We start from the raw sequence: 144179 nt of genomic DNA, 5'->3' as shown, positions 1-144179 counted from the left end.
CGATCGAGGGTATGAACTTTTTCTGTTTCCCACCCTCAGCCTTCGGATACCCACCAGCCTAAAAATTGAAGCCAAGCCTGAAAACACCCTCCAACATTCCAGCAAAGTTGTATGGTCAAGAGAGTGCCAAGCAGCTTTTGAGAATCTGAAGGCAATCTTAATTAATGAGCTGGTGTTAACCATGCCTAATTTTGCGATGTGGCTTGGGGTGGGTACAGTCTTATTTCAGGAAGGTGAATCGGGCATCAAGAAGATGGTGGGGTACTTTTGTAAGAAATTAAATCGGCATCAAAAAATATATTTACTCTATGTAGAAAAGGAAACCCTGGGATTGTTACTGGCTCTTAAACATTTTGAGGTATACATCTGTTATGGCTGTAAAGAAACATTAATATACACTGACCTTAATCCCTTGGCCTTTGTAGAGAATTAAGACTCAGAATGACAGACAGCTCCAATGGAGCTGGCTAATGCAGCTGTATAATTTGGGGCAAAATGTTATGCTTTTATGCTCCCCCCGAGGTGGGTTCTGAGGTGGGTTGACGTAAAGTTGAATGGATGGAATTCCACTGCGCCAAACCGCCCAATCTAGCCGCTATTTCACTCTGGGATGGGCAGGGCCTGAGGCAGGAAACCCATCCATTCACCTAATAACCCACCCAGCCTCACATTTATGCTGGTGGGAGCAGGTGCGAGGAGGGTGAGAAAGTGACACTTTTCCCCATTTTGGGCAGGAAGTGTGATGCCTCACTCTGAAGATACCCTCAGAGTTGGGGCACCCACCCCTCCCGGGGACATTGGGGCCTACCCTCGACACTGCGATCGCGCCCCACTTCCCAGCCCGTCAGAATATCCTACCGTCCTGGCCCTACTACCCCCAGGACTTAACCTTCCAAAGGCCCCAGGTCTTAGTCCCAGGCAGAGTGCTGCAGCACCACTTCTGACCACTGCAATACCTGCCTGGCTGGGTTGAAGAGCTATTAGCTAATCAGATTGGCCAACAACTCTCATGGATGGGACTTCCTTCCAAGGACGGACAAAAGTCCTGCCCACTGCCAATCAATATTCAAGGGAGTGTCAAATGACAGCGGCAATTCGAGAGTCAGCGGCTGCACATTAGGCTCCGACTCTCAGATGGGGAGTGCCGATTGGTCACCATCTTAAAATTCCACTCGTAAAGATTATTCATATTGCTTGAAAGGATCATATAATTGTTGATGCATTATCAAGAATGTCATTTTTGTAGACCTATCCGGAAAGCAAGAAAGTCAGAGAAAACTGTACAATCTGTGTATAAGGAATGAATGACTGAGTGAGTGCCTGTTTGAATTTTCTTTATATCTGGCGTATATCTTTCCTGTACACTTTGTAATGAAAAAGATTTGGAAATTGCATTTCATTCCTTAAGGACGATCGTGTTGGGAAATCTGAATTTTTCTTTTAAAATTTGGAAGGATATCGTTTTATTTGGACACTTGGATTTTCTTTTACAAATAGATAAGAAATTCATCTTTGGACTGGGAGCAACAACGAGTTTTCAAAGAAATCACCTGACCTGCGCGGTATTTAAGCGGGAAGAGCTGTTTTTTTTTTAACTGCAATCACTTTAACTGACAGGGGGGGAAACTGAAAAAAAGGCAAAGGCGAGTGGCTCACTGGAAATCACATGACAGAGACATACTTTATGTTTTGAACCAGTTGATTTTGAACTGTCTCTTTGGGGATAAACTGAGAAGAAAGGCAACCCTAACGGATTCTGTCTCCCTGCTGTGCCTGAGGTTCTGTGTGTGGTTATCAACCTGTAGTCAGAGAATCCTCATCTGAGTGTAATTTGTCTGCATTTTGAACCCTGGAAAGCTGAGGCGCGAAGAATTGTTCCAGATCTGTATTATCCTGCTTTATTGGTGAGAACCTCCAGACATCTACTGGGATCAGCATGTCTTCACATGAGCCAGTTCCAGACCAACAGCTTTGTAACCCTGTGAGCTTTATCCTTTATTTTCTAAATCCTATCCTCCAAAGCCCATCTCTGTAGAGACCCTATCTGTTAGACCTTTGTTTATCTGTGTGTGTGTTTTTATGTGAGTGCTGGAGTATTTTTCAAAAGGTATAGATAGTTATACTTCCAGACTATAACTGACTGTGTTCCACTTCTTGCAACTTGTTTTAAAAAAGCTTTGTTTTATGATAAATCAATCATTTTGAGTTTATTGAAAGAAGCCTGGTTAAAGTCTCTTTTATTCTGGTTACCAATAGTGAAGGTACAAAATTGGACATTTGGGTGAGTAAATTAAACTTTTAAATGAATGATATGGCCTGTGGAGTAGTGGGGTGAGCTAGTCCACGTATTCCTGCCATCCACGGTCATAACACATGGGTGAGTTCAGCTCCATAAGATAAATTATTCAACTTCATTATTTATTTTTCTAAACAAAGGTATTTATGCTGAAGTTCCAAATTTTATAAGAATTTCACATGACGTTGTTTAATTCTTATCATGAAGTAAAATAAATGTCTTTGTTACAGCTGGACAGATTCACGGAAGTATGATCCAGTGAGACAATGCGTTGTTGTGTTGTGCCATGCACTAAGTGGCAGGAACTGGACTGGCAGCTGCCACAGACTTCCCTCTCACATTCCTCAGTGTTGACTTTCTAATATCATGATGGATCAGTGCAACAACAACTGAAGATGAGTTTGAAAAGGAGAAAGACAGAAAGAAGAAAGACACATAGTTTATGTGCTTTTTTTCTCCACCGCACATCTCAAACTGCGTTACAGCCAATTAAGTACATTTTTTTAAATTTTAAGAGTACCCAATTCATTTTTTCCAATTAAGTGGCAATTTAGCGTGGCACATCTTTGGGTTGTGGGGGTGAAACCCACGCAAACATGGCGAGAATGTGCAAACTTCACACGGACAGTGACCCAGAGCCTGGATTGAACCCTGGACCTTGGTGTTGTGAGGTGGTAGTGCTAACCACTGCGGCACCGTGCTGCCCAATTTCTTTTTTATAAATTTAGAGTACCCAATTTTTTCCAATTAAGGGGCAATTTAGTGTGGTCAATCCACCTAACCTGCACATCTTTTGGGTTGTGGGGGTGAAACCGACTCAGACATGGGGAGAATGTGTAAACTCCACAAGGACAGTGACCCAGGGCCGGGATTCGAACCCGGGTCCTCAGCGTCGCAGTCCCAGTGCTATCCACTGTGCCACATGCCACCCAGTGCTGCCCAATTAAGTACTTTTAAAGGATAGCCACTGTTTTAATGTAACAAATAGTTGGTAGATTTACTTCATAATTTACTTTGAGATCCAATGGCAGAAATATTCTCCGTTAGCTGCTTTTTTTTCAGTGGCGTTTGTTGGGAAGATGAGGTTCCCATTTACTTCAATTACATTTTTCTGCTTCCCTAGACTCCATAAAGAATCTTGGATTATCTACAGTGCAGAAGAAGGAAATTCAGCCCATCAGCTCTGCACCGACCCTCCGAAAGAGCGTCCTAAGCTAGGCCCATCCCCCCACCCTATCCCTGTAATCCCACCAAACCTTTTTGAACACTAAGGGGTATTATAGCATGGCCAATCCACCTAACCTTCACATCTTTGGACTGTGGGAGGAAACCGGAGCACCCGGAGGAAACCCATGCAGTCACGGGGCGAAAGCGCAAACTCCCCACAGACAGTGGCAGGAGGCCGGAATCGAACCCAGGTTCCTGGCACTGTGATGCAGCAGTGTATCACCATGCCGCCCATAAACTATCTGTGGTCAGGAAGGCGAGTGAAGAGTTTGCTTCCATGTTTGTACCAATGCTGTTCTGAGCTGGACACTGGAACTTCAGAGGAAACATAGCTTGATTCTCTCTGTTTCTTGTGAAGAAAGGCAGAGTCACCATTTACCATCAAGAGCAATTCCACTGCCAACAGGGTCTTGGTGCATGGGGAATGATCAACAAAAATTACTTAATGATTAAGCAGCAAATTAAGGTCTCCAAATGCAGTTTGACACTCCACCTCCATCAGCTGCTTCATTATTTTGTATACCTTTTGTGGCTCTTATGTTTCTAAGGGTGAAGTTATTCATGTTGGGTAACAGAGTTCTTTCTATTTCAAGTTTTAATATCAGCAGATTATGCATAATCCTGTTGAAGGCAAAGTCAAGCTCCCTCTACTCTGCCCCCACAAAGTCCATTGGCAGATAATCATCTCTGACTGCAGAGGCCTGGTATTTTGCCAATATCAGTCAACTAAAGGTCTATTTGAGTGAGACTAGTGCTAACTAGTACAAAGATTGGGGACACCACTATCCTACCGGTCAACTGGGCTGAAAATGCCAAACGAATTAAAACTCTTTCTGACAGTAAATAGTCCGTTCCCCCCCCCCCCCCCCCCCCCGCCCCCCACACACACACACCACTCGACTGGATTTGACAGCACACTCCACAGGTGAAAGCCAGGCCCATCACCCGACAGATCACGAACTACGCCCCTGGTCAAAAATTCAAAACCCTCACAAGATTAAAAATGCCAGTCATTCACGATTTCACGGCACCAATGTCAGAGATTCAGATCAATTTTATTGACTTAGTTCTAAAAATTGATACAACAAATAATTTTCCCAGCCAAACAATATTCAAGTAGCATCTGAATGAAACCATTTCAATTGCATTGAATAAAAGTACCACATTTCACACATACACACATGTATGAGTGTGGTTAGCTTATTCAGTTAATAATTAGTAAAATCGTCACATCAAAAGGAAATGGTTGAAATATATGAACACCGCACATTCATTGAATTCGACATAACATCTGACAAATATACATATTAATCTTTTTCATTTCTCTTCACAAAAGTGCAGTAAGAAGGACAAGATTTCAGTTTCGATATTTCTGAAACGTTGGATACAATTAATTTATGTCACAAAATATTCGTGGGCTAATTACATATTAATGAATATTTGGGCTTTTCGGCTGCCCATGGCAACGGTCCTCCAATAAAATGAGCTACAAAAGATGTTGTGCATGTTTCCCTCAACCTTGTAACGGCTTAACCTGGAATCAAATCTTGTCCCCATTAAGATTCTCCCGACTGTTTAATTGTAGCTTTGATTTTGACCAATTTAATTGTAATTATAAATCATCCCGATCAGATTAAAAACGCTCACAATTTTCCGACAGGTTGAGAGGTTAGGGTACATAAACTGTACGTGCTTCAGCAATAACTTTAGGTATTTAAAGATTTTTTTAAGGCAATCGTGCATTTCTGGTGAAATGTTTTTATTTTACACAATGCGGGGTTCAATCTTTTGCAAGCAACGGGATTGGAAAGGAAGGTAAAGGGGATGCAGCAATGGCACACAGCAGGACCAGTGGAAGGTATGTACAAGTGTATCTTATGTTAGCATGGAAGGCAAAGTCTTAACACAAATCTTCAGAAGCAGGAATGGGATATACATCACAGTGAGCGGAGAATGGACGTCATTCGAGTGAGTTGCATACACTTCCTTTGTCTCTGGTTTGTCGCTAAATGACTAATGGGTTCAGTTTTTTTCCCAGAAGGATTTTCTTTTCCGCTCGACTTGCAAAGATTAACATCAAAAAATGAACCCCCCTTCACCCCTCCAGAAAAAACAGATCAGACTGAAGGTGAAACTGATTAAAACAGAACCGTAACATTGTGCTGCTAATGTGCTGGGTGTAAATCGACAGTATTTTCTGACAGACCGCTGTTAAATCTCAGACCTTCGGGGTTCTAGTTATTGACGTATTAAAAGCAGATTTAGACAATCCAGTCTATTGTAAAGAAAACCCCTCTGTGGGACTGCAGATTCACCAATGAAGCCAGGTCACATTTCGGGGCGCGTGATTGCTCCCCGGGGGGATGAGCAGACAATTGGTCTGCCTGATTAGAACTGATTCCTTGAAATTCTCAGCCACCATTTTTAAATTTGAAATAAATCCGATCAACTAAAAGCAATGATTGAGACATTAGTTCCACTCTAACACTGAACCGACCATATACACAAACGGCTGAAGATTCGCTTTTGTATTGGCTGGTGTGAGAGGGCGGTGCATGCATGGGTCAATGATTCCTGTTTATGTGTCTGAATGGATAAAGGCACGTGAAAGTGTGTCTGTATATGTGTGCGTATATATGAGAGGGCATGTGCACACATGTGTTTGTATTTACATGTAGGTGCACGCATTTGTGTAAGATTGGTGTCAGAAATAATAAGCACTTTATTCTAAACCGCAAGGAGCAGGACAAAATATTCAGCACATAACGCTCACGAATTCAAGATTCTCTGATGGAGTCAAAACTAATGGATTGAATGCGCCAAGGACAGGTTCAGTAAAATGTCTCCCAGCTGCCAATTGACAAATCAGATTGTTGTCCATATTTTTTATTTTACACAATTCACCCTTGTCCCCCTCCTCCACATGACATTTTCACAGTGCCGACGTCTCAGGATCCACAAAGTTTCACCTTGGTTTACAATGTGTATGTTGACATTCACTTTTATAACTGTAAATAAATATTTTTCTAACCAATTTGGATTTGGATGATCTATTGATCCCATCGCAATCACATTGCGGCTCTTTCCCCAATATTAGTATTAAAACTATTAATACCACACGCTGGCAGTTCATTGGTAGCGTCTTGCTATCTACTCTATATAGAAAAAGTTTTAAGTCCGAACTGATCCTATTTTTTCATTTGCATTCAATAAGATACCCAGTACTTTTTCTAACTGCAATCTCAAAGTAGTGTTTTTTTAAAAGAAAAAAATAGATTCGTATGCAAATATGTTTTAGCATTGACAGAATATAAAGCAGCTCTGATAGAAATTCTTGTAGATTGCAAGAAAACTACGCAAAATATCCGTTTGGACTGAATTCTATAATCATAGAATTTACAGTGCAGAAGACAAGGAAGACAAAATGGGAGTGGCTTAATGTGGAGAAAGCTATCTCAATGGGTAAGTTCCAGTCCCACCTGGCATTAAAGCTGCATGCATAGACGCCATGTGATGAAGTGACTGAGGAGAGGGTCTCTGAACCCTGCCCACCACCCACCCCCAGTAAGTCAGGAATAAAACAGCCAGCAACAATTAGCTGTTTTCCGGGATCTCCTCGTGGCTGCTCAACGAGCGGCGTTCAGCAAATTGAAGGTCACCCGGAGGTGGCGGCTGGTTGGAAAATCGGAAGGAGTTAAGAAAATAAATTAAACAAGTGATGGTAAAAATAGGAAACAAAGCCCGATAAAATGGGCCACAGTGGGCAAATCTGGGAACATTACGTTTAATTGCATGGGGTATTTCATCTCCAGAACATTAAACTATGGTTTTAAATATGTCGATTTTAGTTTCAGTAATGTTATTGTTTACTGACGATAGACGCAAAAGTGTATCACTGGTGTAACTACTATTTCTTCGAAAGGGGTTGAACAAAAACACTTTAAAAGATCCGAACATTTTATTGCCATTCAATTTCGAGCACTCATGCCCATTCAGTTTGATGGAGTTATTTCTTAAATGTGTGGTATCTCCCATTCATTCTTTCCATTCATTCATTCAGCAGCAGCAAGTTCAAGTGGTATTACACATTCCAATACAGAAGATAGATCAATACATTGTGAAGTTTAAATTTGGATATTGATAAAAATGCATTAAAACAATATAAACAACCAACCAACTAACTTACTGATTGGGAGTCACAAGTTGTGTAAGGTCATTTACAACTGCAGTTTATTTTTAAATTCATATTCTCCTACTCGATACTGGTACCAGAAGTGATCGTAAACCCGAGGTATTTTTTAAAAATATAGTCTTGAGCTCCTAACTGATCCCGGAAATCTCAAGTGAATCAAACTTGGGACAGAAACGAAGCTCATCCTTAAAGTTCAGGTCTGTTCCCTTTAACTAAACGTGTCTATTGGAAAGGACAGCATCGCGTACGCCTTAATTCAGTTTTTGAGGTTTTATGCCATTTTAACGAAACGTGTCACAATGAAATGATGCTGTGGGCATGGATAATGTTAATAGTGGAATAAAGGTCTATGGATGCAGGGAAGCATAAGTCAGTCAGGGAGGAGAGCTCTAGGTTGTCCCAAAGATGAAATCATGAATATTGATCTCGGGGATCGTGGATGGCATGAAATGGGATGCTTTGATGATAACGTTCTTTGACGTGGAAATCCTTGAACATCAATCTGACAAACCTGGAATGTCTGACAACTGAAGTTTTGAGCATCGACTTGGAAGACCTTGGTGAGGTTTTTTAAAAATGGACTTCTAGGCCAGGAACACTCGGAGCGTTGATTTACATGAAGCTTCAGGCATCAGTCTGAGAAACTATGAGTATTTGATGAGGGGACACTGTAGATGTCAATCAAAGAGAACTGGAGTGGTCCATGGAAAGAGCACTGAGTACCTGTACCCCAAGAAAGTTGGTATGAGGAGCGTTGGGAAACGCTGAGTTATCTTCTCCAATTCTGGGGTTGCCAATAGTGCTTGCAGAATCAATTCTTGGATGTTGAAGGGGTCTTCAGGCACCTGCAATAGCGCAACACTTTTTCTTTCGAGCAGGATTAGTGCTGGATGGATGGGTGGGTGACTGGAGATTAGTCTGTAATGCAGGAGTAGTTTTAATGTTCTTTTGAGTGACCAGCAGTGACACATATACAATGCAACAAATATATTAAATATAGCCTGGTAAACGTGACAGATAAACTCCTCTTGGAACAATTAGTGTGAGGGAATTGATTGGGTGGAGTTCCCAAACCCACCTGTGTGCAGAAGTTTAACGTCCATGATTAGATTTCCAATCGATTTAAGGGACTTGGCCAATCATATCTGTTACTCACTTGGTTCACGCTGAGCAGGTTAGGAACTCCTCCAGACCTGTTCCCTGATCAACATTGCTAAAATAAATATTCCCACAGTAATAAATTTAAACAACACTAAGGGTACTAAAATGGTTATTCTACAATAATAACAAATTATATTTCTGGATATTGGACTGATTATGTCTACAGGAGAATACTTGGCTGGAACTCTCCCGGCCAACCACCTCACTCAGCGAGTTCTCAGCAGAACATTCCGGAAAGAAACAAATGGAGAATGCTGGAAAACCCCAATAGGCCTGGCACCAACTGTAGATTTTCTCTCCCTACAGATGCTGCCAGACCTGATGAGCGTTTTCCAGGTTTCTCTGCTGGTTTCAGATGCTAGCACTGCAGTATTTTGCTTATCCCAGAAAGAAGGCAGGTGGGGGAGGAAGAGGGTGGAGGTTGGTATCCATCAATCAACTACAGAGTGTGATAGAAACTGGCCAGCAGAACTGCACAGTATTATCTTCTCCTTTAACCATGGCAAAAACTTGAGTACAGTGCTAAGAAAGAGGAAATGTATATTTTTTAAATCGATTGTTAATATTTAGTCATGACCAATGACACAGAATTGTATATTTGCAAGAGATTTCTAATTTTAGACTAATTTTAGAAAACAATCGAGATGAGTTTACATTTTACAATAAATTATATTTTCGAGGAACAATTCTACCGTAGAGAGAGAACCTCAATTGATCAATTATTGTATTTGTTATTTAATGTCATTTCTTGAACTGTTAAGGTGATTAAAGAAACATTTGATGCTTCGGGTTTTCCTGCTAGTTTAAATATTTACCCTAGTTTAAATATTTACCCTGAGTGACAATTTCCACTCCTGATTTGCAACTAGCACTGCTTCATTTATTGTTACACCAAAATAAACCTGATTCACATATTGACTATGAAAAATATTTGAACGTTCTTGATTCTGCTCACAATAAATGTAAATTGAATGATCTTATAAACTGTTTCTAGGGAGAAGTGACTTTCTGTCACAATTGCCTTTTCTACTGCCAGTAAATAATTCTCCAAACTCCATCAGTCAAGAACAATCAATTGGTTATTTTGTAATTATTTTGTGCTCATAAGGGTGAGGATGAGGGAAGAACTCTCTCTGAGCATATGTCTGCTGTGGTGTGGTTAGATTGATAGTAAAGCTTCCTTCACAATTTCTCAACAATGGGCCTCAACCTTCAACCTCAGAAGAATGCCACTTTTGGCATCATTATGACATTTTCTATAATTTTGTGGCCTCTGAATAGACACTACTAGTTTTGTGCTAATTAATGCCACAACAGTGGCAATTTTATACTGCAGACTCACAGAAACACTTATTGTGATTGTCTGGACTCAATTCACTTGATAGCCAGTGAAGACTCTTCAAGCCCATCATATTGAACCCGGCTTTTATAGATAAAGGACTAGTTTCTAATCCTGAAAGACCAGATACATTTGGAACTGGCTATTACTATTGCTGTTGCCTTTCATTGACTCTGCTAGCAAGAATGCTTTAAATTAGTTGGCCAAAGGTGGTTTAATGTACAAGAAATGGGTAAACACGATCTGTTATATTGGCAGACACTGAAACAGATTTCCTGTTGTTCCTCCTTACAAAGAACATGCAACATGGAGGCAGGAAGAAGAAAATATTGCAGCAATACAAATAATATACCACACTTACCTAATGACTGGTGTCAGAATGTAATAATGATAGGCAAAGCTATTTGTATTAGTCAGTCAAGCCCCACAGTTTAACAAATTGGAAATTTCAGGTTTTTTTTTACATTGCATTCTGTTCATTCTGACGATTGATATTAGTAATTGGAATTCTCCTTTTAGATATCTAATGTCAGCATCAAACATTCCTAAGTCAGGTATAGTACAGTCAGATGCATAGTAAAACCTTCATTGCCCCAGCCTCAGAAGGATACCCTCCTGCACTCCATTACTCACATCAATGATTCTGTGGCCTCTATATTTTCTGCCTCATTGGGAATCTTTTGTGCTGTAGAAGGCCCATTCATTAGAAAATGGGTTGAGATGGCCAAACTCATTTCACATGGGATCGGATATTACAACATAGGTTCAGACAAAGACTCATCAATCCATTTCACCGAATCCCTACAGTGCAGAAGGAGGCCATTCGGCCCATTGAGTCTGTACTGACCACCCTACCTAGGCCCACTCCCCCGCCCTATCTCCGTAACCCCACCGAATCTTTTGGGACACCAAGAGGAAATTTTCCATGGCCAATCCACCTAACCTGCACATCTTTGGACTGTGGGAGAAAACCCACGGTGACACAAAGAACATACAAACTCCACACAGCCAAACATACAAACTCCACACAGTCGCCCAAGGTCAGAATTGAATCTAGGTCCTTGGTGCTGTGAAGCAACAATGCTAACCACTGTGCCGATCTAATCATCTCACTCTTTCTGAATACCAGTCTTACTGCCTTCCCATGGTGGCATCTATTAACTATATCCTGCATCTTGACATCACCTCATTCTTGAAAATCAGCTACAGCATTGCTTACCCTCTGCATAAATAAAACAAATCCTGACATTGGTTTTAAACTTGCCCTTTGGAACCATGAATCTTCTGGCATTACTTTGAAGAAAGCATTTTTACAAAGTTGTATTTAGAAATACATGTTTTCAAATTCAGATTGTGAATACATTACGAAAACACTGTATCAACCCATTATTTTCAAAGACAGTCTACTGTATCAAGAAAAATGGCCTGAAATACAGTTGTTATATAACAGTATAGACATACGGGCTATATTATATTTTTGGGAAAGAGGTATAATGAAGAAGTAGACATTCTGAGAAGATACTTCTTGCTCTCTCTTTTTCCTGCATGTACTTTTAATGCATTATGTGCTGAGAACCATCAATTTTGAGCTTTGCACTAGGACAAATGCTCAACTTTCATCTCACTTGGACTACCCTTATTACAAGAAAATACATGGTTAATGTCAAAAGGAGCGTTGCCAATATTACTTTTCTGTCTATATTGTGTTCATTTGGCTTTTCAGCAAATATGTAACATAATAGTTATCTATCATCATTAACATTTTCCCTTTTTCTAAATCTCCTTTTTTCTTTCAAATTTCTGTCGGTGAAGGCAACTTTGCAGTTTTATAGATTCTTCTGTGTAAAAGTGATCTTCAATTTGGGTTTTTCAATATTTATGAAACTTCATATCTTCTCTTGATAAAGTAGTATTTTCAATAGCTGACCCTTACACACCAGTTCTATCTCCATTGCCTTTCTGTGACTCTAACATTGTTTTGCACCTTAATTGCCCCTACTTCCCCACTCCTTGATCACCTGAATTGCTCTCCTGAGCAGAAATTCACGCCTGCCAAGCTTTTCCAATCCTAGTCTACAAACAGAAAGTGTCCTTATAGACTTAACTACATATTTTTATTTGTTCATATACAACATGAATAAAATGGTTCATGAAAGAAGCCAGTGAAAATATTTCTTTCTTCTCCATTTTCTTAATTTTTCTGGAGGTTGATAGTAAATGGCAGCAAACTGTGTTGTGCTGGGTATAAAACGGATATGGCCCTATTCTCTTCGGACCTACACTTCCAGCAGGATAGCAGGATAGTGATTTCCCTTTGAGCTAGGAATGATGAACTGTAGCATCCCCACCAGCACCCTGAATTAGATGACTCAGCACACACTCTGGGGTCAAACCTAAAACGTTCTTCTTAATCTATGTATTTGAGTGATGTTATCTTTACCTCTCAGGGGACTCACCAATGGAGTATTCTTATCAGGATTTACTGATAGTGTTTAGTGTTCATGTTGTCTATACTCTACTGTGTATTTACTTAATTGACAGACTGTTCAATAAATGTAACCTCAACACTTAACCTGTATGTGTGGCTCCAACTTATATTGCCATAGATCCAATGCTGAATCATTTAATACCAGCAGAATTTTTTTAATATACATTTTTCAAAAATAAACTTGGAGTAGCCAATTCTTTTTTTTCCAAAACAAGAGGCAATTTTAGCATGGCCAAACTACCCACGCTGCACATCTTTGGGTTGTGGGAGTAAGACCCAAGCAAACACGGGAGAATGTGCAAACTCCACACAGACAGTGACCGGGGGCTGGGATTGAACCTGGGTCCTCTTCGCTGTGAGGCAGCAGTGCTAACCACTGTGCCACCTTAAGAAATGGTCTTTGTATGTGCAATTAACTAACTCCACTTCAACACTTCCTCCTATTGGTAAAATCAATTTGAATAAGGGCTTCTTAGACTCAGAGGACAGTTGAGAACCACATGCAGTGCTACATAAATATAAAAGTATCACATTTATTTATCAATGCAGCCAATCAAAAAAATAGCCCTCTCATTCAAAAAATTATTGTTTTCATCTAACTTCCCTGATTCCAATTCTCTTCGGCAGAGAATAAATAAGTTACAAAAACAGGAAATGGAGAGGACAACAGGTAACGGTCACATTTTAGGGTCAATTTCGTGAAGATTGTTTGGGTGTTTGGCAGTTAGTTGCAAAAGTAGTTACATGAATCTATTAGAGGTTTATATTTGATAAAGTGTTTGGGGCAACACAGTGGCACAGTGGTTAGCACTGCTGCCTCCCAGCCCTGGGTCACTGTCCATGTGAAGCTTGCAAATTAACTCCGTGTCTGCGTGGGTCTCACCCCCACAACCCAAAAAAAGATGTGCAGGGTAGGTGGATTGGCCATGCTAAATTGCCCCTTAATTGGGAAAAAAAAAGGATTAGGGTTTGCAACTAACTCTAAAATTTAATTTCTTTAGGGTGGTTTAGTTGTTAGCACTGCTGCCTCACGACTCCAAGGACATGGGTTTGATCCCGGCCCCAGGTCACTGTCCATGTGGAGTTTGCATATTCTCCCCGAGTCTGCATGGGTCTCAACCTCACAATCCAAAAAAGATGTACAGTGGATTGTGGATTGGCACGCTAAATTGCCCCTCAATTGGCGAAAAAAAATTGGGCACTTTAAATTTATATAAAATGAAATTTATAGTAAAAAAAAAAATTGGTATAAAGTGTTTGTATTTTCTACCATCTCTCTTCGGGGCTTAAATGCATCGCCTACCACATTCCAAGTGAATCAGGTAGCACCCAGCTCCTGGACTGACCCCTATGCTTTATTATAAATGAACGTTAGGAGATATGCAAAAAATACCTCACTCATCTTTCCTCCCTCTTTGTTGGGTAGTATTTGGTTGGGTCAGGGGTTGCATCTGGTCTCAGTTTAGTGGCTCAACCTCAGATGCCAAATAAAGAACTTAATACACAGGAACTTACAAAGAATTCTCTCCCTATCAACAGCCACTGTATGAGGCTGAACATGAACGTAGACCATCCTATTAGGCCTTGAGATGAGTTGCTGACAATATATCAACAACATTATCAAGACCGTAACTTCGTCCATCTCCGCCTTTGTTGAAGCTAATCTGCTCTTGATCCCTCATCTAATTGTAGTCTAATTCCCACAATTCCTTTTCATCCATTACTCCTGACCTAACATCACTCCTAGACCACCAATGGCTCAATGTAAAATGATCATCCTGGTTTTCAAATCCCTCCATGAATTTTCCATTCTCTGTCTCTGTAAACATCTCTAACCTGATCACACTTTGAGATAGAACATAGAACATACAGTGCAGAAGGAGGCCATTTGGTCCATCGAGTCTGCACGGACCCACTTAAGCCCTCACTTCAACCCTATCCCCTTAACCCAATAACCCCTCCTAACCTTTCTGGACACTATGGGCAATTTAGCATGGCCAATCCTCCTAACCTGCATGTCTTTGGACTGTGGGAGGAAACCGGAGCACCCAGAGGAAACCCACGCAGACACGGGGAGAACGTGCAGACTCCGCACAGACAATGACCCAGCGGAGAATCGCACCTGGGACCCTGCCGCTGTGAAGCCACAGAGTGTTAACCGCTATGCTACTGTGCTGCCCCATGTGTACTCTTTCAATTGTGGCTTCTTGCACATCCATATACTTTATTAATCCATCATTGTTGGGGGCTTTCAACTGCCTTGGGCCTAAACTTTACAATTCCCTTGCTAAAGCTCTCCTTCTCTATGTCATCCTTTAAAATCCATCTTTTTGACCTTTGACTCATCTCCATTAATAGCCATCTTGGTTTTTTTTAAGCAGACTGAAGAGATGTTATAGTGTTAAGTACAATTAAAGATAAACACACTATTACATCTGTGGCACTAACTACTGTCCACTGAAATACTCATGCCCAGTGTCTTACCATTTATTTGACACCCAGGACAGGGTGGCACAGTAGTAAAGTGGTTAGCACTGTTGCTTCACAGCGCCAGGGACCCGCGTTCAATTCCCGGTTTGGGTCACTGTCTGCACGGAGTTTGCACATTCTCCACGTGTCTCCGTGGGATTCCTCCAGGTGCTCCGGTTTCCTCCCAAATACCTGCTTGTTGGGTGAATTGGACATTCTGAATTCTCCCTCAGTGTACCCGAACAGGTGCCGGAGTGTGTGGCGACTAGGGGATTTTCACAGTAACTTCATTGCAGTGTCAATTAATGTAAGCCTACTAGTGACACTAATAAACATTATTAAAATTATTATTTAGGACCACTGTCCGCTTTGCAAGGATGGATCATACATTCTGAAACAGGACCTGACCTGACTCCAGAGCAAAGTTGTGTGCGACCTGATAATGCTTCGAGCTGACACCACATGTAGTGTTTGGAGTGTCAAAACCAGGTTCAAAAATGCTCACGGGTCTCTTGGACCTTTGGAGCATTTGTGACCCGGTTTTGAAAATATTTTTGTTTGCAGTCAATCACTCGCACCCCCCCCCCCCCCCCCCCGCCCAAAGCTGCCTCCCAGGCGGTCCAAACGTTTTAACATTTAGAGGTAGAATTCTCGAGTGGAACGATAACTGGCGGGAATTCTGGCGGTTTGCTTTGTTGCTGGTGGTACAGCAAACGGCGAAAGCCTGACAGAAATGAGGGGCGGGTAACTGCTGGAGGAGGAGTCCTGCACATGTGTGGACAGAGTTCACAACTGCTCAAGGAGCCGCGGTTTGGCGGGGGGGGGGGGGGGGGGGGGAGTGCCAAAGGCCACTTAAACAGGGATACCGTGGGCTCATTGGTGAGGCTGCAAGCGAGTAGTGAGGTGACGAAGCTGAGACACACAGTAAATGTGCTCAGCAATGTCGTGTGTTGTCTACAGTCACCTGTTATCCTTCCCGAATGATAAGCAATAAGGCTTCCCTCACACATTCCAAACCAAACAATACCACCATTGAAATTTGGTACACTCGAGGTGTTTGAAAACCAAGGGTTGGTCACAGGGAATTAATTACTGAAACCAAATGCAAATGGGCGAGGTAATCACAGAATTCAAGAAAAGATTGGTGCGCAGCGGACTTATTTCAACACAGGCCTTGGCAACCAAACATCTGGTCAGTTGCCTGCAGTCGTGAATGCCTAGCAACGTGGTAGACGCTGTATAAGAATCGATCTAATTGCTTTGTAACAGAAATGACATTGAAAATCCCAGAAGCGGAATAGTGCATTCGGAAAATATTAAAGAGCTGTTAATCGAACAAACAGGATTGGAAACAGGCGGTGGCGGGAAGGGGATTAAACCGATAGAGGTGGTTCCTTTAGGCACCAATGCATGTTTTAAAATTCATGCGGTTCTACAAACATCTTTATTAGATGCACTTTTCCGAACAGCGTTCATTTTACTGTTTTTCAGAAACGCAGATTCTTGGTTTGACAGCAACTCGTTTATCTCATTCGGTCTGAATTGGGGAAACTTACGCCCGTAAAATGCACCTTTACTCGACCTCGGTTCTCTTTTCTGACACTGTCTCACACAAGCCTTGATGATCAAGTAGCCCACCTCTGCTATGTTCAGCAGCACGCAGACGCCAGAGACCACCAGCATGAAGATGGTGAAGATAGTCTTCTCGGTGGGTCTGGACACAAAGCAATCCACTGTGTTGGGGCAAGGGAAGGCATCGCACTTGACCAAGCGGATCATTCTGAAGCCCGGGTAGATCAAGTAGAAGATGTACAAGAAGGCAACTTCGAAAATCACCCTGAAGATGATACTGACCACGTAGGTCCACCAGAGCGAGCCGATGATGTGCATCTTGCGCTTGGTCACCTTCTCAATGTCCATTTCCCCAGCTTCGCCGGTGAGCTGCTTGATTCGTAAAATCTTCTTCTCCACGTGGTGCTTGTGGGCAACGTGCATGGCCACCAGGAGGGCGGGAGTGGCCACCAGAATCAACTGCAAGGCCCAAAGCCTGATGTGGGAGATGGGGAAAAATTGGTCATAGCAGACACTGTTACAACCTGGCTGCTGGGTGTTGCAGGTGAAGCCAGTCTTTTCATCCCCCCACACACTCTCTGCAGCCACAACCAACACCATGATGCGGAAAATAAACAGAACAGACAGCCATATCCGCCCGATCCCGGTCGAGTGCTTGTTCACCCCTATTAGAACAGTGTAGAAGACTGGCCAGTTCATCTCCACTCAGTTCTGGAAAGGAAAGTAATCAATTAAGATGCCAATTCTTCCGTGTCAGCATCAACCCAACGCCTTTTGTAATTGGTGATCATATGGTCTGTCGCGTTCTACATATTATATTTGCATACAACGATTCCTTTTATTGCACTAACAAAACAGTATTCAGTTCCGACTCCTTCATCTCCACCTACACTAGATAAAGGAATCTGTGTAGTCACAGAGATACCATGTGCCTATTATCCATTGTTTAGTTAGCCCACGCTCTCCCCTTTCATACATGGATATGCTCTGTGAAAGGACCCTGCCGGTGCTATTATTTTGCCCGATTATTTTATTCAATCATTTATATTTTTAATGCAACTTCTACAGAATAGCAAAAAAGTGTTTACATGTGAACAAATCTTTACCTTTAGTGACGAATGAAAAGATTTCCAGACATTAAAAAAATTGTTGGCCATGTTATGATCTTATTCACGTGCTAAATAAATGGTCAAATATTTCAGGACTGTACAGTTTTTGCTTTTAGAAATTAAAGCAAAAATTGGTGTGCGTGCTGTATTCCAATGGCTCAATTAATTATTATTTTTAAAATTTAGAATACCCAATTATTTTTTTCCAATTAAGGGGAAATTTAGCGTGGCCAATCTACCTAACCTGCACATCTTTGGGTTGTGGGGGTGAGACCCACACAGACACGGGAGGGAGGGGGGGGGGGGGGGGAATGTGCAAATTCCACACAGACAGTGACCTGGGGCCGGGATCGCTCAATTAATTTATCAGGTGAGTTAGCAGACCAGGAAAGCTTCAAGTTAATTTCCTGATCTATGCTGGGTTTGGCTGTCTGGATAAACGTTATCACAATGCGCCATATTTAGCCTCAATACGAAAAGATGAAATCAACCAAAGTTGTCATTGCTGGTCACTATTCAAAACCTTTAACATTGTAAATAGTTTCAGGACACTTTACAGGAGAGGTGTCAAATAAATTTTGACACCTCATCATGCAAGAAGATACTAGAACAGGTGACCTAAAGCTCTGAAATAGAGGCAGGTTTTTGGGAATGTTGGCGAGGTGGAAAATGGCAGAGACTTAGGGAAAGAAATCCAGAGCGTGGGGCCCTGGAAGCTGAAGACATGGCCACCAATAGCAGAGTGATCGAAGTCAGGGATGTGAAAGAGGCCAAAACTAAAGGCCCACAGGGATTTCGGTGGGGAGGCTGCAGAGATAGGGAAAGAAAAGGACTAAAAACACAAAGAAGAAAATATCAAACAAAAAACGAAAATACTGGACAATCTCAGCAGGTCTGACTGCATTGGTGGAAAGAGAAGGGAGCTGAATAAGCTGAAGCATATCGAAGCATTGCTGGATTGGGAGCCAATACATGTCAGTTAATTACAAGGATGATGGGTGAAAGGGACAATACGTGTTGGGATGTGGGCAGCAAAGCTTGAATGAATTCATGTTTATGAAGGGTGAAGTTTAAGGGACCGGCCAGGAGAGGATGGAAACAGTGAAGTCTAGAGGTAACAACGGCACCAATGAGAATTTCAGCAGCAGATGAGCTGGGTCAGGGGCAGAGATGGGGGATGTTACAGAGGTTGCAATTAGCGGTCTAGGCACTAGGCAATGTAGCCAGAAGTTCATCTCAGCGTTAAATAGGATTCCAAGGTTGCAAATAACTAGATTCAGCCTCAGACAATGGCCGAGGAGAGGGATGGAGTTAGTGGCCAGAGAACAGTTTGTGGCAGAGAACAAATGGCTTTGTCTTCCCATTATTTAGTTAGAGGATATCTCCCCAACCGACTGGATTTTGGACAAACAATGTGACAAAATCTGAGACAGTGAATGTACTGAGTGGTAAGGTTGAGCCAGGTGTTACCAGTGTATCTGTGGAAACTGTTGTTGGGTTTTCAGATGATGTCACCATGGGGCACCATGTAAATGAGAAATGGAAGAATTTCAAGGGTTGATCCTCAGAGACTTCAGAACTTGGAACATCTTAACATTTGAGACCATGGGCCAAGTGCTGGCAAATGGGATTAGGATTGGCAGATCAGATGCCTTTCATGCGGTGGTGCAGATTCGATGGGCCGAAGGCCCTTTTTTCCATTGTATTTTTCTATGATTCTGTGAAGTAACAGAGCAGGTATGAGGATAAAAGCCATTGTAGATATTTATCTGGCTACAATTGAAGAGATAAGACCTGATGTGGGCTGTACCATCCAACTGAATGGAGGAGGAGAGGAACTGCAAGAGAATGGTGTGGTCAACTGTGATAAAGGCAGCAGCTAGATTGAGAAGGATGAGGATAAGAATCATCTGTAACATTAATAAGGGTCTCCTTGGTTCGGTGGCCAGGGTGTCAACCTGATTGGAGGGGTTCAAACATAGACTAGTGGGAAAGATTAGCACAGATTTAAGACGCAAATATATGTTAACGGACTTTGGAGAAGAAAGGGAGATTGGAGATGAAGCAGTAGATTGCAAAGGCAAAGGGATCAAGGGTGGGCTTTTGAGGGGGGAGGGAGGGTTGATGGCAAGCAGCTTTGAAGAGGAGATATACCTGTGTCCGAGGAAAGGGAAGCATTAAAAATAGAGTGTAACATGAAGATCAGGAAGGAAGGTTACATGGTCAGCTGTTTGGTGGGAGCACGGTTGAGGGAGAAACACAAGGGTCTCATGGAACGTGGAGAAGGTAAGAGGCGAGATAGGGGACAAACAAAATGATGTGAGTTGAAGGCTGGGACAGGGAACCTTCGGGTAAATTTGGCCTAGTGGACAAAGGGAAGCAGGAGATGCAGCTGAACAGATGTTGTTAATCTTAGTGACAACAAAATCCACAAGTTCTACACACGTTAGTGGAGGTGAGGTGAAAGAGACAGGCATTTAAGAATTCAATTTGTCGTGGAAAAGAAAGGTCAGGGGTTATCTTTGCATTCTGGGATGATCTTGGAATGTGGAAGAAGCTTTGTGCCAGACCAGATAGTGTTTCACGTGGTCGAGTTTTGATCTGGCAATTGGATGACCAAACATGTTGTAATTGTTCAAGTTGGGGACTCGAATGAGCAAAGATGAGGACCACATCGGTGAGATCAGTCAGCTTGAGCGAGTGTAATGGTTTTAACGATGACTGGGGAATCACAAGCGGAGGTGGGGTATCGTTGAGCAGATCCCTAATTGCAGAAATGTTATGAAAGAATCATAGAGTCCCACAGTGCAGAAAGAGGCCATTCGGCCCATCAAGTCTGCACCGACCCACCAAAAGAGCACCCTACCTAGGCCTAAGCCACCCTATCCCTGTAACCCCACATAACCTTTTGGACACCAAGGGGAAATTTAGCTTAGTCAATCCACCGGGGCAAAGGGGCCAAAAGCTTCCCGGTTGAGAATCTGAAAGTGCCATTGTAATTTAGTTGGGGTGGGGGGGAGCTTTTTTCCAGGCAAACTCAGAAAGAAGGGGGATTGGCGAGTGGGGTAGGAAAATGTAAGTTCAGAAAGTGGTCAGAGATGGTCTTATGATTGACACAATAGGAGTAGCAAGGAAACGTGAGATGGAAAGACCTTGGATATGAGCAGGAGGGGTTATATTGAGAGTTAAGAGAGGAAATGTTGAAGCCAATTTTTTTTGCCACCCTGGAGGAAATTGGATTTTGCCCGATTATTTTATTCAATCATTTATATTTTTTATGCATTAGAAATGTTCCTTACTTATGAAAACTTCTACAGAATAGCAAAAAAGTGCTTACATGTGAACAAATCTTTTTTTACTACCCTGGAGGAAATTGGATAACTCAACATGGACAAAGGATTGAACTTGTAAGATTTCTAATCTGTATGGTTTGATAAGTTTTATCATCATGCAAGGTGATAAATTTACCTCATTAAACCATGAATAGTGCGATCTCATTCTTCTATAATTTTACAACTACTGTGAAACAAAAGCCTAATAGTTTCAATGAAGGAGGTACGCTGCCAAAATGTTTTTGGCATTTTTACCTGGGCCTCTTCATAGTTTCCCTTCCTCTGTTCTTTCAGGTCTTTCCATTTCTCAAGTGAGAGGGTAGACAAGAAATCTGCTCCTGTGTTTCTGTTGATGTTGCTGCTCAATTAATTGCTCGCATGTGCACAACAGTAGCTCTGAGTCAACAAACGTTATCAAGGACTTGTGGAGAAACACCATCTGATAGGGAATTCTACATCCAATCAATCTGCACCATGCTCCAAATCTCAACTTGATTTGAAGAAATAATTTGGTGGTTGTGTTGACGCACATCAAATCTAGTTTGATAATACTGTGGTCAAGTACCTTGGGACGTTTCATTACATTAAAGGTGCGATATAAATGCAAGTTACTGTTATATATAAAAGAAAATCAGGCTAAGTGTCAAATGGACAGCTGATTGATTATTGCTCATTTTCTACTGCTACCCAAAACTAGTTTCAGTGCCCCCTTCCTTCCAGTAGACTTTTACCAACTGACACATATAACATTTTTATGTATTCTCAATCTCTCACATATACCAATTTCCTCAAAAAAGATCCACAAATAGCTGTTTCACATAATATGGGTCAATATGACCAGTATGTTAACAGTGCTCCAAAGGCTGCAAGTCAGGTAAAGAAGAGAGGCATGATGATGGGTAAGAGGTTGCAGTTCCTTCTTCCTCTGGCAATATAATAATAATTATCTTTATTATTGTCACGAGTAGGCTTTAATTAACACTGCAATGAAATTACTGTGAAAAGCCCCTAGTCGCCACATGCCGGCACCTGTTTGGGTACATGGAGGGAGAATTCAGAATGTCCAAATTACCTAGCAGCACGTCTTTCGGGACTAGTGGGAGGAGACCGGAGCACCCGGAGGAAACCCTCGCAGACACGGGGAGAACGTGCAGACTCTACACAGACAGTGACCCAAGCCGGGTGTCAAACATAGGACCCTGGAGCTGTCAAGCAACAGTGCTAACCACTGTACTGTGCACCTAATATTGGCATACACACACACACCCTGTTTTTTCTTCTTATTTATTTTTTTAAATTTAGTGTACCCAATTCATTTTTTCCACTTAAGGGGCAATTTAGTGTGGCCAATCCACCTACCCTGCACATCTTTGGGTTGCAGGGGTGAGACCCACGCAAACATGGGGAGAATGTGCAAACCCAACACGGACAGTGACCCAGAGCCGGGTTGAACCTGGGACCTCGGTGCTGTGAGCCAGCAATGCTAACCATTTTGCCACCGTGCTGCCCTCGTATGCACCCTGTTATCATCCTCTCCCTTGTGCTGAAACCTTTTGGGATGTAGGGTGATTGGTGGAAGATGCAGAGATATGCTGAAATGGTAACATTCTTTCCAATAATATTGAATTAAATTTTTTCCCTGAATTGCTGAGGCTCTTGAATTTAGAATGAGAATTCTGGTGATTTGCATCTTCTGCAAAAATAAATCCTTTTTTGGACATCTTGTTGGAAAGAACGAATAATGAATGGCTTTTTCAGTCATAAGTTAGTATTGGAAGTATGTCATCCCTGTGATTAATCTGTGACACTCAGCTGATTATAGTGGGAAAATGTTTTGCATTGAAGCAATGCAAATTGTGTCAATAATAATGCTTATTCAGTCAACTACCATCACATTTATGCCATAAATGTTCTTGGTGACGATGAACGGCGTCTCGTGTAGTAAATACCATTCCTTGTCGACAATGCCAAGTTGCATCATTAGTAGTTACAGTCAGAGTGACAGTATGCCTTTTGTTTCTGTTATTTAAAAAAAAACCTACACATGGTCTTATTTCATTTGTTTGAGTCTTGCCGTAAAAGTTCAAGGATTTTGTCGTTTGACGTTTTTATCATGCAGAAGTAGTAAAGGGCAACATGTGAATTCATTACATTCACTGGGAAATATAATTTATTTAATTTTTAAATAGTTTCACCAAGATTTGACAAGAGCTGCTTCAAAATTGGTTGTGTGCAGGAATATGTAATGTCATTCTTTCGTCTTTAGTTTGTGTTCTTAACAGATGTAAGCACACAAATTTGGGAAGAATTGGATGCAAGATATATGTTTGGCATAAATTAAGCATGAACAACAGCTGTCTATAAAAAAAACTGGGCGGGATTCTCCATTGGCTGACGCTGGAATCGGGAAACACAATTGGGCGGGGAAGTAGTTCCAATGCCCAAATCGTGGCAGGCGCGATTTCACGCCAAATCGCAATTCTCCATTGCCTCGACAGCGGTGTCAATGCGTTCCAGAACGCACAAACAGTAAACACCGTTGGCAAATCATTAGCGGGCCTGACGAGGTAATCACCAGGGCCTCCACGATTCTCCGCCTCCAATGGGCCGAATTCCTGATGGCAAAGTTCACTAATGCTTTTAAAAACTGTGAAACCGGCGTTGTGGCTGATGAGGGAGAGAGGGTGTGGGCGTGGGGGCTCTCCAGGGCTGGGGGGGCGGTGCCAGGGGAACGGGTCATGTGGCCAGGATAGCCCCCACGGGACTCGGGCAGTGTCCAGGTATGGACCACCATTGCCACGGCCTGTAAGGCAGCCATCTAGCGTGCTCCCCACTGACCACCCACCTTGGCCTTGGTTCTGCAGAGTGACACCGGCTGCATGGATGCCACCCCCCCCCCCCCCACCCCCACACTCAGCTCCCATCCTCCAACCCACTGTAGGCCATGCCACCTTCCCTATCCATCACCCTCTGGCAGGGCATCACACTGCCCATGGCGACGCTGGATGGGGGGCCGCCGAGCAGACAGCTGGCATGGGCAGCGCCAGCCAACGTTACTCTTGGTAGCAGGGACGGCTGCCAGGACCAGAGGCACGCACCCCACCAATGGGGCTCAGTGTGCAGAGAGGAGGGGTGGTGGGGACATGCAGGGGCACAGCCTGCAGTGCCAACCGGGGGCACCATTTTGCCTGTTGGACTTGGATGGGCATGAGGGTATACCATGCTGGCATGTCTGCCTTTCACCCCTGCAGCCAATGGACATTGGAATTCAACCAGCAATCTGGCCTTTCTGCTGGTCACCACAGCCCTGGGAGATGCCTTGCGGCTGTATGAGCTGGAGCTGCTCAAGGAGGACGAAGCTCAAGTAGCGGAGTGTGCAGCAGCAGAGCGTGCGGCAGCAGAGCGTGTAGCAGCGGAGCGTGCCCCAGAGGAACATGAAGAAGCCACCCAGGATGGAGAGCCAGCCGCCCAAAACGCTGAGGAGGAGGAGGAGGTGCAAAGGAGGCACCACATGAGGCCTCTCATGTAGCAGCAGTGCCTGTCATTCAAGGACCTGCCGGACCAGGCATGCCATCGAAGACTCCCGTTGAGCAGGGAGACAGTGCGACATATCTGCCGGATCATGGTGCATCTGGCACCGTAGGGGAACGGGAAAGGACACCTGCTCCCGGCAGTCAAGGTGACAGTCGTCCTGAACTTTTACGCCACGGGTTCCTTCCAGGCGCCGAGTGGGTACCTGTCCGGGATCTCACTGACATCGGTGCGCAGATGCATCCACGCTGTCACGGAGGCCGTATATGCCTGGTTGGCACAATACACCCATTTCAATGTGGACTGGGCCCACCAAGATACCCGGACAATGGAGTTCACCACCATCGATAACATGCTACGGTTCAAGGGGGTGATCGATGGGATGCATGTCCCCCTACAAGCACCTGCATAATGACAGGCCGCTCTACACAAACCGAAAGGGGTTCCACTCGATGAATGTGCAGCTCATATGACCATCAGATGCCTATGTCTAAGTGGTACATCAGGAGTGGAGGTGAAATTTTCGGAAATGGGAGGAGAAGGGGATTAAGACACTAAAAGATTTGTTTCTTGGGGTCGGTTTGCAGGATTGAAGGAGCTGGAAGCAAAGTATGGGCTGGAGCAGGGGGAAATGTTTAGATACGTGCAGGTTCGAGATTGTGCCAGAAAGGAGATACAGAGCTTCCCGGTAAAGCTGGCCTCCACATTGCTGGAGGAAGTGCTGATGACAGGGGGACTGGAGAAGGGTGTAATGTCAGCGGTTTACGGAGCTATTTTGGAAGAGGAGAAGGCACCGCTGGAAAGGATCAAAGCGAAGTGGAAGGAAGAGTTGGGGGAGGATATGGAGAAGGGGTTCTGGTGTGAGGTGCTTCAGAGAGTGAATGCCTCCACCTCGTGCACAAGGTTGGGGCTGATACAGTTGAAGGTGGTATACAGAGCACACCTCACGAGGGTGAGGATGAGTCGATTCTTTGAAGGAGTAGAAGATGCCCCGCTAATCATGTTCATATGTTTTGGTCCTGTCCAAAGCTAGAGGATTACTGGAAGGAGGTTTTTAGGGTAATTTCTAAAGTGGTGTACGTGAAACTGGACCCGGGCCCCTGGGAGGCCATATTCGGGGTGTCAGACCAGCCAGGGTTGGAAACGGATGCGGAGGCAGATGTTGTAGCCTTCGCCTCGTTGATCGCCCTAAGGTGGATCCTGATAGGTTGGACAGCAACCTCTCCACCCTGTGCCCTGGCGTGGCGGGGGGGCCTGTTGGAATTCTTGACTCTTGAGAAGGTTAAGTTTGAACTGAGGGGAAGGATGGAGGGGTTCTACAATTCATGGGCATTATTCATTATGCACTTTCAGGAACTGGATAATATCGAACATTAATTGGGGCGTGTGGGTGGGAGGATTGGGGGAGGGGTGTGTGTGTGTTAATGGCGATTATGGGTGATCCCTAATTCCTTTTTGTCATTTGTTTGTGTGAACATGCGGGCTACCGTTTGGGGTTTGATGGGCGGATGGGACCGGTTGTTATTGATATGGGGATTGACATATTTGTTACTGATTATTGTTTATTGTTGGTGGGTGTAAATTTGGGAGAAAGTGTGAAAAAAGAGGAGAATAAAAAATATTTAAAAACCTGCTACGATTCCCGCCTTGTGACCTGGGTCCCGTTGGTGGCTGTCTTCTGGGACAACCGGGCCTGTATGGGCCCGGCTGCTGCTCCCAGGTCGTGGTGGATATCATGTTCACCGCAGAATTCGGATTAAAAATAAGGCAGTAATACACACAGCATTCTAATTCAAGGTGGAATAAAACCACTCCAGCTAAAGGTCAGATAGAGGTTACCACCTGATGGGAGAGACTCCAAGCTGGTTCCAAGGACTCATTAGTATCAAACTATTAAAGACTTTTCTTTGATGGACCATAAATCCTTTGAGACAAACTCCCCTCCCAAGAAGTATTCAAAATATAAGGCCAGGGAATTCTCCAGATAAAGAGATACACAAATCTTTCTCAAACTATACCTTTGGACACTTACAATAACACCTTCACAAAAGTGTCTGTTTTGATATCTGGAGAGGATGTCACCCTGACAAGAGGCAGACACCAACCAGTGCCTCCCTTGCCAATATATCTTAGAACCCTGGACAATTACACAGACACGACAACCATTAAAAGATCTATCAGTGATAGTACATCCAATTAGCCATTTGGCTATAGGTAATTAACCAACAATAAATGCCAAGGTAACAAATGCTTTCCTGAACCGATAAGCAAATTTAATGTATAAAAAGAGAAGGCATTTTAACAGAAGTATCTCTCTCTGATTCTGACCCCCCTCTTAGGGCGAGAGTCAGTTTTGTTCTCAGGAAGCTTGTCTCGTCGGACAAAACCTGTTGTAAGTATGGTTTTACAATAACTTCTTAGAAATGTACTAAGAAACTGATAGAGATGCTTTAAGGATTTTTCCATGTTTAGATATCTCATTCGATTGAGAGAAGTTAGTATGTTAGCAGATAACTAGGACTGTTTCGTCCACTTATACTTTAACTCTGCAATTCAGTATGTATCTATTGGTAGTATTTTCACAATAAAGATACTTTAATTAAAATCATACTGTGTGAAAATTAATCTCGAGGTTGATCTCCTAGACACTCATTTAGGAAGCCTTAGTCGGCAATAGGACCCATGACCTCAAGAGGTATCGATTTAGTTATGAGTGACGAATCTGAACTCTCCCTATAGAAAGTAACTGAATTCCTGTTTAACTGTCTGAGACCCGGAAAAGCATTCTCCCTTCGTGAGCTCTATTCTGAGTCTTGGCAGGAAAACAGGTTTCCCTCTTTTAATAGGTTAACCTAGGGCATAGGTTAGTAATAGAGTATTATCAGATCCGGAATAACCTAAATCCACGACAAGGTGCCACTCTGTTCCGCCCGCTGCCTACCAGATGCACTAGCGACACGACGGGGGAGTCCGAGGTGCTGCGGTGTTCCGGCACCTTCCCCGCAGGAGTCACCAGCTGGGCCCCCACACCTCCTCCTCCCTCAGGGTGCCTGGTGGGATGGGGTGCGAGCGGAGCCATTCCTTGAGGCTCCCCCACCACCTGGCACTGCCAGTCCTGGAGGCCCACTCTGGTCTCGATCATGGTCTGCATGTTCGCAGCCATGGAGCACAGGGAATGGACCATCTCTGTCTGGGACGCTGTGACTGTGCCACCGCCTTCTGGGTCTGTGGTACATCAGCCAGTCACTGCGCCACCTCCCTCTGTGTGTGTCACGTCGGCCAGTGTCTGGGCAATGCCGCTGATGTTCCGAGCCATGGCCTGCTGTGACTGGGCCACGCTTAGGAACGTCGCTGCAAAATCCAAGTGGCTCTTGCACATGGCTGCCTGTGAGACCGCACAGAATTCCATGTTGGAGACAGAGTTGGGGACAGCTATGGCGGGAAATCTGTGTCATCTGTGTCATCCCTGGACTCGAGCTCCGAGGTGCCTTGGGTCTCGCAGCGAGGGCTTCCATCCCTGTTGCCGTCTTCATCGCCGTTCGGCACACGGGGTGGGGGGGGCTCAGGCTGTGGCACTGGCTGGGGTGGGGGGGGGGGGGGCGGGGAACACCAGATGGACCCGTCTCATTATCATAGAATTTACAGTGCAGAAGGAGGCCATTCGGCCCATCGAGTCTGCACCAGCTCTTGGAAAGAGCACCCTACCCAAGGTCCACACCTCCACCCGATCCCCATAACCCAGTAACCCCACCCAACACTAAGGGCAATTTTGGACACTAAGGGCAATTTATCATGGCCAATCCACCTAACCTGCACATCTTTGGGCTGTGGGAGGAAACCGGAGCACCCGGAGGAAACCCACGCAGACACTGGAAGAATGTGCAGACTCCGCACAGACAGTGACCCAAGCTGGGAATCGAACTTGGTTCCCTGGAGATGTGAAGCAACAGTGCTAACCACTGTGCTATCGTGCTTCCCTGCAGGTTCTGCAAGACACAAGACAAGGTGCATGATTAGAGACAGGCTGGGGGGGGGGGGGGGGGGGGGGGGGGGGGAAGAGACAGGCTGGGGGGGGGGGGGGGAGTGGTGGGGTTGAGGGCAGTGTGGGGGTGAGCGTGGTGCTGAGAGCGAGGGTGGTGTCGGGGTTAGGGTGGAGTGAGGGTGGTGTGGGGTAGGGGCGAGGGGGTTGGGGTGGGAGTGAGAGTCGGTGTGGGGGGTTGATGGTGAGGGTGAGGATGGGTGGGGTGGTGTTGGGGGGGGTTGCCACATGTGGCAAGGGGAACCATAACTAAGCGGGGTCTCACTTCCTAGCCCATGGCCAACCTCCCCGGCGATTTTCCTTTCCTCTGGGCCGGCGACCACGTACAGGGCCCTCTGCTCAGTCACGTTGAGGGACCGCAGGTCCAGGGTTCTCCCTCCAGTTTTTTCCCGCTCCCGGTGGTTATGGGTGGCCTTCTCCTGAGGTGGGGGCGGGGGGAACAGAAAATTGTCGGCCGTCTAACAGGGTCCTCAGGGGAGTGCGGGGGGATCCGGCCCCGGGGTGGGCCCCCACGGTGGCCTGGCCCGCGGTCGGGGCCCACTGATCTGCGGGCAATCCTGTGCCGTGGGTGCACTCTTTCCCTTCATGCCGGCCTCTGCAAGGCTCCGCCATGGCCGACGTGGAGAAGAAACCCACTGCGCATGTGCAGGAAACACGCCGGCGGTTCTGCGCATACGCCAACTCGTGCCGGCTGGTGGCGGCCCTTTGGTGCCGGTTGGCGTGGCGCCAACCCCTCCAGCACCGGCCTATCCCCCGGAAGTGTGGAGGATTCGGCAACTTCTGGTCGGCCCGACGCCGGAGTGTTTCACGCCGGAGAATCCCGGCCTTTGATTTTTTTTCTAGGTGGAGTACCTCTGCCAAGTCGCTCACTCATGCCCCACTTTTGGTGGCTCTGAGTCCCGTCAGCACAGCAAGATCCGCCTCCGGGCTAGGGAAGCACAGGCTACCACATCAGCCTCTCTCCCCATCTGCACTCCTGGTTCGGTCCAGGTGCAGCGCCAGTTTTGCTGCCGTGGAACTCCGAGAATCCTGCCTCAGCGTCAACACTCAGTCTCAGGAACGGAGAATCCAGTATCAGGATCATAATTGTGATGGTAAAATGAAATCCATAACAGCTTGAAATCTGAAATGAAAATAGAAGTTGATCAGCAATGAAACAAATTAAAGATTTACGTTTTGTGTGGAAACTTTGAACAAAACTCACTCACATTTTCATGGTTGTCTTCCTTTACTTCTCAAAACATCACAGGAAAAGCAAACTGGAAGATATTTAAAACAGCAAAGGAATGATTCTGGTCAAACGGCTGTCAGGGAACCCTGTTTCACTTGGAACTTTTTGCTACTGTAGGAACTCAAGACCCTAAGGTTTTTATTGTGAAGTTGTCCTCGCTATGTGAAAATAAAACAGCGTTGCAATCCAAGAAAACTATTTTAAACCTTGTAATATCCTTCACCTTGAGATCAAAGCGATTTTAAAAGGTGATCAGGGTCTCATGGCATGTTTCCCATTTCTAGAAACCCGTGTCAATATCAAGCACACTCAAATCAACTACATCAGGGTTTCTCACAGTGCGGGTCGTGACCCATGGGTGGGTTATGGGCGGGTGTTGGGAGGGCCGTGGTGCGATCAGTCGCAGTGTTCTTGTGGTGGTCCCGATCGCAGGAGAAACGCCCAATGGCCGCTACCGACATTTTTATTGGGAATCCCGGCCACCGTCGACTTCAAATATATACAAAACCGAATTGAGCAAACAGCAACAGTAAACCGCACACAATTAATACTATTCCCCTGTACTGCTCTTACCACCACCTCTTTTTACACCCAGCACCCCCTGTAACCCACACACAACACAAAGAACCCCCCCCCCCCGACGTGTTAATGTCGCTTAAAGAAGTCAATGAACCCCTTCTCCGCCCCCTCATGTGGGAAACTTGATTTTTTTTCTAGGTGGAGGACCTCTGCCAAGTCGCTCACTCATGCCCCAATTTTGGTGGCTCCGAGTCCCGTCAGCACAGCAAGATCCGCCTCCGGGCTAGGGAAGCACAGGCTACCACATCAGCCTCTATCCCCACATGCACTCCCGGTTCCTCCGACACCCCAAGTATCGCCACCTACAGGCTCAAAGACCACCTCCACTCCCAAAACCTTTGACATTATGTTCGCAAACTCTTTCCAGAACCCCTCCAACCTCGGAAGTGCCCAAAACACATGGGCATGGTAAGCCGGACCCCCTGCACACCGCCCACACCTATCTCCCACTCCTGTAAAAAAACGGCTCATCCTAGACTCCGTCATATGAGTCCTATGCACCATCTTAAACTGCATGAGACTCAGTCTTGCAAACAACGAGGACGGGTTTATCCTCTGCAGAGCCTCACTCTGCACCCCAACTTGCATCACTCCTCACACTTACGACAGACCTCCTCAACCGGGGTGCCCTTCCTCTTCATCAGCTCCCCATATGACACCTTTCCCTTGCCTATCTCATCCTCAGATGGAAGTTTATCCTGTAGCGCTGGAGGTGGCAGCTGTGGGAACGAACCCACCTCCTTCCTCAAGAAGTCCCTCACCTGCAGGTACCTGAGCCCATTCCCCATCGGCAGCAAGTACACCACCTCAAGCTCCTCTAATTCTGCAAACTTACCCCCCAAAAACAGGTCCCTATAATACTCTATCCTCAACCGCCTCCACCCTGAAACTTCGCATCCAGCCCCACTGGAACAAACCTGTGGTTGCAACAAATCAGTGCCCCCAGGGACATGCCTTCTACCCCACAGTTCTGCCGACATTGATTCCACACCCTCAACGCAGATTCCACCACTGGGCTTGTGGAGTGTCTGGCTGGCGAAAATGGTCCCAAGACTGGTTCCTGTACACAAAGCCTCCTCCATCCATCCCCCCCTCCATTACCTTTGCTGCCTGCCTATCCCTTTCCAGAAACACCCTGCTGCTCCGGGGTATCTTATCTGCCCGCACAACCCAATTATCACCTTACTCACCCTCTAAAAAATGACTTGGGCATGAAAATCGGGAGGTTCTGAAATACAAACAGAAACTCCAGGAGCACCGTCAACTTTACCATCGAGACCCTTCCAGCCAACACCAAAGGCAACACATCCCTCCTTCAATCCCTTCCCCTGTTTTGCCAGATTCAACTGGGCCCAGCCACATGTATCCCAAGATATCAAAAGCTCACCCCGACCAAGTGAAATGGCAACCTCCTTAAACTCCATTCCCCCCGTCCCCGGGCATTGATCGGGAATACCTCACTATTCCCCACATTCAGCTTATACTCCGAAAAAAGACTGCACTTCCCCAAGATCCCCATAACCCTGTCAAAACTTTCAACCGGGTTCGCAACATTTAACAAGAGGTCATCAGCATTTAAAGAGATTCAGTGTCCCACCTTCTCCCAATGTCCTGCCACCTCCTAGAAGGCCTAAGTGCCATTGCCGATAGTTTAATCGGTTTAAGGGCAAAGAACAAAGTGGAGAGCGGGTATCCCTTCCTCGTCCCCTGGTACCGATGTAGCCCCATGTAAGTTTATTTTTTCACTGCGTGTTGGTGTATGTACTAAATGAGTCGACGCTGTACATTTGGACAAGGGAAGAGTTGGGATTTTCATTTGCAATGATGGTTCTTTGGGGCTTGGGTGTGTATGCTGGGGTTGTGTGCTAAAGGGGATTTCTTGGTTTTCCTGGGACCAGGCAAGGGGGAAGGAGACCCGGGCGGGGGCCTCCATGCTGGCCGGTTTAAGCCGGCCAGTGAACGGGAGTGAGGTGGGGGGAGGGACTGCGGCCATCGGAGCCTGGTAGAACAGGTTTCGGTGAGTCTAGCCGGGGTGAAAAGTTGGGGGCAGGAACCGAGGTTGGTGGGAGGAGTTTACAAGGGGAAGTGGAGGGGAGGAGTCTGGGAGGGGGGTGGAAGGGTGTCTACAATTCATGGGTGTCATTCACGGTACTCTTTCGGGGATTGGATGGCATTGAATATTAGGGGGGGGGTGGACTGTATGTGTCAACGGTGACCAGGGGCGATTCCTTATTCCTTTTTCTTTTTTCCTCCTTGGGAGGTTTAGTTTTATTTGATGCTTATATTGTCAGGTGGGCCGTTATTTGGGGGTGGTGGGAGGATGGGATTGTTGTTGTTGGTCGGGGGATTGACATTGTATTCGTTACCGTTTACTGTTTGTTGGTGGGGGTTAAATTCTGAAGAAAATGTGAAAATGGAGAATAAAAATATATAGTTTTTAAAAGTGTCAGTGAACATGACATGTGTCGCGAAGGTTGGCTGGTGTGGGCCGCAAAGGTAGGCTGGCATGGGTTGCAATGGTCAGCCGGAATGGGTCCTGTAGATCAGTCGGTTGGAGAAAGTGGGTCCGGAGAAAAAAAGTTTGTTATCATTTTTTAATGGCAAACATGGCAGCCAATTTATACACCGTAAAGTCTAAAAGTGACATTGAGATGAATGACTGGTTAACCTCGTTTGATGGTGGTACTGTTCCCTTTAGTTGTTCCAATTGCACAATAGACATCTTTGTGGCCTCATTGAGTGTCAGGGTGGAAGGTTCAGGGAGAGAGGAGGTGAGAATGGCCATGTGGCAGGGTGAGAGGGGGAAAGAGAGGTCGCAGGGAAGAGGAAAGAAAATGATATATTAGTGGGGAGGTGGGCAGGATTATTTTGTAGGATGAGGGAGGGTGAGACAGACCACATGCGGGGTGGAAAGAGGCAGTAACTTGGATATGAGCCAGAGCAACAAAGTTATTTAATGATTCAATGATTTTATGATCTCACTAAAAGAGTAGAGATATATTGAAAAGTAAATTTTAAAATGACATTACATTCAAGCTGGTTCTCGCCACACCCTATGTCTACATTTGTGCATTTTCAGTCCCTTATAAAAGAGTAGACTTTGAAGTCCCACATCCTGGAACACAGTACCTTCTCCCTGACGTGAATTGGAAAATGTTGGTTATGTGTAATGATCCTCCTGTTTACTCCTTGTTTGCTCCTTGTTTTCTCCTTATAATTTCAGTTATTCTTTTGGTTGTTTGAAGTTTTTCCCTTTGACGATTAATGCCTTTAAGACCAAGCAGCTTACCTTTAATGTAAAAACCGGAAACACCAGCAGGGTGCGCTGTTTGGTCTGACATCAGTGATGACCCGGACTGACTGGCTTAGCTGGTGGCCAAGGAGCTGTCCCATAGCTGGGTTCATCTCAGGGACAGGCAGTGATTGGTTCTGCTGTCTCTGGAATGTTCCTTAATGAGTCCAAGTTTTACTTTTGTTTTGATGTCAGAAGTCTGGAGGGTCTGAGTTCTCTCTCATCTAATAGAGAGATAAAATCCTCTCTCTCTCTGCACAGCCAGCCTAAACTGCAAATAAACCAAAGTCAAGTCACCAACAGCAGGGTTCAAGTGTTTTAAAACCCTTTTAAAGTCTTGTGTGAGGGATTCCGTTCTTACCTCAATAAGCCTTGGTCATTTTGGTGGAGTTGGAAACATGCAAGAATTAGACAGGCCTGAGGCTGTTCCTTTGAGTGAAGGCCCAGGTTGATAAAAGTTGAGGCACCTTTCCAGATGGAATCCTACTGTCTGGAAGTACTGACTGAATGCTACTGCCAGAAGATTGTCACTAAAACTACGCTTGTGGCTTCGATACCTAAGCATCCTGGGAGGACAGCCTTCTGCAACAATTTCAACATCGGAAGCAAGGAGACTCATATTTCATTTCAGATTATTCCACTTATTATTTTCACGCCCCTCGTCCCCCGTCTATCTCTCTATCTGTCTTGTGTGCCGTTGGGTAGAGGACGGGACAGTAAAAGGGGGAGTAGTAGATTAACTGGCTGTTATTCCATTATAATAGTAGATTAACTGGCCGTTATTCCATTATATTTCAACTTTGTTCTTGTTATAAATACACAGTTAATGTGTTCATTTGCAAGCATGGTGGCTATAACTTATTGAGCAATCAAGGGACCAAAGATTCTGCAAATTTAGGTTAATTCACCTGAGTTGGGACTCCAGCATCTGTGGGACTGGAATTGACCGCACACTAGACCAGGGTGTTGTATCATATGTCATCTGCTCACACTTGGTACTTAATGGTTTTGCTCGGGAGTGGGCTTTAGATCCTGCTGATGGGGATGGCTCAGTTAAGAGACGATCACCCTCTCAAAATGGCGAGCTATCAATACAGGAAGCACAAGTGCTGCTAATGGCCAGTGTTGTAATCACTGATGGCAAGCTCTGAATCAGAAGACTATGGGTTCAAGATCCAATCCAAAAAGTTGAGCAAAAAATCAAGACTGACATTCCAGTGCAATACTGAGGGAGCTGTGCACTGTTGGAGGCACTGACTTTTGCTGAAGACATTAAGATAGGGCAGCATGGTGGCGTAGTGGGTTAGCACTGCGGCCTCACGGCGCCGAGGTCCCAGTTCGATCCCGGCTCTGGGTCACTGTCCGTGTGGAGTTTGCATATTCTCCCTGTGTTTGCGTAGGTTTCGCCCCCACAACCCAAAAATGTGCAAGCTAGGTGGATTGGCCACGCTAAATTGCCCCTTAATTGGAAAAAAATGAATTGGGTACTCTAAATTTAAAAAAAAGACATTAAGATGAGGCCAAGTCTCCACTGTCAGGTGGATGTAAAAGATCCCATACTGCTACAGTGAATATTTCTGTTATCTGACACTGTCCCAGTTGGAATTCCCTGCTAACTGTTTTTCTGGTGCATCGACCTGTCACCATCCCTTCTCTCTTTAGCTACTACTGGAGTATCAAAGGACCAATATATAAAAGAAATAAACCATCAGTACAAAGCCATATCAAGATCCCTGGAACTCTCACTGTCCAGCGTTTGGAGTTCTTTAATGGGCGGAATGCCGCTGCCCCAGTGTCGGAGAGCCAGAGGTGGATTTGGAGAGAATGTTGGAATCTGGAAGATGTGGTGTCTTACACAAGGCACACCATTTACCTCATCACAGGAAGAGAGAGCTGCAAATAGGGGCATAGACAGACATTCATCAGTTACTTCCGAAACAAAAATCAAAACATGTCCTGGGTACTCCCCACTAAGTGGTATTTATGATTAACAGGCACTACTATTCCCAGAGTATGCTGGATAACAGAAATGTTGCTAGAACAGCAGGGAAGTGCTTCCCAGTATCCTGGTCAACATTTATCCTTCTACCAACCTCACTAACAATTGCAGATTGTGGGACCTTACTGTGTGTAAATGGCTGCTGCTTTTCCTACTTTATAAAAGTGATTACATCTCAAAAATACTTTGTTGTCTGTAAAAGTCTTTGGTTTGTCCTGAGATTGTGAAGGCTGGTACATAAAATCTTTCTTTCAGTTGAACATAAATTAAGCCCACCAAATTGTTCAGGCAGCATGGGGTGATTGTTGCAACTACTACGCTCGCCTTCTGCTCAAAAAACAAATTTTGAACCCAAGAATAGGAGTCCAAGGTGATTTTCCTTCCCCATCCTGGGAACTCTCAGGCTAATTATTTTTCCAAAAATATGTTTTATTCATGAAATTTGTAAAGATACATTACAAAACATTTAAATTTGAATGTGATAGAAAGTGTAATGAACTTTTCTCTATACAGAATGTTCCACTCTGAGGTGCCTCAAAACAATTTCAATACTCTTGATATTCACAAAGTACATTCCACGTCAGGCATATAACCCAAGAGGTTCTACACAGTTTACAGCCCTTTAGTGCTCTATAACTGAGAGACCAAAGAGAGTGACCTTTCCCCATTGCGTCTCTGAGGTGGCTGCCCCAAACATCAGTGCGCCCCTCAGCATGTAGTCCTGGGCCTTGGAATGTGTCAGTCTGCAACACTTGGTTGAGAACAACAGGTTTCAGGCAAACCAAAGAATATCTTCCACTGTGTTAATATACCTCCAACTGGAGTTGATGTTTGTCTCAGTGTGCATCACTGGGAATAGCCCGCAGAGCACAGGGTTCTTGGAATGAACCTTAACAAAAATCATCACCTTTCTCACCACCAGTCAACCTTAGGGCTTGTTTGAAACTTCTGGTGATGAGGCATGATGCCAAATGACTTTGACAGTCTGCTCAGGGATCCATCTGACAGGTTCCCCTTTCCTGCAAAGTCTTTATACATTACGTGTGGACTACTGCCTGATGAACTTGTGTTCAAGGATGTTTTTCTGCAATAACTCTTCCATGAGGGATAGGTGGTCCAACTGAATGGAACATTCCATGGTGATGTGGCCGCATCCATCCTTTGCAACACCGGGACAGGTAGAACCTCAGCACACAGTGTCACTTAGTTTCCCTGCGAACATTGTCCTCTAGCTAAAGAGCAAGGTGGCTCGGGTAATCACCATGGTGCAGGAGTGAGAAATGGGCTAGACCCGTGACATATACTGAAACACCTGATGACAAGGTTCTTACCCACAATGGAGAGGAAATATTGCCCAGTACTGAAGCTAATTGTGCCCCCCCCCCCCACCCCCCCAATTCCGTCAAACTGATATCAGCTAACTCAAGGAGGTGTATGAGGCATGTTGTTTACACAGGGGGTGGTTGGAGAGTGGAACTCGCTGCCGGGGGAGGTAGGGGAAGCAGACACGATAGGCATCTTGACAAATACATGAATAGGATAGGAATAGATGGATATGGTCCCCGGAAGGGTAAGGGGTTTTAGTTCAGACGGGAAGCATGGTCGGTGCAGGCTTGGAGGTCCGAAGGACCTGTTTCTGTGCTGTAATTTTCTTTGTTCTTTGTTCAACATTCAACATAGATGAGAAGACAAATCAACCATCCTCGTGATCAACATCACCCATGGATTCACCCATCAGAGGAGAGGCTACATTATTTGCTTTTATCAGCCTCTTGACACTGTTCCGGGAAGTAGTTAGGAATTTATCAAGGTTCAACAAGATTGTGTGTAGTACCAATGTAATGCCACAAGGTGGCATTAAGTATCAGTTTAGATTACATAATTACTCTTACTTTACAGTTAGAGCCAACTATTATGCATTTACATAGCCAAATCACACAGGCAAAGGCATGGAGAAAGTGCAATTTGCTGCATAATGGGTGCTGAGGGGTGAGTTACATCTGTTACTATGATGTTTATAAAATTTTCTAGCCTGTCATAGCGGGACTCACCGCAGGAGATGACAGAAGATGGTGGCATAGTGGTACTCACTGGACATTCCTCTGGGAATCCGGGTTCAAATCCCACCATGGCAGATGGTGAAATTTCAATTCAATACAAATCTGGAATTAAAAGTCTAATGATGACCATGAAATCATTGTTGATTGTCGTAAAAACCCATCTGGTTCACTGATGCCCTTTAGGGAAGGACATCTGTCGCCCTGACCTGGTTATGCCTACATGTGGCTCCAGACCCACAGCAATGAGGTTGACTGTTAAGTGCCCTCTGGCAGGGGAGGATCTACTATGAAACTAATGAAGCTTAAGCTTCAGGACCCCTAATCCCGGAGGGGCCCCAGAAGCAACTTTACAAGGCAGTCATAAATTAATTGGCAGGACTTCACTGACAGCAGATAAGTCAGTGCTGGGTCTCAGGTTAAAAGGAAAGTGATTATTCTGCTGCAAAAATGCGATCAGGAAATGCTGAGGATCAAAATTCATCTCCTCTTCCTAATGTAGATGTGTTTCGATGAAGAGTGTAACCCCGCATAAGTGTTTGTGTTAATGCCAGTGTGTGTGTGATTGGGTATTCAAAGAATGCTGATGTGGCCTGGCTCACGGGACTGCTCTCCCCTCACGCACTGTCCATTTGGTCAGTTTCACTAGGGTCACATATTTTGCAGCTGTGTATCGGAGGAATGAGAAAGAGCTGGCTCCAAACCTCAGCACAACCACTGGCGCCCTGCTTTGCTAGTTTTGTCTTTAGCCATAGTGTTGATACATTCTGTCCCAAGGCCCTTTCTCTGCCTTCTTTGAAATGCAAAGCTCACTCAGCCTGGGAACTCGCGGTGTGAATACAGATGTCCCCCTTTGCCGGTTTGCTATTTCACTATCCCAGCCTTCATCTCAGTTTTTACCAGCAGAGAACTCTATCTGTTGCTGTGTAATTCGTACACAAGTGCGTTGTGCTGTGTTAACATCCTGGTCCTGTGCTGTCAGCTCCAATATGCCTTGATATGTTTTTCAATGCACATATTTCATTTTGTTCTCCGACACTTGGGATGTTGTGAGTGTGTACGGTGGCCCATGCAGCCTCTGCTTTTGTTTCATGAGTTCTCAGGTTTGCCGCAACATGTTGTGATTGCTGAAGAAAATGACATTGCAAGGAAGCTCTCCTATGACAATCAATGATAAACAGACAAAAGAAAAACCCCCTTTGCAGTCCTGTGCGTGAGACCAAACCACAATGTATCCGGTGAAACATTATTCAGGTCTCACTGTATCAGTGTTTATAATATAGTCAAACATACAGGTCTCACTGTGCCAGTGCTCATTATAGAGTCAGAGATACAGGTCTCACTGTACCAGTGTTCATTATAGAGTCAGTGATACAGGTCTCACAGCACCAATGTTCATTATAGACATGTATTTGAAGGTTATTTTCTGCTCTCATCTTTACTTTCGTTTGTTAAAGAACTCAGAGAAAATTCAGCCGATAGGATTGCACACTATGAATGAGAAGCAAAAGGTTTGTGTGCAAATATCACCTCAAGTTATTCTGATTCTTCCAAACGCATTGTTACAAGGACATTTTCAGATGGAACAAGTGGTATTGCTTCTTTGAGAGGAGCTGACAAATTTAGGATAGAAGTTCTATATCAACTCTATGACTGCTTGATAATCCAGTTACGCAAGAGGAGTGACCCATATGAGCAGATTGCAAAAAGGTTCAAGTTCCTCTCAGAATTGGTGAACAATTCTGAAATTGATGAGGACAGTATTAAACTTATATCTTTTTAAAAAAAAAAAATTTTATTAAGGTTTTTTAGCAACACAATTTTTCCCCTTACAAACAGTAACCCCCCCCCCCGTAACAAAATAACCCAAAATCTCCCTGAGCAAGATATATACATGGCAAGATGGTATATTTACATAGCTTTATACACTGGCTCTTGGCCGCACGTACCATTTCCCCCCACCCTCCATGCCATCTCCCGCTCGTCCATGCCCTCAAACAATCTCTCGTTCTCCCCCCGGGTTGCTGCTGCTGCTGACCGACCTTCTTCTAACGCTCCGCGAGATATTCTAGGAACGGTTGCCACCGCCTATAAAACCCCTGTGCAGACCCTCTCAAAGCAAACTTAATTCTCTCCAATTTTATGAACCCCGCCTTGTCGTTAATCCAGGCCTCCAGGCTAGGGGGCTTCGCCTCCTTCCACAATAGCAAGACCCTTCGCCGGGCTACTAGAGACGCAAAGGCCAGAATTCCGACCTCTTTCGCCTCCTGCACTCCCGGCTCCTCCACTACTCCAAATATTGCTAGCCCCCAGCTTGGCTTGACCCGGACTTTCACCACCTGGGATATTACTCCCGCCACACCTCTCCAGAACCCCTCCAATGCCGGGCATGACCAAAACATATGGACATGGTTCTACGAGCTCCCTGAACATCTTTCACATCTATCCTCTACCCCAAAGAACCTACTCAGCCTCGCCCTTGTCAAATGTGCTCTGTGAACCACCTTAAATTGTATCAGACTGAGCCTGGCACACGAGGAGGAGGTATTTACCCTACCCAGGGCATCAGCCCATAGCCCTTCCTCAATCTCCTCCCCCAGCTCCTCCTCCCATTTACCTTTCAATTCTTCTACTAGCGCTTCCCCCTCTTCTTTCATCTCTTGGTATATTTCCGACACCTTGCCCTCCCCAACCCATACCCCCGAGATCACCCTATCTTGAACTTCTTGTGCTGGGAGCAACAGAAATTCCCTCACCTGTCGCCTCACAAAAGCCCTCACCTGCATATATCTAAATGCATTTCCCGGGGGTAACTCAAATTTCTCCTCCAGTGCCCCTAGGCTCGCAAATATCCCGTCAATGAACAGGCCCCCCATTCTTCTTATCCCCGCCCGATGCCAGCCTTGGAACCCCCCGTCCATCTTCCCCGGGACAAACCGGTGATTACCCCTGATCGGGGACCACACCGATGCTCCCATTGCACCCCTGTGCCTTCTCCACTGGCCCCAGATCCTTAGTGTTGCCGCCACCACCGGGCTTGTGGTGTATTTTGTCGGTGAGAGCGGCAGCGGTGCCGTTACCAATGCCCCCAGGCTCGTTCCTTTACAGGACGCCATCTCCATCCTCTTCCATGCCGCCCCCTCTCCCTCCATGACCCACTTGCAGATCATCGCCACGTTTTCTGCCCAGTAGTAACTCCCTAGGTTTGGCAAAGCCAACCCTCCTCGGTCCCTGTTGCGTTCCAAGAACCCTCTCCTAACCCTCGGGGTCTTATTTGCCCACACATACCCCATAATACTCTTACCTACTCTCTTGAAAAAGCCCTTGGTGATCACGATGGGGAGGCACTGAAACACGAACAAAAACCTCGGAAGGACCACCATTTTGACTGACTGCACCCTACCCGCCAACGAGAGCGGAAGCATGTCCCATCTTTTAAAATCCTCCTCCATTTGCTCCACACCCTCGTCAAATTCAGTTTATGTAGGGCCCCCCAACTTCTGGCTATCTGGATCCCCAGATACCGAAAACTCCTCTCCGCCCTCCTCAGCGGTAGGTCCCCTATCCCTCTTTCTTGGTCCCCTGCCTGTAATACAAAAAGCTCACTCTTCTCTACATTAAGCTTGTGTGGTAGTATGTATTGGGGGTCATGTGGGACTGGAAGCCCTAATGTCATTGGCTGACAGATCCCGGGTCCTGGTTGGCCGTTGACCTCATACTCCGCCCTGAAGGCGAAGTATAAGAAGCCGGTGCCTTCCCCCGCATGCCAGTTTACTATCGGGCTGCTGGGGAACAGACACGCTTAATAAAGCCTCATCGACTTCACTCTGTTTGTCTCACGGAGTCTTTGTGCGCCACAATTTATTAAGCGTGCCTAAAAAGGACTATGGAGCTCAGGATCATTCCAGAATGCCTGAGGATCAGCCCCCACGCAGTGAATGCAGCAGCAGCCTTCAAACACTGGCAGACTTGCTTTGAGGCCTACATCACATCGACCACAGGCCGAGTCTCAGATGAACAAAAACTGCAGGTCCTGCACTCGAGGGTGAGCACGGAGATTTTCACCCTCATTGAAGACACCCGCGATTTCCAGACGGCGTTCGCAGCACTGAGAAGTCTCTACGTTCGCCCAGTTAACCAAATCTACGCTCGCTACCAGCTCGCGACGAGACGGCAAGCTCCCGGAGAATCGATGGACGAGTTCTACGCCGCGCTGCTGATTTTGGGACGAGCCTGCAGCTGCCCGTCGGTGAACGCAAACGAACACACGGACATGTTAATGCGCGATGCTTTTGTTGCAGGTATACAATCCTCCCAAATCCGCCAAAGACTTCTAGAAAAAGAGTCACTAGGACTCTCAGAGGCACGGGCCCTGGCAGCCTCGCTGGACGTAGCCGCGCGTAATACCCGCGCCTACGGCCCCGACCGCGCGGCAGGCCATTGGGCCCCGTACGTACCCGCCGCGGCAAACCCCCTACCCCCCCCCGGACACCCCACAGGCTTGCGCAGTCCAAACGCCGAGTCGCACCGGGGGCGCCCGCTGTTATTTCTGCGGCCAGGCGAAGCACCCCCGACAACGCTGTCCGGCCCGCGCAGCCATCTGCAAAAGCTGCGGGAAAAAGGGCCACTATGCGGTGGTGTGCCGGTCCCGCGTGGTCGCCGCCGTCCCGGGAGAACAGGGAGCCCTACAGGCAGTCTATGCCTCCCAACCCCCCCAGCACGCCATGTGCGACCCCCAGGCGCCGCCATTTTGGGTCACGACCACCGCGGCCCCGGGAGAACTGGGAGCCCTGCACGCCGCCTACGCTCCCCAACCCCCCTCCCCGCAGCCCATGTATGACCCGCCGCCGGCGCTCCCGATTTGGGTGCCAGCCAACACTCTCCACGGAGAGGAAGGGGTTTTCCGTATCCCGAACGCCACCCTCACCCCCGTCCCGCGCCCCACGCCTGACCCGCCGGCGCCACCTACCTTGACCCCGACCACCGCTGTCCCCGGCGAGGGAGCTCCGCGCGGTGCCAGCGCTCGCGGCCCCACGACTGACCCGCCTGACCCGCCGACCTGGGCCCTCGCCCCCGTCCCGCGCCCCACGCCTGACCCGCCAACCTGGGCCCTCGCCCCCGTCCCGCGCCCCACGCCTGACCCGCCGGAGCCGCCGACCTGGGCCCTCGCCCCCGTCCCGCGCCCCACGCCTGACCCGCCGGAGCCGCCGACCTGGGCCCTCGCCCCGTCCCGCGCCCCACGCCTGACCCGCCAACGCCGCCGACCTGGTCCCTCACCCCCGTCCCGCGCCCCACGCCTGACCCGCCGGCAATACAACTCACCTGGACCCCGACCTCCGTCCCCGGCGAGGGACCTCCTCACTGTCCCAGCGCTCGCACTGACCTGCCGGTCCCCAGCGAGGGAGCTCCGCGCGGTCCTAGCGCCCGCGGCCCTGGAGCTCGCACCAAAGGAACTCCGCGCGGTCCTAGCGCCCGCGGCCCGGGAATTCCGCGCGGTCCTAGCGCCCCCCAGACCCCCCAGCACTCAATGTGCGACCCGCAGACGCCGCCATTTTGGGTCCCGACCACCACGAGGGGAGGAGGGGCCCCGCCATCTTGGACCGCCCCCGACCTGTACGACGCATGGGGGCGGCCATTTTGTCCACCCCCGACGCCATCTTGTGACCCCTCATCTACGGGCGAGGTATGGGGGCGGCCATTTTATCCATCCCCGACGTCCTCTTGGACGGCAACAACGGACCCCACCCCACTACTACAACCACGGCTCGCTTCGGTTACGCTCGATCAGGCTCGGCCCCGGACTCTCCAGACGACGACGACAACGGTCCTAATTAACGGCCACGAGACGCCATGCCTAGTCGACTCCGGGAGCACGGAAAGTTTTATACATCCCGACACGGTAAGACGCTGTTCCTTAACTACCTACCCCAGCGCACAAAAGATTTGCCTAGCCGCAGGATCCCACTCCGTACAGATCCAGGGATTCTGCATAGTTACCCTAACGGTACAGGGGAGGGAATTCAAAAACTACAAACTTAACGTCCTTCCCCAACTCTGTGCCCCCACCTTGCTGGGCTTAGATTTTCAATGTAACCTACAGAGCCTTACGTTTAAATTCGGCGGCCCCATACCCCCACTCACTATCTGCGGCCTCGCCACCCTCAAGGTGCAACCCCCGTCCTTGTTTGCGAACCTCACCCCGGATTGCAAACCCGTCGCCACTAGGAGCAGACGGTACAGCGCCCAGGACCGGACCTTCATTCGCTCCGAAGTCCAGCGGCTACTAAAGGAGGGCATAATCCAGGCCAGCAATAGTCCCTGGAGAGCGCAGGTGGTAGTAGTGAAGACAGGGGAGAAACAAAGGATGGTCATTGACTATAGCCAGACCATCAACAGGTACACACAACTAGACGCGTACCCTCTCCCCCGCATATCCGACATGGTCAATCGGATTGCCCAGTATAAAGTCTTCTCCACCGTGGACCTCAAGTCCGCCTACCATCAGCTCCCCATCCGCCCAAGTGACCGCAAGTACACAGCCTTCGAGGCAGACGGGCGATTATACCACTTCCTAAGGGTCCCTTTTGGCGTCACAAACGGCGTCTCGGTCTTCCAACGGGAAATGGACCGAATGGTTGATCAACATGGGTTACGGGCCACGTTCCCGTACCTCGACAATGTAACCATCTGCGGCCACGATCAGCAGGACCACGACGCCAACCTCCAAAAATTCCTCCAGACTGCCAAAGCCTTGAACCTCACGTACAATGAGGACAAGTGCGTTTTTAGCACCGATCGGCTAGCCATTCTGGGCTACATAGTGCGCAATGGGATAATAGGCCCCGACCCCGAACGTATGCGCGCACTCATGGAATTTCCCCTCCCGCACTGCCCAAAAGCCCTGAAACGCTGCCTGGGGTTCTTTTCATACTACGCCCAGTGGGTCCCCCAGTACGCAGACAAGGCCCGCCCCCTAATACAGACCACGGCTTTCCCGCTGTCGACAGAGGCTTGCCAGGCTTTCAGCCGCATCAAAGCGGACATCGCAAAGGCCACGATGCGCGCCATCGACGAGTCCCTCCCCTTCCAGGTCGAGAGCGACGCCTCTGACGTAGCTCTCGCGGCTACCCTTAACCAAGCGGGCAGACCCGTGGCCTTTTTCTCCCGAACCCTCCACGCCTCAGAAATCCGCCACTCCTCAGTGGAAAAGGAAGCCCAAGCCATAGTGGAGGCTGTGCGACATTGGAGGCATTACCTGGCCGGCAGGAGATTCACTCTCCTCACTGACCAACGGTCGGTTGCCTTCATGTTCGATAATGCACAGCGGGGCAAGATCAAGAACGACAAGATCTTGCGGTGGAGGATCGAACTCTCCACCTTCAACTATGAGATCTTGTACCGGCCCGGAAAGCTGAACGAGCCGTCTGATGCCCTATCCCGCGGGACATGTGCCAACGCACAAATTGACCGCCTCCAAGCCCTCCACGAGGACCTCTGCCACCCGGGGGTCACTCGGTTTTACCACTTCATCAAGTCCCGCAATCTCCCCTACTCCTTAGAGGAGGTCCGTACAGTCACAAGAGACTGCCACATCTGCGCAGAATGCAAACCGCATTTTTTCAGGCCAGATGGAGCGCACCTGATTAAGGCTTCCCGTCCCTTTGAACACCTCAGTCTCGATTTCAAAGGGCCCCCCCCCCTCCACCGACCGCAACGCGTATTTCCTTAATGTAGTGGACGAATACTCCCGCTTCCCTTTTGCCATTCCCTGCTCCGACATGACCGCGGCCACAGTCATTAAAGCCCTGAACAGCATATTCACACTGTTCGGTTACCCCGCATACGTCCACAGCGACAGGGGGTCCTCTTTCATGAGTGACGAGCTGCGCCAGTTCCTGCTCAGCAAGGGTATAGCTTCAAGCAGGACGACCAGCTACAACCCCCGGGGGAACGGGCAAGTAGAAAGGGAGAACGGCACGGTCTGGAAGGCCGTCCTACTGGCTCTACGGTCCAGGGATCTCCCAGTTTCACGGTGGCAGGAGGTCCTCCCGGACGCTCTCCATTCCATCCGGTCGTTATTATGTACGAGCACTAATCAAACGCCTCACGAGCGTCTCCTTGTCTTCCCTAGGAGGTCCTCCTCTGGAACGTCGCTGCCGACCTGGCTGGCGGCCCCAGGACCCATCCTGCTCCGAAAGCACGTGTGGGCACATAAGGCGGACCCGTTGGTCGAAAGGGTTCACCTCCTCCACGCAAACCCCCAGTACGCCTACGTGGAGTACCCCGACGGCCGACAGGACACGGTCTCCCTGCGGGATCTGGCGCCCGCCGGCACCACGCACACCCCCCCGGCACCATCAACCCAACCGCCCCCCTTCCTGCCACCGCCGCACCCCGCGACCGCCCCCTTCCCAGGAGGATCAGCCCCCCTCCCCTTTGCACCGACAGCTAAAACCGTGCGGTTCCCGGAGGCGACAACGCTGGTACAAGCACTACCACCACCGCCGGGGCCGAGGCGATCGACATGGACGACCAGACCGCCCGACCGACTCGTGGCGTCGATGTAAAACAAAGATGGACTGTCCAATGAACATTTTGTTTTCATATATCCTCTGTAAATAGTTGTAACAGGACGATACTGTCCAATACGGTCCTACCATGTAACTGTTCTCTCCTCCCAGGACCAGTACTGTAAACCCTTACCACCATACGAAGCATCACCCCGCCGGGTTCATTTTTGACAAGGGGTGAATGTGGTAGTATGTATTGGGGGTCATGTGGGACTGGAAGCCCTAATGTCATTGGCTGACAGATCCCGGGTCCTGGTTGGCCGTTGACCTCAAGCTCCACCCTGAAGGCGGAGTATAAGAAGCCGGTGCCTTCCCCCGCATGCCAGTTTACTATCGGGCTGCTGGGGAACAGACACGCTTAATAAAGCCTCATCGACTTCACTCTGTTTGTCTCACGGAGTCTTTGTGCGCCACAGCTTGTAGCCCAAGAACTCTCCGAACTCCTTCAGAGTCTGCATGACCTCCACCATCCCCTCCATTGGGTCCGCCACGTATAGCAGCAGGTCATCCGCATATAGCGATACCCGATGCTCCTCTCCCCCGCGGACTATCCCCCTCCATTTCTGAGACTCCCTAAGTGATATGGCCAAGGGTTCGATCGCCAATGCAAACAACAGGGGGGACAGGGGGCACCCCTGTCTCGTCCCTCGGTACTGCCGAAAGTACTCCGACCTCCGCCGGTTCGTCACTACACTCGCCACCGGGGCGCTGTAAAGGAGCTTCACCCATCTAATAAACCCTCCCCCGAACCCAAACCTGCGCAATACCTCCCAGAGGTACTCCCACTCTACTCGGTCAAAGGCTTTTTCCGCGTCCATAGCTGCCACTATCTCCGCCTCTCCCTCCTCCGATGTCATCATTATCACGTTTAAGAGCCGCTGCACATTGGTATTTAACTGCCTGTCCTTTACGAATCCCGTTTGGTCCTCGTGAATCACCCCCGGGACACAGTCCTCAATCCTACTGGCCAGTACATTCGCCAATAGCTTAGCATCCACACTGAGGAGCGAAATCGGCCTGTACGATCCACATTGCAGTGGATCCTTGTCTCGCTTTAGAATCAAGGAGATTGTCGCATCCGACATTGTCTGGGGCAGGGTTCCCTCCTCTCTTGCCTCGTTGAAGGTCCTCACTAGTAGCGGGGCCAGCAGGTCTACATATTTTCGATAGAACTCCACCGGGAACCCGTCCTGCCCCGGGGCCTTCCCCGCCTGCATGCTCCCAAACCCTTACTCAACTCCTCCAACCCAATTGGTGCCCCCAAACCAACCGCCTCCTGCTCCTCCACCCTCGGGAACTCCAGCTGGTCCAGGAATCGCCTCATCCCCCCTTCCCCCCCTGGGGGCTGGGATCTGTACAGCTCTTCATAGAAGTCCTTGAATACCTTATTTATTTTCGCTGCACTTCGAACCGTGGCTCCCCTTCCATCTTTGATTCCCCCTATTTCCCTCGCTGCCGCCCTCTTACAGAGCTGGTGCGCCAGCATCCGACTAGCCTTTTCCCCATACTCGTAGGTCGCCCCATGCGCCTTCCTCCACTGTGCCTCCGCCTTGCCCATGGTCAGCAGGTCAAACTCCGTCTGGAGCCGTTGCCTTTCCCCAAGTAATCTTTCCTCCGGGGCATCTGCGTATCTCCTGTCCACTCGCAAGATCTCCCCCACTAACCTCTCCCTTTCCATTCCCTCTGTCTTCTCCCTATGAGCCCTGACGGAGATCAGCTCTCCCCTGATCACCGCCTTCAACGCCTCCCATACCACCCCCACTCGCACCTCCCCATTGTCGTTGGCCTCCAAGTACCTTTCGATACACCCCCTCACCTTCCCACACACCACCTCGTCCGCCAGCAGTCCCACATCCAGCCGCCACAACGGGCATTGGTCCCTCTCCTCTCCCAGCTCCAGTTCCACCCAGTGCGGGGCATGGTCCGAAACGGCTATGGCCGAATACTCCGTCCCCTCCACTCTCGGGATGAGCGCCCTGCCCAGAACAAAGAAATCTATCCGGGAGTAAGCCTTATGCACGTGGGAAAAAAAAGAAAATTCCCTGGCCTGCGGTCTTGCAAACCTCCATGAGTCCACTCCCCCCATCTGATCCATAAACCCCCTAAGTACCTTGGCCGCCGCCGGCCTCCTTCCCGTCCTTGATCTGGAGCGGTCCAGTGCTGGGTCCAGCACCGTATTGAAGTCCCCTCCCATTATCAGTCCTCCTACCTCCAGGTCCGGAATGCGCCCCAACATGCGCTTCATAAATCCCGCATCATCCCAGTTCGGGGCGTATACATTTACCAACACCACCCACGTCCCTTGCAACCTACCACTCACCATCACATATCTCCCTCCATTATCCGCTACGATAGTCTTGGCCTCAAATGACACATGCTTTCCCACCAGAATTGCCACCCCTCTATTTTTTGCGTCCAATCCCGAGTGAAATATCTGTCCTACGCATCCCTTTCTTAACCTGACCTGGTCCGCCACCTTCAGGTGTGTCTCTTGGAGCATTGCCACGTCTGCCTTCAGTCCCTTCAAGTGCGCGAACACTCGAGCCCGCTTCACCGGCCCATTCAGGCCCCTCACGTTCCACAGCTTCCCCCGCCATCCCTTTGACCCCCCCGTGTGGGAATCTCCCAATCAATGTACATTCCTTTGTTCCCCTTCCCGCCTTTCTTGCCGCGCGCGGGAAAGACAACCCCGCCCTTTCCAAAGCCTGCCCCGACCCCCATGGCGCAGCTCCTGTCGTGGCCTTGTCCCTCTCCCCCAGCTCAAACAACATTTCCTGCGCGTGGTTGACCCCTTATGTACAACCGCCATCATACTTCAACCCTCAAACACCCCCCTCCCACACAAACCCTCAATTAGAGTCCAATTTTTCAGCTAGTATAAAGGTCCACGCCTCTTCGGGCGTTTCGAAGTAGTGGTGTTGGCCATTATGTGTAACCCACAGTCGCGTTGGCTGCAACATTTCAAATTTCACTCCTTTCCGATGCAGCACCGCTTTGGCCCGGTTGAAACCCACTCTCCGCTTAGCGACCTCCGCGCTCCAGTCCGGGTATATTCTGATCTCCGCATTGTCCCACTTGCTGCTCCGTTCCTTCTTGGCCCATTTCAGGACCCTCTCTCTGTCCGTAAACCGGTGAAATCTCACCACCATCGCCCTTGGCGGCTCTTTTGCCTTGGGCTTCCTCGCTAGCACTCGGTGCGCCCCATCCAACTCCAGCTATCCCGGGGGGGCCTCCGCACCCATCAGCGTCCCGATCATTGTGCCCGCATATGCCGCGGCATCGGCCCCCCCACTCCTTCTGGGAGACACAGGATCCTCAAGTTGTTCCTCCTTGATCTGTTCTCCAGGTCTTCCCGCCCACATCTTGTGCAGCGCCTCGTGCCGCTCCACTCTCTCCACCAGGCCCACGAGCTCGTCGTCGTTCTCACTCACTTTTTCCTGGATCTCCTGGATCTTCACCTCTTGGGCTTTCTGGGTTGCTCCAAGTCTTTCAATCATTGCCAGTATAGGCACCACCATCTCCTTACGCAGCTCCTCGAAGCAGCACTTGATGAACTCTTTCATCTCCTCTCGGTCCGTGGGCGCCGCCATTTTGTTTTTTTCCTTTTTCTTCATTCTTCTCCCGCTGCTCCAGGGCCACTTTTTTCGCCGTTTCGTTGCGGGTCCGATCCATGCAGGTTTGTAGGGGACCTTTCTCCTTCCTTCCCCACGGGTTTTAAAATTTTTATAAAAAGTGCCGTTGGGGCTCCGTTAGCGGGCCCAAGTCCGTTTTCACGGGAGCTGCCGAATCGCACGGCTTAGCTCCGCATCGCCGCAACCCGGAAGTCCCTTGCAGATAACAAAGAACAAAGAACAAAGAAATGTACAGCACAGGAACAGGCCCTTCGGCCCTCCAAGCCCGTGCCGACCATACTGCCCGACTAAACTACAATCTTCTACACTTCCTGGGTCCGTATCCTTCTATTCCCATCCTATTCATATATTTGTCAAGATGCCCCTTAAATGTCCCTATCGTCCCTGCCTCCACTACCTCCTCCGGTAGTGAGTTCCAGGCACCCACTACCCTCTGCGTAAAAAACTTGCCTCGTACATCTACTCTAAACTTTGCCCCTCTCACCTTAAACCTATGCCCCCTAGTAATTGACCCCTCTACCCTGGGGAAAAGCCTCTGACTATCCACTCTGTCTATGCCCCTCATAATTTTGTATACCTCTATCAGGTCGCCCCTCAACCTCCTTCGTTCCAGTGAGAACAAACCGAGTTTATTCAATCGCTCCTCATAGCTTATGCCCTCCATACCAGGCAACATTCTGGTAAATCTCTTCTGCACCCTCTCTAAAGCCTCCACATCCTTCTGGTAGTGTGGCGACCAGAATTGAACACTATACTCCAAGTGTGGCCTAACTAAGGTTCTATACAGCTGCAACATGACTTGCCAATTCTTATACTCAATGCCCCGGCCAATGAAGGCAAGCATGCCGTATGCCTTCTTGACTACCTTCTCCACCTGTGTAGCCCCTTTCAGTGATCTGTGGACCTGTACTCCTAGATCTCTTTGACTTTCAATACTCTTGAGGGTTCTACCATTCACTGTATATTCCCTACCTGCATTAGCCCTTCCAAAATGCATTACCTCACATTTGTCCAGGTTAAACTCCATCTGCCATCTCTCCGCCCAAGTCTCCAGACAATCTAAATCCTGCTGTATCCTCAGACAGTCCTCATCGCTATCCGCAATTCCACCAACCTTTGTGTCGTCTGCAAACTTACTAATCAGACCAGTTACATTTTCCTCCAAATCATTTATATATACTACAAAGAGCAAAGGTCCCAGCACTGATCCCTGTGGAACACCACTGGTCACAGCCCTCCAATTAGAAAAGCATCCCTCCATTGCTACCCTCTGCCTTCTATGGCCTAGCCAGTTCTGTATCCACCTTGCCAGTTCACCCCTGATCCCGTGTGACTTCACCTTTTGTACTAGTCTACCATGAGGGACCTTGTCAAAGGCCTTACTGAAGTCCATATAGACAACATCTACTGCCCTACCTGCATCAATCATCTTAGTGACCTCCTCGAAAAACTCTATCAAGTTAGTGAGACACGACCTCCCCTTCACAAAACCGTGCTGCCTCTCACTAATACGTCCATTTGCTTCCAAATGGGAGTAGATCCTGTCTCGAAGAATTCTCTCCAGTAATTTCCCTACCACTGAAGTAAGGCTCACCGGCCTGTAGTTCCCGGGATTATCCCTGCCACCCTTCTTAAACAGAGGAACAACATTGGCTATTCTCCAGTCCTCCGGGACATCCCCTGAAGACAGCGAGGATCCAAAGATTTCTGTCAAGGCCTCAGCAATTTCCTCTCCAGCCTCCTTCAGTATTCTGGGGTAGATCCCATCCGGCCCTGGGGACTTATCTACCTTAATATTTTTTAAGACACCCAACACCTCGTCTTTTTGGATCACAATGTGACCCAGGCTATCTACACCCCCTTCTCCAGACTCAACATCTACCAATTCCTTCTCTTTGGTGAATACTGATGCAAAGTATTCATTTAGTACCTCGCCCATTTCCTCTGGCTCCACACACAGATTCCCTTGCCTATCCTTCAGTGGGCCAACCCTTTCCCTGGCTACCCTCTTGCTTTTTATGTAAGTGTAAAAAGCCTTGGGATTTTCCTTAACCCTATTTGCCAATGACTTTTCATGACCCCTTCTAGCCCTCCTGACTCCTTGCTTAAGTTCCTTCCTACTTTCCTTATATGCCACACAGGCTTCGTCTGTTCCCAGCCTTTTAGCCCTGACAAATGCCTCCTTTTTCTTTTTGACGAGGCCTACAATATCACTCGTCATCCAAGGTTCCCGAAAATTGCCGTATTTATCTTTCTTCCTCACAGGAACATGCCTGTCCTGTATTCCTTTCAACTGACACTTGAAAGCCTCCCACATGTCAGATGTTGATTTGCCCTCAAACATCCGCCCCCAATCTATGTTCTTCAGTTCCCGCCTAATATTGTTATAATTAGCCTTCCCCCAGTTTAGTACATTCATCCTCGGACCACTCTTATCCTTGTCCACCAGTACTTTAAAACTTACTGAATTGTGGTCACTGTTACCGAAATGCTCCCCTACTGAAACATCTACCACCTGGCCGGGCTCATTCCCCAATACCAGGTCCAGTACCGCCCCTTCCCTAGTTGGACTGTTTACATATTGTTTTAAGAAGCCCTCCTGGATGCTCCTTACAAACTCTGCCCCGTCTAAGCCCCTGGCACTAAGTGAGTCCCAGTCAATATTGGGGAAGTTGAAGTCTCCCATCACCACAACCCTGTTGTTTTTACTCTTTTCCAAAATCTGTCTACCTATCTGCTCCTCTATCTCCCGCTGGCTGTTGGGAGGCCTGTAGTATACCCCCAACATTGTGACTGCACCCTTCTTATTCCTGATCTCTACCCATATAGCCTCACTGCCCTCTGAGGTGTCCTCTCGCTGTATAGCTGTGATACTCTCCTGAACAAGTAGCGCAACTCCGCCTCCCCTTTTACATCCCCCTCTATCCCGCCTGAAACATCTAAATCCTGGAACGTTTAGCTGCCAATCCTGCCCTTCCCTCAACCAGGTCTCTGTAATGGCAACAACATCATAGTTCCAAGTAGTAATCCAAGCTCTAAGTTCATCTGCCTTACCCGTAATGCTCCTTGCATTAAAACATATGCACTTCAGGCCACCAGACCCGCTGTGTTCAGCAACTTCTCCCCGTCTGCGCTGCCTCAGAGCCACACTGTCCCTATTCCCTAGTTCTCCCTCAATGCTCTCACCTTCTGACCTATTGCTCCCGTGCCCACCCCCCTGCCATACTAGTTTAAACCCTCCCGTGTGACACTAGCAAACCTCGCGGCCAGGATAACTATGGCTTTCAGTCATCAACCAGTGATGTTGGCCGCAGTGGCGACGGCCGCTACCCTGCATGCAACCCTGTGGCAATGTGAGCGGGGGCGGCTGAGAGAGGAGTCGGAGGCTGCAGCAGAGGATCGGGCTGCAGAGGGGCAGGTGGCAGCCGCTCAGGCTGGAGGGCTGGCCATTCAACAGGTCGAGGAGCCAAGGAGGTGCCACGTGTCTACGGCGACCGCATGTCCTTTGAGGACCTCCCAGACCGGGCATGCAGATGAGGAGGAGACTGCAGATGAGCAGAGAGACTGTTGGACATATCTGCCACTACAGCCCAAACTTTATGCAGAAACTCAAACTGCACATGGGCCATTAAAAGGCAATTAAAGGAACAATGGGACAATCAGATCCATCACATCATCTCCCAGACCAAACGGCATCAAATCCTTGCTCGGAGTCCTCCCAGGATTGGCCACTGAGTGCCCACCCTAAAGGTGATGTGGCAGCATCTCATTGGACGTGACCGATCAAAGGGTGGAGCCTTGAACAGCTGGTTGACAGTGACCCAGAAACTGCCACAAAAGGGGCGGGGAAAACGCAAGCCGGTTAAAAGGCTGGGTTGCCATCATTTCTTGCTCTTTTGGACCGGCTCTTGCGCCGACATCCAACTGCAGCACAGCTATCGACACCAGCCGTTCAAGGGCCCGCGACATCTATCGAAAACGACAATCAAGTACAGACAACCTACCCGAGTTCCAGCCGCCAGAAGTTAGGAAACAGATAAGGCCATATCTACCCTCTATCTGCCGGTCATTTGAAAGTTAAGGTTTAAGTGTGATGGTTGTAATCTTGGTGTGCATGAACACGTGATTACTTAAGTAAATAACCTTGTGTTTAATAAATAAACTCTGATCGAACTAAAATACTTGTGTGATTATTTGTCCACCATACGGGTTAAAGCACACACTGTAGTTATAAAAGAGCAACAGTAGCGTTGAACTTCTGCGCGACAGTCATTCCAGTCGCCGTGTGGGGACCTGTACAGCATCTCACAGGCATCGGCGCACAACTGCATCCATGCCGTTACAGATGCCCTGTATGCTCTTGCAGACTAGTACATCCAGTGCCCTGTGGGCCGCACCAGCCAGGATGCCCGGGCAGCGGGCTTCGCCACCATCGCCGGGTGCCCCGGGTCCAGGGGGTAATCGAAGGGGTGCATGTTGCCCTATGGCCACCGGTGGATAACAGGCCGCTATTCACGAACAGGAAGGGCTACCACTCCATGAACGTTCAGGTGGTCTATGACCACCAAATGCGGATAGAACATAGAACTTTACAGCGCTGTACAGGCCCTTCGGCACTCGATGTTGCGCCGACCTGTGAAACCACTCTAAAGCCCACCTACACTATTCCCTATAGTCCATATGCCTATCCAATGACCATTTGAATGCCCTTAGTGTTGGCGAGTCCACTACTGTTGCAGTCAGGGCATTCCACGCCCTTACTACCCTCTGAGTAAAGAACCTACCTCTGACATCTGTCTTATATCTATCTCCCCTCAATTTAAAGCTATGTCCCCTCGTGCTAGACATCACCATCCGAGGAAAAAGGCTCTCACTGTCCACCCTATCCAATCCTCTGATCATCTTGTATGCCTCAATTAAGTCACCTCTTAACCTTCTTCTCTCTAACGAAAACAGCCTCAAGTCCCTCAGCCTTTCCTCATAAGATCTTCCCTCCATACCAGGCAACATTCTGATAAATCTCCTCTGCGCCCTTTCCAATGCTTCCACATCCTTCCTATAATGCGGCGGCCAGAATTGCACTCAATACTCCAAATGTGGCCGCACCAGAGTTTTGTACAGCTGCAACATGACCTCATGGCTCCGAAACTCAAATCCCTCTACCAATAAAAGCTAACACACCGTACGCCTTCTTAACAACCCTCTCAACCTGGGTGGCAACTTTCAGGGATCTATGTACATAGACACCGAGATCTCTCTGCTCATCCACACTGCCAAGAATCTTACCATTAGCCCAGTACGCTGTCTTCCTGTTATTCCTTCCAAAATTAATCACCTCACACTTTTCTGCATTAAACTCCATTTGCCACCTCTCAGCCCAGCTCTGCAGCTTATCTATGTCCGTCTGTAACTTATAACATCCTTCTGCACTGTCCACAACTCCACCGACTTTAGTGTCATCTGCAAATTTACTCACCCATCCTTCTACACCCTCCTCCAGGTCATTTATAAAAATGACAAACAGCAGTGGCCCCAAAACAGATCCTTGTGGTACACCACGAGTAACTGGACTCCAGTCTGAACATTTCTCATCAACCACCACCCTTTGTCTTCTTCCAGCTAGCCAATTTCTGATCCAAACTGCTAAATCACCCTGAATCCCATGCCTCCATATTATCTGCAGTAGTCTACCGTGGGGAACCTTATCAAACGCTTTACTGAAATCCATATACACCACATCAACTGCTTTAACTTCATCCAGCTGTTTGGTCACCTTCTCAAAGAACTCAATAAGGTTTGTGAGGCACGACCTACCCTTCACAAAACCGTGTTGACTATCTCTAATCAAATTATTCCTTTCCAGATGATTATACATCCTATCTCTTATAAACCTTTCCAAGATTTTTCCCACAACAGAAGTAAAGCTCACTGGTCTATAGTTACCTGGGTTGGCTCTACTCCCCTTCTTGAACAAGGGGACAACATTTGCTATCCTCCAGTCTTCTGGCACTATTCCTGTAGACAAAGATGACTTAAAGATCAAAGTCAAAGGCTCAGCAATCTCCTCCCTAGCTTCCCAGGGAATCCTAGGATAAATCCCATCTGGCCCAGGGGACTTACCTATTTTCACACTTTCCAGAGATAATATCTTTGTTTGTCCTAGATCTAAGTTTCCACCCTAACTCCCTGAATTCCTGCCTTAAATCCCTATCCCTACCTATGTCGTTGGTACCTATGTGGACCACGACTTGGGGCTGCACCCCCTCCCCCTTAAGGATCCCGAAAACACGATCCGAGACATCACGCACCCTGGCACCTGGGAGTCAACACACCAACCACGAGTCTCTCTTGTTCCCACAGAATCTCTTATCTATCTCCCTAACTATGGTGTCTCCAATGACTAGTGCTCTACTCCTCTCCCCCCTTCCCTTCTGAGCAACAGGGACAGACTCTGTGCCAGAGACCTGTACCCCATGGCTTACCCCTGGTAAGTTCCCCCCCCCCCCCCCCCCAACAGTATCCAAAGAGGTATACTTGTTACTAAGGGGAATGACCACCTGTACTGACTGCTTCCTCCCAGCCCCTCTGACCGTCACCCATCTATCTTTATTCTTCGGATTAACTACATCCCTGAAGATTCTATCTATAACCACCTCTGCCTCCCAAATGATCCGAAGTTCATCCAGCTCCAGTTCCCTAACGTGGTTTCTGAGGAGCTGGAGATGGGTGCACTTCCCACAGATGAAATCAGCAGGGACACTCACGGCATCCCTCACCTCAAACATTCTGCAGGAGGAACATTGCACTACTTTCCCTGCCATCTCCTCTAGATAAAAAAAGAAAAAGAAAGAAAGAGCTTACCTGTTATTCACTCCCCTTCTCAGCAAGCACTCACTCAGCAACCTCTGCGCCCGGCACGATAACACCTGCATGTCTGCGCTCGTCTAGGCAGTGTACATGACTCGTTCGTATTGGCACAGTCTGTGATCCCGACATGTTCGTTGAAACTCCCCCCCCCCCCCCGACTGTGGGCCTGGTTGCTGGGCGACAGGGGTTATCCTTTGCGGTCCTGGCTGATGACGCCTATACGGAGGCTGCAGACCGACGCGGAGCCCCACTACAATGATGCGACCATTTCCCATGAGCAAGGAGACTGTCGGACATATCTGCCACATGATGTCACACCTGACACCGCATGGGAATGGGGGAGGACACCCGCTCCCGGTGGCCGTCAAGGTGACGGTAGTGTGGCCATCTAAAATGGCCTCCCGCAGAGTGGTATTGTCGAGAAGTGCTTCGGGGTCCTGAAAATGCATTTCAGGTGACTGGACCGCTCCGGAGGGGCTCTCCAGTACGAGAGCAGGAGGGTTGGCTGCATCGTGGTGGTCTGCTGCGACCTCCACAATATAGACCAGCAGAGGGGCGATGTGCTGGAGGAGGATAAGGAGCAAGGGCAGGCCTCGTCAGATGATGCAGAGGGGGACATGGGGGCTGGCCAGTCACAGGAGGCTGCACAAAGGTGCCGCCAGGGCCAGCGCACACGGGACACGTTAATCGAGACAGGTTTCACCAACTGGGGGGGGGGGGGGGTTACTGGGCAGGGGCATGGACACCACAGTACCACACCCCTTCACCACCGAACACCCTCACCTCCCACACCGCCAAACCACCAGCATGCACTCATCCCTCCGTTATATATACCTGCAGCACTATGAGCCAGGGCACTGGGTTGGCAGTGATAGTGGGTCTGGTCCATTTGATGGAGGATGATAATAGCCGGCTCTGCGATGAGCTCTGTGCTCAACATAGTTAGACAATGTCTACCTCATGCCCACAGTAGCACCTTCCAACTGGGTGATCCCCGCATGCGACCTGGCCAATCCATCACACAGTCCCTGTTGAATAACTGGGGACGGGAGTGATGGGTACAGTCGGGAGAGGGGCCTTAGTCGTCCAACACCCCTCACACCCAGTGACTATCACTGACCGCCCCACCTCCACACAGGGGCTGTTTAGCACAGGGCTAAATCGCTGGCTTTGAAAGCAGACCAAGGCAGGCCAGCAGCACGGTTCAATTCCCGTACCAGCCGCCCCGAACAGGCGCCAGAATTTGGCGACTAGGGGCTTTTCACAGTAACTTCATTTGAAGCCCACTTGTGACAATAAGCGATTTTCATTTCATTTCATCAGACGGAGCACAGAGGCAGGTTTCAATGGTGTTAACAGATGTTTATTGTGAACAATTATATACAGTCTGTGCCCTAGCCCCTATATCTAAGCTGTGCCCTGCACCCGTGACAACTTAAGTGGTGTCTAACTTTCTGGCCTTACGTGCCCTACCACTATGCCTCTGTGGTTCCCCAGATGGTACAGTAGGAGTGGAGGAGGCCTGCTGTGACGAGGGTCCTCATTGGCTCATGTCTCCTGGACAGTCCGGCCTGGATGGGCCAGGCTGCTCCTCGGACGTCCAGGGTGACATGTTGCCCGCTACTCACCAGATGCATCAGGGACAAGAGGGGGGGGGGGTCCGAGTCTGAGGTACTGCGGTGTTCCGGGTCCTCCTCTGCAGGAGTCACCGGCAAGGGCCCCATCACCTCCTCCTCCCTAAGGGTGCCCGATGGCCCCCGGGCTTCTCCAGGGGATGGGGGTGAGGTCAGAGCCATTCCCCCCCGCCACCTGCCACTGCCAGTCCTGGAGACCCGCTCTGGTATCGACAAGGGTCTGAACGTTCGCAGCCATGGAACACAGGGAGTGGACCATCTCCATCTGTGACTGTGCCACCACCCTGACAGTCTGTGCGACATCAGCCAGTGAGTAGGCCACCTCCCTCTGGGATTGGCTCACCTCCCTGTGTCTGTGCGATGCCGGCCAGCACCTGGGCAATGCAGCCGACACTCTCAGCAAAGGCCTGCTGAGACTGGGCCTGCACCTGGGCTATGTCGCCAATGCTCTCAGATATGGCGTGCTGTGACTGGGCCACGCTGCGGAGCGCCGCTGCAATGTCCAGCTGGTTCCGGCACATGGTTGCCTGTGAGAGAGCAGCCCAGTCCTGGGCCTTGGCCCCGCATGGATAGAATGCCCCAGGCCTTGCAACCGTTGACCCATGTCCGACACCGTAGCCCCCATTGCCTTCACCACGGACGCCACCCGTGGCACGCATGACCGGCACCACCCCCGGCTCCTGCGTGTTGATGGACCCCTCCACTTGCCCCTGCAGGTGCTGCAAGCCAGTCGTCATCTGCTCCTCTAATCCCATGGTCCCTACCTGCACCTACACTGTGGGTAGGAGCCCGGGACCTGTCTGGGCGGCAGCTGCTCCTCCTCCACCTGCTGTACCGGACCCACTGTGTGGTGCGCACCAGATAGTGTCCCACGAGCCTCTCCACTAATTTGCCCAACTGAGGTGATGGACAGTATTGGGGACAGCAGTGACGGAAAGTCAGTGTCCTCCTCTGATCCGAACTCCGTGGTGACCTGCGTCTCAGGCAGAGGTGATGTTCCAGCTGCTCTCCCCGTCGGTGTTCGGCTATCTGGGGGCACCGGCTGTGGGCAGGGGGCCCACTGTGCTGTTGCTTCACCAGGTTGACACCACATTTTTAGGTATGTCTGGTTCTGCTACACTCCTCAAACACATCCAAAAATACTCCAGTACTCCCAGTGACTGCAGTAAGAGATATTAGTATTAATCAACTTGTGTACAAGTTGGTTGTCTGACCCTTTATTAACACTAGTGGCGGGTCCATCTTCCAACTTTATGCATGTTCTTTGGTAAGTGACAGATGAATACGTTGAATGGACCTGTGGTTCAGGTTTATAAAGTATGCATCAAATCAGCTGGTAAGGATCTGGCCATGATCTGGTCAGCTGGGCAACTTTCAGTACACGGACAGTATGTCAGCACGCTGTCCTTCCTAGCATGATGCACTACACTTTTAGCAGCCGGACATGCAGTGCCCCCAGCTGCCTTGGTGCCAGCTATCTTGCCAATCTGAGCTTTGCACCCATTGCAGCAACAGACCAGGCTAAACATCTTCTTTCCTCCATAACAGGACAAATATTATTTCCTCCCTTTACTAAACTGCTAAAAAGGCATTTTGTAAAACAATGAATGAAATTGCATCATGTTTCACTGTACTTCGATACATGTGACAATAAATATCAATCAATCAATCATGGGCGTACCTATGTAAATATGAGTAAAGGATCTTTCTAGAAGTTCAAATCGCTTAGAATTCATTGGAGGACCTAAGCAACACCCAGTTGGAATCCCGTGGAGTAGCTGATGCAACATTGTTAGAGATTTCCTCAGTCATTCCCAGGATTGTGGAAGGGCAGTTGAGACAGTGCTACAGAAAAATGTTGTTTCCTAGCTGGAGAATCATTTGAGTGAAAAATACATTCACGTTCCCCAATAAAACATAAAAACCAACAAAATCGACTGTAGAACAAAATAAAACTATTTTGTGGAGGTTATTTGGTAACATTTTGGAAGCTACAAACGAAGTAGATTTCAGGAGCTTTAAAAAAATATCCCGCTGTTGCAACTTGATCTTTATTAAACTTTCAGTTCTGACTTGTTTCTTCAAATCCTAGACGGTCAGGTTTTCATGAATTCTTCTCTAATCTACATATTTGTGACCAGGTAATTTAGTAAAGGAATATAACAAATAACAAGCAAAATAATACAATAACTCAAAAATCTTAAGAGATTAATAACTAGCTTCCCTCATTTATTAATTGGAGCATGAAGTAGATACCAAATAGTTTATTGAGTTCAATTAGCGTGGCATTGACTTATCCAATAATTCACAATTAAATAATAATAATCGCTTATTGTCACAAGTAGGCTTCAATGAAGTTACTGTGAAAAGCCCCTAGTCGCCACATTCCGGTGAGGCTGGTAAGGTTATTGAACCCACGCTGTTGGCATTGTTCTGCATTACAAGCCAGCTATTTAGCCCACTGTGCTAAACCAGCCACTAACATAGCAAAGTGATCATTAAATGATCAGAAAATACAAACTAGGTGACTTTGAATTAAAAGAGCTATTGTGCAGTTTTATACTTTCCTTGTTAAAGTTAGCGAACAAATAAAAATGCATCTCTAGATTTAATTAGTAAATAATTATTCTCCTCAGCCTTTCCTTAGAAGAGTACAATAGACAGATAGTAAGATGATAGAACATAGAACATCGCAGTACAGGCCCTTCGATGTAATCATATAATTGTCCTCATTACATTGACAAATTCATATAAAATTCCTTGATCTGCAATCTAACAAAGGAATTAACCAGCTTTAAATAAATTAACACATTCAATAGAATATTAGACAGAGGAGTAGAGTATCAATATATTAGCTTGTTCTCTTCAAATATCACAAACTGATATCAAGGGTTTAGCACTTAAGTTTAGGTGTTTGCAAAGCAATATTTCAGTTTGCTCTCTCAGCAAATAATACCATAACAAAACATGAACATGGTTATTTTTTTAATTTGTGACTGGCTTGACAGAAAATCTTCATTGAAATATTAAAACAAATTAGAAATAAAAAAATAATTTCAAGTTTTCATTCAACTTACAGAACGCTTGCTAAATGCGTGAAAGTTGAATAATATTAACAAGCACTAGTCAGTGTTTTCCAGTCAAAAAAGATTAATTTTTGGTGCAGCAAATAGTTTAACAATGCTTTTTAATACAAACAAGACTCGCGTAACTTTGGCAAAATAACCACACTCTTGAGCTCTGGCTTTGTAACTCTGATAAAGTAATGGATAAAAAAAAAACTTTGGCAAATGACTCAGTTTTAAACATCTGGAACAACTCAAGCAGAATCAAAGCTGTTTTTCATTCTTTGAAACTGAATCCTCCAATGAGCTGTGGACATGACTATTCTCCATTACCTCCTCTCAACCAGCAGTCAGACAACATAGCAACAGCTAATTTTGGTTTGCAGCCTTAAACAGAGAATCCTTAAGTGGCTATTACCTTTTCCAAAAAAAAAAATCCTTGCCTCCATTGCTGGCGAGGGATGTTAAGATTATGAATCTATTTTTGGTTCTCAGAAACTAAACTGATCCACTATACATTTCCAGTTTTTATTACAGTTTCTTTCTTAAGGTTTGCCAAAGTTTGTAAAAAAAACTCACATTTATAAAATGCCTTTAATGTTCTATCTTCTACAAACTGCAGCAACCATGTTTGGCAAAGGAAGAAACAGGAATAAAAATTGGTTCAAGACCTTCGCAGAAATGACTCCTGTCAGTTAAGCGAAGAGCACAGCTCACCTGCCTTACAACAAGCACATACAACAGCACTCTGGGCCCCATTCCCGTGAGATGGATATTTCTCGGCCTGTTCTGGACGATCTTCTGCAGTTACCTATCATGAATGAGGTTGATGCTGAACCTTCACTACTTGAGCTTGAAAAGGCCACTGACTCCCTAACATCATGGAAAACAAATAGAAAGGACAGAATACCAGCTGAGATACTCAAGAATGGAAAGCCTTGCCTGTCGCCAAACCCTCGCAACTCTTTGTCTGCTGGAGAGAAGGTTCTGTCTCATTGGATGTGTGTGATGCAAACATCATCACGTTATCAAAGACCAAAGGCGATGGAAGGGATTTCAACAATTAGTGGGGCACCTCATTCCTCAGCGTCACTGGGAAGGCTTTTGAGAGTCAGTCTATCAAGGCTCCAACGACTAGCCCACAAAATATACCTGGAGACTCAATGTGGCTTCAGAGCAGGCCGATCCACATTATACAGCATGACTTTCTTGCTACGCCAGCTTCAAGAAATGTGCAGAGAGCAGCAAACATGATTCCACCTTGCTTTTGTGGATCTTTTGTTGGGGGAGGGATGGGGTTAGTCATGGGGAGTGGGATGAGTGGTTTGGTGGGATTCAGGTTCACATCAGGGGTTGGTTGTGGCACTTTGTTCAGTTACACAGGCTCAACTCTGAATTACGCCAAATGTTTAAACTGTTACATTTCCGGGTAAGTATCCAGGTAAGACCATGAGTTCAGTGTTGGAAGCTTTTGCAGAGAGTCCCAGGGAGAGTAAATCAGCCCACTGGAAGTTTAAACTTCCTGGAAATTAGAATGCACCGCGATTTCTGCAGGATAGTGACATGCAGCACAGATCACATTTCACTGGATATTGGCCCCGAGTCCAGTGTTGGCCCAACCCTTCCAGAGAATTGGGTTAGGTACATGGGACTTACCTGGATACTATTGAACTTTAAATTAATGGAACGATGAAACAATATAGAGTACATCACCAATCTGCGAGGATTCTGTCTCGTGTGGAGTTTGCACTTTTTGCCCGTGTCTGTGTGGGTTTCTTCCAGGTGCTCCGGTTTCCTCCCACAGTCCAAAGATGTGCAGGTTAGGTCAATTGCCATGCTAAATTGATCCTTACCGTCTAAAAGGTCAGGTGGAGTTACGGGGAAAGGGTGGAGGGTTGGGCCTAGGTCGGAGCAGGCCCGATGGGCCGAATGACCTCCTTCCGCACTGTAGGAATTCTATGATTCTGTTAGGAAATATAAATCTAGTGGCGGCTGGGTGGCGCAGTGGTTAGCACTACTGTCTCACGGCACCAGTATCCCGGTTCGATCCCAGCCCCGGGTCACAGTCCATGTGGAGTTTGCACATTCTCCCCGTGTCTGCGTGGCTCTCACCCCCACAAATCCAAAGATGTGCAGGCTAGGTGAATTGGCCACACTAAATTGCACTTTAATTTTAAAAAGGAGAATTGGGTACTGTAAACTTTAAAAAAAAAGGAAATATAAATCTGAAGACTTGATGTTTTTTTTAAATAACAGGTAGGGTGAGTTGATAATACAGAGCAGAAAGAAACAAATGGTTACGAATTGGGGTCTAAAATGAAGGAACATCAATAAAAGAGTAAATTCAAACGATTTCTGACAGGGAAACATTTTTTAAAAAATGTTGAGCAACTGAAAGATAAACTGGATATAAAGACTGATGTCTGGGGGCTAAATACCGAGAAAGACATGTTGGGCCTGTTTCCATGTTATAGTTTCTGTGTAATTCAATGTAATCTTGCAGCAAAAAAAGATGAACACACCCAATATATGTCCAACAGTGAACTGTTGCTACCAAAAATAACCCAACTGACAGTCATAACTACACTAAACCAATAATTATAGCTAACAGTGAAATGGGTATGGCATCAAGCACTCTATAACATAAAGGCCTCCGATATTCTTTGGTAATTTAAAAATATGTATTAATGGGGTTTAAAAGTCCATCCCTAACTGTTGAGAAGGTGGTCACTAATTAAAGTGCTTTTCACTGTTGCATTATATTTTAATACAAGGATTAATCCTTTCAAATGAACAGATTGACAAACATGTTCCAATAGTATGCAAAGGTATTGCATGACAATCCATTGACTGGTGTGCTACCAAATTATACCAGATTCAAAGCTGGGAATGAGGAAAGGTTGCTCAGTCCAGCCTCTTTATCCATGTCTACTGATCTAGCCTTGACCAAACGAGAATTCAAACAGTGTCCAGTCTGTAAAAATGGAGAAAGAAAAGTTTTTTAAAAACGGATCCTTCAAACTTCTCTATAACTACCGTAAACATATAGTTGTACAGTAATTTTTTTGCAATGTGTATTATTTGGTACAATATGTTTAAAATAAGAATTGTGAGGAGGGCTTCATGTTAGGAAGAGGGTGAATGGAGAACTACAGACCTATTAGTTTGACGTCAGAAGTAGGGAATATTGGGCAGAATCAATATAAATGTATAAAAGGGAAATAGTGTTTGACAAACTTGTTTTAAAATTTTTGAGTCATTACTTTTGAGCACTGATAATGGAGAACCAGTGGATGTGGTGTATTTGGATATCCCAAAGGCTTTTGAGAAGGTCTCACACAGGAGGCGAGTAAATAAAATTAGAGTGCAGGTGGGCATTGGGGGAAATATCTAGTATGGATTGAGAATTAATTGACAGAAAGAGAGTAGGAATAAATGGGTCATTCTCAGGATGGAAGGCTGTTATGAGTGGGGTATCACAAGGATCAGTGCTGGTTCACAATCTACGTAAATTATTTGGATGTGGGGACTAAATGTAATATTTTCCAAATTTGCTGATGACACCAAACTGGGTATGAATGCAATTTTGGGGGAAGATTCAAGGAGGCTTCAAGTGGACTTGGGCAGCCTAAGTGAATGGGCTAGAAATGGCAGATGGAATATAATGCGAATAAGTGTGAAGTTATTCATTTTAGTATAAATAGAAAGATCGAATATTTCCTAAACGGTGAGAAGTTAGGAAGTGCAAGTGTCCAAAGGAAACTGGGGTATCTTTGTTCATGAGTTACTGAAAGCTAGCATCCACATGCAGCAAACAATTGGAAGGCAAATGGTATGTTGGCCTTCAACGCAAGGAGATTGGAGTACAGGAGTAAATATGTCTTGCTGCAATTGTACAGAGCCTAACGAGACCTCATCTAGAGTATTCTGCACAGTTTTGGTTCCCTTATCCAAGGAGGGATATACTTTCCATAGAGGGAGGGCAATGAAGGTTCACCAGATAGCCCTTGGGTTGGCAGGATTGTCTTATGAAGAGACTGGGGCCAGGATTCTCCATTCTGGAGAATATATGCTCCCACCAGCAGAGAATCGGCACTGGTCTCTGTTGGCGCTAGCAGCAGTGCCCAGATGAGAGTGTTACTCCTGAACCATGCAAATCTATGCATGGTCGAGAGCTTGCCGGGTTGCCTCGGGATCTGTGTATTGGGCTGTCTTTTCAGTAGGATGCCCGATCACAAGTCCGGAGGCAGGCCCACCCCACCCCTGTCACTGTCAAGGAAGGGCATCCTCTCCCTCCCCCACCATGGAAATAATGGGTCACCCTCCCAAGCTCGCATGGGTGTGACCTGACCCCACCATCCACTCCCTTCAGTCCCTGCCCTCTGGCATTGCTAGTGGTGCACCGCTCCTTGGCAGCACGGCACCTAGATACTGATAGTGAAACCCGCACCTGGCACAGTGGACCCCAAGGGGGATCAGTGCACTGATGTGCCCCTTTGCCACTGCGGGGGGGGGGGGGGGGGGGGGTCCCTGCGGTTTGCCCCTCAGCCTGAACTGCTCTGCCTGACAATGACAGTCCAGACAGTTCGGTGAGGAATCAATGCAGGAACACTTTCCCTTTCCTAACATCTGCTCCCTCAGATAAAAACCTTTAAAACAGTAGTTGTAACAAGTGTCAGAGGCTTCCTGAAAAGCCCACAACACTTGAAAAGGTTTCCAATACCTTTCGCTGGCCTGTGATTGACAGTTTAAAGGCTTAGCCACAGCTGCTTGATGGATTGTTTATTTATCTTCCCTTCACACTTGAATGCATCTCAAGTATCCTGCTTTGATGCTGACCAAAATGTTTATAGACAAGATTTCTGGATACTAATGACATCAAGAGATATGGAGCTAATGTGGAAAACTGGCATTGAGCTAGATGATCAGCCATGATCTAACTGAATGGCGGAGCAGGCTTGATAGGCTGAATGGCCTACTTATGCCCTATGTTAGGATTTATTGTCCAAGAATTTGTTTCAAGTTTTTTCATTTAAAGGTAATATTTCCAGTAAAACTAAATCCACCATAGGGGATTAGACTCTGGTGCTGTTCATTAGCTTCAGAAGTTGGTCTTCAATACTATCTGAAACTCATGACATGTTACTACCTTGGCATACCCAGTTTCCACTTACCAATATATTGTTGCATACTAGAACAGACCTGGTCATTTTCTTAAGTTAGTTGATTCTAACAGTAACTTTGCAAGGCGTTGTTTCCAGCACAGCGGAATACTTGCTCCAGTTTTGGGTGAAACTTTAATGAAGAAAACAATTTTTTGTCACTAGTTCTTAGAACCATTCAAACAATATTAATATTTAAAAAGGAATATTGAAGAAATATAATATAGTAGCAGGTAGGAATTTGAAATACAGCTTCCTCTTGTTATGGGGCGAGGCGTTTTCAGAACCCCAAAATGTATCATGGAGTTCAACCTACCTCTCCCTTTAATGGATTTGTTGCTTTTCCGAGCACATGCCTTTTTCCTTAGGTGTGAGTTTACAATTATGGACACGTGGGTTTTTAAACACAAAACACTGTTTATTCCATGAACTCAACTTAACATCTTAAATAAACATTGGATCTCTTAACACCCCTTACTTCAAAGATAACTCAGAAAATATTGCAACAGTAAATAACTCCTTAAAATGTTCCTTCAAACTTCCAAGAGACACCTTTAAACAAAATCACATCAGGTTAAAGGCTTTACTTTAAATCACCCAAATGATCCAGAGGTAGTCTTTCATGGCAGAGATCCAGTTCCCTGCAAAACACAGACACCCACCCAGCTCTTTTCAAAATCTAACACTAAAAACCTGCAAATTGGCTGACCTAAAGCCCAGCTCCACCCACTCTCTGACATCACTGTTTTCTTAAAGGCACATTGCTTAAACATCCATGTCTTAAAGGTACTCTCACATGACACTCTGATATTCAGGGGATTTATCACTGAACCAGACTGTTCACACCTCAATATTGTGTTTGACCTGAGATGATCTTCAATTACTTACCCATTCCATCACTAAGACCACCAACTTTTACCCCTATGAAATCAACCACCTTTGCTGATCTGCTGCTGAAATTCTCAGCTGTGCCTGTCATTTCTAGACTTAACTATTTCAATGCTCTCTACTGCTGCTTATATCCTAACTCACAAAAGTCTTGTTTACCCCTCACCCCGTGTTTGCTGATCAACACCAGCCCCTGGTATGGCAATGCCTTCATTTTTATAAATGTTATAAAATTCTTACCCTCATTTTCAAATCCTTCCATGGCCAAGGCCTTTCCTACCTCAGAAACCTGGTCCAGCCTACATCCCTCAAATACCTCGGCACTCTTGCGCTTCGGGCAAGTTGTGTGACCTCTACTTTAATTGCTCCACCGTTACTATACCATCAATTGTCCAGCTGTTCTGGAATTTCACTCCACACATCTCTGCCTACCTTTCCTCCTGAGAATGCTGATTAAAACTAAACTGCTGCTCATCTGAACTTTTATCTCATTATGTGGCCCATGGCTACATGCCAGGTACTATTTGTTAACACTCCTGTGAAATGTCTGGAGATGTTTTACTATGTTAAAGGCGCTATATAAATCCAAGTTTTTGCTGATATAGAAAATAGCTAAACCGCATTGAACAAGGAGATCCCAAGTTCAAACCTGACCTTTGCACTTAGCTACATATAGGAGTTAGCGACCACACTGCATCAGTGCTCTTGTAATTAGGGATAGGAAAGTGCTGCAGGTTATTTTTACGTAATAACAAAACCAACCACCAAGAACGCCAAGAGTGCAAGAAATTATAAGCAAATATTAACGTAAACTCCATTGGCAAGAAACGTTCCAAGTGTCATTTTGGGCGCAACGTCCTGTGTGTTTCTCGATGGCTGTGCCCAAGGGCATGGCCTGTATTTAACAGCAATTCGTGCCAAAAATGTGCGCCCATGAGTTTCATGCCGGTACTGCCTGTCCTGCCAGCCAAATTTGTGCCCGGCAGCTTCCTACTAACAAGGGGAGCTGCTTTTAAAAGGTCCTTCCCAGCCAGCACATAGCCATAGCACCATGCAGGTCAGCTCCTGGTTCGGGGATGCCAATCTGACAAGGCTTCTGGATGCCGTGGAGGCGTGAACGGACACTCTGTTCCCCGAGGGGGTCGGAGGACCAGCTGCAGGGCCGCCAATGCCACCTAGGAAGCAGTAGCAGCGGCCGTCTCTTTGGACAGCATGGTCAGAAGGATCACCATACAGTGCAGGAAGAAGACCAATGACCTCTACTGGGCCACCAAGGGTAAGTGAACACTTGCCCCATGGCCTCAGTCCCACCTGCCACACCCTGCCCCGCCCCCCCCCCCATCCCTCAAGCAACAACCACTGCCACATCAGAGCACTGCTTTTAGGACCCACCAGCACACCCCCTCCATTGCTAGGTGAGGTGCCCACACATGCCACCTGCCATAGACTATCCCCCTGATGCATCAAGTGTGCGGCTCACATTGCATTTTCTTTGTCCTCTCAGGAAGTTGGCCCACAATAGGCGTGAGAGGGCCCAGAGGGGCAGCGGTGTCATATTTCCAAGTCCTCACCCCTTAGGAGGAACCGGCCCTGGAGATGGCGGCATTGGCCAAGGAGAGAGCAGTCATCGGCAGCAAGGTTGGCCCGTGCCAGAGGTGAGGATCAGCTGCTCCTTCACCCAGATGACCTGCCTCGTGTGAATTGTTTATGTCAGGCAAAACGATCCTTACTTCTCATTGACCACAATCCCTTCTACCACAGGATCTCCACCCGAGCGGGCCAGGCCAGCAGCAGCCCCCCGCCCACCACCACCACCCAAGAGAACACCTCGGAGGAGAGCTCCGAGGAGACTACCATCGAGGCATCATAGCTGTCAACCTCACCTTCCACCAGCGCAGAGACACACACTTTGGTGGGCAACACGAGTGGCAGGCTTCTGGGGCACAATCCGATGACCACCGCATATTTGCTAATGCACATCAGGTAGAGGCAGGAACATCCAAGGGAGTCAGCAGTCAGAGATCTGCTGGATCCTAGGACACAGCTGAGTCCCAGTCAGATGCCAAGCATCTGAGCAAAGTTATCCTGCAGCTGATGCAGACGCTAGGGCACAGCCGTGAGATTCAGGAGGGATGTCAACTACACTCCGGTGAGTGCATAGCCGATGGGAGCAGTCGCAAAAGGCGACAGGCACAGGAGATGGTGCCGGCAAAGTGTGGCACAGAGACCAACACTGCTATTCGGGCGAACGCAGTGGAAAGTCTGGAGCAAGACATCATCTCTAGTGGTGGTGCCCAAGGCATGGCTCAGTCTGTGACAACCATGGCTGAGGGCGTCGGCAACATGTCTCAGTTGGTGAGGGACATATCCCAGACCAAGGTGGACAATGCCGAGGCACTCCAGAGCATGTTCCAGGCAGAAGTGGACATTTCCGGGGCACTCCAGAGCATGGCCCAGACACTGACGACCATCGCCAAGGGCACCAACACCATGGTGCAAGCAATGGGGAGCTGTCAGGGCCAGATGACTTCAGCTGCCCCTCCGGCACATGGAGACCCCTAATGCCCAACAGGCACAGTCCTGGTGGATGGAGCGACCGAGGCCAACCCAGCTCCTGCCACCAAGGAGACGACGGTGATTTCCCAAATCCCCCTCCCTCCTGACACCGGTGCGTCTCAAGGTCAGCGGGCAGAACAGGATGGCATGGCAACGCCAGTGGCACCGGCAAGTCAGCCAGGGCCCTCCGGCTCTACACACCCCAGGACGTCCACCAAGGGCATCACAGGCCACAGGGCGTGAGCAGCAGCAGACTGCCTCCACTTCAGATATGCATCCTGGGGACACACTTAGATGTAGCGGCAAAGTACGGAAGATCAAGAAGATAAAGGATTACTGAGTGGGCAATGGGGAGCGGAGAGGAGAGCACTATCTGTAGCAAGGAACAATGGGAGTTTCAAACATATCATTCAACATATAACACCTGACACATGTGAAGCCTCCGTCACATTATTTTGCACAGTGGGCCTGCCTGCACCCCCACCCACTGTTGCCCTCCACCCCCCACGCACAGTGGTCCAAGATCAAGAGCCCGCCAATGCAGACTCCGTTCAGGGGCTGGGTGTGAGCACGCTGTCATCAGAAGGACAGATGTCAGACTCCGACATCAACTGAGGAGCCTGGGCTTCGATCAGCACTGCGAGGACAGCTGCTGCAGGGTCTACAACACCATTTATTGTGGTATCTGGAAGGGATTGGAGAATCAGAGAGACCTGTCCCTTTCTCTCTTTTGGAAAAAGTGTGTGTCACCCAGTTAGAGAAGTCAACATTCAGACACCTACCAGCGAACAGAGATCTCATAATAATTGCATCTTCTACATCTGACCACATCCAAGAAACCTAAATCGGCCATAACGTTTGAAATCTACACCGCAAAACAAAATTTAACCATATATTCTTTTATTATTTTAAATTTGACTCCAACTTCCCTTATTTCTGATACCTATGTGCGATCTCATGTTTTAATTATTTTTTTCTCAAGTTTAATAGTTAATAAATTTGCTCTTTAACTCAGGAAACCTTGTTGTATTTGGTCACTGAGAAAATAGTTCAATACATTTGGATTCAAAAAAGGCATATCCTCGTGAAAAAGAAACTTAAACCTTTATTGTGACAAACCAGGGAGGTTGAATAGAGATGAACTAGTTCATTCCTCACCTGGTCAAACATTATTTTGAAACTGTACACAACAAAACAAATTTAACGTTCACAAACCCAGCAGCTGTAACACTTACCACAATTACCATCTGAATATCTTGCAAGCCCAGCTGCTGCCATTTTTTGGGAAAGTTTAGACCCTCTCCTAAAAGGAAATAAGTGAAATCAAGGTTAAATATAATTAAAGAAAAGTGAATTTATGCTGGTACAAATTTTGTTACTTTAACTGTTAAATTATACAGCACTGCAAAAAGAATATAGATTATACCCGAGATGCTGGCTGTTTATTCCCCATGTATTAGCAAATGTAGAACCATATTTTGATTGTTGAAATCATGATTCTAGACAGCAGTGAAAGTGATTGAACTGCAAACTTCCTTTAATATTATTTATACCAACAGATCTCCTGTGGTCACAGCGAGTCAAATGTTACTATGAACGGGGGTATTACCATTCCTATTGATTTACCAGCATTGGGAGCAGCCATGGGACCTGAAAGAATAAAGAATGTCTAGGGTCTGATAAGGCCTTGTAGTAATTTAGGCGGTGAAAAGGAGGGCATTGCACACTAGGAGAGGGGAATACCTGCAACATTTGAGGGAAGGTTTGAACTAATTAAATCATCTTTGAAAAACGTCTGTGTCAACTAGTTTTTATCTTCAGCAAATGTCTAATGTCAAAAATAAGGTACAAGACTTGCTTTGTTTAACCCAAGGATAAAACTATTCTTCTGGCCAAACTCTCCCCATCAACTGATGATGTGCCTAAATAACACGCTGGAAGGTGTCAATTTCCTCCTGTAAAGTGACAATTCTATGCCTCTCACCACCACTGCCTGTCTGAATAAAGGTACATCAGGTGAAAGTAGCCCATGTGGGAAGATTAAGACTTTTTACCTGCCACAGCAAATACAAATTAAAAACAAAGTGTATACTTAATCAAAATAAGAACATCACAACTCAAAATAACAGAGAAGTCTTTGCCGGCATACCTCATGATACCTATTTTCCCCTTTTCACTGAAAAGTGCCACTGTCATGATGTTGGATTTTTGGTAAAGTCTTGCAAAGAATGTTTTATTTTTCACAGACTTCATGAACCAGTTGATCTCTGACCTGGACCAGGTAACACCATACATTGGAGAAATCTGCAGGAGATTATTTAACAGGATATTGTTTTGTTAGCATTCCATCCTCATATCCATGGAGTAGACCATTCGGCCCTTCAAACCTGCTCCGCCAGTCAATATGATCATGGCTGATACTCTATCTCAATGCCATATTCCCGCATTTTCCCATACCTCTCCATGCCATTAAAATCTAAAACAATTCTCTCTTTGGTAGCACAGTGGTTAGCACTGTTGCTTCACAGCTCCACGGTCCCGGGTTCAATTCCTGCTTGGGCCATTGTCCGTGCGGAGTCTGCACGTTTTCCCCGTGGGTTTCCTCCGGGTGCTCTGGTTTCCTCCCACAAGTCCCGAAAGACGTGCTTGTTAGATGAATTGGATATTCTGAAATCTCCCTCGGTGTGCCCAAACAGGTGTTGGAGTGTGGCGACTAAGGATTTTCACAGTAACTTCACTGCAGTGTTAATCTAAGCCTATTTGCGACAATAATAAAGATTATTATTATTATTCAGTAAATTTGCCTCCACAGCTTCTGTGGTAGAGAATTCCGCATGTTCACTACCCTTTGAGTGAAGAAATGTTTCTTCATCTCAGTCCTAAATGGTCTACCCGTATACTGAGGCTGGGCCCCCAGGTTCTAGATTTCCTAATCAGGGAAAACATTCTGCCTGCATCTAGCCTGTCCAGCCCTGTTAGAACTTTATATTTTCAATCAGGTTTATTCTCATTTTTCTAAACTCTAGTGAATACAAGGCCAGTTGAACCAATCTCTCCTTATAGGACAGCCCTGCCAATCCCGGTGCATTGTGAACTTCTGCTGCACTCCCTCTATGGCAAGTATACCTTTTCTTAGGTAGAGAGACCAAAGCTGCATGCAATACTTCAGATGTGGCATCACCAAGGCCTTGCATGACTGCAGTAAAATATCTCTACTTCTGAAAAAACACCTCTTGCAACGTTGGCCAAAATATCACTTGCCTTCCTAACTGCTTGCTGCACGTGCCTCTCCACCTTCATTGAATATTGTGCAAGGACACTCAGATCCCTTTGTACATCCACACTTCCCAATATATCACCATTTAAATAATATTCTTTGTGTCTATTATTTGCACAAAAGTGTATAACTTCACATTTAGCCACAATATACTGCACCCGCCAGGTTTTTGCCCACTCACTAAAATCTGAATAACCTTGAAGCCTCCTTGCATCCTCCTTATTCCTCACAACTCCACCCAGTTTTGTGACATCAGCAAAGTTGGAAATGTTACATTTAGTTCCCTCATCCAGGTCATTTATATGAAAAGCTGGTGAACAAATACTGATTCCTGTGGTAGCCCACTAGTCACTGCCTGCCACTCAAAAAAAAAACATTGTTTCCGATCCTCTGTTTCCTGTCTGTCAACCAGTTCTCGATCCATGCCAATATATTATCCCCTATCCCATAAGGGCATAATTAATAGGAATTGGAGTGGATCATTTCTGTGGTCCGCTATTCAATCTGAATAGGACTAATCTTCTGCTTCAATTCTCATTTCCCACACACTCCCCATATCCCTTGTTTCTCAGACCAAAATTCTGTCTTAGTCTTAAATAAATCACATGCTCGGGCAGCACAGTGGCGTAGTGGTTAACATTGCTGCCTCACGGCAACAAGGTCCCAGGTTTAATCTCGGCCCTGGGTCACTGTCCATGTGGAGTTTGCACATTTTCCCTGTGGGTCTCGCCCCCACAACCCAAATATGTGCAAGATAGGTGGATTGGCCACACTAAATTGACCCTTATTTGGAAAAAAAATAAATTGGATACTCTAAATTTTTTTTTAAAATCACATGCTCATTTCTTTTATTCTTTCAAGGGATGTGGGTATTGCTGGCAATGGCAAGCTCTTGCTGCCCATCCCAAATTGCCCTTGAACTGAGTGGCTTTCCACACCATTTCAGAGGGCAGTTTAGAGTCAACCACATTGCTGTAGGCTTGGAGTCACACGTAGGTCAGATCACGTAAGAACGGCAAATTATTTGCCTAAAGGACATCAGTGAACCAAACTCATTTTTACGACAGTCAGCAATTGTTTCACGGTCACCATTACTAGTTTTTCAATTCCAGATTAATTTCATTTCAATTGCACTAGCTGCCATGGTGAGATTTGAATCCTTGTCCCCAGAACTACAGCCTGGGCCTCTGCATTAATAGTCCAGTAACATAACCACTACGTCATTGCCGCATTGTTAAAGTTATTTTTTTAAAGAGTAATGTGGATAAATCATTGTCAGAAAGTCTGATCATTTTAATAATTCTGGGGAAAACCATTTCGTGAAATGGATGCCCCATTATTTGAATCGTTTCTGATTGCGTAATCTAAACATGCTGTGGAGATGCCGGCGTGGACTGGAGTGGGGCACATTAAGAAGTCTTACAACACCAGGTTAAAGTCCAACAGGTTTGTTTGGAATCACTAGATTTTGGAGCACAGCTCCTTCATCGGACTCACCTGATGAAGGAGCTACACTCCGAAAGTTAGTGATTGCAAATAAACCTGGACTTTAACCTGGTGTTGTAAGACTTCATAATCTGAACAGCATTACTTATTAAGGATGGAACATGTTTTATGTCGGTTTTTGGGACACATTTTTAGGGATTGTGAGGGCAAGTGTCTCAAACGTAATGAGTGGGTGGAACTTGCTAGTGGGGTGAATATCAATCAAATTCCTATCCCATCATGCCCAAGGCATTGAGTACACTTGCATCACTGCAGCTTCTACATCAGCATTTAAAAATGTAATTGTTTTGTTCAATTGATAAAATTGAAGCTAAAAAGAGTTCACACGCAGCACCATTCAATATCTTTGGCTTAGCCGAAATTATAAACATCATCAGACAAAGAGAATAATCTTCCCTAACATTTGTTTATTTGTTTCCGATTTGGCATTAGATATTATTTTTTAAAACCCCAAAATTCCAAATGTTTAATTTTCTTATACAGCTCTATATACTTACATTTGCTAAAGACACACATAAGGCTTGCTGGGGAAGGGTGCAATATGTTGGAGGGAGAGATTTTAAAAAACTTAACGAAAGGCAAGCAGAGAATCCATAATCCACACATAAGACTTCCATTAGAAGGTGATGATCATCTGCAAAAAAAAGTCAAAGTTAACAATGTATCTCTTCAATGCAAATTTATCTTTCAGTAAGTGAATTCTCACAGACTGCTCAGTGCAGAGTAAAAAATAATCAATAATCTGCGGCAATCGGATTTGCAAAAAATTCCGGTGTATAATGGAATCTGAATGATTCCGTTCATTTATTACTTCGAGAGAGTATATCCAACTGGGTGATCAAAGGAATAATAATAATAGGAATGTAACATATTGCTGAACACTTTGATGGAAAAGGTAATTGACACTCCACTCCAAAGTACATACCTGCATTCTTCAGGACAGTTCTATTATGAATCTTTGAAACAGTGCTCAGACCAAGTGGTTAATCTTGCAAGTTCTGATAAGTATATGACTTGAGTTTATTGGGGATGTAAGTTAAAGGGGCAGCACGGTAGCCTTGTGGGTAGCACAATTGCTTCACAGCTCCAGGGTCCCAGGTTCGATTCCGGCTTGTCTGTGCGGAGTCTGCACGTCCTCCCCGTGTGTGCGTGGGTTTCCTCCGGGTGCTCCGGTTTCCTCCCACAGTCCAAAGATGTGCAGGTTAGGTGGATTGGCCATGATAAATTGCCCTTAGTGTCCAAAATTGCCCTTAGTGTTGGGTGGGGTTACTGGGTTATGGGGATAGGGTGGAGGTGTTGACTTTGGGTGGGGTGCTCTTTCCAAGAGCCGGTGCAGACTCGATGGGCCAAATGGCCTCCTTCTGCACTGTAAATTCTATGAAATGAGTATAGAATGAAAGTTAAGTAAAGAAGGCTGGTCTAGAGTATAAGCATGTGTTCATTCTTAATATCTTTAACATTATACAGACTATTTTAGATAGAGTGTAGTTATCAATATTCAAGTTCTTTGATTTTGTGTAGCAAAGTTTATTTGTTTGACTGTGAACCTTGTAGAATCATAGAATTCCTACAGTGCAGAAGGGGGCTGGCCCCTCAAGGCTGCACCAACCCTCCAAAGGAGCACCCTAAGTAGGCTCATGCCTCCACCCTTTCCCCACAACCCCACTTGACCTTTTGGACAGTAAGGGGCACTGCGGGAGGAAAACAGAGTACCCGGAGGAAACCCACGCAGACACGGGAGAAAGTGCAAACTCCACACAGTCACCCAAGGTCAGAATCGAACCCGGGTCCCTTACGCTGTGAGGCAGCAGTGCTAATCACTGTGCCACTATGTCGCTATTACTGGCATTATTCCTTAAGCAAGTATCTGGCTTTTTGGATTCCAAAACAATCTATAAACATTTCTGGTCTCTACCAAGATCACAATAATAATGCCAGTTACTGGCACTGCATGGAGAACAAACTATATTGTAACAGTAGAAAACAAACAGAAGGTCATAGGTTCAGTTCCCTATGTGGCTATTTGGTTTATTTAGGCAGAGCACCAGTTTGGATGTCATAATTATATGGGTTAGGAGGTAGAAGTGCACAGATACAGATGTCAGCTGCGGCCAAGGGGAATCTGTGTTCCATGATAATATAGATTGTCTGAAGTTGCAGCTTTTATAGCCTTTGAAGGGGCTCCGCCTCATCATTTAGCTGCACTTCAGCATCATACTTTGTCTGAAGTTGCAGCTTTTATAGCCTTTGAAGGGGCTGCTCCTCAACATTTAGCTGCACTTCAGCCCCATACTCCTTATCTTCAGTCACCTAGTTTGGAGGAGTGTCGGGAGGAAGGAGGACCTCCTCATAAACCAGCTCTTGGGCCTGGCCAAATTGGCCATGAACAAGTCCAGGAGGCAGGCGCCCAAGGGAGTCATCTGACCCAACTGTCTGCCCCTCTACTGCGGCTACATTTGCAGCTGGGTGGCCTTGGAGAGGGAGCAAGCAGTGTCCACCATCATGCTTCAGGTCCTCTGCGACCAGTGGTCTCCACGGGGGCCTGAGGTACATCACCCATGGGAATAATAATTTGGTACAGTTAGTTAAATTTGCTTTATCGTTTTGTTCTAGTTGCAATGCTCCACTAGGGGCTGTTACACCTATCATTTTTTGTTTAACTGATTGATTTTATGAGTATAGATGCCAGTTAAGGTCAGGCTTAGGATTGGCTTTGCTGTGGTATTTAAATGTGTACTTGCAATGCCAAGGCATGCAAGGCTGTCGGCCAAGTGCTGGAAAATGGGATTAGGATATGCCATTACCTCTATGGCTCTATTACTTATGGCGGCACAGTAGCACAGTCGTTAGCACTGTTGCTTTTTAGTGTCAGGGACCCGGGTGGGTGACCAGCTTGGCCAACAGTCACTGACTCCACATTCACACGACGAATGACCTTTTGTGCAATCCCAGTACTCAAATGAAAAAAGTGATTTGCAGGTTACAAAAACCTACGTGAAAGAATATAATTTGTATTTTTTTTCCTTAAACATTGTTCCATATTATAAACCACATCTTGCTTTTATTATACATTTTCCAGCTAACTTGTCATACAGCCTGTGCCCACACCATGTGTCATTGTTGCTTCATTTCCCACAATCCTGATGACACAAGAACGGTACCACTGCTTGCTTTCAGGAAGCCAGGCACACACATAGGAGTTGATCAAAGGGATGCGATGTAACGTAGCAGAGTTCTTCGAGCACTCATAGCTGCAAAAAACAAAGTAATAATAGTAATCTTTATGAGTGTCACAAGTAGGTTTACATTAACACTGCAATGAAGTTACTGTGAAAATCTCCTAGTCGCCCTGTTAGGATCATAGAATTTACAGTGCAGAAGGAGGCCATTTGGCCCATCAAGTCTACACCGGCTCTTGGAAAGAGCACCCCACCCAAGGTCAACACCTCCACCCTATCCCCATAACCCAGTAACCCCACCCAACACTAAGGGCAATTTATCATGGCCAATCCACCTAACCTGCACATCTTTGGACTGTGGGAGGAAACTGGAGCACCCGGATGAAACCCACACACACACGGGGAGGATGTGCAGACTCCGCACAGACAGTGACCCAAGCCGGAATCGAACCTGGGACCCTGGAGCTGTGAAGCAATTGTGCTATCCACAATGCTACCGTGCTGCCCGTGAGGATACACTTGAGGGAGAATTCAGAATGTCCAATTCACCTGACAAGCACCTATTTCAGGACTTGTGGGAGGAAACCGAAGCAGCCGCAGACATGGGGAGAACGTGCAGACTCCACACAGTGACCCAAGCCTGGAATCGAACCCGGGCCCCTGACGAAACAGTGCTAACGACTGTGCTACTGTGCCGCCATAAGTAATAGAGCCATAGAGGTAATGGCATATTCTAATCCCATTTTCCAGTACTTGGCCGACAGCCTTGCATTGGCCAATGCCTTGGCATTGCAACTGTACATCTAAATACTTAAATGTTATGAGGGTCTCTGCCTCCACCGCCCTTTCAGGCAGCGAGTTCCAGACTCCCACCACCCTCTGGGTGAAAACTCTTTTCCTCACATCCCCTCTAAACCTCCTGCTCCTTACCTTAAATCTATGCCCTGTGGTCATTGGCCCCTCCACCAAAGGGAAAAGTTTCTTCCTGTCCACTCTATGCTCCCCATAATTTTATATATCTCAATCATGTCCCTCCTCAGTGTCCTTTGATCCAAGGAAAACAACCCCAGTCCATCCAATCTCTCTTCACAGCTTATTCACTCCAGCCCAGACAACATCCTGTTGAATCTTCTCTGCATCCTTTCAAGTGCTTTCACATCCCTCCTATAATATGGATTCTAGAATTGCACACAATACTCTAGCTGTGGCCGTACCTCCGTTTTATACAGTTCCAGCATAACCTCCCTGCTCTTAAACTGTATGCCTCGACTAATAAAGGCAAGTATACCATATGCCTTTTTAACCACTGTATCCATCTGATTTGCTACCTTAAGGAACCTCTGATCCTTGGTGCTTCCCAGGTATTCCCTTGCCTTGTTTGTCCTGCACAAGTGCATCACCTCACACTTATCCAGATTGAATTCCATTTGCCACTGATCAGCCCACCTAACCAGCCAGTTTATATCCCTCTGTATTCTAAGGCTATCCTCCTAACTACTTACCCCCCCACCAATTTTCGTATTATCTGTCAACTTACTGGTCAACCCACCGTCATGTCCAAATCATTTATTTAAACCACAGACAGCAAGGTCCCCAACAGTGATCCCTGCGGGACCCCACTGGAAATGAAATGAAATGAAAATCGCTTATTGTCACAAGGCTTCAAATAAAGTTACTGTGAAAAGTCCCTAGTCACCACATTCCGGCGCCTGTTTGGGAAGGCTGGTACGGGAATTGAACCGTGCTGATAGCTTGCCTTGGTCTGCTATTTAGCCCTGTGCTAAACCAGCCCCTGGTTTGGACACAGGCTTCCAGTTGGAAAAACACTCCTCGACCATCACCCTCTACTTCCTGCCACTCAGCGAATTCTGGAGCCAATTTGCCAAATTTTCTTGGATCCCACGCGTTTACCTTCGATATTAGTATCCCATGTGGGGCCTTATCAAAAGCCTTGCTGAAGTCCAAGTAAACTAACTCAAATGCATTTCCCTCATCTGGGGCGTCATTCTCCGACCCCCCGCCGGGTCGGAGAATCGCCGGGGGCTGCCGTGAATCCCGCCCCCGCCGGTTGCCGAAGTCTCCGGCACCGGAGATTCGGCAGGGGCGGGAATCGCGCCGCGCCGGTTGGCGGGCCCCCCCGCTCGATTCTCCGGCCCGGATGGGCCGAAGTCCCGCCGATAAATTGCCTGTCCCGCCAGCATAAATTAAAGCACCTATTTACCGGCGGGACAAGGCGGCGTGGGAGGGCTCCGGGATCCTGGGGGGGGCGCGGGGCGATCTGACCCCGGGGGGTGCCCCCACGGTGGCCTGGCCCGCGATCGAGGCCCACCGATCCGCGGGCGGGCCTGTGCCGTGGGGGCACTCTTTCCCTTCCGCCTCCGCCACGGTCTCCACCATGGCGGAGGCGGAAGAGACTCCCTCCACTGCGCATGCGTGGGAAACTGTCAGCGGCCGCTACGCTCCCGCGCATGCGCCGCCCCGACATGTCATTTCCGCGCCAGCTGGCGGGGCAACAAAGGCCGTTTCCGCCAGCTGGCGGGGCGGAAATTCCTCCGGCGTCGGCCTAGCCCCTCAATGTTGGGGCTCGGCCCCCAAAGATGCGGAGCATTCCGCACCTTTGGGGCGGCGCGGTGCCCGTCTGATTGGCGCCGTTTTGGGCGCCAGTCGGCGGACATCGCGCCGTTTCGGGAGAATTTCGCCCCTGGTCACTTCTTTGAAAAATTCAATCAAGTTGGTCAGGCATGACCTCCCCTTAACAAAACCGCGCTGACTGTTCTTGATTAATCCCTGCCTCTTAACTGAAGATGTAATCGGTCTCTCAGAATTGCTTCCAATAGTTTCCCCACCACTGAGGAATCTCATGTTAATTTTGGCAGCTGGCTCAGTTGAGGCCTGGGAGCATGTTACCAACATATAACCTTTGGAGCAGAAGCACAACAGGAGAAGTCCACAGCAGAGGATATTTCTAGCCCCAAAAATAGCAAGTTGTGAATTAACTTTTACAAATGGAAGAATCTATGTATCCTCAGGCACCTGCTGGTCCCACACTGTTGGAAAGTTTGGTGCAGGACATGTTGGCTTAGCCCACCATTGGCAAAACAGTTTCTATCCCCATTTGACATCCTTTGTAACAGAAGCCAGTAATAACTTAAAAACTCATTTTCTTCAGGGATACAGTCACATCCATGGTCTGGAACGGCAACCAAATGTTGTGCTCTTCCGGAGACCATTACCCCTCTTCTAACTTTGCGCATGTTTTCAAAAAGTTCCATTACGTTTGGGAACTAGAATTTAGAGAATAACCTCCAACCCTTCCATACCTCAAACCCCTCCACACAAGTAATCTTGATTGTGTCAGATGAAGACCATGCTTCCAAACAAGACTGAAAACTGATGCATTTTGGTTCATGGGTTTTCCACTGGATTCATGCCACAGTTTGGCAGGAGACCGACAAAACAGCCAACTAAGTATATTCTATACCTCAACACACAGGTAATGTATAGGCATCACAGTAAGATCACAAAATGTCTTCAGACAAAAAGTTTTCAGAAAATTAATATTGCTGGATTTTTATGCTATTTTCAAGGCGTTACAAAATCTAACCTATTAATAATCTGTGGTCTGCACCGGGGCAGTTGGTGGTGGTGGAGGGTCAAATTGCATCAAATCAGTTTTTTTAAAAAAGAACAAATTGATTGAATTTGGAAAGTAAACAAAACCTCTTTGAACAAAGTAAATTGAAGAAAAGGGTTAAAAAGAAAAAAAAGGTTGATGGTGAGGGCACTTCTAGCCTCTCATTTCCCTCCCCAAGAAGCAGATATTTATGGAGGGATAGGGATGAGGCGAGTGACTGTGGAAAAAGGGAGATGGCAAGGTAGAGGGATTGAATTTTTAGTTCATAAAAAGGGGTACGGGTAGTTATAAGTATTATGTAATATTAGGATAGGGAGGAGATGGATCGGATGGGTATCCCGTAGAGTTTTATAGAAAATTCTCAGAACTGCTGGGTCCACTGTTGTGGAGGACTTTTAATGAGGCTAAGGAAAAGGGAACCCTTCCCCCGACGATGTCGCAGGCTCTGATCTCGCTCATCCTCAAGCGAGATAGGGACCCGTTGCAATGTGGCTCCTATAGGCCGATTTTGTTCCTTAATGTGGATGCCAAGCTGTTGGCCAAGATTTTGGCCACTAGGATTGAGGACTGTGTCCCAGGAGTAATCAAAGAGGATCAGACGGGGTTTGTGAAGGGCAGGCAGTTGAATACCAATGTGCGGAGGCTCCTGAATGTGATCATGATGCCCTCGGAAGGGGGGGGATGCAGAAATGGTAGCGGCAATGGACGCGGAGAAAGCCTTTGATCTGGTGGTGTGGGAGTACCTGTGGGAAGTGTTAGGCAGATTTGGGTTTGGAGAGGGATTTATAGGGTGGGTCAAATTGTTGTATCAGGCCCCGGTAGCGAGTGTGTCGACGAACCGGCTGCAGTCAGGGTACTTTAGATGACATCGAGGGACAAGGCAGGGGTGTCCCCTGTCTCCCCTCCTGTTTGCCCTGGCGATCGAGCCGCTGGCCATGGCGTTGAGGAAGTCCAGAAACTGGAGGGGGTTGGTTCGGGGTGGGGGTGGGGGGAAAGAGAAGCATCGTGTTTCACTGTATGTGGATGACCTGCTCCTGTACATTGCAGATCCGATGGAGGGGATGGGGGAGGTCATGCAGATTCTTAGGGATTTGGGAGACTTTTCGGGGTATAAGCTGAATGTTGGAAAACGCAAGCTTTTTGTGGTACGTGCGAGGGGCCAGGAAAAGAGACTGGGAGAGCTACCGCTTAAGATGGTGGAGAGGAGCTTTCGCTACTTGGGCATTCAGGTGGCTAAGTGCTGGGGTGTCCTGCACAAGCTCAATGTAGCGCGGCTGGTAGATCAGATGGAGGAGGACTTTAAGAGGTGGGACATGCTGCCGCTTTCCCTGGCGGTCAGGGTGCAGTCCGTGAAGATGACGGTCCTCCCCAGGTTTTTGTTCGTCTTCCAGTGCCTTCCCATTCTCACCCCTAAGTCCTTTTTCAAGCGGGTAAATAGGATTATTACGGGATTTGTGTGGGCAAACAGGACCCCGCGTGTAAAGAGACTGTTCTTGGATCGCAGTCGGGGGGGGGGGTTTGGCACTGCCGAACTTTTGCAGCTATTACTGGGCAGCGAATATATCCATGATTCGGAAATGGGTAATGGAGGGAGAGGGGGCGGCATGGAAACAGCTGGAAGCGGCGTCTTGTAAAGACAGTAGCTTGGGGGCACTGATAACGGCACAGTTGCAGCTTCCGCCGACGTGGTATACCACAAGCCCGGTGGTGGCGGCGACATTGAGGATCTGGGGGCAGTGGAGACGGCACAGGGGGGGAGGCAGGGGTTTCAGTCTGGGCACCGATACGGAACGGGAGGAGATAGTGAGAAAGTGAAGCGGCAGGAAATGGAAAGGGAATGAGGGGCTGGGGACAAACACAAATGATTTTGAAGGGTCTAGGGACAAGCACAAATGATTAGGAAGGGTCCTATATTATGGGGTTATATCTCCCCTGTTAACTCTATCCAAATGCTGTGGGCAGCTTTTGGTGACAACTTTTCCCATGACACCATGCAATTCCACACACCACTTCTCACATAAAAAGCCAAGAGGAAAATTGCAGAACAGATTTATATATAATTAAATACAAAAATAACAGACTTTGTCATGTTGCAATTACATGGAAGCAGGTCAGAGGCGAGGAGTCCTCCAGTGAGTAACTGATCTCCTGACTCCCGAATATTGTCCACAATCTACAAGCACAAGTCAGGAGTGTGATGGAATTCTCTCTACTTGTCTGGATGAGCGCTCCAACAGCACTCAAGAAGCTCAATACCATCCAGGACAAGGCAGCCCCCTTAATTGGCATTCCATCCACAAAGATTCACTCCCTCCACCACTGATGCACAGTAGCAGCAGTGTGTACCATCTACAAGATGCACTGCAGGAACTCACCAAGGCTCCTTAGACAGCACCGTCTAAATCCATGACCACTACCATCTAGAAGGACAAGGCAGCAGATAACTGGGAACACCACCACCTGAAAGTTCCTCTCCAAGTCACTCACCATCCTGACTTGGAATATATTGTCACTCCTTCACTGACACTGGGTTAAAATCCTGGAACTCCCTCCCCAACAGCACTATGGGTGTACCTACACAACATAGATTCATGAAGGAAGCACACCATCATCTTCCCAAGGGAAAATAGGGATGAGCAATGAATACTGCCCTCGCCTGTAAAGTCCACGTCCTATGAATGAATAACAAAAATCACAACTGACAAAAATGATGTAACTATGACAAGTATGTATTAGTAGCATTCATCAGAAATGTGAATATCAAAATTCATAATGGTAATAGCAAAAGTAAGCGGAGTTATATGCCTTTAAAAGGGGGATTGGATTATGCATGTCACCCGCGCCCAATTATCTCCCTGTCTCTCAGCATCTTTGCCTTGGTCTGACTCCCCATGTGCAACACCACAGGAATTGTACATTCCAAATTTAAAATCAGACATCACAGTCTGAGATGGAGTCCTACACTTTTATTCAGGGAGGTGAGAAAAACAAGCAATATTACACCTGTAATGTACATTGCATATCTAAGTTCTATATAATTGCCAAGTTAATGTCATTTTTGCCTCATTAAGCTCTCCAAATTCTGCTATTTTGTTCTTGCGGAATCTGTTGTTCACTCAGTCTAGATAGAAAGGCAGGAAAATTATTTAATGTACTTACTTTAATTGCCTCATCAGTTCTGGTAGCTCCTGACCAGAGTGCTGTATGTAGAAATAGTGTGGGTCAATTGCATGACTGACCCTTATCTCCAGCTCCTGCCACCGACAAAACTGGAATTCTGGGATAACAGTAGCTACAGGCAGTTCCATAGCCCTATCAACTGGTAGATTTGGAAAATGACTCGTTACTGGTTCCACTATGCTGTTTGGGTTCAAGTGTTGTTGGGGAGAAAATATATTATTTTTGGAGGTCAGCACTTGTTCAATTGGATTTGATTGGCTCAAAGCATCTTTCTGGTTTGAGCATTCTGGAGTTGCAGCAGCATCAAGAGTTGAGAAAACTTGTCCATTAGATGTCTTTTCCCCTTCAGATTCAAAAGAGCCATTAGTGTCACTGTCCGATGTAGTAAATTCAAAAGTGTCCCAAACTTCCCATTCCGATCGAACTATATATGTTTGATTGTCATTTGAAGACTTGCTTTTGTTAGAAAAGATACAAGGATCTTCTTTTTTCAAGGGCAGGCTTGTGTAACTAGAGCTTTCAGTCGAATATTTGTCATCTACTTTTGTTACAATAAGCTCTTTGTAGTGATTGGTTGATAGAACTTCTTCTGGAGATTGATCCGTCTCTGAAGACAGACTTTTAATTAATGGGTAACTACCACTGGAATGTTTCACAAATTGTTCTTCCTTTTGCCATTGAGATTCTGATGTTTTGTCCTCGCAAGACACACCAATTACCCTGGAAGTGTTGATTTTGGCGGTGTCAATTTTGGGACTACAGATGCCGGATTCCTTTTGAATACACATGCTTAGATTTTTCTTAACACCTGTTGGAAAATCTTCTGGAACTAAACTATCAACAGAACTTTTGGAACCAGATGCAGGAACTCCAATAGAAAGATGTTTCTCAGTTGGAGTCTGTTGCCCAGTCATCAGAATTCCTAGTTGAAACAAGATGCCTGTAATGGCAGACAAAGCCTTAATGAGGAATGGAAAAATAGCTTAAAGGTAACATCAATTTCCGTTAAATTTTGGCACGATCTTTTAAACAATTAACGTTTAGCAATATGTTTTGACAATTTAATTTAAAGCACTAGAAAATAATGTCCCTTTAATTTCCTACGGGAGCACTTTCATTTTTTTGTTTACGTAGTAACTTGTATAATTGATCTCAAACTTAACTCTTATAATGATCCTGACAGAATGTGAATTTACAACCTAAGGGGATGGGCCAAGAACAGTGCCAAAAGGGTCAAGAAAAAAGAGACTAGAATGTGATTTGAAGCTCAGTTTTAATTTGCAGTGCCGCATATAACTATTTCCAGCATCTATCTGTATCATTGAACCTTTAAAAGGCTTGAGAAGAGTTACACTGTAAAGCGTCACATTTGTAAGGCAAGTAAATTGAGAGCAATCCAAATAATAACATATTTGCTAAGTTATCAGCAGCTAAGTCTGAAAGAATCAAAATCAAAAGTAGTCAGAGGTGGTGTGTGTGTGTGTGTGTGTGGTGGGGAGGGGGGGGTGGGGTGGGGGTGGGGGGAGAGAAAATCAGGCAATCAACTCATTTTTTTTCCAAAGATTAATACTAACAAAGCAGCAGTGCCATAAACCTAAACAATTTCAGTTTTTCCCTTTGCTCTGTTGGAAATACGATTTGTAACAGAAACAAAATAAATACAATGGTGAAAAGCCAATTCCTAGTCTCTAGAATTTTACAATCAGTACATTCCAGCAGGTACGCCCTAAAAAAAGGCAAAGATGTTCAGGTAAAAAGCAGATTACTTAAGTTTCTTCTGACATATATTAACATTTGACATTTTAGAGATTCAGTTACAAGTGATGAGTTACCCGTTTTAGTTTCTTGAAATCTTTTGTACAATTCGTTACTTGAACTACAAAGCTGGCAAAGTTGATCATGGACAATTTCATAATTTTTACAGAAATCCTCTTCAGACGTAATGGTAATCTTCTGAATATTCGATCTCACCTGTAAAGATATATTTTGACGAATCAATTTGAGCCAACAATTTACATTTATATAGTACCTTTAACATAGTAAAATGTTCCTATTATAAAAAAGTTCAAGGATAAGCTGGCGCCCCTGATGATGGGGATGTTTGAAGAGGCGATAGGGAAGGGAGTGTTGCCACAAACATTGGGGCAGGCATCGATTTCACTGTTGCTAAAAAAAGATAAGGATCTGACGGAGTGTGGGTTGTATAGGCCCATATCACTTCTGAATGTGGACACAAAAGTATTGGCGAATGTACTGGTGGGAAGGCTGGAGGAGTGCCTCCGAAGGTGATAGGTGAGGATCAGACAGGGTTCGTGAGAGGCAGCTCCTTTCGAACATTAGGAGGGTATTGAACGTCGTTCTGGCACCGGCGGAGGGGAAGGAAACAGAGGTGGTTGTGGCATTGGACGCTGAGAAGGTGTTTGACTGGGTAGAATGGGGGTACTTGATGGCAGTTCTGGAGCGGTTTGGGATTGGACCAAGATTTGTGAACTGTGTAAAGCTACTATATAAGGAGCCAAGGGCGAGTGTCCGCACAAATAACATCAGCTCGAGATACTTTTCTCTCCACCGTGGGACGAGGCAGGGATGTCCTATGTCCCGGGGGGGGGGGGCAGGGACTCACTTTAGGTATCTGGGGGTGCAGGTTGCCTGGGAGTGGGGAGGCTTCGCAGGTACATCTCTAGTTTGGTGGGGAGAGTGAAAGCTTATCTGGCAAGGTGGGCTGGTCTCCCTCTGTCACTGGCGGGTCGGGTACAGGCGGTTAAAATGAATGTGTTGCCGCGATTTCTGTTTATTTTTCAATGCATACCGATTTTTCTGCCAAAGGCTTTTTTCAGTGAGATTGAGGGAAGGATTACCAAGTTCATATGGGGAGGGAAGGTGGCCAGAGTGAGAAAGGTGCTGCTGCAGAGGGGAAGGTAGGCAGGGGGTTTGGGTCTTCCGAACCTGATGTACTACTACTGGGCGGCGAATGTGGAGAAGGTGCGGAGCTGGTTCAGAGGGGTTGATTCCCAGTGGGTCAGAATGGAGGAGTGTTTGTGCAGGGGGTCGGGACTGAAAGCACTAGCAACAGCGCCGCTCCCGATAGCTCCGGGGAAATACTCAGGGAGTCCGGTAATAATAGCTTCATTGAGAATTTGGAGGCAGTTTCGCCAACACTTCGGGTTGGGGGCAGGGTCAAGGGAAATGCCGATTCGGGGGAACCACAGATTTGAGCCAGGGAGGTGGGATGGAAATTTTCGGAAATGGGAGGAGAAGGGGATTAAGACGCGAAAAGATTTGTTTCTTAGGGGTCGTTTGCAGGACTGAAGGAGCTGGAAGCGAAGTATGGGCTGGAGCGGAGGGGGGGGGGGTGATGTTTAGATACATGCAGATTCGAGATTTTGCCAAAAAGGAGATACAGAGCTTCCCAGTGGAACCGGCCTTCATTTGAATGTCAGTAATTATATTAGCAAAGTATCTTGATAATAGAAACAAATAAAAATGTTACTGCTATAAACAAGTTAAACTATTCTATTCCTTGGGGATCTACAGTTAATTGAAAATTACAGTAACATACCCATTCAGCTAGCGGTCCCAGCTCTTTGCTAATGGCCTTCTGGTAATTTTCAATTATCATCAGCTGGTAGCAAAGGGTACGTTTCATTTTTTCTACTGGAGTAGCATGCTTCTGCTTCGTAAGCACAGTTCTCTAGCAAAATAAAGTAGTATGTATTGTTATTGGAAATATGGAAAAATGTGTCATTTGAAACATGGAAGTCTGGCAATATCTGGTCTGAGAGAATACAGAGCAAGATCCCACAAAGGGTTAACAGCAGCTGTCAGGGAAGGAATGTAAAATGCAGATATCCTTGGTCAAGCAGGCTTAGCAAACAAGACAAACAGGATTTTGAATGAAGCCAAAGAAAATGGCTCACACCTTCATTGAAAGTAACTAACTTAGTAAGGAACTGGAAAAGAAAGGATGAGATTCTAGGTGTGAAAATTTGCTAATACCAGTGTGGTGGTATGTATTAAGGGTAATACGGTACACCATGAATGCAGAGGAGCCATTGGAGGACAGATGCTGGATCCCGATTGGATCCGCCGCCTACTGGGCTCCACCCAGATAGGCGGGGTATAAGAACCTGGGTTTAATCCCCGCAGCTGCATTCTGTGACTGAGCTGCTGGGGAACGGGTCTGAACAAGTCTGCTCAATAAAGCCTCAATTGAAGTTCTTTACGTCTCGCCTCGTGTGTGATCGATGGTGCTACAATTTATTGAGCAGACTTAAAAAGGAATATGGAGCTCCGGATCACCCCGGAGTGCCTGCGAATCGGCCCCCACGCAGCTAACGCAGCATCAGCGTTTAAACACTGGCTGATGTCCTTTGAGGGATACCTCCGAACGGCCCCCGGCAGACCAACAGAAGACCAGAAGATGCAGGTCCTGCATTCCAGGGTGATCAGAGACGCTTACGTAGCAGGTTTGGCATCGTCGCAAATTCGCCAGAGACTTTTTTTTTTTTTTTAAATAATATTTTATTGAAAATTTTTGGTCAACCAACACAGTACATTGTGCATCCTTTACACAACATTATACCAATACAGATAATAATGACCTTTTTTATTTAAACAAGAACAAAAGAAAACAACAACAAATAAATAAATATTAAATAACAAAAAATAAAAGCTAGCCCTAATTGGCAACTGCCTTGTCTCAGGCCACCCCCCCCCCCCACCCCCCTCACACCCCCCCACCCTCACACCCCCCACCCCCCCCCCCACCTCACACCCCCCCTCACACCCCCCACCCCCCCCCCCCCCCACCCCCCACCCCCCCCCCCCCCACCCCCCCCGGTTTGAGGGCAGTTCTGGCGCCAATCTTGAGCCGTGTTCCAGTCATATGTGCCCTGTGTAATACCTTAAACTGAATCAGGCTTAGCCTGGCGCACGAGGACGACGAGTTTACCCTGTTTAGGGCATCTGCCCACATCCCCTCCTCAATCTCCTCCCCTAGCTCTTCTTCCCATTTCCCTTTTAGTTCGTCCATCATAGTCTCCCCTTCGTCTCTCATTTCCCTATATATATCCGACACCTTACCGTCCCCCACCCATTTCTTTGAGATGACTCTGTCCTGCACCTCTTGTGTCGGGAGCTGCGGGAATTCCCTCACCTGCTGCCTCGCAAAAGCCCTCAATTGCATGTACCTGAATGCATTCCCTTGGGGCAACCCATATTTCTCGGTCAGCGCTCCCAGACTCGCAAACTTCCCATCCACAAATAGATCTTTCAATTGCGTTATACCTGCTCTTTGCCACATTCCATATCCCCCATCCATTCCCCCCGGGGCAAACCTATGGTTGTTTCTTATCGGGGACCCCCCCAGTGCTCCGGTCTTTCCCCTATGTCGTCTCCACTGTCCCCAAATCTTCAGTGTAGCTACCACCACCGGACTCGTGGTATAGTTCCTTGGTGAGAACGGCAATGGGGCTGTCACCATAGCCTGCAGGCTGGTCCCCCTACAGGACGCCCTCTCTAATCTCTTCCACGCCGCTCCTTCCTCCTCTCCCATCCACTTACTCACCATTGAAATATTAGCGGCCCAATAATACTCACTTAGGCTCGGTAGTGCCAGCCCCCCCCTATCCCTACTACGCTGTAAGAATCCCTTCCTCACTCTCGGAGTCTTCCCGGCCCAAACAAAACCCATAATACTCTTTTCTATCCTTTTGAAAAAAGCCTTCGTGATCACCACCGGGAGACACTGAAACACAAAAAGGAATCTCGGGAGGACCACCATCTTAACTGCCTGCACCCTCCCTGCCATTGACAATGCTACCATGTCCCATCTCTTGAAATCTTCCTCCATCTGTTCCACCAACCGCGTCAAATTTAGCCTGTGCAATGTGCCCCAATTCTTAGCTATCTGGATCCCCAGGTAACGAAAGTCTCTTGTTACCTTCCTCAACGGTAGGTCTTCTATTTCTCTACTCTGCTCCCCTGGATGCACCACAAACAGCTCACTCTTTCCCATGTTCAATTTATACCCTGAAAAATCCCCAAACTCCCCAAGTATCCGCATTATTTCTGGCATCCCCTCCGCTGGATCCGCCACATATAGTAGCAGATCATCCGCATATAAAGATACCCGGTGTTCTTCTCCTCCCCTAAGTATTCCCCTCCATCCCTTGGAACCTCTCAGCGCTATCGCCAGGGGCTCAATCGCCAGTGCAAACAGTAATGGGGACAGAGGACATCCCTGCCTTGTCCCTCTATGGAGCCGAAAATATGCCGATCCCCGTCCATTCGTGACCACACTCGCCACTGGGGCCCTATACAACAGCTGCACCCATCTAACATACCCCTCTCCGAACCCAAATCTCCTCAACACCTCCCACAGATAATCCCACTCCACTCTATCAAATGCTTTCTCGGCATCCATCGCCACTACTATCTCCGTTTCACCCTCTGGTGGGGCCATCATCATTACTCCTAACAACCTCCGTATGTTCGTGTTCAGCTGTCTCCCCTTCACAAACCCAGTTTGGTCCTCATGAACCACCCCCGGGACACATTCCTCTATTCTCATTGCCATTACCTTGGCCAAGACCTTGGCATCTACATTGAGGAGGGAGATTGGTCTGTAGGACCCGCATTGTAGCGGATCCTTTTCCTTCTTTAAAAGAAGCGATATCGTTGCTTCTGACATAGTCGGGGGCAGTTGTCCCCTTTCCTTTGCCTCGTTGAAGGTCCTCGTCAGTAGCCGGGCGAGCAAGTCCAAATATTTTCTGTAAAATTCAACTGGGAATCCGTCCGGTCCCGGGGCCTTTCCCGTCTGCATGTTCCTAATTCCTTTCACCACTTCTTCTACCGTGATCTGTGCTCCCAATCCCATCCTTTCCTGCTCTTCCACCGTGGGAATTTCCAGCCGATCCAAAAACTCCATCATTCTCTCCCTCCCATCCGGGGGTTGAGCTTCATACAATTTTTTATAAAATGTCTTAAACACTTCATTCACTCTCTCCGCTCCCCGCTCCGTCTCTCCATCTTCATCTCTCACCCCCCCTATTTCCCTCGCTGCTCCCCTTTTCCTCAATTGGTGTGCCAGCAATCTGCTCGCCTTCTCTCCATATTCATACTGTACACCCTGCGCCTTCCTCCATTGTGCCTCTGCAGTGCCTGTGGTCAGCAAGTCAAATTCCACATGCAGCCTTTGCCTTTCCCTATACAGTCCCTCCTCCGGTGCTTCCGCATACTGTCTGTCCACCCTCAAAAGTTCTTGCAACAACCGCTCCCGTTCCTTACTCTCCTGCTTCCCTTTATGTGTCCTTATTGATATCAGCTCCCCCCTAACCACCGCCTTCAACGCCTCCCAGACCACTCCCACCTGAACCTCCCCATTGTCATTGAGTTCCAAGTACTTTTCAATGCATCCCCTCACCCTTAAGCACACCCCCTCATCCGCCATTAGTCCCATATCCATTCTCCAGGGTGGACGCCCTCTTGTTTCCTCCCCTATCTCCAAGTCTACCCAGTGTGGGGCATGATCCGAAATGGCTATAGCCGTATATTCCGTTCCCCTCACCCTCGGGATCAATGCCCTACCCAACACAAAAAAGTCTATGCGTGAATAGACTTTATGGACATAGGAGAAAAACGAGAACTCCTTACTCCTAGGTCTACTGAATCTCCACGGGTCCACCCCTCCCATCTGCTCCATAAAATCCTTAAGCACCTTGGCTGCTGCCGGCCTCCTACCAGTCCTGGACTTCGACCTATCCAGCCTTGGTTCCAACACCGTGTTAAAGTCTCCCCCCATTATCAGCTTTCCGGTCTCTAGGTCTGGGATGCGTCCTAGCATTCGCCTCATAAAATTGGCATCGTCCCAATTCGGGGCATACACGTTTACCAACACCACCATCTCTCCCTGTAATTTGCCACTCACCATCACGTATCTGCCCCCGTTATCCGCCACTATAGTCTTTGCCTCGAACATTACCCGCTTCCCCACTAATATAGCCACCCCCCTGTTTTTCGCATCCAGCCCCGAATGGAACACCTGCCCTACCCATCCTTTGCGCAACCTAACCTGATCTATCAGTTTCAGGTGCGTTTCCTGTAACATGACCACATCTGCTTTAAGTTTCTTAAGGTGTGCGAGTACTCGTGCCCTCTTTATCGGCCCGTTAAGCCCCCTCACGTTCCACGTGATCAGCCGAGTTGGGGGGCTTCCCCCCCCCCCCCCCCCTTGCCGGTTAGCCATCATCTTTTTCCAGCTTCTCGCCCAGTTCCCACGCGGCTGTATTTCTCCCAGACGGTGCCCCCCCGCCCATCCTTTCCCGCACCCACTCCCCCCTTTCCCCAGCAGCAGCAACCCAGTAATTCCCCCCTCCCCCCCCCCCCCCGCTAGACCCCCCGCTAGCGTAATTACTCCCCCCATGTTGCTCCCAGAAGTCAGCAAACTCTGGCTGACCTCGGCTTCCCCCCGTGATCACGGCTCGCCCCGTGCGGCGCCCCCTCCTTCCTGCTTCTCTATTCCCGCCATAATTATCATAGCGCGGGAACCAAGCCCGCGCCTCTCCCTCGGCCCCGCCTCCCATGGCCAACGCCCCATCTCCTCTCCCTCCCCACCTCCCCCCATCACCACCTGTGGGAGAAAGAAAAGTTACCATACCGCAGGATTAATCATACAATCCCTCTTCGCCCCCCCCCCCCCCCCCCCCCCCCCCACTCGTCCCACCACTTTGTCCAAACGTTCATTTTCGTAGTCCAATCATTCCAATTTTTCTTCTACAATAAAAGTCCACGCTTCATCCGCCGTCTCAAAGTAGTGGTGCCTCCCTTGATATGTGACCCACAGTCTTGCCGGTTGCAGCATTCCAAACTTTATCTTTTTTTTGTGAAGTACCGCTTTGGCCCGATTAAAGCTCGCCCTCCTTCTCGCCACCTCCGCACTCCAATCTTGATAGACGCGGATCACCGCGTTCTCCCATTTACTACACCGAGTTTTCTTCGCCCATCTAAGGACCATTTCTCTATCCTTAAAACGGAGAAATCTCACCACTATGGCTCTGGGAGCTTCTCCTGCTCTCGGTCCTCGCACCATAACTCGGTATGCTCCCTCCACCTCCAACGGACCCGTCGGGGCCTCCACTCCCATTAACGAGTGCAGCATCGTGCTCACATATGCCCCGACGTCCGCCCCCTCCACACCTTCAGGAAGGCCAAGAATCCTCAAGTTGTTCCTCCTTGCGTTATTTTCCAGTGCCTCCAACCTCTCCACAGATCGTTTCTGGTGTGCCTCCTGTATCTCCGACTTCACCACCAGGCCCTGTATGTCGTTTTCATTCTCTGCTGCTTTCGCCTTCACGACCCGAAGCTCCTGCTCCTGGGTCTTTTGTTCCTCTTTCAGCCCTTCAATCGCCTGTAATATCGGGGCCAACAACTCTTTCTTCATTTCCTTTTTTATCTCCTCCACGCAGCGTTTCAAAAACTCTTGTTGTTCAGGGCCCCATATGAAACTGCCACCTTCCGACGCCATCTTGGTTTCTGCTTGCCTTCCTTGCCGTTGTTCCAAAGGATCCGCTGCAATCCGGCCACTTTCCTCTCCTTTTTCCATCCGTGTCCAGGGGGAACACCCTTCTGGTTTACCGCACGGTGTTTTCAGCCGTTAAAATTGCCGTTGGGGCTCCTATCAAGAGCCCAAAAGTCCGTTTCACAGGGAGCTGCCGAAACGTGCGACTCAGCTGGTCATCGCCGCACCCGGAAGTCCCGCCAGGGACTTTTAGAGAAAGACTCTCTCGGACTCACAGAGGTACGGGCCCTTGCAGCCTCCCTCGACGTGGCCTCCCAAAACGCCCGCGCCTATGCCCCCGACCGCGCTGCAGCCCTTTGGGCTCCGTGGACCCCCGCCGCGACCGACCCCCCGGCAACCCCAACCCCTCCGCAAGCGTACGCAGCCAGAATCCCAGACCACCCGGGGGGCCCCGCTGCTACTTTTGCAGGCAGCCAAAACACCCCCGCCAGCGCTGCCCGGCCCGCTCGGCCACCTGCAAAAGCTGCGGTAAAAAGGGTCACTACACAGCGGTGTGCCAGCCCCGTGGGGTCGCCGCTATCTCCGGGGAACAAATGGGACCACGGGCTCAACCCCCCCCCCCGCCAGCGACCCACGGGCGGCCAACGGGCGCCGCCATTTTGGACCCCGGACACCATGAGGGGGGGACGGGCGCCGCCATCTTCCTACCCACAGGCCGCGTGTGATCCATGGGAGCGGCCATTTTGTCCACCCCCGGCCACGTGCGACTCATGTGAGCGGCCATTTTGTCCACCTCCGACCGCGTGCGATCCATGGACGCCGCCATCTTGGCTGACAGGCAAGGACCACAGCGTGGACGGCGCCACACTGCCTGAAGACAACGATCTGATACACCAACCACGCTTGGCATCGGTGACCCTCGACCAGTCACGGCCCCGGACCCTCCAGACGACAACGACAAAGGTGCTGGTGAACGGGCACGAGACGCCGTGTTTGATCGACTCGGGGAGCACGGAGAGTTTTATTCACGGACACGGTAAGACGCTGTTCCCTTGTAATTCGGCCAAGCACCCCAAATTTTTTCCTGGCGGCGGGGTCCCACTCCATTGAAATCAAAGGGTTCTGCACCGCAAACCTAATGGTGCAGGGGAGAGAGTTCAAAAATTACCGGCTGTACGTCCTTCCCCACCTCTGCACTCCAACCTGGGGTTGGACTTCCAATGCAACCTCCAGAGCTTAACATTCAAATTTGGCGGCCCTATACCCCCACTGACTATCTGCGGCCTCGCGACACTCAAGGTCGAACCGCCCTCCCTGTTTGCGAACCTCACCCCAGATTGCAAACCCGTCACCACTAGGAGCAGACGGTACAGCACCCAGGACCGGACGTTTATCAGGTCCGAAGTCCAGCGGCTGCTGCAGGAAGGCATAACCCAGGCCAGCAATAGTCCCTGGAGAGCCCAGGTGGTCGTAGTGAAGACAGGGGAGAAGCAAAGGATGGTCGTAGACTACAGTCAGACCATCAACAGGTACAGGCAGCTAGATGCGTACCCTCTTCCCCGCATATCCGACATGGTCAATCGGATTGCACAGTACAAGGTCTTCTCCACCGTGGACCTTAGGTCCGCCTACCACCAGCTCCCCATTCGCCCCGGTGATCGCAAATACACTGCCTTCGAAGCAGACGGGCGGCTATACCACTTCTTAAGGGTTCCATTCGGCGTCACGAACGGAGTCTCGGTCTTCCAACGGGAGATGGACCAAATGGTCGACCAGCACGGTTTACAGGCCACGTTCCCGTACCTCGACAAAGTCACCATCTGCGGCCACGACCAGCAGGACCACAACGCCAACCTCCGCAAATTCCTCCAGACCGCTAACGCCCTCAACCTCACCTACAACAAGGAAAAATGCGTGTTTAGCACCGACCGTCTAGCCATCCTTGGCTACGTAGTGCGTAATGGAGTGATAGGCCCCGACCCCGAACGCATGCGCCCCATCATGGAGTTCCCTCTCCCCCACTGTACCAAAGCCCTGAAACGCTGCCTGGGCTTCTTTTCTTATTACGCCCAGTGGGTCCCCCAGTACGCAGACAAGGCCCGTCCACTAATCCAGTCCACTGCTTTTCCCCTGTCGACAGAGGCCCGCCAGGCCTTCAGCCGCATCAAAACGGATATCGCAAAGGCCACGATGCGCGCCACGATGCGCGCCATCGACGAGTCCCTCCCTTTCCAAGTCGAGAGCGACTCGTCCGACGTAGCTCTGGCGGCCACGCTCAACCAAGCAGGCAGACCTGTGGCCCTTTTCTCCCGGACCCTACACGCTTCAGAAATTCGCCACTCCTCAGTAGAAAAGGAGGCCCAAGCCATAGTGGAAGCTGTGCGACATTGGAGGCATTACCTGCCCGGTGGGAGATTCACTCTCCTCACTGACCAACGGTCGGTAGCCTTCATGTTCGATAATGCACAGCGGGGCAAGATAAAGAACGACAAGATCCTGCGGTGGAGGATCGAACTCTCCACCTACAATTATGAGATCTTGTACCGTCCCGGAAAGCTGAACGAGCCGTCCGATGCCCTATCTCGCGGCACTTGTGCCAACGCACAAGTGGACCATCTCCAAGCCCTCCACGAGGACCTCTGCCACCCAGGGGACACTCGTTTCTACCACTTCAAAAGGCCCGCAACCTCCCTTACTCCATCGAGGACGTCCGAACAGTCACCAGGAACTGCCAAATCTGCGCAGAATGCAAACCGCATTTTTTCAGGCCAGATAGAGCGCACCTGATAAAGGCTTCACGTCCCTTTGAACGCCTCAGTTTGGACTTCAAAGGCCCCCTCCCCTCCACCGATCGCAACACGTACTTTCTTAACGTCGTTGACGAATACTCCCGCTTCCCCTTTGCCATCCCCTGCCCCGACATGACCGTGGCCACGGTCATTAAAGCCCTCGGCACCATCTTTACCCTGTTCGGTTTCCCCGCCTACATCCATAGCGACAGGGGGTCCTCCTTCATGAGTGATGAGCTGCGTCAATTCCTGCTCAGCAAGGGCATAGCCTCGAGCAGGACGACCAGCTACAACCCCCGGGGGAACGGGCAGGTAGCGAGGGAGAACGGAACGGTCTGGAAGACCGCGGGCAGCACAGTAGCATAGTGGTTAGCACAATTGCTTCACAGCTCCAGGGTCCCAGGTTCGATTCCCAGCTTGGGTCACTGTCTGTGCGGAGTCTGCATGTTCTCCCCGTGTGTGCGTGGGTTTCCTCCGGCTGCTCCAGTTTCCTCCCACAGTCCAAAGATGTGCAGGTTAGGTGGATTGGCCATGCTAAATTGCCCTTAGTGTCCAAAATTGCCCTTAGTGTTGGGTGGGGTTACTGGGTTACGGGGATAGGGTGGGGGTGTGGGCTTGGGTAGGGTGCTCTTTCCAAGAGCCGGTGCAGACTCGATGGGCCGAATGGCCTCCTTCTGCACTGTAAATTCTATACATTCATACCGTCCTACTGGCCCTACGGTCGAGGAGTCTCCCAACTTCCCGCTGGCAGGAAGTCCTCCCGGATGCCCTTCACTCTATCCGGTCCCTGCTGTGTACCACCACTAACCAAACGCCTCACGAGCGCCTCCTTGTCTTCTCTTGGAGGTCCGCTTCTGGAACGTCACTTCCGACCTGGCTGGCAGCCCCGGGACCCATCCTGCTCTGGAAACATGTGCGGGCGCACAAATCAGACCCGCTGGTGGAAAAGGTACATCTACTCCACGCAAACCCGCAGTACGCCTACGTGGCATACCCAGACGGCCGACAGGACACGGTCTCTCTGCGGGACCTGGCGCCCGCTGGAGCTCCGCACCCCTCCCCAACACAAATCACCTCCCCCTCACTCCCGCCAGTGCACCCCACAGCCACCCCCTTCCCGGGGGGGATCAGTTCTCCTCCCAGGCCCATCCAGGGGTAAGGAAACAGAGGGGGACAGCGCGATGCTCCCAGACTCGACTGGACCCAAGCCTGCACCACCACCACCACCCGGGCTGAGACGATCGGAAAGGGCGACCAGAGCACCATCTCGACTCATCGAATCGACTTAAGATGTTTATAATTCAGTGGCCCAGTAAAGCGGCATTGTTGTAAATAGTTAACGCTGCAAATCGGGTAAAATGCGAATAATTTGGTGGCCCAGTACAAGCGGCATGATTGTATATAGTTCAATGGTTAAGGTACCGACCCTGTAAACCCTACCACCATACCACCCACCACCCCGCTGTGTTCTTTTTTAACAAGGGGAGAATGTGGTGGTATGTATTAAGGGTAATACGGTACACCATGAATGCCGAGGAGCCATTGGAGGACAGATGCTGGATCCCGATTGGATCCGCCGCCTACTGGGCTCCACCCAGATAGGCGGGGTATAAGAACCTGGGTTTAATCCCCACAGCTGCATTCTGTGACTGAGCTGCTGGGGAACGAGTCTGAACAAGTCTGCTCAATAAAGCCTCGAGTGAAGTTCTTTACGTCTCGCCTCGTGTGTGATCGATGGTGCTACAACCAGGTAAATTAAAGAAAACTGGAGGCTATCAGTCTACGAGAAACATAATATCAAAGCCAAAATCAAAGTCAAAATTGAGCTGAGGACATAATTGGAAAATAAAACTATAGAAATGACAGGAATTAAAAGTAACACCTATTGAAACCAAAGCATTTTGAACATCACAAAGGAAACAATGTAATCAGATCTATGAGATGAAGTTATGTCAAAATGTATACTTAGTTGGATTAAAAGGTTTAGATCAAAAAGGTACTTTTTACAATCAAAGAAAATAAGAGTTACTTTACAATAACATCAAAAAACTTAATTGTTAGAAAGCAAATATAAACCTTGAGACCAGGGCAGGAACTATCAGATCCAGAAGCAGAGCTCAGAGGGGGAGAGAGAGAAGCAGAGAAGGAACAAGCAGCTAGACTCAGATTACAATCAGCTCGGCCATGGGAAATGGACAGGGCAGAGCAGCCGAGCTAAAATAGCTAAATACATCTAAAGAAGACCAGTCTTTAAAGAAGATTGATTGTCAAGTTGGGCCTGAAGGTCCCTTCAACCAACCAGAAGGATCCAGAAGCAAGATCTTTTTACTTTTCTGTAAAGACAGTGATTGCATCTTTTAAAAAGAAAAAAAAATAAATAAATAACTTAAAAGTTTTAACCTGAAACAGTGGTTATTCCAAAGTCTACTTTACTTACTTAGCAATGCGGGACCCAGGATCGATACTACTAAGTGGTAAGTAGATGAAATCTTCGGTGAAGGTATGGGTTATACCGGGTGATAACTTGAAAACATAGTTTGACTTGAATAGCACCCACTGAAGCTCGCATCGGAATCGGGGAGTGAGAATCCCTGATCACCATTTAGAATGTCGGCCCTTTTTGGTATAGGAGGACTTGTAAGAATAGTGGTGGGTTTTCAAAACAGTATACACATACACACGTGTCATTGCATGTACTTTTAAAACTATGCAACGAGATTCAAAAATCTAACTACTTTTAAACAAATGTTGCCTTTAACATAGTAAAGCATCCTAATGTGCTTCATAGGAGCATTTTGCATACTAATTTTGACTTTTACACTGAGCCTCATACGGCAATATTAGAACAGGTGACCAAAAGAGTGGTCCGAGGAAAGTTTTAGAGTGCCTTAAAAGACAGAGGTGGAGAGGTTTCTGGGGGAATTTCAGAGCTTAGGGTTGAAACAATTAAAGGCCTAATCAACAGATTTGTACGAAGAAAATCAGGGATGTGAAAGTGGTCAGAATTAGTGCTGGGCAGAGGTTTCAAAGAGTTGCAGGACTGCAAGAGATGACTAAGAATGGGAAAGATCAGGTTATGAAGGGATGTGAAATAAGGATGAAAATTTTAAATGATCCCCTGGCCTGGTAACACCTTGATGTAGGTCAACAAGGACGATGGGTGAACAGGACTTGGCAGAAGCTTAGGTTTAAGGAGGAGAGAGGTTTGGAAGCTGGCTAGGACAGCATTTGAAGTCAAAGCTAGAGGGAACAAAGGAATCAATTAAGGTTTCATCAGATGAATGAGGCAGGGCGGAGATGTTACATTGATGGAAGTAGGCAATCATAATTGCAGTGATATGGTTGTGTTGTAATTCACCGACTGACCACTAGGAGTCTCATTAGGGTATATTAGTGGGCACCACGGTAGCACAAGTGGATAGCACTGTGGCTTCACAGCGCCAAGGTCCCAGGTTCGATTCCCCGCTGGGTCACTGACTGTGCGGAGTCTGCACGTTCTACCCGTTTCTGCGTGGGTTTCCTCCGGGTGCTCTGGTTTCCTCCCACAGTCCAAAGATGTGCAGGTTTGGTGGATTGGCTATGTTAAATTGCCCTTAGTGACCAAAAAGGTTAGGAGGGGTTATTGGGTTACGGGGATAGGGTGGAAGTAAGGGCTTAAGTGGGTCGGTGCAGACTCGATGGGCCGAATGGCCTCCTTCTGCACTATATGTTCTATGTAATAAGTGAATGTTAGAGTCAGGTGACCTCAGACTGATGAGGGAACTGAGAGGTTGCTTGTGCATGTTCATACTGTTATTCATCTGTTGTTTTGTATATTTTTTACTAATAATGTTAATAAATCATTTATAGCTTTAGCTACAAGTGTTCTTGTAATATAAATCAGGCCATCAGACAAGAACATTACATGGTACCATGATTGAATGGTATTAAACACTTGAGAAAAAAACTATTGCATCATCGGTGAAGCCTGCCACGAGGTCCACAGAGATTTAAAGATTTTGCAGACTGCAAGACTGAACTATATAGTCGTTGAAGCCACCAAATAGTCTCAGATTTCATGGTAATGTGGACAGCAACTGGTGTGTGCTTGAACAATTTGGTCTGTTTCTTACTGCAGTAAATTTAGGAGATCAATCAGATTTGCATACGGTAGCAATGCTCCCAACAGTGGCAGGGCCCGAAGCAATTGCTGCATTTAATAAGTTTTTTAAATTTGCAACAATGAAGAAAGTAAAAAATTTAACAAAGTAATTTGATGATTTGATGAACATTGCACCCCCAGAAAGAATGAAATTTATGAACACTATCAGTTTAGATCACGTTTACTGAAGACAGAAGAGTCCTTAGATCATTTCATCACTGATTTAAAGTTAAAAGCTAAAACCTGTAATTTTTCAATGGTGGAATCTTCCAAGATTTGGGACCAAATTGTGTTTGGTGTGAATGAAAATAAGAACAAAGAACAAAGAACAAAGAAATGTACAGCACAGGAACAGGCCCTTCGGCCCTCCAAGCCCGTGCCGACCATACTGCCCGACTAAACTACAATCTTCTACACTTCCTGGGTCCGTATCCTTCTATTCCCATCCTATTCATATATTTGTCAAGATGCCCCTTAAATGTCCCTATCGTCCCTGCCTCCACTACCTCCTCCGGTAGTGAGTTCCAGGCACCCACTACCCTCTGCGTAAAAAACTTGCCTCGTACATCTACTCTAAACTTTGCCCCTCTCACCTTAAACCTATGCCCCCTAGTAATTGACCCCTCTACCCTGGGGAAAAGCCTCTGACTATCCACTCTGTCTATGCCCCTCATAATTTTGTATACCTCTATCAGGTCGCCCCTCAACCTCCTTCGTTCCAGTGAGAACAAACCGAGTTTATTCAATCGCTCCTCATAGCTTATGCCCTCCATACCAGGCAACATTCTGGTAAATCTCTTCTGCACCCTCTCTAAAGCCTCCACATCCTTCTGGTAGTGTGGCGACCAGAATTGAACACTATACTCCAAGTGTGGCCTAACTAAGGTTCTATACAGCTGCAACATGACTTGCCAATTCTTATACTCAATGCCCCGGCCAATGAAGGCAAGCATGCCGTATGCCTTCTTGACTACCTTCTCCACCTGTGTAGCCCCTTTCAGTGATCTGTGGACCTGTACTCCTAGATCTCTTTGACTTTCAATACTCTTGAGGGTTCTACCATTCACTGTATATTCCCTACCTGCATTAGCCCTTCCAAAATGCATTACCTCACATTTGTCCAGGTTAAACTCCATCTGCCATCTCTCCGCCCAAGTCTCCAGACAATCTAAATCCTGCTGTATCCTCAGACAGTCCTCATCGCTATCCGCAATTCCACCAACCTTTGTGTCGTCTGCAAACTTACTAATCAGACCAGTTACATTTTCCTCCAAATCATTTATATATACTACAAAGAGCAAAGGTCCCAGCACTGATCCCTGTGGAACACCACTGGTCACAGCCCTCCAATTAGAAAAGCATCCCTCCATTGCTACCCTCTGCCTTCTATGGCCTAGCCAGTTCTGTATCCACCTTGCCAGTTCACCCCTGATCCCGTGTGACTTCACCTTTTGTACTAGTCTACCATGAGGGACCTTGTCAAAGGCCTTACTGAAGTCCATATAGACAACATCTACTGCCCTACCTGCATCAATCATCTTAGTGACCTCCTCGAAAAACTCTATCAAGTTAGTGAGACACGACCTCCCCTTCACAAAACCGTGCTGCCTCTCACTAATACGTCCATTTGCTTCCAAATGGGAGTAGATCCTGTCTCGAAGAATTCTCTCCAGTAATTTCCCTACCACTGACGTAAGGCTCACCGGCCTGTAGTTCCCGGGATTATCCTTGCTACCCTTCTTAAACAGAGGAACAACATTGGCTATTCTCCAGTCCTCCGGGACATCCCCTGAAGACAGCGAGGATCCAAAGATTTCTGTCAAGGCCTCAGCAATTTCCTCTCCAGCCTCCTTCAGTATTCTGGGGTAGATCCCATCAGGCCCTGGGGACTTATCTACCTTAATATTTTTTAAGACACCCAACACCTCGTCTTTTTGGATCACAATGTGACCCAGGCTATCTACACCCCCTTCTCCAAACTCAACATCTACCAATTCCTTCTCTTTGGTGAATACTGATGCAAAGTATTCATTTAGTACCTCGCCCATTTCCTCTGGCTCCACACATAGATTCCCTTGCCTATCCTTCAGTGGGCCAACCCTTTCCCTGGCTACCCTCTTGCTTTTTATGTAAGTGTAAAAAGCCTTGGGATTTTCCTTAACCCTATTTGCCAATGACTTTTCATGACCCCTTCTAGCCCTCCTGACTCCCTGCTTAAGTTCCTTCCTACTTTCCTTATATGCCACACAGGCTTCGTCTGTTCCCAGCCTTTTAGCCCTGACAAATGCCTCCTTTTTCTTTTTGACGAGGCCTACAATATCATTCGTCATCCAAGGTTCCCGAAAATTGCCGTATTTGTCTTTCTTCCTCACAGGAACATGCCTGTCCTGTATTCCTATCAACTGACACTTGAAAGCCTCCCACATGTCAGATGTTGATTTGCCCTCAAACATCCGCCCCCAATCTATGCTCTTCAGTTCCCGCCTAATATTGTTATAATTAGCCTTCCCCCAATTTAGCACATTCATCCTCGGACCACTCTTATCCTTGTCCACCAGTACTTTAAAACTTACTGAATTGTGGTCACTGTTACCGAAATGCTCCCCTACTGAAACATCTACCACCTGGCCGGGCTCATTCCCCAATACCAGGTCCAGTACCGCCTCTTCCCTAGTTGGACTGTTTACATATTGTTTTAAGAAGCCCTCCTGGATGCTCCTTACAAACTCTGCCCCGTCTAAGCCTCTGGCACTAAGTGAGTCCCAGTCAATATTGGGGAAGTTGAAGTCTCCCATCACCACAACCCTGTTGTTTTTACTCTTTTCCAAAATCTGTCTACCTATCTGCTCCTCTATCTCCCGCTGGCTGTTGGGAGGCCTGTAGTATACCCCCAACATTGTGACTGCACCCTTCTTATTCCTGATCTCTACCCATATAGCCTCACTGCCCTCTGAGGTGTCCTCTCGCTGTATAGCTGTGATACTCTCCTGAACAAGTAGCGCAACTCCGCCTCCCCTTTTACATCCCCCTCTATCCCGCCTGAAACATCTAAAACCTGGAACGTTTAGCTGCCAATCCTGCCCTTCCCTCAACCAGGTCTCTGTAATGGCAACAACATCATAGTTCCAAGTAGTAATCCAAGCTCTAAGTTCATCTGCCTTACCCGTAATGCTCCTTGCATTAAAACATATGCACTTCAGGCCACCAGACCCGCTGTGTTCAGCAACTTCTCCCCGTCTGCTCTGCCTCAGAGCCACACTGTCCATATTCCCTAGTTCTCCCTCAACGCTCTCACCTTCTGACCTATTGCTCCCGTGCCCACCCCCCTGCCATACTAGTTTAAACCCTCCCGTGTGACACTAGCAAATCTCGCGGCCAGGATATTTATGCCTCTCCGGTTTAGATGCAACCCGTCCATCTTATACAGGTCACACCTGCCCCGGAAGAGCTCCCAGTGGTCCAGATAACCGAAACCCTCCCTCCTACACCAGCTGTTTAGCCACGTGTTTGTCTGCTCTATCTTCCTATTTCTAGCCTCACTGGCACGTGGCACAGGGAGTAATCCCGAGATTACAACCCTCGAGGTCCTGTCTTTTAACTTTCTGCCTAGCTCCCTGAACTCCTGCTGCAGGACCTCATGCCTCTTCCTGCCTATGTCGTTAGTACCAATATGTACAACGACCTCTGCCTGTTTGCCCTCCCCCTTCAGGATTCCCTCTACCCGTTCGGAGACATCCTGGACCCTGGCACCAGGGAGGCAACATACCATCCTGGAGTCTCTTTCACGTCCACAGAAGCGCCTATCTGTTCCCCTGACTATAGAGTCCCCTATAACTATTACTCTTCTGCGCTTTGACCCTCCCTTCTGAACATCAGAGCCAGCCGTGGTGCCACTGCTCTGGCTGCTGCTGTTTTCCCCTGATAGGCTATCCCCCCCGACAGTATCCAAAGGGGTATATCTGTTCGAGAGGGGGACAACCACAGGGGATTCCTAAGCTGAGGGAACGGTTGCTGAGGGAGTCGGAGCTGTCCTTGGAACAGTTAAAATTTGTCAGGCTCACGAGCTAGCAGCACAGCATTCTACAGCACAGCATTCTAAAATGTTTCTCAGTAATGGCTGCATATTCTTGAAGTACTCCGGTTGCTGCCCTTTTTCTGAAAAGGCAGGAAAGTTCCAAAAAAAGGCGGGGAAGTTCCTGTAGTTCCTTGCACATCAACAAACAGGTTACAGATCAGGATGACATATTTCTGTGTAAAAGATGTGGTCAAAGGAACAAATTAAGGCAGTGTCCAGCATTTGGCAAGTTTTGTACCAGATGCAAAGGAAAAAATCACTTTGCTCAGAATTGTTACTCTAAGCTCAACCCAGATCAGTCAGCACAGTGGAAGACACAGTCTCCAGTGATGAAACATCATTGTTCGTTGGAGTAATAACAGACAAGAATAATTTTTGGAGACATCAAAAAATTCTCCAGCACTTAACAAAATGCAAACTGATACTCCATTTAAAATAAATGCGGTTGATGAGGACTGCTACCACTTGAAGTGAACTGTACAAGGATCCAATTGAAGTTAGACACTGGTTCCAAAGCCAATTTAATCAGAATGACGGATTTAAAAAATCTAAAAATGATTAGAAAAAAATCTCAAAATATCTCTGAGAGATTATAATGGTTCAAGTATTAAATGTTTTGGTGCTTGTGATGGTGAAGAACACAGTTTATTCCATCTCATTTTGTATTGTATCCGAGGGCTTGGAAGTCCTGTGAAGAATTGGGTTTAGTGCAGTTGGTATATAGCATCCACAAAGGATTGGATCAACACTCCAACGATTCTGAGAACATTATCAGCAAATTCAGCGATGTGTTCACTGATTTTAGTGCACTACCATTCGCCAACGAGATACAATTTAAAGAAAATGCATTATCGAGAGCGCCAATACAAAATAATAGTAGTGAAATTGTTGAAGATTTAGATCTGCATGTCAATCTCATTTCTAGCCTACCACCTGTATCAGGTACGAAACCACAAGTTCAAGAAGATAGAAGAACCTACCAATGGGGTCAATTCCATGATGTGTGTGAAACAAAAATGGTGATGCTCGTATAGGCATGGATCACAAAGATCTTAATGAAAAAAGTGTACATATTGAAAAACAATCATGACAGAAAGCAATGGACAATCTGATCCATATCTCGTGAAATCACGTTACAAAGCATTACCATTGTCACATGGTAGATCGCCAGCAGAGTTAGTCATGAATAGAAGATCAGGTACCACACTTCCATACTTGGAAAAGGAGAATTCAGTTGTATTGCAGGAAATGCAAAACATTAAAGCAAACCAAAAGCAGTTCTATGATAGAGTGTCTAGAACTTTACCACCTCTGAGTAGTGATGACATTGTGAGAATAAAAGATTCAGGCAATTGGTCAAGAAAAGCCATTGTACTTGAAGAAGTAGCACTTCGTTCCTACAATGTACAGACAGAGTACATTGAGTAAGAAGAAATTGTCGCGTGTGGATTTATTTTAAGAAGAAATCATTGCACACTCTTCAAAAGCAGAGAAGGGTTTCACAACAACTGGGGTGGGGTTACTGGGTTATGGGGATAGGGTGGAAGTGTGGACCTTGGGTAGTGTGCTCGTTCCAAGAGCAGGTGCAGACTCGATGGGCCGAATGGCCTCCTTCTGCACTGTAAATTCTATGAGCAACGTGATGGATGACGAATCTACGTCGGAATCACTGTCAGATGCAGTGTCAAGATAGTTCAGCAGTTCCTGAGGATGAGAATGTCATGGAGAACAAAGTTTTAAGATCAACCAGTCAGAATAAAACCTGATCGACTTAATTTGTAAATCTCAACCATTTGTACATACTATGCTTGCTGTTTTTGTGTATGTATATATAATATATATTTATTAAAACAGTTTTTAAAAATTTTAAAGAAAAAAAAATATTATTAGACTCACAGGCTAATGATATCGCATGTAAATATGCTGTTGATACTGTATTAATTTATTCCTTGAAAGGAAAGGGGATGTCGTGATATCATGGGCGTGTTGTAATTCACCGATTGACCACTAGGAGTCTCATTAGTATATAAGTGAATGTTAGAGTCAGGTAACCTCAGGCTGACTAGGGAGCTGGGAGAGAGGTTGCTTGTGCATGTTCATACTGTTATTCATCTGTTGTTTTGTATATATTTGACCCACAGTTAATGTTAATAAATCGTTATAGCTTTATCTACGTGTTCTTGTGATATAAATCCGGCCATCTGACAAGATTACAATAATGATGGAAAGGGCATGTGATTAGAAGCTGTTTAGGATCAAATAGGACTTCAAGATTCAGAACAGTCTTGTTCAGCCCACAGGGGGATATGGAGGTAGGGACTGGGGAACTGAGTTTATGACGGACGGAGTCTAAAGTCTTTCTGATACTTAGAGGAGGTTCTGCTCATCCAATAGCCGAAGTTAAGTGGTGAAAAGGAAGTACAGGGTGTTTGTAAGATAGGCTGGATTGCCTCCCCATGAGAGGTGGCAGTGTAGAAGATCTGTAGTCAGCAATGCACACATGGAGCTGAAGCTTGGGATATCGATCAAATTTTGAATGGTTATCATTCACTAACCAACATGTCCCTCTATAGTGGAAAATGGGTGCGAATTACTATCACAATAGCTCTATTTGCAACTGGGAAGGGAATGAGAAAGTTTGAAACAAAGAACCCAATCTTTGGTTTAAATGGGAATGAGAATCAAATGGCACAAGGGGAAGGAGGTAAAGATAGATTCACACAGCACCGTTCATGACCTCAGGACATCCAAAAACACCATACAATAAAGTACTTGTTTTAATTAATTCCTCAAGTCAAGAATTAAATCAGGACATTCACCTCCAATAATGCCTGTGTATATCACCACACCAGCTGGGAATTTCAGGCATGGAATCCTTTTCAGCTGCAATAAATTATACAGCACCTGTAAAGTGATGTATGTGCAGTCAAATGGCACCCCAAGACCCAGGGAAGCCTGCAACCTACATCAACCCATGTGCACTCTCCATTGCTTCCCTCTGACTCAAGAGAATGAAATCCAGTTCTCTTGGAATACAGAGTCAAAGTGAACCTCAGTCCCATACGCAAGTGGAAAATTGAGGTCTTGCAAATATCTCCTGCTCTAACCTCAGTCACAATTGCCTTCACTGCCAGTGGCACAGCCACACTGGTTTTGCCTAGAGGCTGCATTGTTGTTGCAGATTTCAGTATGGACAATCTGTCGAAAACACGTTTCCTCATTGAGCTTCAAATAGGAAAAACACTCCCTCAAAACCCTGTGTGGTTATGGCCTCTTGTTTCCCTCCCCAATCCGGAAACTTGTCGTCTGCCCTGTGTCACCTCATCTTAATTGTCTCTATAATGTCGCAGCCCAAGCTGGATGCAAAGCACTGCACACATGTCTGTTGCGCAGAATTCTCGAAGTCAGGCACGGCACACCATTCTCTTTAGCAACTTCAAGGGATTCCAGAAATCACCAGGACATATATTACAGCTTCAGTCGATGGAAATCAATCCGCAACTAACCTGCAAGCGGTTGATTATCTCATTAATAGTACCGGGGGTGGGATGGGGTGATCTTCCTACTTGGGTTTAGCTGCGTGTGTTGAAGAGGGGACATTGAGCCGGGGTGTTGAGCTCCAGAATGCAGCACTTGTGCCAAATCAATGTTGCAGGCTGGCACATGCCCCAACCCACCCTCACCTAAACGACATGTGACGTTGCTCCAGCAGGACACCATTTTGGATCGAGAAACCTGGCGCAGAAGAGGCCGGGCCGCAAGGTCTTAAACGCTCCAGGGACATCTGCCGTAAACGACAGCCAGACCACTGAGATGTACATTTATCACAGAGAAGGTCAGGAAAGTGGAGCGAAAAATCAGTGAGGTCGATGAAAGTGTCAGCGCCGCCCAGCAATGTGAGAGAAAAAAATTAATTGTAACTCCCCTTCTGGGTGCCCGGGTTGTCTGGCGTTAAAACCAACAAAGGGCGGGCGGGCCACCAAACGGCGGCCACTCGACGCCCTATGAAGGGGGTTGCGGTTTCTAACAGCACATATGTTTTTAAACGAAGCCGTTGGCTCTCCCCTCCCGCGCGCCAATCTTCCCTCCATTTTACCTCCATCACTACGCTCGGCAGAAGCATTCCCTGCACCGCACTTCCCAAACCACCAATCATCGCTCAGCTCGAGAGCACCGCCCACTTCTCAAATCAGCGCTCAGCCCGAGAGCACCGTCCACTTCTCAACTCACCAATCACCGCTCACCTTGAGAGCACCGCCCACGTCTTAAATCACCAATCGCCGCTCACCTTGAGAGCGAACCCTGCAGCAGCTGGACATTTACTCCCACCCACCCACCCCAGCGCGCGCAGCCAGTTCTGGTTAGCGAGCTGACACTGTCCTGAGGCAGTTTAAATCCAGTGCGCAGTCGATGAAAACAAATTACTGTCAATGCTGGAATCTAAAAGGAAAGAGAAAATGCTGGAAAATCTCAGCAGGTCTGGCAGCATCTGTAGGGAGAGAAAAGTGCTAACGTTTCGAGTCCAATGCTAACAGACAGAGAAAGTGAGAAAAATTTATACTGTGGAGTGAGAATGAAAGATGAGGCATAGCCACAGAAACCCAGGGAAACTGGGTGCTAATAGCCACAGAAACCAAGGGGAAAGAATGCTAATGGCAGTCCCCAGAAAGAACAAAAGATGTGAAAGGCCAAACAGCAGAGAAACTAACATCAGAAGGTGAACTCATTTCATTTCAACTGTGATAGATGTAGATGTGAGGGAGGGGAAGCAAATAGACGAAAGGGTAAGGAAAGGTTGATAAGATGGGGGGGGGGGGGGTGTAAAATATATTAAGAAAGAGAGAAATGATAAAAAACAGTTAAAGTGAAATGGGATGAAAATATATGGATCAAGGTTGGGTAGAGCTAATCATCTGAAGTTGTTGAATTCGATGTTGAGACCGGAAGGTTGTCGCGTGCCTAACCGGAAGATGAGATGTTCCTGCAGTTTGCGTTGAGCTTCACTGGAACATTGCAGCAGACCAAGGACAGACGGGAAGGTCACGGGCCTGAATGCACACAGACCGAAGATGCTCAGCAAAGCGATCACCGGTGCAGTGGATCACCGTTAGCAAATTCCACTACTGCTTCCACCCTCCCCCATGCGGCTTGCATCACCCACAAGATGCACCACAGCAACTCCTCCAGTTTCCTTGGACAGCACATGACAAACCCATCACCTCTGCTACTGAGCAGGACAAGGGCAACATTTGTACGTTCAGGTTCCCCTCCGAGCCACACATCAACCAATTTGGAACTTTAGACTTTTCATCGAATTTACAGTGCAGAAGGAGGCCATTTGACCCATCGAGTCTGCACCGGCCTTTGGAATCAGCACCCCAATTAAGACCACACCTTCACCCAATCCTGGTAACGCAGTAGCCCCACCTAATTTTTTTGGACACTAAGGGCAATTTAGCATGGTCATCTTTGGACTGTGGGAGGAAACCGGAGCACCCAGAGGAAACCCACACAGACACGGGGTGAACATGCAAACTTGTTTATTCCTATTGTTATGGGCCAGGGTTTAGAGAACCCCAAAGTGTATCATGGAGTTCACCTGACCCACAACTTTTAATAGATTGTGATATGGGGAGCACATGGCCCACTCTACAGGTGTGGTACAGCAGAAATGGAAAAGTATTTTTTAAAGCAAAACAATGTTTATTCTATGAACTCAAGTTAACCTTTTTAAAACATACAGTGAACATCTTAGCAACCATTAATTCAAATACAACCCCCAAAGAATACAACACCATGTAATCCTTTAAGATTTCCTTTTAATATCCATAAGACTTAAAACACCTTTTACCAGAAGCACATCAGGTTAAAGTCACTACTGTTATTAGTTTTAAATAACCAGGATTGAATTACAGTCTTTAGATTACAGAGAGAGACTCTAATACCCCTTCTGGCTGTGAAACTAAAACACACCCTGCAGCAAACAGCCTAAGACTAAAGTTAAAAAGCTGACAGACAGCCCAGCTCCACCCCCTCTCTGACATCACTGCAGTAATAAACACCCATTTCTTAAAGGTACTCTCACTACAGATATTTATATACACACCCATTTCTTAAAGGTACTCTCACATGACACTATTCAGGAATAATGCAGACTGAATTCTTATTCAGCCTGTGAATCATAGAGTCATAGAATTTACATGTGGATGTGGTTTATTTGGACTTTCAGAAGGCTATCTACAAGATCTGACAGAAGAGATTAGCATGTACTATTAAAGGGTATGGGATTGGGGGTAGTGTATTGAAATGGATAGAAAGCTGGTTGCAGACAGGGGGCAAAGAATAGAATCATAGGAATAAACAAGTATTTTTCCAAGTGGCAGGCAATGACTATTGGGTACCGCAGTGAACAGAGCTAGGACCCCAGTTATTCACAATGTATATTAATGATTTATATGAGGGAACTAACAGTAATATCTCCAAATTTGCAGATGACGCAAAGTTGGTAGGGAGGGTGAATTGTGAGTGGGCAAATGCATGGCAGATGCAGTATAATGTGGATAAATATAAGGTTATCCACTTTGGTCGCAAAAACAGGAAGGCAGATATTATCTGAATGGCTATGGAGAAGAGAATGTGCAATGAGACCTGGGTTCCCTTATACACCAATTGCTGAAGGTAAGCATGCAAATGCAGCAAGTGGTAAGGAAGGCAAATGGTACGTTGGTCTTCATTGGGAGAGGATTTGGGTATCATAGAATTTACAGTGCGCAAGGAAGCCATTCAGCCTTCCTAATCTTCACTGGCTCTCGGAAAGAACACATTACCCAAGCCCACACCTCTCCCCTATCCCCGTAACCCAGTAACCTCACCCCAATCCACGATTTTGGACACTAAGGGCAATTTTGCATGGCCAATCCACTTAACCTGCACATCTTTGAACTGTGGGAAGAAACTGGAGCACCCGAAGGAAACCCACACAGACACGGGCAGAACGTGCAGACTCCGCACAGGCAGTGACCCAAGCCGGGAATTGAACCTTAAACCCTGGAGCTGTGAAGCAACTGTGCTAACCACTCTGCTACCGTGAGTACAAGAATAGGGGTGTCTTGCTCCAGTTATACAGTGTCTTGGTGTGCTCACACCTGGAATATTGTGTGCAGTTTTTGTCTCCTTATCTGAGGAAAGATGTTCTTGCTATGGAGGGAGTGCAGTGAAGGTTTAACCAGACTGATTCCTGGATGACAGGACTGACGTATGAGAAGAGATTGAGTTGTTTAGGATTATATTCGCTGGAATTGAGAAGAATGAGGGGGAATCTTATAAAAACCTGTAAAATTCCCACAGATTAGACAGGGTTCGTGCAGAAAGGATGTTCCCGATGGCAGGGGAGCCCAGAACCAGGGATCACAGCCTGAGGATATGGGTTTGTCCATTAGGACAGAGATGAGGAGAAATCTCTTCACCCAGAGAGTGGTCTGCGTGTGAAATTTTCTACCACAGAAAGTAGTTGAGGCCAAAACATTGTACGTTTTCAAGAGTTAGATATGCTCTTGGGGCTAAAGGGATCAAAGGATATGGAGGAGCAGAGGAAACAGATTACTGAGTTGGATAATCAGCCATGATCATAATGAATGGCAGAGCAGGCTCGAAAGGGTTGAATGGCCGCCTCCTGCTCCTATTTTCTATGTGAAGATCATGTTTGGGGTGCCTCTAGGTGGGAAATATAATAAGCTGTCACTTCACCAGAAAGAACATTCACAGACCACATTTTTAATGCCTGAAGCCCTGGGGCTACATTTTTCTGGATTATTGATTTCTCTTTTTTAAAACATGTCTCATTAAGTTTGTTTTGGTGTCTACCACTTCCATTTTTATCATATATGATGCTTAAAGTGCAACCTGGAGTTGGTGTATTATGTTGGTTGACACGGCAGGTTGTAGAGGAAAAGAACATTTATACTTTGGAATGTAAAGAGTTAATCCAACAAAAAGTAGATTTGCACAACTCGCTGTAGATGTGAAAACTTACACTGGTCCTTCTTAACTGCCAACGTGGCAGTTCCAGGCAGGAAGCAGGGGGGAGGGGAAGAAGATGTATCTATGCCTCGCTGCTGTACCATAGAACCAAATAACTCCTACACAATAGAAGGAAGCCGTTCGGCCCATTAAGCCTGTACGGACCCACACCGCCCCCCCCCCCCCCCCCCCATTCTTGTATTTCCCACCTAACCTGCACATTTTGGGGAGCCCTGTTTTAGCGGGTCCACAAACAGATGCAAAAACATTCAATTTCCCCCCCCCCCAAAGTACTCACCTAATCAGATGTTCGCCACCAAATTGTCATCATAATTTGAAAATCTGGGACTTTTTTTAAAATAACATTGATCCAAATGTTGATGCACTTAAAGAAGTGCTGAAGAGTACTGAACATTTTTTTTAAAAGTTCGCGAACCTTGATTTAAAACACCACTCTGACTAGTGCAATGGACAGGAACTGATGTGAATCACTGACTTTAGAAATAAAATCCAGCATTTTAACCTATTAGCTAAAACTAAAAATGTAGTGTTTGTAATCCTATTCTATTCAGGACTAGAATGAAGCGGAAGTTATTTAATTACTCTATATGACACCCCGCTTGTTGATAGATTAAACGTAGATTTCTCAGGAAGTTTTCAGCTTGACGCTGCACAGATTAGAAATCACAAGATCCTCCTGTCCAAAGCAATGCTGTTTGTCAGTTATTTAAACTCCTCAATTAAGATGATTCTTTTTTCCTCTTTCAAATCTCTTTTGAGGGATATCCAATGTGCCTCTTTCCATGTGGGCGGTGCTGTGGGCTCGGCTTTCACAGACGTTACGCGAATTCTTTCTGGAACTTTCCTGGGGTTGGTTATAAAAAGAGACAGTAGTCCTTTGTCTGCTTGCACTGACTGAGAAGAGAGAGATAGAGAGAGGTGCTGTGTGGCTGAACCCTGATCCAGAGTCCAAGTTGAGTGAGAGCTAAAGCTGAAAATCGAAGGTAAGAGTTCCTCGCAGGCCGCCTGGCACAGTAACAGCCTGGCTTAAACTCTTAGAAAATCTGATGAACAAAAAAAAGCGAATGGGGTTTGTGTAGTTGCAGCCCGCGTTGTCAAAATGATGGGAGGCACGTTTTCGAAAAATCTTCAATGGAGAATTGTTGGCTCTCGAGAGAAGCTAATAGCTCGGTCTAGAATTCCCATATCCCATCCACTTGAATAAGTTGCATGGATATATTCAACATGGGAATATTTCAAATATTGTTTAATGTATGGGAATGCGAAGAGAGCACAGACATGGACTAGGAGACAATGCCACGCAGGCAGTCTAAACTGCGGGGGGAGGGAGGGGGTTAACCCAAGGGAGAAGCTGAAAGACTGGGGCCAGCAGCAGATTGTCACACTGTGTACTTGAATTCGGCAAGAAGTCTTAGCAGTGCTCCGAAAGCTAGAGTTTGAAACAAACCTGTTGGACTTTAACCTGGTGTAGTAAGACTTCTTACTGTACTCACCCCAGTCCAACGCCGGCATCTCCACATCATGGCTACTTGAATTCCGGGAGAGATGCTCTGGACTGATCCAGAGATTGAGAGGAGGACCCCCAGAAATTAACAGAAATCAGGATTTTCTTTGTTTGCTATTTGTAATGAAATCCTGAACCGTTTATAAACCAAATACATGTGGCTCGGTTGATGAAGAAGACAGCCTGAATATCTCATTCTTTGCAGTCAGTGTTTAGTAGATTATATTTCGGCAACTTTTGCTCGGAGTGGATCCTCAACTCTGATTTGATTTGATTTATTATTGTCACATGTATTAGTTACAGTGAAAAGTATTGTTTGTTGCATGCTATACAGACGACGCATACCATACATAGGGAAGGAAGGAGAGACGACAGAATGTAATGTTACAGCCATAACTAGGGTGTAGAGAAAATATCAACTTAATACGAGGTAGGCAGCAGGGAAGAAGCTGTTCTTCAGTCGGTTGATCTTGCTCGGCTAGGGTTTCTGCAGTTTGAGGGGTCTGATCAAGCAGGAGCTTTCATGCAGGGATTTTGCTTTTCAAGAAGGAGGCGATTAGCCCCATGCTGTCTGTGTCGGCAGAGTGAGATTTATCCAGTCAAATTTCACTTTCCAGCTCTCCATCCACAGCACTTAAAGTGGACTTTATCCACTTCCTAAACACAATGAGAGGTTTTGCTTCTTTTTCAGGCAGTGAGTGAGCTCCATACCTCCTTTTCATCTGGTGAAAGAAAAACTTACCCCAACAACTCCCTAATTCTTTTATCAATGAACATAAAACTTACAGTGCAGAAGGAGGCCATTTGATCCAACGAGTCTGCATCAATGACTATGAACCCTTTCGCCCACACCCATGCCCTCAACCCCACCCACGCCCTCAACCCCACCCAAACCCTCAACCCCGCCCACACCCTCAACCCCGCCCACACCCTCAACCCCGCCCACACCCTCAACCCCACCCACACCCTCAACCCCACCCACACCCTCAACCCCACCCACACCCTCAACCCCACCCACACCCTCAACCCCAACCACGCCCTCAACCCCACCCACGCCCTCAACCACACCCAAACCCTCAACCACACCCACGCCCTCAACCACACCCTCAACCCCACCCAAACCCTCAACCACACCCATGCCCTCAACCACACCCTCAACCCCACCCACACCCTCAACCCCACCCACACCCTCAACCCCACCCATACCCTCAACCCCAACCATGCCCTCAACCCCACCCTCAACCGCACCCGCAACCCCACCTACCCACACCCCCACCCGCGACCCTACCCACACCCACGATCCCACCCACGATCCCACCCACACCCTCGACACCACCCACACTCTCAACCCCATCCACAAGCACACCCACGACCCCACCCACACCCACGACCCCACCCACGCCCTCAACCCCAACCACGCCCTCAACCACACCCACGACCTCAACCCCACCCACGCCCTCAACCACACCCTCAACCCCACCCAAACCCTCAACCACACCCACGCCCTCAACCACACCCTCAACCCCACCCAAACCCTCAACCACACCCATGCCTTCAACCCCACCCATACCCTCAACCCCAACCACGCCCTCAACCCCACCCTCAACCCCACCCGAACCCCACCCACACCCTCAACCCCACCCACACCGCAACCCCACCCACACCGCAACCCCACCCACACCGCAACCCCACCCACACCGCAACACCACCCACACCCGCAACCCCACCCACGCCCGCAACCCCACCCACGCCCGCAACCCCACCCACGCCCGCAAGCCCACCCATGCCCTCAACCACACCCACGCCCTCAACCCCACCCATGCCCTCAACCACACCAATGCCCTCAACCACACCAATGCCCTCAACCCCACCCACACCCTCAACCACACCCAAACCTCCAACCACACCCATGCCCTCAACCACACCCATGCCCTCAACCACACCCACGCCTTCAACCCCACCCACGCCCTCAACCCCACCCACACCCTCAACCCCAACCACGCCCTCAACCCCACCCGCAACCCCACCCAGGCCCTCAACCCCACCCAGGCCCTCAACCCCGCCCAGGCCCTCAACCCCGCCCAGGCCCTCAACCCCACCCACACTATGAACCCCACCCACACTATCAACCCCACCCATCCGAACCCACACCCCCACCCGTGACCCCACCCACAACCTCGACCCTAACCACACCCTCGACCCTAACCACACCCTTGACCCCACCCACACCCGCAACCCCACCCACACCCTCAATCCCACCCACACCCACGGCCCCACCCACACTCTCAACCCCACGCACAACCCCACCCACACCCACGACCCCACCCACACCCTCGACCACCCCCACAACCTCGACCCCCCCCACAACCTCGACCCCCCCCACACACCCTCGACCCCACGCACGCCCTCAACCCCACCCACGCCCTCAACCCCACCCACGCCCTCAACCCCACCCACGCCCGCAACCCCACCCATGCCCTCAACCCCACCCACGCCTTCAACCCCACCCACAACCCCACCCATGCCCTCAACCCCACCCACGCCGTCAACCCCACCCACGCCCTCAACCCCACCCACGCCCTCAACCCCACCCACGCCCTCAACCCCACCCACGCCCTCAACCCCACCCACGCCCTCAACCCCACCCACGCCCTCAACCCCACCCACGCCCTCAACCCCGCCCACGCCCTCAACCTCGCCCACGCCCTCAACCTCGCCCACGCCCTCAACCCCGCCCACGCCCTCAACCCCGCCCACGCCCTCAACCCCGCCCACGCCCTCAACCCCGCCCACGCCCTCAACCCCGCCCACGCCCTCAACCCCGCCCACGCCCTCAACCCCGCCCACGCCCTCAACCCCGCCCACACTATCAACCCCGCCCACACTATCAACCCCACCCACACTATCAACCCCACCCACACTATCAACCCCACCCACACTATCAACCCCACCCACACTCTCAACACACCCACCCGTGACCCCACCCACAACCTCGACCCCACCCACACCCTCGACCCGACCCACACCCTCGACCCCACCCACACCCTCGACCCCTCCCACACCCACGGCCCCACCCACACTCTCAACCACACCCACGGCCCCACCCACAACCTCGACCCTAACCACACCCACGACCCCACCCACACCCTCGACCCCACCCACACCCTCGACCCCCCCACAACCTCGACCCCCCCACAACCTCGACCCCCCCACACCCTCGACCCACACCCTCGACCCCAACCACGCCCTCAACCCCAACCACGCCCTCAACCCTACCCATGCCCTCAGCCCCACCCACACCCGCAACACACCCACGCCCTCAACCCCACCCACGCCCTCAACCACACCCTCAACCCCACCCAAACCCTCAACCCCAACCATGCCCTCAACCCCACCCACACCCTCAACCCCACCAAACCCTCAACCACACCCATGCCCTCAACCCCACCCACGCCCTCAACCACACCCTCAACCTCACCCACACCCTCAACCCCAACCACGCCCTCAATCCCAACCACGCCCTCAATCCCAACCACGCCCTCAATCCCAACCACGCCCTCAATCCCAACCACGCCCTCAACCCCACCCACGCCCTAAACCCCACCCACACTCAACCCCACCCACACCCTCAACCCCACCCACAACCCCACCCACGCCCTCAACCCCACCCATGCCCTCAACCCCACCCACGCCCTCAACCCCGCCCACGCCCTCAACGCCCCCACCCACACTATCAACCCCGCCCACACTATCAACCCCGCCCACACTATCAACCCCGCCCACACTCTCAACCCTACCCGCACCCACGACCCTACCCACACCCACGACCCCACCCACACCCTCGACCCCACCCACACCCTCGACACCACCCACACCCTCGACACCACCCACACTCTCAACCCCACCCACCCCCCTACCCACACCTTCGACTCTACCCACACCCTCGACCCCCCCCCACACCCTCGACCCCCCCACTCACCCTGGACCTGCCCCCCCACACCCAGGACCCGCCCCCCCACACCCTGGACCCGCCCACACTCTCAACCCCACCCACCCGCACCCCCACCCTACCCACACCCTCGACCCTACCCACACCCTCGACCCCACCCACACCCTCGACCCCACCCACACCCTCGACCCCACCCACACCCTCGACCCCACCCACACCCTCGACCCCACCCACACCCTCGACCCCACCCACACCATCAATCCCACCCACACCATCAACCCCACCCACACTATCAACCCCACCCACCCGCACCCACATCCCCACCCACAACCCTACCCTCGACCCCACCCACACCCTCGACCCCACCCACACCCTCGACCCCACCCACACCCTCGACCCCACCCACACCCTCGACACCACCCACACCCTCGACACCACCCACACCCTCGACACCACCCACACCCTCGACCCCACCCACACCCTCGACCCCACCCACACCCACGACCCCACCCACACCCTCGACCCCCCCCACACCCACGTCCCCCCCCCACACCCTCGACCTGCCCCCCACACACCCTGGACCTGCCCCCCACACCCAGGACCCGCCCCCCCCCCACCCTGGACCCGCCCCCCCACCCTGGACCCGCCCCCACACCCAGGAACCACCCCCCCACACTCTGGACCCGCCCCCCCCACACACCCTGGACCCGCCCCCCCACACCCTGAACCTGCCCCCACACCCTGGACCTGGCCCCCCTCACGCTGAACCCGCCCCCCTCACGCTGGACCCGCCCCCCCCACACAATGGACCCGCACCCCCACACCTTGGACCTGCCCCCCCACATCTTGGACTTGCCCCCCCACAACCAGGACCCGCCCCCCCCACACCCTGGACCCGCCCCCCCACATACCCTGGACCTGCCCCCCCACACCCTGGACCCGCCCCTCACACTCTGGACCAACACCCTGGACCTGCCCCACCCCGGACCCGCCCCCCCACACCCTGGACCCCACCCCCCACACCCTGGACACGCCCCCCCACACCCAGGACCCGCTCCCCCACACCCTCAACCCCACCCATGCCCTCAACCCCACCCATGCCCTCAACCCCACCCATGCCCTCAACCCCACCCATGCCCTCAACCCCACCCATGCCCTCAACCCCGCCCACGCCCTCAACCCCGCCCACGCCCTCAACCCCGCCCATGCCCTCAACCCCGCCCACGCCCTCAACCCCGCCCACGCCCTCAACCCCGCCCACGCCCTCAACCCCGCCCACGCCCTCAACCCCGCCCAAGCCCTCAACCCCGCCCACGCCCTCAACCCCGCCCACACTATCAACCCCGCCCACACTATCAACACAGCCCACACTATCAACCCCACCCACACTATCAACCCCAACTACACTATCAACCCCACCCACCCGCATCCACAACCCTACCCACACCCACGACCCCACCCACACCCTCGACACCACCCGCACTCTCCACCCACACCCACGACTCCACCCACACCCTCGACTCCACCCACACCCTCGACCCCCTCCCCACACCCTGGATCTGCCCCCCCACACCCAGGACCCGCCCCCCCACACCCTGGACCCGTCCACATTCTCAACCCCACCCACCCGCACCCACGCCCCTACCCACACCCTCGACCCCACCCACACCCTCGACCCCACCCACACCCGACACCACCCACACCCTCAACCCCGCCCACACCCTCAACCCCACCCACACTCTCAACCCCACCCACACTCTCAACCCCACCCACACTCTCAACCCCGCCCACACTATCAACACAGCCCACACTATCAACCCCACCCACACTATCAACCCCAACTACACTATCAACCCCACCCACCCGCATCCACAACCCTACCCACACCCTCGACACCACCCGCACTCTCCACCCACACCCACGACTCCACCCACACCCTCGACTCCACCCACACCCTCGACCCCCTCCCCACACCCTGGATCTGCCCCCCCACACCCAGGACCCGCCCCCCCACACCCTGGACCCGTCCACATTCTCAACCCCACCCACCCGCACCCACGCCCCTACCCACACCCTCGGCCCCACCCACACCCTCGACCCCACCCACACCCGACACCACCCACACCCTCAACCCCGTCCACACCCTCAACCCCGCCCACACCCTCAACCCCACCCACACTATCAACCCCACCCACACTCTCAACCCCACCCACACTCTCAACCCCACCCACCCGCACCCACATCCCCACCCACGACCCTACCCACGACCCTACCCACACCCACGACCCTACCCACACCCACGACCCGACCCACACCCTCGACCCCACCCACACCCTCAACACCACCCACACTCTCAACCACACCCCCACCCACGGCCCCACCCACACCCTCGACCCTCCCACGCCCTCGACCCCCCCCACACAATCGACCCCCCCCCCACACTCCCTGGACCTGCCCCCCCACACCCAGGACACCCCCCCCCCCAAACCCTGGACCCGCCCCCCCACACACTGGACCCACCCCCCCCTCACACACTGGACCCACCCCCCCCACACCCTGGACCCACCCCCCCCACACCCTGGACCCGCCCCCCCACACCCTGGACCCGCCCCCCCCACACCCTGGACCCGCCCCCCCCCCACACCCTGGACCTGCCCCCCCACACCCTGGACCTGCCCCCCCACACCCTGGACCTGCCCCCCACACCCTGGACACGCCCCCCCTCCACACCCTGGACACGCCCCCCCTCCACACCCTGGACCCGCCCCCCTCACACCCTGGACCTGCCCCCCCACATCCTGGACCCGCCCCCCCCACAACCTGGACCCGCCCCCCCACAACCTGGACCCGCCCCCCCCACACCCTGGACCGGCCCCCCTCACACCCTGGACCCGCCCCCCTCACATCCTGGACCTGCCCCCCACACCCTGGACCCGCCCCCCCACACCCTGGACCCGCCCCCCCACACCCTGGACCCGCCCCCCCACACCCTGGACCCGCCCCCCCACACCCTGGACCCGCCCCCCCACACCCTGGACCTGCCCCCCCCCCACACCCTGGACCCGCCCCCACACCCTGGACCTACCCCCCCACACCCTAGACCCGCACCCCCCACACCCTAGACCCGCACCCCCACACCCTGGACCCGCACCCCCACACACCCTGGACCTCCCCCCCCCCCCCACACACCCTGGACCCGCCCCCCCACACTCTGGACCCACACCCTGGACCTGCCCGCCACACCCTGGACCAGCCCCCCCCCACACCCTGGACCCGCCCCCCACACCCTGGACCTGCCCCCCCAAACCCTGGAACCCCCCCACACCCTCAACCCCCCCCACAACCTCGACCCCCCACACCCTCGACCCCCCCCCCACACCCTCGACCCACACCCCACACCCTTGACCTACCCCACACCCTCGGCCCCCCCCACACCCTCCGAATCCCACACACACCCACACCCACACCCTCGAACGCCACACCCTCCGACCCCCACACCCTCCGAACGCATCCACACGCCCCCCGCACACACCTTCAACACCAGATACATCCTCAACCCCAGACCCGTCCCACACACCCTCACCCCCTGCACATACACACTAGCCCCCATATATACCCCACATACACCGTCACCCCCCCACACGTACAGACCCTCACACCACCCTCACCCTTGTCACACCCGAGGTACATCCCCACTCCCAGATACATACCCACACAGACAGACACCCTCGCCTCCTCACAAACAATATCGCCCCACCCACAAACACCCTTCGCGCCTCCATATACACCCTCGCCCCTGACATACACCCTCTGCCCCCTCCACAAACACGCACACTCAACCCCCCCCACACACACCGTCACTGCCACACTGACATCCTCACACCCCCTCACAGACGCCCTCATCCCCCCGCACACATACAGACCCTCTGCACATATATGCAGTCTCATTCCCCAAACATACAGATAACCTTGCAACACCCCCACCACCCCACATGTACTCTATTGTGAATCAAATAGTTTTTTACAACATTCAATTATAATTTTGGGGCTGCCATTACTGAGACTTGCTTTCAATTTCGGATTTATTAATTAATTGAATTTAATTTCCACCAACTACCGTGGTCGGAATTGAACCCATGTACACAGAAGATTAGTCTGGCCCGCTGGAATATTCATAAAATGACATTACCACTACATCACCATCACACCCCTAAGTTGTAGTGAAACTGGCAATTTGCAGAGTTAAACCAGCCCAAAAGTAAAACGGCATGCTCCAACCACCTTGGTGGCACATGGACTGGTGGCTGCAGTGCAGGCCCCGTGCACAGCTGTTCCTGATGCTTTTCTGGTCAGTGGCAGGAGTTGCCGTGTTCAAACAATGGTACAATGTTTAAAAAAAAAAAAAATTTCTTTATTCTCCTTTTTCGCATTTTCTCCCAAATTTACACCCACCAATAAACAATAACCAGTAATAAACAATAATCAGTAACAAATATGTCAATCCCCATATCAATAACACCGATCCCATCCTCCCACCAAACCCAAAATATTCGCCCACATGTTCACATAAACTGACAAAAATAAATCAGAATCACCCATCGCTCCCCTCTCCCCAACCATCCCACGCACCCCCCCAACTAATGTTCGATGTTATCCAGTTCTTGAAAGTGCATAATGAATAATGTCCATTAATTGTAGAACCCCTCCATCCTTCCCCTCAGTTCAAACTTAATCTTCTCAAGAGTCAAGAATTCCAACAGATCCCCCCGCCACGCCAGGGCACAGGGTGGAGAGGCTGTTCTCCAACCCATCAGGATCCGCCTTCGGGCAATCAACGAGGCGAAGGCTACGACATCTGCCTCTGCACCCATTTCCAAACCTGGCTGGTCCGACACCCCGAATATGGCCTCGCGGGGGCCCGGGTCCAGTTTCACGTGCACCACTTTAGGAAATTACCCTAAAAACCTCCTTCCAGTAATCCTCTAGCTTTGGACAGGACCAAAACATATGAACGTGATTAGCGCCCCCCACCCCCGGCAATGTTCACACACATCTTCTACTCCTTCAAAGAATCGGCTAATCCTCGCCCTCGTGAGGTGTGCTCTGTATACCACCTTCAGCTGTATCAGCCCCAACCTCGCGCACGAGGTGGAGGCATTCACTCTTCGGAGCACCTCACATCAGAACCCCTCCTCCATGTCCTCTCCCAACTCTTCCTCCCACTTTGCTTTGATCCCTTCCAATGATACCTTCTCCTCCTCCAAAATAGCTCCGTAGACCGCTGACACTACCCCCTTCTCTAGTCCCCGTCGTCTGCACCTCCTCCAGCAATGTGGAGGCTGGCTCCTCTGGGAAGTTCTGTATCTCCTTTCTGGCAAAATCTCGAACCTGCATGTATCTAAACATTTCCCCCTGCTCCAGCCCATACTTCGCTTCCAGCTCCTTCAATGGTACAATGTTAACAGTGCTCCAGTCAAGCGATATGGCAGGGTTCATTAAATTGGAGAGGGTGAAATTCGCCTTGAGAGGGTCGGTACAAGGGTTCTTTAGGCGGTGGCAACCGTTCTTAGACTTCCTGGCAGAACGATAGACATTGGTCAATGGCAGCAGCAGCTCGAGGGGGGGGTTACTTAATTTTTGATTATGTTATTTACGCTGGAAGGGTCTGAGGGGGTGTATACACCTGTTGTCTTAAGTCGGGGTGTTAATGTTAATTTATTATTTAGGCACACGGGGGGGGGGAAGGGGTTTGGGGGGTTGCTTTTTTAGATTGTGTTTTGTACTTAACCCTGTTGGGTTCTTTTTTCTTTCTCATTTTGTTATTGATATTTTATGAAAACCTTTAATAAAAATTATTTTTAAAAAAAAACAGTGCTCCAGTCCTCAAGCACCACACCTGTAGCAAGAAAGAATTGGAAAATGATGGCCAGAATCTCCATTCCCCCCCCTTGCTTCTCTTAGCAGCCTAGTTAATGTTTCATCTGAGCCCAGTGGTTTATTGACATTCATCAATGCTAAACCCCTTAGTATTTTCTTTCTTGTTTGTTGTGTCTAATATTGCACATTCCTCCTCTTTAAATACATTCCTATACATACATTCTTAATGTTTGAGCCAATTGTTTCCACTTTGAACTCCTGTAACTACACCTCAAGAACTGCAGCGGTTCAAGAAGACAACTCACCACCACCTTCTGAAGGGCAACTAGGGATGGGCAATAAATGCTGGTCTAACCAGCAATGCCCACACCCCGTAAATGAATTTTTAAAAATTCAGGGTCACTTTCTGCTGTTCACCATGATAAAGCTTTCCAATTGTTACTCAGCAATTATCCTCTTTGGGATACTTTCAACAGGTGTTTGCACTACAGGACTTGATCAGCATAGTTAGCTTTAATGTCAGCATTTTTAAGAACTTCCTTATCAGAGACCTTGGCATGACATTGAATCTTCACTTTTCATCCCAAGTAGCTTGGGTGAAAGTGATTCAACTGTCATAAATATGTTGTCCAAGATTCACAAGCATAATGCTGGACCTGTAGAACGTCGGCTCTGTGTACTTTTGAGCATGCTTAGCAGGCTGATGAATCTCTTATGTGAGAGACATGAATGGAGTTCGCCAAAACCAAGCTGTTTTTGGTAATTGTGCAAGATGTTTAATGTATGATGTTCGGTACATTGCCACTGGCCACATGTGGTAAAACAGGAATCCAAATGTGGCTAATTGCATTCCCGATTAGTTCCTCACCACTGTTGTTGGGGTTGTGATCTCAGTAGTTGTGTTCATTTGGCATATGCATGTGCATTTTAACATTTTGTGCAACGTTGCTACAATGGTAAGATGAAAAGCAAAGTGTTTCAATTGTCCTATCTTCGTTGAGTACTTTGCTTTCTTAGCCATTGAATTTAAAAAGATCATAGTTGGTACGATGGTAGGTCTTTGTTACAGTGATGTGAAATACATTTACCTGTATTGTGGCTGTATTGTAATATGTTTTCATTAAAAATAGTGCATGTGGTTATGGTCATCTATCTTTCTAATAATTTAGCTGTAAATTGATTAGATTTAGTGTATATTTAACAGTGTACTCTGTTAGTGTATTCAGCAGAACACCAGACAGTCATGTGACAATTGAGATCTAATTTAACGGGAATCCAGTTTGTTTAAAATACAATTGAAGAAAATTAAAGTTTGGGGTTTTTGAGTCCATGTTCCTCTCCCTCCATGTTGTAGAATGCATTGTTATGATAGAGAATAAATGAATGAACTGTATAGCCTTCATTTGTATTTGTTATATCTTTCAGAATGAACTTGGCAAAGATGTACATCCCTTTGAAAAGATTTCGAGGCTACAAACTTTTGATTACCCGATGTATGGGTTCGATAATATTTTAAGCAGTGTCAGTGTCAACCATCAGTTTATCAAACTTGGTGGTGTTATAACCCATAAGTTACTTTACTAGTTTTACCACAAAAGGCAGCTTTTTCACTAGTCTCGCTTTTGTCAATAGCAACCAGGTGGATCAGCAGTGAGCAGAAATTAGGGACTGTCCATCATACTTTAATTTCTCCCATTGTTTAGTGAACATGAACTGGAAGCATAAAAGCTTTTGTGTGTCAACTGTGGTTCAAGACTAGCACCCTCTGAAAAGGCTGTGGGTTCAAGTTCCACTTGAGCACGAAGGTTAGGTAAACACCCTGGCATAGTTCTGTGGGAATGTTGTGTTGTAGCGAGATGTCAAACTAAGGCCCTACCTTTCTTTTCAGATAGATTTGAAAGGTCTGGGGCGGGATTCTCCACTCCCACGCCGAAGTGGCCGCACCGGCGTGAACGCCGTCGAGGTTCACGACGGCGCGGAACGGCCCCAGTCCCGACCGATTCAGGCCCTGACAATGGGCCAGTATCGGGGCCGCGTCATCTACACGCGCCAGGCCTTGTCGCCCGCGTAAAAGCGGCACCGAATAGATGACGCGGTCGGCGCCGCATAACGGGCGTCATCCGCGCATGCGCGGATTGGCCGGCGCCAACCCGCGTATGCGTGGTTGCCGTCCTCTCTAAGTCCGCCCCGCAAGAAGATGGGGGACGGATCTTGCGGGGCCGCGGAAGGAAGGAGGTCCTCCTTCAGAGAGGACGGCCCGACGATCGGTGGGCACCGATCGCGGGCCACCCCACATTCCAGGTGAAGCCCGGTGCAGGATCCCCCCCACAGGCCGCCACCCCCAGCGTTCACGCACCGCCCACGACTGCAGCGACCAGGTGTGGACGGCGCCAGGGGGAACATGCCGTTTTGGCCTGGCCGCTCGGCCCATCCGGGCCTCAGAATAGCGGGGGGTGCCGGAGACTCGCCATTTTGGGTGTCCCCGGCGATTCTCCGGCCTGCGAAACTCGACCGGGCCGTTCCCGCCGCTTGGGAGAATCGCGGGAGGGCATCAGACCGGCGTCCCCGGAAATTTTGGCGGCCCAGGCGATTCTCCCAACCGGCGTGTGAGTGGAGAATCGCGCCCCTGGTGTTTCAAAGAAAACCCACCTAAAAACAGATTAGCTGGTCATTGTCACATTGCTGTATGAAGGACCTTGTGTGCACTTGTGTTTTGCATTTCGTACACTATAACTATAATTTAATTCTATGATGATGATGAAAAGTACTTAATTGGTAGTAAGGTGTTTTGGAACAGCTCAACGAGAATTCTATATTAATATCCAATTTTTTTGTTCTTTTGCAAAGAGCTGTTGCTTTCTGAAAGTTGTAATCCCAGTTGTGATTAATTAATTTATTGTTTTATATAAAGGTCTGTTTTCTTCAAGATTAGCATCAGAAGATTTATTTGAGATTATAACAGACATATTCGGGTGTAAATACATGACATTTGAAAAATTCAAAAATTTGAATAGATTCCCATATTTAAAATTTTATTCCAGCATGTTGCATGCTATTGTGATCTGCATTGGCCTGTTTGTGGAGGAGATATAGTTTTCAGTTATTTTTAAACTGCAAAAGTTGTTTCAATTTATTTGCGTGCACATGGAGATCTTTTTGTCAACTGTGTGGTATCAAGAAAACAATCTCTGGGTGGGGGACTTCAATGTCCATCACCAAGAATGGCTCGGTAGTACCACCACATACCGAGCTGACTGGGTCCTAAAGGGCATAGCATCTAGACTGGGTCTGCAGCAGATGGTGAGGGAACCAATAAGAGGGAAAAATATACTTGACCTTATCCTCACCAATCTGTCTGCTACAGATACATCTGTCCATGATGGTATCGGTAGGAATGACCACCACACAGTCCTTGTGGAGACAAAGTCCTGCCTTCACAGATGATACCCTCCATTGTGTTGTGTGGCACTACTACCGTGCTAAATGGGATAGACTTCAAACAGATTTAGAAACTCAAGACTGGGCACCCATGAGGTGCTGTGGGACATCAGCAGCAGAATTGTATCGAACCACAATCTGTAACCTCATGGCTCGGCATATCCCCCACTCTGCCATTACCCCCAAGCCAGGTTCAATGAAGAGTGCTGGAAGGCATTCCAGGCGCAACACCAGGCATACCAAAAAATGAGATGTCATTAGAACAATGAGGGAGGAATCTCATTGAAACCTATAAAATTCTAACAGAACTAGACAGGTTGGTGCAGGAAGGATGATCCTCATGGCGGGAGAGTCCAGACCCAGAGGTCACAATCTAAGGATACGGAGTAAACCATTTGGGACTGAGATGAGGAGAAATTGCTTCACCCAGAGAGTGGTGAGCCTGTGAAATTCACTACCACAGATGGCAGTTGATACCAAAACATATGTTTTCAATAAGGAGTTGGATATAGCTCTTGTGGGTAAAGAGATCAAGGGATATGGGGGGAAAGCGAGATCAGGTTACTGACGATCAACCATGATCATAATGAGTGGCCTACTCCTGCTCCTATTTTCTATGTTTCTATAAAACCTGGAGAAGCTACAACACAAGACTACTAGTGCGCCAAATAGCATCAGCAGTAAGTATTAGAGCTAAGAAATTCCGCAACCAACTGATCAGATCTAAGCTCTGCAATCCTACCACATCCAGTTGTGAATGGTGGTGGATAATTAAACAACTCACTGGAGGAGCAGGCTCTACAAATATCCCCATCCTCAATGGTGGAGGAGCCCAGCATGTCAGTGCAAAAGATAAGGCTGAAGCTTTTGCACCAGTCTTCAGCCAGAAGTGCAGAGTGGATGATCCATCTCAGCCTCCTCTAGAGATTCCCAGCATCACAGCTGCCAGTCTTCAGTCAATTCGATTCACTCCATGTGATATCAAGAAATGGCCGAAGGCACAGAATACTGCAAAGGCCATGGGCCCTGACAATATTCTAGCAATAGTACGGAAGACATGCTTCAGATTCAGAACTTGCTGTGCCCATAGCCAAGCTGTTCCTGTACAGCTACAGCACCTGCAAATATCCTGTAGACAAGAAATCTAACCTGGCTAATTACCAGACTACAGTTGATCTTCAATAAAACAATGGAAGGGGTAATCAACAGCACTATCAGGTGATACTTGCTTAGCAAAAACCTGCTCATTAAAGCTCAGTTTGGGTCCAGTCAGGGTCACTTAGCTCTTGACCTCATTACAGCCCTGGCTCAAACATGGACAAAATAACCTAATTCCATAATGAGGTGTGAATGACTGTCCTTGACTGGGGATTACCATTGACCAGACATTGAACTGGATTTGCCATATAAATGAAAAGGTTACAGGAATCCTGAGGCAAGTAACTCACCTCCTGATTCCCCAAAGCCTGTCCACAATCTACAAGGCACCAGCCAGGAGTGGAGGAGCCCTAGCAAAACTGAGTCAATGAGAAACAGGGCGAAAATCCTCAGCTGGCTGGCACACAGGAAGATGGATGTGATGGTTGGAGGTCAATCAATTTAGTTCCAAAACATCATTGCAGGAGTTCATCAGGGTGGTATTCTATGCCCATCATCTTCAGCTGCTTCACCAATGACCTTCCTTCGATAATAAAGTCAAAGTAGGATGTTCACTGATGACTGCACTATGTTCAGCACCATTATGACTCCTCAGATATTGAAGCAGTCCATGTCCAAATGCTGCAAGACCTGGACAATATCCAGGCTTGGGCTGACAAGTGACAAGTAACATTTGCACCAAATAATTGCCAGGAAATGACCATCTCTGATCAGAGAGGATCTAACCATCATCCTTTGACGTTCAATGGTATTACCATTGCTGAATCCCTCAATTATCAACATCCTGGAGATTATCATTGTCCAGACATTGAACTGGACTTGCCATATAAATAAAAAGGTTACAGGAATCCTGAGGCAAGTAACTCACCTCCTGATTCCCCAAAGCCAGTCCACAATCTACAAGGCACAAGTCAGGAATGTGATGAATGAGTGCAGCTCCAGCAACACTGAAAAACTCGACACCATCCAGGACAAAGCAGTCTGCTTGTTATCCCTTCCACAAAAACTCACTCCATCCACCACCAACGAACAGTAGCAGTATGAACCATCTATAATATGCATTGCAGGAACTCACCAAGGCTCCTTAGGCAGCACATTCCGAACTCATGACCACTACCATCTAGAAGGAAAAGGGCAGCAATTACCTGGGAAAACCACCACCTGGAATTTCACCTCCAAGCCACTCACCGTTCCTTCACTGTCACTGGGTCAAAATCTTGCTACTCCCTCCCTAACACCACAGGGACTGCGGCAGTTCAAGAAGGCAGCTCACCACCACCGTCTCAAACGCAACTAGGGATGGGCAGTCATTAGTGGCCTGTATCTGTTGAAAAAGATAATCTGCACTGTTCTTATTAGGACTGATAACATCCATATAAAATATGGAGACGTAATAGTGAGCACAGTTGTATTTGGAGGAAGGGTTCGCCAGTCTGGAGGAGCAAAGGGAGAGGGTAGAGCTGCTGACAGGTAATGAGTTCAGGTATCTGCAGGTTAGGAACTTTGCACAAAAGGTCTGGAAGGGGTTCCCTAGGTTGCCGGATACACCCTGCTGGAACAACTGCTGCTTCCGTATGTGGAAGGGGAGGGGAAAATTGGGGATATATAAAAGTGGCTGGGGGAGCAGGAAGGTGAGCGGGTGGCGAAGATCAAGGAGAAATGGGAAGCGGAGTTGGGAATGGAGATCAATTGGGGAGTATGGAGTGAGGCACTGCGAAGGGTAAACGGGACCTCCTCTTGTGCAAGAATGAGCCTGATACAGTTTAAGATGGTGCACAGGGTGCATATGACTCAGGCAAGAATGAGAGGGTTCTTTCAGGGGGTAGCAGGGAGTGTGAGGGCAGGGGCCAGCGGATCAAGCGCACATGTTTTGGGGTTGCGAAAAATTGGGAAGATTCTGGGCGGGAGTATTCGCAGTCTTAGCCAGGATAGTGGAGGATCCGGACCCTTTGGTGGCGATATTTGGGGTTTCAGAGAAGCCGGAGCTCATGGAGATATCGTGGCCTTCGCCTCTGATTTCACAAAGACAGAATTTGCTGGAGTGGCAGTCGGCGTCGCCACTGGGGGTAGCAGCATGGTTGGGTGACCTGTACGACTTCCTGCGGTTAGAGAAGATAAAGTATGAGTTAAGGGGCTCAGCGGGGGTGTTTGAGGCCGTGTTTGAGGAACTATTCATCGTGGAGGGGGGGGGAAATCTGTACAGACTGTATAGTTGATTGTTGGGAAGTATGTTTCCCGGAGTGTTTATTTGCTGTAACCTGCTTTGATACAAGTTTAAAATACGTTTTAAAAACAAAAGTCATAGTGAGCACAGAATGGATTGCAATCTCGATACAAGGAGACAGTCAGTCAGAGCTGCATGATAGCACAACATTTAGCTGACTTCTGCCTGGTCCTATAAGTTTTTTTTATTGTTAATATAATGACTTTCATTTCCTATATAAAATACTTTTCTGATAGTCAAGAGCAAAAAATTACTGTCGACAATAATAATGAATGTTTGGTGCATCCCTCTGCTATTTTTGTGTGCACATATTGTCAGATCTCGACCAATAACGTAATAAACAAAAAGAAGAAATCTGAAATTTAGTTATTTATTAAAAGATTCCACTATTTTAAACAGAAGAATTTTTACCAGACAGGAGTCAAATAAAGCAAACACTACATCCAATACTTTAACATCCAGAACTGATATAAGTTAAACATGAATTAGGAAGCAAATTGCAATTGGTAATAAACTAGAACTTACCCATTCAATGGCAGGTTCAACTTCGACAGATCTGACCAATTGGCTCAGCAGTCCACATCAGACACAGTACTAGGTCCTTCAAAACTCCGTCTTCCTCATAGAAAATTTCATCTCTCCTTTTAGAATTTAGCCTGATCCACTCGTCAGCAGTGCACAAGCAATCCGAGTTTCACACGCATGTGCCACAAATGGCACGTAACAGAAATAACTGCAGTAATGTAGCTTCTGGATCTGACTTTGTCTTCTTCAGCTTGTCTATACTGCACCAATGGAGCCATCAACTGTTAGTACTGAGCTTGGACTTGTGTCCTTACCAGGTTCAGTCTTCCATAAGAACTAGGAGCAGGAGTAGAACCCGCTCTGCCATTCAATATAACCATGGCTAATCTCCTCTTGGCTTCAACTCCACTTTCCTGCCCGTTCTCCATAACCCTTCAACCCATTACTAATTAAAAATCTGTCAATCTCCTTAAATTACTCAATGTCCTGGCATCCACCGCACTCTGGGGTAGTGAATTCCACAGATTCACGAACCTTTGAGAGAAGTAATTTCTTATCTCTGTTTTAAATCTGTTACCCTTTATCCTAAAATTATCACCTCTCGTTCTAGATTGCCCTACAAGAGGAAACATCTGCTCTATGTCTACTTTGTCAATTCTTTTATCATCTTACATACCTCAATTAGATCCTCTCATTCTTCTAAACTCGAGAGTATAAGTCTAATCTGCTCAATCTCTCTTTCGAAGGCAGAGCTCTCATCTCTGGAATCAATCTAATGAACCTCCTCTGAACTGCATCTAATGGAACTATATTCCTCCTCAAATAAGGGGACCAAACTGTACACAGTTCTCCAGGTGCAGTCTCACCAATGCCTCGTACAGTTGCAACAACACTTCCCTACTTTTATACTCAATCCTTTTAGCTATAAATGCCAAAATTCTATTTGCCTTCCTTATTACCTGCTGTATTTTCATGCTAGTTTTCTGCAAATCATACACGAGTACACCCAGATGCCCCAGCATCGAAGCACTCTGATGTGTTCATCCATTTAGATAATAAATTGCCTTTCTGCTTTTCCAACCAAGGTAGATAACCTCACACTTGTCCACGTTAAACTCCATCTGCCAAATTTTGGCTCACTCACCTAAAGTATCTATATCCATTTGTAAATTTTTTATTTCCTCATTGCAACTTACTTCCCCACATATTTTACTGTCATCTGCAAATTTGGCTATCGTACCTTCTATCCCTACATCCAAGTCATTAATACACATTGTAAATAGTTGGGGCCCGAGAGCCGAACCCTGTGGCACCCCACTCCTTACCAACCTGAAAAATACCTATTTATCCTGACTGTCAGTTAGCTAGTCTTCTTTCCAAAGTAATAAATTATCCCATATGATCTTACCTTGCATATTAATGTTTTGTGTGGCACCTTATCAAATGCCTTCTGGAAGTCCAGATCTAACTACATCTACAGGATGCCAATTCTCCACTTGACTAGTTACATCTTCAAAGAACTCTAGCAAATTAGTCAAATAAGATTTGCCCTTCATAAAACCATTTTAACTCTGATGGATTGAGTTTTGACTTTCTAAAAGTCCTGTTATTCCTTCATAATGGATTCTAAAAAATTCCCAAAGACAGATGTTAAACTAACTGTCTATAATTTCCTACTTTCTGCCTCCCTCCTTTTTAAAAATAAATTTAGAGTACCCAATTCTCTTTTTCCAAATAAGGGGCAATTTAGCGTGGCCAATTCACCTACCCTGTCCACCTTTGGTTGTGGAGGTGAGACCCACGGAGAATATGCAAACTCAACACGGACAGTGACCCGGGTCCGGGATCGAACCCGGGTCCTCGGCACCGTGAGGCAGCAGTGTTAACCATTGTGCCACCTACCTCCTTCCCTTTTGAAGAAAGACATTACATTGGAACTTTTCCAATCCACTGGAATCTTTCCCGCATCCAGGGAATTTTGGAATATGAGAACCAATGGATACACTATCTCCACTGCCACTTTTAAGACACTAGGATGTAGGCCATCAGGTCCTGGGGACTTGTCTACCTTCAATCCCAATAGTTTGTTCAGTACTTATTCCCTATTGATGATGATTGTTCTAGGTTCCTCCCTTTTTATTACCTCTGCATTACCTGTTACAATTGGGATAATACTAGTTTCCTCCCCGGTGAAAACTGTGGCAAAATATTGATATGACTCCCTGGTCTCATCCTCCAAGGGACCAACATTCACTTTAGCTACTCTCTTCCCTTTTATATACTTACTAAAGGTTTTGCTATCCTTTTTTATATTTTGCACTAGTTTTCTTTCATAATTTACCTGTACTCTTTTTATTACTCTTTTTACTAACCCTTTGTTGATCTTCAAAAGTTTCCCAATCTTCCAGCCTGCCACTGGCCTTTGCAATTCGGTATGCCTTAGTCTTGTCTTTATGTTATCTTTAACTTCCTTGCTTTGCCATGGATATTTTTCCCCCTTTTACAATCTTATCTTGCCCTCTGGAATATATTTTAGTTTGGAGGAATTGAATATCTCCTTAAACAACTGCCACTGCTTATTAACTGTCCTTCATTTTAGTCTTCCTGCCCCATCCACCAGTGCCAAATCTGTCCTCATGCCAACGTAATTACCTTTATTTAACTCCAAAACGTCAATGTGGTACTCTAGTTTCTCGCCCTCAAGCTGAATTTGAAATTCTACCATGCTATGATGACTCTTCCCTGGAGGATCCCTAACTATGAGGTCATTAGTTAATCACTCCTCTATGCAATTCCAAATCCAGAATAGTCTGCTCCCTAGTTGGTTCCACAACATACTGCTCCAAGAATTCAATGAATTCTCCTTCGTGGCTACCCTTGCCAATTTGATTAACCCAGTCTACATGCATATTAAAATCACCCATGATTATTGTTGTACCTTTCTTAAATATTGTCCAATATTTCCTGGTTTATACTGTGCCCCACTACGGAACTATTGTTTGGGAACCTATAGATTCTTCCCACCAGGGACCTTTCCTTTGCTATTTGTTATTTCTACGCAGACTGATTCCACGTCTCGATCTCCAGTGCAGATATCATTTCTCATTTCGCACTACAGCACTGATTCTTTCTTTTACCAGCAAAGCTACACTACCTCCTTTACCTTTCTGTCTATCCTTCCGAAATACTGAGTACCTTTGGATTTATTTATTTTATTTTTTCAAATAAATTTAGAGTACCCAATTCAGTTTGTCCAATTAAGGGGCAATGTAGCGTGACCAATCCACCTACCTTGCACATCTTTGGGTTGTGGGGGTTAAACCCACGCAAGCACGGGAAGAATGTGCAAATTCCACACGGACAGTGACCCAGGGCCGGGATCTAACCTGGGACCTCGGTGCCGTGAGGCAGCAGTGCTATCCACTGCGCCACCGTGCTGCCCTTGAGTACCCTTGGATATTCAACTCCCAGGCCTGGTATCCTTGTAACCATGTCTCAGTAATCACCACCAAATCATACCTTTGTCTCTATTTGTGCTGTTAACGCATTAATTTTGTTCTGAATACTTCGTGCAGTCAGACACAAAACCTTTTAAGTTTCTTCTATTATTAAATTTCCATACTCTTGTCTGATTCCTTTGCAATATTACTTTCACACATTTTGTCCTTTCCTTTTATTTTCTGGTGTCAATCCATCTCATTATTCACCTGCACTCCGACCATCTCCTTTTAACTGTGATTTTCTATACAACTGACCCACCCCCCGCCGCCAACTATATAATTTAAAGCCCTATCTCCTAGTTATGCAATTTACCAGGTCTCTGGTCCCAGCATGATTCAGGTGAAGACCATCCCATCGGAACAGCTTCCTCATTTCCCAGCACTGGTGCAAGTGTCCCATAAACCCAAACCCATTTATCCCACACCAAGCTTAGAGCAATGCATTTACCTCTTTAAATCTTATTGACCCTGTGCCAATTATTTTTAGGCTTGCGTATTAACCTGGAGATGATTACCTTTTTGGTTCTGCTCTTTAATTTAGCCCCTAGCTGCTCCTATTCTTTCCGCAGAACCTCTATCCTTGTCCTTCCTATGTCGATGCTACCTATGTGGATCATGCCAACTGGATCTTTCCCCTCCGACTCCAGTTCCTCTGCAGCCAGATCACATATTCTGAACCTGAGCACCAGTTAGGCAACACAACCTTTGGGACTCTCGATTCTGGTCACAGAGAACAGTTGCTATGCTCCTAACTATACTACCCCCGATTGTGGCTACATCTCTTCTCACTTGAATGGCTCCCTGTACCATGATGCTGTGGTCAGTTTGCTCATCCTCTCCACAGTCCCCATTCTTGTTCACACAGGGAGCAAGAATCTCCAACCTGTTGGACAAGGACAAGGGCTGAGGCTCCTGGATCCCTCTACCTGCCTCATGCATAGTCACACCCTCCTGTCCCTCACCACTGGCTGAATTCAAGGTAATTAATCTAAGGGGCGTGACTGCCTCCTGAATCACAGCGTCTGAGAAGTTTTGATTCCCAATCATATTTCCTTAGAAAGTTGAGAGTCAGTTTCCTTTCTCTGTTTCTCTTTTCATTTTCCATGTGCAGTTAGGGTCTGCCTCAAACTTGAAAAGCACAGATGCCCTCACAACTTGGATTTTGCAATGGTATTCAATAAAAAGTTATCATTCACTGTCTGAATACCCTGCACTGCTAGATAGCTGGTTTGTGATGCAGAGCGAGGCCAGCAGCGGGGGCTCAATTCCCGTACCGGCTTCTCAATCTTGCCCCTCGCCTGAGGTATGGTGATCCTCAGGTTAAATTCCTCAAAGGGGAAAGCAGCCTCTGGTCACCTGGGACTAGGGTGACTTCACCTTATCTTACCCTGCACGGCCCTTATTAAGGCTGTCAATGTTTATACAAAATATGGGGGTTAATTATTATGTAATAGATTAAAAATGTCCAAATGAAAAGAGGCAGTCAGACCTTCACATCCACTGGAGAACACAAAATTCAGAAAATAACTGTTATCTGACGACAAATTTTGGAATACAGAAAATTAAATGCAGAATCCCGAATTGGCATCTCCAGAGGGTGCAGTGCTGAGGTTACCCTTGACTTAATAATGGGCATGAACTTCCACTCTTACGTTGATAATCTAGTTGTAATAACATTACAAAAAGTTGCATTTTGCTGAATGTGTTATAATGTTTTTAACAATATATTTAACAATATATTAAATTCATAAATACTGCTAAACAGCTTCGCTGGCCTTAAAATCAAATAGTTTAAGATTGGTTGAATGTCAGATTTCTCTATTATGAAAAATGTCATAGTTACAAAATGTTTATGATAATTTAGCTTCTACCTTCATTTCCCTGTCATTTATTTCACTGTCTGTAAAATAAAAAAATCATAAATGAAGAGCTTAAATAGTTTTACTTCCTGGTTTTCTGTCTGTCAGATTATTTTGTTGTGATTGGCAGCTTACCCTGCCTGATGCCCTGATAGTTGCTGGACGTCTGGAGCTGTAATGGAAATTGGTGAGCAATTAAAATTGCCCAAGTTACTTTCTTTATCCTTTCATGGGATGTGGGTGTTGCCCATCTCTAATTGCTTGTGAACTAAGTGGCTTGCTAGACCATTTCAGAGGGCAGTTAATAGTCAACCATGTTGCTGTGGGCCTGGAGTCACATGTAGGCCAGACAGGTAAGAATGGCAGATTTCCTTCCCTAAAGGGCATTAGTGAACCAGATCGGTTTGTAACAACAAGTGATGATAGTTCTCATGGTCACCATTACTGAGACTAGCTTTCAATTCTAGATTTTATTAATTCAATTGAAATTCCACCAGCTGCCATGGTAGGACCTGAACCCATTAGTCTGGGCCTTTAGATTACTGATCCAGTGACATTACCACTCCATCACCCTCTCCCCCTACTTACATGCTCTAAAGCTGCTGGGAATTGACAAATTACTATTTCATTTTCTCAACTGGACAGGTACCAAGGACAATAGTCTGTAGCCAAACAGAGTTTCATTTCATATATGCATGTCAGATGCTGATGACGTCATGGGCCCCGACAACAATCACTACCAGGCAGCCTGAGCAGGAAATAATCGCGATCTTCTTGTCAGGCCAATCCGCAAAGCAGCAGATCAATGCCATGGGTGTTGTGAAATTAACCTGATGGTGTGGTTTCCCACTGGAAATTTACTGGCAGTTAAAATCTAGGTCTTTCTGAGAAAGCATTACTTTTTCCAAAGTGTAAATACTCTAATACTTTAGGATAGGTTGCCTGTATCTCTAAAACATATTAATTGAAATAATTGTATTACATTCTTTGTCTCAACAGTTCTACTGGCTTGTATTAACTGGACAAAACCATGGAGATGAAATTAGTCATCCTCAGCCTGCTACTTGCTGTGGTAACAGCAGATCCTATGATGTTGAAGGAACATAGTTCTATGCTGGCAGATAGCACAATAAACCTGGCCCTCAATCTCTACAAGACCATGGTCAAAGACCAGAAATTGTCATCTGAGAACCTTCTCTTCTCACCTGTGGTGGTAGCTTCCTCCTTGGGAGTGATGTCTTTGGGTGCCAAAGACAAAACTGCCAAACAGGTGAAGTCCCTCCTTAACATCAACTTGCGTGATGACGTTTTGCATCCTACTTTCTCAGAATTGTTTAATGAGATCAGCAATGAAACAACCCGAAACACCACTTGGAAGATTGGGAGCCGCCTCTATGGACCAAGTTCAGTCAAATTCAGGGATGACTTTGTTCAGAAAAGCAAGACTCACTACAGGCATGATCATTCCAAGATTAGCTTCAGGGACAAGAGGAATACAATCCAATCCATCAATGAGTGGGCCTCTCAGACAACAAATGGAAAACTAGGAGAAATCACAAACGATGTGTCAGGTGTTGATGGTGCCTTTTTTGTAAATGCCATGTACTTCAAACGTGAGTATTGTAATAAGTGATCATAGTCTTCATACGCAAATATTCAGTCAATATACATTTGACCGCAAACTTATTTCTTAATTTGCTTTCACAGCACACTGGGAAGAAAGATTCCATGAAACCATGATTGATAAAAGAGGATTTATGGTGATGAGAACCCATACTGTTTCTGTACCTATGATGCACCGTACAGGCAAGTTTTAGAAATTTGTAACATGCTTTTGAGTCACACAGCCCAGGAAAGTTATAGGTTTGATCATTGATGAGTTCGTAGCTTGGATGAATTTAGGATTGTTATGTTTGGCTTCAGTGCTCTGGCCTATGGGAAAATTCTGAGGTTGTGTCTCTGATTACTTTGGGACTTTGACTGGAAGTGTGTTTGGAGGACAGCAAACGAGGAAAGGGTAAGGCTTGACTGTGATGTTCGTCATAGTTTGATAGCTTTGGATCAGTGACGGTCAATGCTGATGGCTTCTTGGGCAAAACCAGACTCCAGTGATGAAGCTACTGCTTTCAACAGAGGAGAGTATACTTTCAAAAATAAAGAAACATACATGGTTCTGGAGAAAAGTTTGTAGTTTCCAGTAAATTTCTCCACAAAGATTCTCTAAATTGCCATGAAAACAAAATATTAATACAAAATCTTTTCCCTAATTATCATTAAAACTTTGTCCTTGTTTTGGATTTGTAGCTATTGGGGTCTTTAATCACAAAGAGAATTCAGACACCTGTATTAAAGTTCTTGACATGTCTGATATGTGACTACTGATTCATTTTTCAGGTCTCTATAATTACTATGAAGATGAGGTTAATAAGGTTCAAATTGTTGAGATGCCTCTGGCACACAAATATTCCAGCATGGTTCTCATTATGCCACGTTATGTAGAATCTCTGGAGAGAGTAGAGAAGCTATTGACAAAGGAACAACTCAACACTTGGTTTAGCAAGCTGCAGAAGCGTGCTGTTGGTATCTCTCTTCCGAAAGTCAACATTGAGGTCAGCCACGACCTACAGGTAAGAACTGAAACTTAGTAGCTTTTAAGTAACTGAGGAACTGAATTTTAGAAAAAAGTTTTTAATGAGCATTTGAATTCATAGATAACTTGCAATTAAAAACTATCATCTGTTAACTTCACTAAGGAATGAACAATTCTGAGGAAGAATTTTAGTTTCTAGTTCAGTTCAGCCATTCATCACCGACTGTCCCTGTAAAACATAAAACACTGCTGGACCTTGCTCTTCTCTGTTAAATTGCTCTCTATTCACAGAACATCCTGGAGAGCAAAGATAACTTCAAGCTTCTTTTCTCCACTACTGTTTTCCTTTACCGTCTCTACTCTCAGCCCAAGTAGAAGGAGCTGATGGATGTTTGTCACTAAAATAGAAAACAATTGTTCAGCTACGTTTTGTCAAAATCCTTCATCACCTTGACAAGCCTCAATCTCTCCCGATATTCTTCCCCCCCCCCCCCCCCCCATCATACTCTCCAAGTCTATAATTGTTCATGAAATTCTTCCTTCACCCCTTTACCATTAAACTGTTGACCACCAAATATCTCTTCCTGGACTTCAGGCTTTCTGGTCCACAGGCTAGCTGACAATCCCCCCCCCCCCCCCCCCCACCGATGGTACTGTCTCCTTCTTTCTCAAAAGCACCAGTATAATTTCCCACCCCAAATAACTTTCAACCTCTTTGACTTAGAAACTATGAAACCTTCCCTCTTCAAAGCTTTTGGACTTGTTGTCAAATCCCAAAAGAAATCTGTAATTTTCCACAAACCCATGTATGAATCAGATTTATTACCCTGCTGCAGCATTGAAATGACCCTCATAATTGCAACCTCTCTACTTTCCCTCATCTTTTTTGATTTGTCTGCAGCCTTTGACATGGTCATTTATGCCATATTCCATCAGTTTAGAAGCATTTAGATGAACACTTGAAATGCCACAGCATGCAAGGCTAGACCAATGGGATTAGAATGGATAGGTATTTGATGGGTGATGCAGTCACGAAGGGCCTCTTTTTGTGCTGGAAAACTCTATGATTTCTCTTCAATTGTCCAGCTTAATGGGACTGCCTTTCCACAGTTTTACCCCTACTTATTCAGTTACAACTTGAGCATCTCCATTTCCTATCACCTCCACACCATTACCAATTGAATCCCTAAAGATCCATCTTAGGCCTCCTCCGCCTCATATATATGCTCCCGCTTGGCAACATCATCTGAAGATACGGGGTTAATTTCCAAATCTGACCTTCTCAATCCTTGTTAATTTTGTGTTTTCAGACTGCTTGTACACTATCCAGCTCTGAATGATTAATAATTCCACACAATCCAAAGCCATTGGGTCCGGCCTTTGCTACAAAATCCATCTCCACCAATCCCAACCTTCTCCGCCTTTAGTATACTTATATCTTGGTATACGAGGCAAAATTAATAGCAGTGCAACTGGTCTACAGTAATTTTCCAGAAAAAGAACCCTTGTAGTTCCAGAAAGGATACTTATGGGATCTTATCTTAGCTGAATTCAAACTCAAACTCGCTGAGGTTGAAAGAGTATGTTTATCTAATCGACCGCTGAGTCCTGCATGTTGATATTTTTATTCTCAAAGTCAGTGCAATAAATATATTTGAAAATGAAATGAAATAAAAATCGCTTATTGTCACAAGTAGGCTTCAAATGAAGCTACTGTGAAAAGCCCCTAGTTGCCACATTCCGGCGCCTGTTCGGGGAGGCTGGTACGGGAATTGAACCGTGCTGCTGGCCTGCCTTGGTCTGCTTTAAAAGCCAGCGATTTAGCCCAGTGTGCTAAACCAGCCCCTATTTGTGTAGCTTTTGAGGTACTGAATTGTCAACCCATCAGTGGTGAGTTAGACTTATAATGACAAATTGTGGAATTGAGTTTGAAATCAGGTAGTTTATCTCCTGACCATCTGAAAAGTAAATGTGCAAGCTGTTGAATTGTGAAAACCCAGCTTGTTCACTAATGCCGCTCAGTCTGGTTACAAGTGAGTCTAACCCACACTCCCCAAGGTTGACTCTTCAGGGGAAAAAGTGAAGATTTAAAGAAAGTGGCGTTGAGAATAAGATATTGTTCAGCAGTGATTTGACAGACTTTTGGTATTTATTCAGAACGTAGCTAGTTTTGCATTTGGCAATTTTTTTTTTTCTCTTAAAAAGCCTCCTTTCATCTCTTAGAAACATCTGCAAGAGCTGGGTCTGACTGAAGCCGTAGATAAGAACAAAGCCGATTTCTCAGGGATCACAGGCAAGAAGGATCTACACTTATCCAACATGTTCCATGCTACTGCTTTTGAATGGAACATTGAAGGAAACCCATGTGAAACAGACTTGCATGCGCATGAGGAAATGAGATCACCCAAGCTCTTCTATGCAGATCACCCCTACATCTTCCTGGTCCGAGATAACAAAACCAACGCTATACTTCTTATTGGAAAGTTAGTCAAGCCAAAAGGCAATAACCATGATGAGCTATAAACTTGAATTTTGCAAAATGCAGTAATGTTCTTTATGTATATTAATGACCATGTTAATATTACTTGTGACATGGAGATGGTGTAAGAATTTTTCTGGTATTGTGGTTCCACAATGTTGACCTTGTTGCGGGAGCAGAGGAAAGAAGAGTGTTGCTTGTGTTGAATTCCAATCGCTGTGATTAGGTGGATGTTGACAGAATGGCCTATAAAATGCATTTTGTTTCATAAAATTAAGGATATTAAAATCCAAGTCTACCAAATGCATCTGTGGCATCAGAGTTTAAGGAAATTAGAGACTACAAACCAAACAATTCTTGTATCATGGGATAAAGCATTGTACACACAATTCTAATCTCTATTTTTGTCATTTTGTTTTTATTTTGAACACTTTGTAGGCCCCTAAATATAATTTTCTGTAAGATCAAGAATTTATAATGTTTCATGTTTTCACTTCATGTACACTAACCCATAGATATTTTTAAATCGTACTGATTTACGACAACATGTCCTACTAATGCATGAGTGTGTTTAGAAAGTGAGGTTGTTGATGTCACCGCAGGGAATAAATATCTTTCTTCATAGGCTGTTTGTAAGGGAGTACAATGTTTCAGCAATCAGCATTACATCTATTTTTTATATTTTTTGGTGAGCTGGATCATCCTGAATCATTTTGTCTTATTTCTACTGTTCTTAATAAAAGGAGGAAAAAAATATGCTAGTCTCTAGTTTCTTGAAGTGATTAGAATCAAATGTATACTCTAAATACTCTGGTGTAAGGTGATCTTGTCTTCATTTTCTAAGCAACACTATCGAAAGATGCAACATGTATAAAATGTCCCACTAGTCCCTATTCTCCCAAAAGAGGGTAAAGTTTAATGGACAGTACCATTACAAGGATGGTGTGGCAGTTTAATTTCAGGAACAGTAAACAATAAACTTCAGGCAACTTTAAGAATATTGAATATATGAGTGTTAGGGAATCTTTTGGGCATTTTCTAAAGAAAGCATTTTGGGGGGGGAGGGAGGGAATACTTCAGCACTATGCACTTTTGTGTTATTCCATTAGCTTGCTGCAGCAACTGATAAAGATCATGCATCTATTGTATTGGAGAGTCACTGGTCCTGGAAGGCTTTCCCTTACTGATTGTTAACAGCAAGAGATAATAATCTTAAAATAATATTTATTGTCACAAGTAGGCATACATTAACACTGCAATGAAGTTACTGTGAAAAGCCCCTAGTCGCCACATTCCGACGCCTGTTCGGGTACACAGGGAGAATTCAGAATGACAATTCACCTAACAGCACGTCTTTCGGGACTTGTGGAAGGAAACCGGAGCACCTGGAGGAAACCCACGGGAAGAATGTGCAGACTCCGCACAGACAGTGACCCAAGCCGGGAATCGAA

At 47.5% G+C, this 144179-nt stretch overlaps 3 protein-coding genes and 1 long non-coding RNA gene across 12 annotated transcripts; 2 read left to right on the top strand and 2 right to left on the bottom strand.

Moving 5' to 3' along the window:
• Nucleotides 1–4785: 4785 nt before the first annotated feature.
• LOC140421183 (uncharacterized) lies at nt 4786–30145 on the top strand. The gene is made up of 3 exons (XR_011946688.1): nt 4786–5381; nt 27056–27108; nt 30005–30145. It is a non-coding gene; the product is annotated as an uncharacterized lncRNA (long non-coding RNA).
• On the bottom strand, nt 16011–17706 carry LOC140421182 (gap junction beta-1 protein-like). Its single transcript, XM_072505683.1, has one exon. The coding sequence runs from the start codon at nt 17441–17443 to the stop codon at nt 16595–16597; it is 849 nt and encodes a 282-aa protein (XP_072361784.1). The 5' UTR covers nt 17444–17706; the 3' UTR covers nt 16011–16594.
• Nucleotides 30146–64424: 34279 nt separating the features above from the next.
• Nucleotides 64425–114405, bottom strand: LOC140421179 (uncharacterized). Of its 3 annotated transcripts, none has more exons than XM_072505674.1 (10): nt 113903–114405; nt 88623–88754; nt 86896–87034; nt 85043–86003; nt 78179–78321; nt 75568–75704; nt 72437–72591; nt 71523–71590; nt 66856–66976; nt 64425–64655 (listed from the first exon to the last, which is right to left on the bottom strand). In XM_072505674.1, exons 2-9 carry the CDS (start codon nt 88707–88709, stop codon nt 66888–66890), a joined length of 1779 nt encoding a protein of 592 aa, XP_072361775.1. In that variant the 5' UTR covers nt 88710–88754; nt 113903–114405; the 3' UTR covers nt 64425–64655; nt 66856–66887. The 3 variants fall into 3 exon arrangements, with proteins under 3 accessions (XP_072361775.1, XP_072361774.1, XP_072361776.1); XM_072505673.1 differs by lacking the exon at nt 113903–114405 and adding an exon at nt 109682–109767; XM_072505675.1 differs by lacking the exon at nt 88623–88754.
• A 63-nt stretch (nt 114406–114468) lies between these two features.
• LOC140421180 (serpin H1-like) lies at nt 114469–143484 on the top strand. Of its 7 annotated transcripts, none has more exons than XM_072505679.1 (7): nt 114481–114608; nt 126381–126448; nt 137790–137846; nt 138659–139272; nt 139367–139465; nt 140054–140286; nt 142473–143484. In XM_072505679.1, the coding sequence occupies exons 4-7, from the start codon at nt 138690–138692 to the stop codon at nt 142770–142772; spliced, it is 1215 nt and encodes a 404-aa protein (XP_072361780.1). In that variant the 5' UTR covers nt 114481–114608; nt 126381–126448; nt 137790–137846; nt 138659–138689; the 3' UTR covers nt 142773–143484. The 7 variants fall into 7 exon arrangements, with proteins under 7 accessions (XP_072361777.1, XP_072361780.1, XP_072361779.1 ...); XM_072505678.1 differs by having other exon boundaries at nt 137768–137846; XM_072505677.1 differs by lacking the exon at nt 137790–137846.
• Nucleotides 143485–144179: the final 695 nt, after the last annotated feature.

The sequence above is a fragment of the Scyliorhinus torazame genome, chromosome 5 (genome assembly GCF_047496885.1).
Source record: "Scyliorhinus torazame isolate Kashiwa2021f chromosome 5, sScyTor2.1, whole genome shotgun sequence".
Lineage (NCBI taxonomy): Eukaryota > Metazoa > Chordata > Chondrichthyes > Carcharhiniformes > Scyliorhinidae > Scyliorhinus > Scyliorhinus torazame.
This window is presented reverse-complemented; position numbering and strand designations above follow the sequence as displayed.

Bases quoted from the DNA above. Each gene is read 5' to 3' on its own strand.
- LOC140421182 (XM_072505683.1), bottom strand. From the start codon at position 17,443: ATGAACTGGCCAGTCTTCTACACTGTTCTAATAGGGGTGAACAAGCAC.
- LOC140421179 (XM_072505673.1), bottom strand. From the start codon at position 109,741: ATGATTGGTGGTTTGGGAAGTGCGGTGCAGGGAATGCTTCTGCCGAGC. The intron at 78,322-85,042 runs GTAAGTACATTA...TGTTTTTTGCAG, and splicing joins GAACTGATGAGGCAATTAAA to CTATGAGTGCTCGAAGAACT. The intron at 71,591-72,436 runs GTATGCCGGCAA...ATTTCCTTTTAG, and splicing joins GGGAAAATAGGTATCATGAG to GAGAGGGTCTAAACTTTCCC.
- LOC140421180 (XM_072505676.1), top strand. From the start codon at position 138,690: ATGGAGATGAAATTAGTCATCCTCAGCCTGCTACTTGCTGTGGTAACA. The intron at 139,273-139,366 runs GTGAGTATTGTA...TTGCTTTCACAG, and splicing joins AAATGCCATGTACTTCAAAC to CACACTGGGAAGAAAGATTC. The intron at 140,287-142,472 runs GTAAGAACTGAA...TTCATCTCTTAG, and splicing joins AGGTCAGCCACGACCTACAG to AAACATCTGCAAGAGCTGGG.